Source organism: Leopardus geoffroyi, chromosome C3 (genome assembly GCF_018350155.1).
Source record: "Leopardus geoffroyi isolate Oge1 chromosome C3, O.geoffroyi_Oge1_pat1.0, whole genome shotgun sequence".
NCBI lineage: Eukaryota > Metazoa > Chordata > Mammalia > Carnivora > Felidae > Leopardus > Leopardus geoffroyi.
In genome coordinates this window covers 98479540-98623718 of record NC_059338.1, presented here as the reverse complement: position 1 = coordinate 98623718, position 144179 = coordinate 98479540, and the positions used below count along the sequence as shown (strand labels likewise).

Below are 144179 nucleotides of genomic sequence, written 5' to 3'. Positions count from 1 at the left end.
CCAATTGGTTTTATTTTACACTCTAAGGCCTTTGATACTTCTTTTTTCCAAAACATGTTCTTTTGTATTTATTGATATATTCTGGCTACTATTTAAATGATTCTTTAGTTTATTTATAAAACACGTGTGATTGTGCTGGAAGTAGAATAGTTATTATTGATATTAGATCATATATTAGGATCTCTACAATAGGGGAGAACTTTAGCACTTGTATCCAAGCCATTGCAATTGGTTATCAATTTTAATTTTTCCATTTTAAAAATAATATTCCCTATATTATCTTATTTCCTTTGTTAAAACCAACTCATTGCTGATCTCAATGGCTCAAATGTAAAAATTTCTCTCCCCTAATGTGAAATAGACTACTGTAAGATATTCCTGAAGCCTTCTGAAATCTTATGAATCAAAATATTTTGGAAGGAAAATCCAGTCATGTAAGAACCTTTCTAGTAATTAGTACTTGAATTACTCAGCTTCAATTTTTTTAATATGAATAGTTGGAAATGGAGATCTAAGACATTTAATCTTGAGTTTCTTAGGAATTTTTTAAGATGTAGAATTCTAAGATTTTTATCTAGAGAATTAAAATCCAATCCTTTCTATTGATAACATTATATATTCAGATGTATAGACAACTAAAAGGACTTTAAAGAATGTGCCTAGTTATTGATAAACCCATGATTTATCATATTCAAACATCCTGAGTTCAAGTTATAAGGACATTTATTTCAGCTATCTTTCCTTTTAATGATCACATCCTTCAATCTTAAATTCTACCAGTGAATCAATTATTTGTAATCATCATGATATCTAATGAGAATGTACAGACATTTTTCAAAAAGTGAAATTAAACAGTAAAACATGAACATTTCCTTGTAACATATATCTTATCATAAATAATGGGCCATATCTAACAAGCCAATTTTATTTTTATGGTAAAAGGGCTACTTATCCTGGCTTATTTAAACCTGTATTCCTCAAACACTGTGCTTAAATCAGTCAAACGTTTTTCTATAAGGCTTTATAGTAACTTGCAATTTGAAACTTGGTTAACTTATGGATATTTAAAGAGAACATAATTATAGCACTCAAATTTGTCAAGTGATAGTTTCTCCAGCTCATTATTCAGAAAATTTGTAGATTTTGAGTTATATTATAAAGCTATAGGTAAAAATCAATAAAGATGATATAATTACAACTTAAACATTGTTTACATTTTACATGTTCTTTTCTGTACTTCGCTCACATTCATATACGCATATTATATAGCTTTATCTTGATAGTTTTGTATTTTGCTTTTGCCAGTATTTTTATTTAAATAATAACATAGTCTACGATTGACAAAGGGTGTCATAATTGCTGCTCATGTCTTATAAACCAAGTTTCTCTTTATCATGTCGTATAGATATGTTTGTAAGAAATTTGAGAATTTTATCTTCATTGACTTATTGTGTGTTTTGTACATGTGAAAGCATAATACTTTCATTTCTACCAGTTTAAAAGGGAAAGAATACAGTCACCAATAAAAAGAGTTTAGTCCAGAAAATAATTTCAATACATATAGGTAGAATTAGGCACGAGTTGGATAAAATAAGTTTGTATTTTACTACAAAATTATGTTTCTGACAGGAAGAATGGGAAACAAAGCATTTATTAAAGTGTGTATGTGCATGCATGTGTGCATGTACTAAAAAAGGGGGAAACCAAACTAATATTACTAGACACACTATGGGTAGATGTAAAGTTGAGGTAGTTTTTGTTGTTGTAATGCTGATTTTTTATTTTTTGTGCGTTTTTATTTTAATTTTTTTCAAATTTTCCTAAACATGTCAAGATTGGATCTTTGGTAGATTTTCATTTTTATTGCATTGTAAAATAATTTCCTTTAATCTTGAATGAAGAATTTTGTGATTCACTAGCGATTAGAACTTTAAACATTTGCCAGAATGAGGGGAGGTAGTCCAAGATAGCACTGTAGAAAGACCCTAAATTCATCTCTTCGTATGGACATGCCAAATCTATAGCTATATATGGAGTAATTATTGCTAGAAATGAACTAGAAACTAGATGAACAGTTTCCTCTACAACAAGGGATAAAAGCACTACATTGAGACACGTTGGCAGGCAGAGTCTGCCCCCAAACTAATGTGGATGCACACAATAGGGAGGGATCTTATGGGTCTGGAGCTTCTTCCTAAGGAGTAAAGGGTTTGTCCCCCACACTAGGCCCCCCAGTCCTTGGAACCTCCACCACAGAAAAAAGTCTCCCTCAACATCTGGCTTTGGGGCTTACATCTAAGGGATCTGGGAGGCTGTGGGGACTTAAGAAACTCCTTTTGAGGGGCTTGCATATGAACTCATTCATCTTGGGAATTAGTGAAAAAGCAGCAGTTTGAGAAATGACTAGATTATATGTGAAAGTGACTCATTTTCTAATTTTAAAGCATTTGTGGAAGAGGCAGGGACCCAGTTGGGACTTTCTTGGGGTAGAGTCACAGGAAAGTGCCATTTTTGCCCTCTCCCTGTCCCTTGCTAGTGAAGGCAGATAGATATTCAGGAACATAGACTCACTAAAGGCAAGAGCATGCCCACCACGAGTGCTCTTTCCTTGAATCACTAAAGCCATAGGTATGCCATGTCCTCAACACTCTTCCACAGTGTAACTGCAGCCAATGGGCAAATGCAGTCCACACAGGGGATGCCTCTGGATCTCCTGGGTCTGGTGGCCAGTGGCGCTTGTGTTCCTGGACTCTACAGGACTACAGCAATCAGAAAGATAGGGCAGGCTACCACAACCAGGGGGGCTGTACCCACAGCAGACTGAAACACCTCCAATCTCTTGGTGTGGGTATCAGCATAGTCTGATTGAAATCACATGGGACTTTATGTGTTTACATATGTTAAAAGCCACTGCCTGAGGATCTAGCTTCCAGTTAGCCTGAAACTACTGATAACTAAAATCTCCCCTTCAAAATTATTGAAAGATATAACAGTTTAAAAACTTGCATAATCTGGGGAAGGGAAAAAATACCCAGGTTCAAGAAGCAGAGAGAGATTCAAAGAGAACCCAAAGAGATCCATGCCAAGACACATTATAATTAAAATGTCAAAAGTTAAAAATAAAGAGAGAATCTTAAAAACAGCAAGAGAGAAACGACTTGTTACATAAAAGGGGACCCCCATTAGACTATCAGCTGATTTTCCAGCAGAAATTTTGCAAATCAGAAGTGGGGAAAGAAAGAAACTTCCAAACATGAGTACCCAGCAATGCTGTCATTCAGAATAAGGAGATAAAGAATTTTCCAGAAAAGAAAAAGATAACAGAGTTCACTATCATAAACTGGTCTCACAAGAAATGTTAGAAGAGGGGCGCCTGGGTGGCGCAGTCGGTTAAGCGTCCGACTTCAGCCAGGTCACGATCTCGCGGTCCGTGAGTTCGAGCCCCGCGTCAGGCTCTGGGCTGAAGGCTCGGAGCCTGGAGCCTGTTTCCGATCTGTGTCTCCCTCTCTCTCTGCCCCTCCCCCGTTCATGCTCTATCTCTCTCTGTCCCAAAAATAAAAAATAAAAAACGTTGAAAAAAAAAAAAAAAAGAAATGTTAGAAGAATTTCTTTAAGCAGAAAAGAAAAGGCATTAATAACAAGAAAGCATATGAAAGTAATAATCTCATTGGCAAAGGTGAATATATGATAAAGGTAGTAGAGTAACCAGTTATAAAGCCAGTATGAAGGTCAGAAGACGAAAGTAGTAAAATGAACAATGTAGGCAATAATTAATCGAATAAAAAAAAATCAAAAGATGTAAAATATGACACCAAAACATAAAACATGGAGAGGAGGGAATACTAGCAGGAATATACAATGGGGAAAAGACGGCCTCTTCTATAAAAGGTTCTGGGAAAACTGGACAGCCAGATGCAAAAGAATAAAATTAGACCCTATATCAGGCCATACATAAAAAAATTAGCTCAAAATGGATTAAAGGCTTGAATGTAAAACCTAAAACTATAAAACTCATAGATGAAAAGTATAGGCAATAAGCTCCTGGACATCAATCAGTCTTGGCACTGAATTTTTGGATCTCACTCTAAAAGCAAAGGCAACAAAAGCAAAAATAAACAAGTGGGACTACATCAAACTAAGAGGCTTCTGTACCTCAAAGGTGGCCATCAATTAAAAGGAAAAGGCAGCCTACTGAATGGGAGAAAATATTTGCAAACCACATATCCGATAAGAGGTTCATATCCAATATACATAAACAGCTCAAACAATTCAATAGCAAAAAATCAAACAATTCCATTAAAAAATAAGCAGAGGATCTAAATAGACATTTTCAACTGAAGACATACAGATGACCAACAAGTATGTGAAAAGATGTTCAACATCCCTAATTACCTAGGAAATGAAAATCAAAACCACAATGAGATACTACCTCATACCTGCTAAAATTGCTATTATAAGAAAGTCAAGAAAGAAGAAATGTTATAGAGGAGTGAATAAAAGGGAGGAACTCTCATGCTCTGTTGGTGGGAATATAAATTGGTGCAGCTACTATGGAAAAGAGTATGGAAGTTCCTCAAAAAAATTAAAAATAGATCTACCATATTATCTAGCTATTCTACTTCAAGGTCTTTATCTGAAGAAAACAAAAACATTAATTTGAAAAGATTAGGGATTGAACATCCTGATGTTCACTGGGTTATTATTTACAGTAGTCAGGATATGGATACAATCTTAAGCATCCATCAATGAAAGAATGGGTAATGAAGAAGTGGTATGTATGTATAATGGAATACTATTCAGCCATAGAAAATAAAATCTTGCCAATTGTGACAACATGAATGAACCTAAAGGGTATTATGCTAAGTGAAAAAAATCAGAGAAAGACAAATACCCTATGATTTCACTTATATGTGAAGTATAAAAAACAAAACAAATGAACAAACAAAACAAAACAAAATTCATAGATACAGAGAACATGTTGGTGGTTATCAGAATGGAAAGAGATGGGAGTCTGCTGAAAGGGTGACGAAGGTCAATGGTATAGCGATAGATAGTAACTAGATATATTGTGATGATTCTTTTGTAGTGTATACAAATATTAAATTATTATGTTCTATACCTGAAACTAATATAATGTTAAATACATAAACTTTAAAAAATGAAATTAAATTTTAAAAAATTGCCATAATGTTTTCTATGGATACTCTTGAGATTTAAGTTGTGACAGATTCTGATTCACTAACAATATTTAAGGCTGGAGTCAAGATTCTCATAAATTTTAAAAACATGGCTCCAAATTTGACCCTGTCCAATTACTTTTCTGCATTGGAAGTGATTGCAATTCTGGGTCATGTCTAGGCTGCTCAGTGTAGGTATGATTTAAAAGCCATTTTCTGTAAAAAGCTTGCCCTACCAAGATAAATAACATGCGTGATAATTTCTTTCCAATTGGTTTGCTGGCACTTTTTGATTAGTATTGAAATAAGAGCAATGGCAGGTTTTGTGGTTTATCCTATTTTTTAGGACAAAAAAATGAATGTGGATTCCATTATAGTTGTAAGGGGAACCATTTTAGAATGAATCTATTATATTTATGGACAAATATTAGTTATATAAGAAATAGTCTCAAGTGTGGATATTTTCTAAGTTGTTAAGGTTCTGGTACAAAGAATAAGCTTAAAATGTCTGTATCATTACTTTAATTTTTAGCCAACAGGAAAAGTCATCAACATGGACAGCCATGCAAAATAAGAGTATAAGGTGATAGGTATGTCCACCAGAACAACAACACCAAAACTAAATTGCACCAAGAATTTCTAGAAACATTTTTAAGTCATGTTAGACCATTATATATTATGATTGTCACGACAGCATTTGCTAAAGAACTCTAATAATCTCTTCTGAAACTGGAATTCATCAAATATCATGCTGTAATTATGATTAGAAAACAACATTGTGGTGTTCTATATTCATTAATCTTAGATAATTGTCACACCAAATGTGCAGTTTTAAAAGCAAAGTAAGATCAATTGCTGTCACTGAAAGCGTTCCTTATAGACCAAAATCAATGTTTCTTTTTTTTTTCTACTTAAATTAAGATTGTGCAATTATTGGGAGATGGCAATTATAACAAGCCTTATGATTTATAGCTCTAAAAAAATCAGATTTCTGCTCCAGATACATAGGTTCATAATTCTATCAGTACTAAAATATAGGAAGATACACAAAATTTATATATATGATTGTAGACCTGGTGAGGCCTCCTTGAGAATAGCTTAGTTATTAAAAATCCATTTGAAATTTCAACAAAATTTTTCAGAGTGGAGAATTAGTCACTTTCTCTATATATTGAAAATCATGCGTACTGAGGTCCAATATTTTCTCACAGATGACAAGGTTAGGGCATAAGATTTTAACAAAGAGAAACTAGCAATAGTCATTCTTCATTATTTATATATTGGTTCCATTACTGTGGAATGAGTTCTCATATTTCTGTCAGAACTGTATTTCTACTTTACTTTTTCTGAAACACTAGTTAAAAATGTGGATTCCTGGGATCTACACCAGGAAAAGACTCTTTTACGGAAGAGAAAAGGGTCAGTATTTTAGATATTTTTGTAAACTAAATTTGAAATCAAAGAGGTGCTTGTAAGTTCCTTCCTTGCTATAAAGAGAAATGAGTTGAGATTACTGGCTCTATGGCAGATCCCAAAATTCCTTCAGAACTTCTAAGAAACATCATCTTGTGATAAGTGTGGAGATAAATCAAATGTGCATCCTAAACAAAATTGTATATTTTAATTTCTTCCATGAGTATACACTGTTCTATGAATCCCAGAGGACATTGTTCTTTTTTTTTATTTTTGTTTTTACATTTTATTTATTTTTGAGAGAGAGACAGGCAGAGCACAAGTGGAGGAGGGGCAGAGAGCAGGAGACACAGAACCCAAGGCAGGCTCCAGGCTCCAAGCTGTCAGGACAGAGCCACACATGGGGCTCGAACTCACAAAACGTGAGATCATGACCCGAGCTGAAGTTGGATGCTCAAACGACTGAGCCACCAAGGTGCCCCGGACATTGTTCTTTTTTGATTAGGCTAGGACATTCCAAGGCCTCAGAGAGGGAAGCTGAAGGATATGGTCAAAAAACCAAAATTGTGGCTTTTATACTGACAATTTTTCACCCACAAATATATTTTCATTCCATACATACAAAGGGATATATGTAACCTAGAATCAAACTATGAAAGATCATTATAAAATATTGTGAATTTGCTGCTCAACTAATGATGATATATTATTAATAGTGTTTAATATACTTACTTGCATTGTCTACCTTTCCCACTAAAGCACTATCTTAGCATTTGTGTTTACCATTACCTTGTTCCATGTGTGTGTGCATGTGTGTATGTTTGTGTACCTGTACATCTATCTATCCATCTTTTATGTCTGTCACTTCTACATATTTCAAATATGTTTTTACTATACTATACATATATCTAAGTATGTTTTGAAATGTTTTAATTTTGCTCAGTTTTGTACCTTATGAAAATTGATTCATATTTTGTGTGATTTTCTGCTATTTCTCTTTCTAATTAAACATTGCGGTCTTTTTTGAATTTATTTTATTGTATTTTTCAAATTTTTATTCTAGTTAGTTAACATAAAGTGTAATATTGGTCTTAGGAGCAGAATTTAGTGATTCATCATCTACATATAACACGCAGTGCTCAACACAAGTGCCCTCCTTAGTACCCATCACCGTTTAGCCCATAGCCCCTGCCCACTTTCCTTCCAGCAACCCTCAGTTTGTTTATTTTTTTTATTTATTTTTTTAAAAAAATTTTTAACGTTTATTCTTGAGACAGAGAGAGACAGAGCATGAACGGGGAGGGGCAGAGAGAGAGGGAGACACAGAATCGGAAGCAGGCTCCAGGCTCTGAGCCATCAGCCCAGAGCCTGACGCGACTGGAACTCACGGACCCCGAGATCGTGACCTGAGCTGAAGTCGACGCTTAACCGACTGAGCCACCCAGGCGCCCCTCAGTTTGTTTTTTATAGTTAAGAGTCTTTTATGGCAAAAGTCTTTGCTTCCTTCTCTTCCCCTCCCCCTTACAAAAGACCCCTAATAGCCAAAGCAATCTTGAAAAAGAAAAAAAAAAAAAAACCTGGAGGCATCACAATTCTGGACTTCACGCTATATTGCAAAACTGTAGCCATCAAGAGAATATACTACTGGTTCAAAAAACAGAAAAATAGATCAATAGAACAGAATAGAAAGCCCAGAAATGGCCCCACAACTGTATGGTCAACTAATCTTCAATAAAGATCGTGAGTTGGTCATATATTCTTCAATACCAGTCAATGCTCATTTGCTTTCCAATGTACCTACTGGAAAAAGAAAAGAAACTAACAATATTTTCACTAACTATATATATATTTTTACTAACAATATTTTTCAATTTAATGTAGTCAAATTTATCTATCACTTTGAGATCAGCTCATTTTGAATCATCTTAATCAAATATTTCATAGATCAGGAATCATAAAGATGTTCATTCACATTTTCTGCAGAATGTTTTAAAGTTTGCCTTCCACATTTAATTTTCTAAATGATTTGAATTTGATATTTGAGTTTAGAGTAACTTAAGTATTTAATTTCCTTTTGACTATAGGGATAAGCAGTTGTTGCAATACTATTTATTAAATGTTAATCATTTCCCCACTGCTCCAAAATTTCAGATGTGTGATACAGCATGCTTCTCTATGTGCATATGTTTCAAATTGCATACATTTTTTCTTTTCTGTTCCTCTGATAAGTTCACCTATCCTTGTACCAATATAACTTGTGTAATATAGCTAATAGAGCTTTATTAAATTTATTTAATTTTTTTTAAATTTTTGATAGAGAGAAAGAAAGAGAGTATGTGCTAGTGGGGGGGGCGGGGGGGGGGGGCACAGAGAGAAGGAGACAGAGAATCCAAAGCAGGTTCTGAGCTATCAGTGCAAAGTCTGATATGGGGCTTGAATTCAGGAATGGTTGCATTATGACCTGAGCTGAAGTTGGATGCTCAACTGACTGAGCCACCCAGATGCCCCAGTAATTAATAGAGCTTTAAATAACTATTAATGGTCTGACATCTCACACCTAGTCTTCTTCCAGAATGCTTGGATATTCTCAGTCATCCGGCCTGCTTGTAAGTTATACATTATTACTTGGAAATTTTTTGTGTTTATTTTATATTGTTTTTCAATTATATTCATAAATCAATTTGTGATGAAATGACACTTCAATGTTAGTAAATTTGTATTCAATGACACACATGCTTCTCTATTCATTCAGGTTTTCTTTAGTATATTCTACTGTTTTACAATTACCTTGAAGAAACTCTTAGCACATATTTTTATTAGACTTTTCATGGTTAGTTCGTTTATTACTGCAATTTACATAGTTTATTTCAAAATATATATACAACCTCTGAGAATAATAAATGCTTTCTGCTTCTCTTGTATTTCTGACTAAAACCTCCAATAGCATGTTGAGTAGAAATGTTAATAATGGCCATACTTTTCTTGTTTTGAAGTTATGAGAGAATTTGTTTCTAATTCTCCATAAAGAATTGTATAGATTTTTATTATGTATCCTATACCTATATATCTATCCTATATCCTATACCCCTATTCTATATCTAGCATGTTCCATTAAAAAAATAAAGAATGGTTATTGATTTTATCAAATATGCTTTCATTTCCATTGAGATGACTATATGATTTAGAGATTTTAATCACTAAAGTATGATGTTATTAATTTATTGAATACCGAATACAAAACTAATGATGTATTTCAGAGATGACCAAACTTGGTCATGATATATTATTCACTTATTTAGTATTTAATCATGAATGGTTGCATGCTTAACATGTTTATCAATTTATATTTTATCCCTTCTGGCAAAAAATACAAAAACCTTAAAATACATGAATTCTTATCAACTCCTTCCCAACTACCGTACTATTTGTGTTCAATATTCTCTCTTTTTTTTTAACCTCATACTTGAGACATTATTTTTATCATCTTATCTATGCAACTTTTGTTTAGATTTAACTGCATGTTCACATTACTTTTATTTGGCTCACTTCCTTTCTTATCAACTCACAATTTCATTCTAGGGTCATTTTATTGCTTCCAGAACTACATTTTTTTGTTTGTTTGTTTTAGAAATTGCTTTAGTGAGCCCTTGGTTATAGATTCTGCTCATTTTGCTGTACTTGAAAATGTACTTCTTTCACTCCTATTTTTGAAAAGTACTTTTTCTGGTTTATAGAATCCTAGATTGATAATATTTCCCCTCAATTTTGTAAAAATGTAGTTCCACTTTTCTTTTTCAGTGGCCTCTGTTGACATTTGCTCACAGGGCATCACTAGCTTTGATATCTACTGCAGGTATCTATTGAACATCCCCATGTGCCAGCCAGTGCTGTAGGCTTCACTCACTGCTCATTTTAGTCCAGGGTTCCTTTCCATTACCCATCACTGAGACATTTCTCTAGCTTTCATAGAATTCAGCATCCCTATAAAAGGTATGTTGTAACTTATGTCAGAGGTAGTTGTACCCTAGTGAAAGAACTTTATAAAGAGTTTCTAGTTCTCCATACAACTAAAGGTAAAAATCCTATCAATTTAGGGGCGCCTGGGTGGCGCAGTCGGTTAAGCGTCCGACTTCAGCCAGGTCACGATCTCGCGGTCCCTGAGTTCGAGCCCCGCGTCGGGCTCTGGGCTGATGGCTCAGAGCCTGGAGCCTGTTTCCAATTCTGTGTCTCCCTCTCTCTCTGCCCCTCCCCCATTCATGCTCTGTCTCTCTCTGTCCCAAAAATAAATAAAACGTTGAAAAAAAAAATTTAAAGTTGATAATATCCCAGATATAATACAACCAGAAAATAATCCATTTTAAAACAAACTAAACTTAGTTATCAGAAAAAATGCATGACCTGTATTTAAAATAGTTATATCAGAGTGTTTCAGTGAGACATGATCTCTACACATACAATGACATCCATAGGAAGCCCTAGAATGATCCATTCCTGTCTAAAAAATATAAATTTATTGGCAGTTTCAAACAACATAATGAGTAGTACCTGGATGGCTCAAAATAAAATATAAAAGTAGTAATTGGAAACATCTACAAGCAGCTTGCTTGCCTTGTCTGAAAAGGAATTTTTCTCCTTTATTCAAGTTGATCTAAGAATCAGCATATGGAATATAAGAAGGAATAGAAGTGACAGTAAAATAAACTCCTAATGGACTTAATTAATCCTAGATAACTCAAAATTACTTAGCATCCACTAGTTTTATAACTATATTACATCAAAAGTATTGAGGTTGACATTTGTGTATGTGTGGGAGGAATGAATGGCACAGGTAGTTTTGGGAAGAAAGTCCTGTTCTGGGAGAGAAACACAATTCACCAAGAGAAAAGCAAGGGTTACAAATAATCCCAGTGGTGATGAGTGAAGAAGAAAGGAAGACCTTTTTTAATGTGAACCAAATATGAATGACAGGAGCTTCAGAGTTTCAGTGAGACATTGGATTGATCGGCAGTGGAACTTTTACATTTCTTTTCAGATCTCTGGTACATATCAGAGTCCATCTGAATGAAGGATTTCCACAGTTTGAATAAGTTAAAAAAAAAAAACCTGGTTAAAAAAATAAGCAAACACATTTTATATCTGGCATTTTTTTTCAAGATTTTTTTTTTATCAAGTAGCATTGTAGTTCAAGATTTGTGTTTTGTCTTTTTGAGTTCCTGAAGGTGTACACTATGGTGTTTAAGCCTGTGGTTGGCCTGATGTGTTTTCTTTGTTGTTGTTTTAATAAAAGACTCCTGTTGGAGTCCCACTTCCTTTCTCTCTACTGTTCTTCCAGCCCAACATAGACAGAGCCACAAGAAAGCAAAGAACCTGTTGCCTCATGGAATGTTTGCAGGCAGTATGGGATAAAAATAAAAGTAGAAAGAAGTTAATAAATCTGTTGATGCAAATGTACATATTAAGTACATGCATATCTTTCCTACAAATTTCAAAATATCAATGTTTCAATAAAATAGCCCACATGATATTCAGAGGTTTAATTCTTTTAAAATGTTTATTTAGTGAGAATGTGAGTTGGGGAAGGGCAGAGAGAGAGAGAGGGAGAGAGAGAATCCCAAACAGGTTCTGTGCTGTCAGCGTGGAGCCAGAGGTGGGGCTCGAACTCATGAGAACATTGAGATCATGACCTGAACTGAAATCCAGAGTAGGACACATAACCAACTGAGCAACCGAGGTGCTCCTCAGAGTTTTTATTCTTAAAGTTGGATACACTGAGATATAATTCGCATATAGAAAAACTCACCCTCAGTTCTATGAATTTTGACACACACACACACACACACACACACATAAATCAAATACGATACAAAAATACATGCAGTCATGTAACCACCACCAAAAAAAACCAGTTCCATCTACTCCCAAAATAACTTGTGGTCCTTTGAGGCCAACAACCAAGTCTTTTCCACTGATTTGTTTTCTGTCCTTATAGTTTTGCCTTTGGATGCATGTTTTAGCCATTTTTAATATTATTTGTTTATTAGAAATGTTTATTGAATACCTACATGTTACAGTAATCATTATCTACAAAATTACACCAAGTCTATTAATATTCAGCATCCACTTCTAGTCAGATTTGAATGTTGTTCAGAACAAGATAAACATCAATTTATGAAATAGCCACATGCCATGTGCAAATTTCTTCCATAATTAGTACATTTTTTTTCAGCTTTAAAAGTCTAAAAATGGAGACAGTGATTGGTGGGAGGTGAAGTCAAGCTTGGTCCACATTAAGATTTTTTAATCAGTGAGTGATCATAATCAGTTTCTGGAACTCACTTTGACTTTCAAACAATGTTTTTAGAACTGTTTTGGCCATAGCTTTCATCTGCAGTCTGTTGGACGACTTGAAGATTCTAGCAAATCCCTGCTGGTTGTGCCACCAGGTATCCAGACCTTAGCTGATTGATTTAGGTGAAATTGGCTGGAACCAATTTGTACTATCCACAGAAGAAAAAAAAATAATAACTCTAGAGTGTTGATGCATATGATACTCCAAGTTAAAACTTTTCAAAATCAGAAGTGAAAATAGGACAAATTGTTAAGTGTTTCTCCTGAGGATTCCTTTAGAAAGATTCCAGTTTTGCAAAATGGCTTTTCATTTTTTGGCACAGAGTCTCTCATCTGAATTTGATGAGCCTTTATTTTTGTCAATAAATTACTCACCATAAGCTAGTAATAGTTTTTCCCTTGCACTTAGGAAGTATGAAAATAGGCAATTCCTTCCAGCTTTCCCCTTGAATAACAGTTATTTTTTTGTATTAAACTAGGGTAATTCAGAATAAATCAAATCAGAAGACTTGAAATATGATTAAATTATTCTTATAGTCAAGGAAGTACTCAATCAAATTATTCAAATTCCTATTGTGTCATTTTACTATCAAATATATTTTCTCATCCATGTGAATGTGAATTAATATTCAAGCCACTTTGACTTCAATCTATCTGACTTCAATCTATCCCAAATAAAGAAATACAATGTTTTAAAGCTCTTATCAAGTATCTACATTCTATTGCCAAGCCAAACTGTCTATTGTCAAATAGAAACCAATGCATCTAAATAACTATCGAGCTTTTTAAAGTAGATGTATGCATAGTTTTCTCATCTCTCCACTCCCATAAAATAACAATATTCTTGAAGTTAGAGTTAATGTTTATGTTTATCTGACACTGCCCTCAAAGTTATTCCAAGCACGAGTATCCACTATTGGATAGTATTTAATTAAATTTTGCACAGATATGAGTAAAAATCAGATATTCTAGTTGTAAGCTGGGGGAAAAAACTGCATGGGACTGTTGAACTAAGCAACTCATTGACAAATTTGTTTTACATAGAAAGGTAGCATCCCTTCTAGAAAGGCTTACCTTATTCCCCGGGCTAGGCTAGTCTCTTACACAAGGTAGTGTAATAATCTTTTAACTTGACTATTTTGTTCATTGAATGAAACTGAAAATTCCTGGAGATTATGAATGTATGATTTAATCATTTTTGGAATCCTTCATGTAGAAACATCTACTAAATGTTTGTTAAATAATTAATAAATGTTGAAAATATTTTCTTTATGCTATAGTATGCTGTAAAGAGAGAAGATATTTAAGTATGCAAGATAAATAAAATATATTATTCCAGGTATACAAATTAGAAATACTGACTTAAACTGGGTTCTCATTGCTTCAGGAAGTTACCAAAAACTTAGGGTATCAAAAGTGGAATGTACAACAAAGGCACTTGGTTTGTCTATAGAGATGAGACCCGAGGCATTGAACCATAGCGGACTTCCCCAAATGTTCGGCTTTGTGTCACACTGTGGAGGTGGCAATGGGTGGGTAAGTGTGGTTGCTGTGGCTTTGGTGTCATATCCAAGAAAATATTGCCAAGTTTAACACTATGAAGTTTTTCTCCTATGTTGTCTTCTAAAAAAATTATAGTTTTAGCTCTTACACTTAAGTTTTTGATCAATTTTCAGTTAATTTTGTTGGGTGATGTAAAGTATGGGCTTAACTTAACTTTTTGGCATGTGGATATCAAGTTTTCCCAATACCGTTTGTGACAAAACAAAACAAAACAAAACAAAACAAAACAAAACTCTGTCCTTTCCTTTCCCCATTGAATAGTCTTGGCATCCTTGTCAAAAACCATTTGACCATATATGTGACAGTTTATTTCTGGGCTTTCTATTCTATCCCATTCATCTACATGTCTACCTTTATATCAGTACCACACTGTTTTGATTACCATCACTCTGCAGCAAAATTTGAAATCAGGAAATTTGAAATCTCCAACTTTGTTCTTTTTCAAGATTGTTTTGCCTATTTTAAGTCCCTTGAGATTTCATATGAATTTTAGTTGTCTTTCTAAAAAACCATCACCAAACCCAAGGTCAGCTAGTTTTTCCCCTATGTTATCTTCTAGGACTTTTACAATTTTCGATTTTACATTAGGTCTGTAGTCTTTTTGAGGTAATTTTTGTGAAGAATATAAGATTTGTGTCTAGATTCATTTTTCTAAATATGTTGATGTCCAGTTATTTTAGCACCGTTTGTAGAAAGACTGTCTTTTCTTCATTGTAATGAATTGCCCCTAACTCAAAGATTGATTCACAAGCAATTTTAAGGGGATATTTTTAGATCATAATCCTTGCCCCAACAAATTTTTATCCAGTGATTTTAATTACATTGTTGATTGCCAGTTCCATTAATTTGTTATATTGTGGCTGCAAAATTAACCTGATTTTCATTGCTATTTTCACTTAATGGAGTAAATTAACCCTATAACACCTTTTAGGCTCATTATGTTAAAAATAAATGATATATTTGTGAAAAATAATAAAATGAAACCTCACTAAAATGGAGTCAGCAGGCCAGAAGGGGGAGCTCTCAGGCCGTACCACTCTACATCAATTATGGAGAAAATGTCAATGAAAGACCTCAACAGAATAATCTTCAACAGGAAAATAATAATCAATTTCAGGCCCCAACAGGAAAAGATGTACATTGCATCTTCTATAAGAAATTATCTCAGCAACTCAGCCAGTGAGGAACTGTCATCACCCTGAGCTCTTGATTTTCTCCAGGGAACTTATCCTTCAAAACAACCCCTCCCAAACTTCCTCTTTCTTCTTCATAAAATAACATTCTTTTGTTTTGTTTGGTGGACTAGCCTATGGCTTTCACTGTAACTTGCTTGCCCTGAATTGCAATTCTCTGCTATTCCTGAACTAACCCAGTTTTGCTGGTAATATAACTGACTTTTATTCTTTTTTTTTTTTTTAATTTTTTTTTTTTCAACGTTTATTTATTTTTGGGACAGAGAGAGACAGAGCATGAATGGGGGAGGGGCAGAGAGAGAGGGAGACACAGAATCGGAAACAGGCTCCAGGCTCTGAGCCATCAGCCCAGAGCCTGACGTGGGGCTCGAACTCACGGACCGCGAGATCGTGACCTGGCTGAAGTCGGACGCTTAACCGACTGCGCCACCCAGGCGCCCCTGACTTTTATTCTTAACATCAGCATATTCAAAGTTGGAGTATTAAAAGAATATGCAAGAAATGCTTAAACCAAGAAATAACTTTAGTTAACATATAAAGATGCACCATAAATGCATTTATCTTTCATTTTTAAAGAAGCATGTTAATTACTTCTCACATACTGGGAAAAAGGATCTTATAAATATTTTTCTTTTAATGTCTTACCATGATATGAAATGTCACTCTGTTTGCTTGTTAAAAACATTCATGTATTTAGTCATTAATTAATATAAACAGGCAACATTTATTATCTAGCCACTTATTTGTTCAGAACCAGGTAAAGTGTCAGTGGTAGAGAGATAAAAGACACTACTTGCTCTCAGGAAGGTTGAAATTTGGTGTGAAAACAGATGATTTTAATGTAGCATGAAAGATGTCACCCAGTAATCAATAAATGTTAAAATAAGTTATTCACTGAGCATGGGTTTTCAATAATTTCCTCTAATGTAATCAACCTCAGATAACACAGAAATTATTTAATAACCTTCTTCGAAAAAATTTGGTAGGAAAAGCTTAAAGATAACCAAACTGGTATCCTAAATAGTTTCCTATTATCCTTTTATTTAAATAGGGTAAAAACTCTATAAGAGCATAGGTAGAAACCCAGTTCCCTACCTAGAGTTATTAGTTTCCTGTTTTATATTTATAGAAAACTTTTAACCTTTTTAATTTTTAAAAGTAAAATTGGGGGTCCTTGGGTGGCTCAGTTGGTTAAACATCTGACTCTTGATTTTGGCTCAGGGTGTGGAGCCTGCTTAAGATTCTCTCTCTCCTTCTCCGTTTGTCCCTCCCCCACTTGTGCTCTCTCTCCCTCTCTACTCTCTCTCTCTCTCAAAATAAATAAATAAATAAATAAATAAATAAATAAATAAATGTAAATTTTTTCTCACGATTTTAAGAAGATATTATTGTGTTCAAAACTAGTTATCTAAACTAAAACTAGTAATCGAAGACAGTCCTCCTCAAAGTATAATTGTTGTGATTTTTAACTGTAAAGCATTTCCATCTCCTTTTATGCATTTGGTTAACAACAAGAATTACAATGTCCATGTTATTTTAAAACATTCACTCAACTAAATCTTCTTTTAAAAGATAAAGTGGAGACATGGGGTTTTGTAGCACATTAACTTTGGTTAAAGAATTATAATGTGCATGCTCTAAATTTTTAGTCTGTTCTTTGGCCAACTGCTTTGGAAGTTTTCATTTCTGGGGCGGAGGGAATTGGTATCTTTGGTCACAGAAATTGCAGCTCTTTCATGGAGTAGCAGATTAAGATGGATACTATAAAAGTTTCATACTAGTCTAACGTGACTTGAAGACCCTAACTTTCCAGCCTCTTAAGTTCTTCTACGACACTTTCTGAATCAGAATGATGTGTTACATAAAAAAGATAACCATCAGCATGGTCATTCCCCGAGTTTTGTAACCCCACAACATGCATCTCTATCTCCTGGCTTCCCTTTACAACTTTGATACTGAAAGTCCTTGTTAAAGTATACATGTATGTATGTATGTGTACATATGTATATGGATATGTGTACATGCATATATGAATATAAATACACATTTAAACAGATAAATTTTATAATTATATACCAGTTTTATATATTTATATCTGAATTATAAATTTATATTTATATAAACACACATATGAAATAAATATACATGCACGTATTTACATTTTTTCTTCTTTAAGAGACTTCAGAGCAAGACATTGCCATTCACTAGTAACATAGCAAAATTATTCAGTTAATTAGCCAGCAACAACTCATGTCTTAAAAGCACATAGAATAGGAAGTTTGACAGTGGAGTCTAAAGAGACCTTCAGTCATTCTCTATCTTCTACATTATAAGGGCAGTGATGCTCTGGTAGGAGACACAGAGTTTACAGCCACAAAGAACATTTGGCCTTAGACAAGCTCCTTAGGATCTCTAGCTTTAGGCTTCTGTGGAACAATAACACTACTCGCCAGCTTGTGATGACAATTAAATCAAGTAACGCATGCCCAATATTTACCACAATACTTAGCATTTATAAAGTGATCAGTAAATTCCAGTAATTTTTATAAAATCCCAAGTTTTTAGCAAAATATTCTAACTCCTAACAACTGAAATCTGCCTTCTCCAACCTTCTCAATGTTTCATACTCTTCTTCTCTATACTGAGAGCTCCAAATATAATGAAATTCTTGGAGATAAATACGCTCAGAACCTTGGGACTTTGTACATGTTAGTCTTCTTAGTAGACTGTCTATTCTTCTCAATCACCTGCAAAATTCCTATTCTCCCTTCAAGGCTTAAATCCAGCATCATTCCCTTAGGAAGCATTTCTAGATTGATGCTAGATTAAGTTGACTATTATCACCTGTGTGTCTCCAAAATTCACTATACATCCTTGTCACAACACCTAAGTCACTGTGTATGGAAAGTACTTTTCTGAGTCTGATTCTCATTCTCAACAGCTAGCTCCTTGAGAGAGCAGGAACCATATCTATGACATTCTGCATAGCTGGTATTCAAAGAATGTTTGATGAAGTATTTATAAGAGCTTCAAAATATTATATCATGCACATATATGGTTGGCCTCAACATGTGACATAATGAGGAAGAGTCCTTAGAATACAGTAATTACAGATGAGGAATAAGAAGCTTGGTGCAGAAGTATTATAAAGAGGAATTTCAGATCCTGCATGAACATTACCTATTTCAGAAATGACATTTAGGCTTGCCTTCTCCTGTTTAGGTAAGGGCTAATGCTGATTTGAATGGTGTGCCTCCCCAAAATTCATATATGAAAATCTTAGTGCCAAATATGGTGGTATTAGAACATAGGGCTTTTGAGAGGAGGTACTTAGGTCATGAGGGTGGAGTCCTCATGAATGAGGTTAGTGTTCTTATAAAAGGAGCTCACAGAGATCCCCTGTCCCTTCCTGTCCCTGTGTGAGGACACAGCAAAAAGTCATCAGCTATGAACTAGGAAAAAGGACTTCACCCAGTCATGCTGACGCCCTGACCTTGGGCTTCCCAGTCTCCAGAACTGTGAGAAAATAAATTTCTATCACTTATAAGTTTCCCAATCTGTGGTGTTTTGTTATAGCCATTCAAATTTACTAAGAAACGCCACTCTTAGTACCAAAACCTGTATTGAGGTTATCCAGAGAAACAGAACCAATAGAATATATGAGGAAATTTATTATAGGAATTGGCTTTCATGGTCATGTAGGCTGAGAAGTTCTTATCAGCTGTAAGCTAGTGAACCAGGAAAGCTGGTGGTAAAATTCAGTCTGAATCTGAGGTCTGAGAACCAGAAGCTCCAATATCTGAGGGCAGCAAAAGGTGAACATCCAGCTCAAGAAGAGAGAGAGAATTCACCCTTCTTTAGTCTTTTTGATCTTTTCAGGCCCTCACTGGATTAGATAATGCTGGCCCACATTGATGAGGGTAGATCTCCACTCAGTCTACTGAAATCAGATATTACTCTCTTCCAGAAACTCTTTCAAAAACACATCCAGAAATAATGTTTTACCAGTTATCTGGGTGTTTCTTAGCCCAGTTAAATTAGCACATAAAATTAACCATCATAGCTAGGTTATAAAAATTCACTTTAGACTCAGTCGATTTCTGGTGTCCCAATGGAAACATTAAAATGAGATGTGTCTTGTTATCTATGTGTCTCTTAGATCTCAAGGATTTGAAGAGATTTTTAAAAGTGAATTTATTTTTGGTTGAAAAATGTGCAGTTTTTTGTATGCCAAGAATTCACTCTATTTTATCAAAAATAATGTGCAAACACAGACATTTTTTGACTTCCTTTATTTTATTTTATTTTTTTTAATTTTTTTTCAACCTTTATTTATTTTTGGGACAGAGAGAGACAGAGCATGAACGGGGGAGGGGCAGAGAGAGAGGGAGACACAGAATCGGAAACAGGCTCCAGGCTCTGAGCCGTCAGCCCAGAGCCTGACGCGGGGCTCGAACTCAGGGACCGTGAGATCGTGACCTGGCTGAAGTCGGACGCTTAACCGACTGCGCCACCCAGGCGCCCCTTGACTTCCTTTAAATATAATAAAATAGTAACATATTACTTGTAAGACCTGAGTATAAAATGAATTATTTTGATAACTTAGAGACAGTGCAAATCATTAGTAAACAACCCATTGCTTGAATAATCTAGACTATGTGATGACATAGAAAACAGTTCCTTTGATTCTCAGAAGTGCGATTATAGTGCAGTTTGCGTCCCAAATCGGCTTGCAGCCCATGATACTCTCCTGCTGAGTGAACTGTCTGATTGCCTCCTTGAAGACATTTTATTGTTGATCACAATTTAAGTCAATGTATTATTAATTTTGTTGGCAACTTGATTTTGATATGCCTTTGTGCCATCCTTTAAAAAATTCTCTGCAGCATTTACATAAGGGAGCCAAATGGGGGATGACAAATACACTGTGAGCATTAATGCCACAGGTGGTCTTGTTGAATGACTTTCTTCAGTGTTCTCTGGGGAATTATGTCATTTTTTTTCAGTTATTGAAAGTCAATTTTTAAAATTGAGTTATCATTTCCACAACTATCACTGTTACCTCCCACAAACAAGGGCACATCTGTAAGTGATTTAACTCAGGGTTCCATTCAAGCACTATCAAATGGTACTATTTCTCATAGTCTGTTTGAATACCATCTAAAAAATCCCCACATATTTGGTTTTGGACCCTTGAGGTGGTGAGAATATTGAGTGATTCTTTATTACTACTGATAAAGGTATATTTTCTTATATACAGAAGTCAAGGATAACTGCTAAGTTTAATTTAATAATCAGTAAAGACTCTCATGCTTCATCTTTCATGAAACCCAACAGTGAAAATGTAACTAAAACATTATTACATTTATCAATATTAATTTTAGGAGTAACTACTTATAAATAGTTGAATACTATTAAGAAGCAAGTTGAGGTTGTAGTTAAGGCCATTTTCTATTTCTCAATTCCTATTTATTTGTTCTTTCCCACCATCCTACTTGTATGGTGAATAAAAATAATCTGGAGAATAAAAAATACCTCCTAAAATACACATTTTCTCCCTGTATCAGTTGATTTATTCTTGTAACATTGAGAATTGAGGAATTATAGCATACAGACACATTTTTTTGCCAATAAATAAAAAAATGAACACATGTGTGAAACTTACTTATATATGACATTTACAAGCAAGTAATATAAAAAGAAGAAAAAATCTCACTAAAGAGTCTATAGTAGGGGTGTCTGGGTGGCACAGTAGATTAAGCATCTGACTTCAGCTCAGGTCATGATCTCACAGTTTGTGGGTTGTAGCCCTGTGTCAGGCTCTGTGCTGACAGCTCAGAACCTGGAGCCTGCTTTGAATTCTGTGTCTCCCTCTCTCTGTTTCTCCCCCGCTTGTGCTCTCTGTGTCTCTCAAAAGCAAAAGATTAAAAACAAACAAACAAAAAGTGAGTCTATAGTATTAACAATGAGACCTAGAATGATCCTTAATGAATCCATGATTCTGGAAAATTAGCTAGTCTTTGAGCCACAGTTTTCTTATTTTTTTTTATTTTTTTTATTTAAAAAAAAATTTTTTTTTTCCACGTTTATTTATTTTTGGGACAGAGAGAGACAGAGCATGAACGGGGGAGGGGCAGAGAGAGAGAGAGAGAGGGAGACACAGAATCAGAAACAGGCTCCGGGCTCCGAGCCATCATCCCAGAGCCCGACGCGGGGCTCGAACTCACGGACCGTGAGATCGTGACCTGGCTGAAGTCGGACGCTTAACCGACTGCGCCACCCAGGCGCCCCAACAGTTTTCTTATTTTTAAGTGCGGATTGTAGTCAGTAGTTGTCACTACCTAGGCGCGCCTGGGTGGCTCAGTGGGTTAAGTGTCCGACTTTGGCTCAGGTCATGATCTCACAGTTTGTGAGTTCAAGCCCTGTGTCAGGCTCTGTGCTGACAGCTCAGAGCCTGGAGCCTGCTTCGCATTCTGTGTCTCCCTCTCTCTCTGCCACTCTGCTGCTTGTGCTCTCTCTCTCTCTCTCTCTCTCTCTCTCTGAAATAAGTAAACATTAAGATACCCTGAAATGGCTTTGTAAGATAAAATCACTATATAAACGAGAACTCTTTATTTTTACATTGCCATTTGCCTTTATCAACAAATCTCTTTGTTGAAAGATAGGAGCAAGCCAGGAGTTACACAATTACTCCCCATTTATGTTATATCACCTAAACAACAATAGCTAAGCTACTTTCCAGAAAGCCCAGACATAAATCCATACAAAAACAGTCAACTGATCTTTGACAAGGGTGCTAGGAATACACAATAAGGAAAAGACATTGTCTTCAACAAATAGTATTGGAAAAACTGGATATTTACAAGAAAAAAAAATGAAACTGGACCCCCATCTTATACAATATGCCAAAATAGACTCAAAATGGATTAAAAATTTAATGTAATACTGGTGGGAGTGTAAAATAGTGAAGATGCAATAGAAAACTGTGTAGGAATTCATCAAAAAATTAAAAATAGAACTACCCTTTGATCCAGTAATCCCACTGGTAGGTAAATATATCCAAAATAATTGAAATCAGGATCCTGAAGAGATATCAGTATTCCTTGTTCATTGCAGCCTTCTTTACTCACAGAAGCCAAGATATGGAAACGACCTAAATGTCTGTCCATCAACAGATGAATGACTTAAGAAAATGTGGTATGTACATAAAATGTAATATACTCAGCATTAAAAAGAAGGAAGTCCTGCCATAGATGATGATGTGGATGAACCTGAAAGACATTAAGCTAATTGAAGTAAGCCAGTCACAGAAGTACAAATAGTGCATGATCTCACTTTTATGGAGTATCTAAAAAGCCAAACTTGGGACACCTGGGTGGCTCAGTCAGTTGAGTGACTGACTCTTGACTTCAGCTCAGGTCATGATCCCAGGGTCATGGGATCGAGCCCTCCAATGGGCTCTGTGCTGAGTGTGGAGCCTGCTTAAGATTCTTTCTCTCTCTCTCTCTCTTTCTTTCTCTCTCAAATAGAAAAAATTAAATTGTCAAACTTAAGTGAGAGTAGCATAGTGGTTGTCAGGAGCCTGGGGAACAGCAAAATGGAGAGGTGTTATTCAATGGATGTAAAGTTTCAGTTATGCAATGTGAATAAATTCTAGAGATCTGCTGTGCAGATTTATAGTTGACAATATTGTTGTTAATACTATTGTTAACAATGCTATATTGTAACAATACTATATTGTCTTATTGTTAAAGATACTGTATTAGTTAGCAATACTATATTATACATTGAAAAATATGTTAATAGAGTCGATATCAAGTTAAGTGTTCTTGCTGAAAAAAGGGGAGAGCAGGAGGAAATGTCTAGATGTGACTGATATGCTTATTACCTTGATTGTGCTGATAGTTTCATAGGTAAGTGTGTATGCTAAGATCCATCAAATTGTATACGTTAAATATGTGCCATTTTCCTGTATTTCAATTTTACCTCAATAAAGCTATTTAAAAAACACACAAGGAACTACTATAATTTTCACATACTCTGGAGCCAGGCAAACTGAATGCATAAACATTTGATTAAAAAGAGTACTCAAAGAATGAGGTATTCTGTTTTTAACTTAACATTAATTTGAAAGGGAATAAAAAACTACTTTTGGTTTAAATGATGGCTGCAGAAAACATTTCCCACATACCTAATTTTCTTAGTAATTAGACATCTTTGAATCTAACAAAATATTCCATTGGTGAATAAGGATTATTATGCACCTTATATCTATCCATCAACATGAACTTTTAATTCTCATTGTAAATAAAGCCTGTAAGGAAAAATTGTAGCAGATGGTGATAAGCTATTGATGATATCAGGGTACAATCTAGAATTTATATCTTTAAGGCAAAAACATATGAATCATTTATTTGTTCATTTCAGGTAGCTAATGTTTGTTTGTTTATTTATTTATTTTTGTTTGTTTATTTTTGAGAGATAGAGTACGAGGAGGGGAAGGGCAGAGTGACAGAGGAAGACACAGAATCTGAAGTTGGTTCCAGGCTCTGAGCTGTCAGCACAGAGCCTGATGTGGGACTCCAACTCATGAACCATGGGATCGTGACCTGAGTCAAAGTCAGACACCCAACCGACCGAGACACCCAGGTGCCCCTAATATTTATTGAACATATTATATTGGCTACCAGTTATGTTTTGTTTTGGTTACTGGTGGGGTTGTTTTTTCAGTTGGTATTTTCTATGAAATATTGCTACCCTTTCCACAAGGATAGTATTTTTTTTTTTTTTTCAACGTTTATTTATTTTTGGGACAGAGAGAGACAGAGCATGAACGGGGGAGGGACAGAGAGAGAGGGAGACACAGAATCGGAAACAGGCTCCAGGCTCTGAGCCATCAGCCCAGAGCCCGACGCGGGGCTCGAACTCACGGACCGCGAGATCGTGACCTGGCTGAAGTCGGACGCTTAACCGACTGCGCCACCCAGGCGCCCCAAGGATAGTATATTTTTAATAAAATGTGACATTGATACACACTCCTGCCTTCAGTTGATTGGTCCACAGGAGGATAGCTAAACCAGATGAGTTCAGTTTCTTATTTAGGATTATTAGTCTTGGCCTGGTCCAAGAGTATATGGTAAAGTTTTTTCCAGCAATTAAATTTATGAGATGAGCAATTCAAAAGCCATCAGAGGACTCATTTTGTATTATGAGAAGAAAGCCTGAGTGAGTGAAAACAATGAAGTAGCTTCAAAGAGAAATGTAGAGAGGAAGAAAAGGAGAGAAGCTCAGTCTTGTCCTTGTTCAAGTTCCTGGTTCCAGTTGTTCTGAAGATTAGCTCTCCCTCAAATTTCAGCTACAGTGTCACTCACCACTGTTTATATTTAATACAATATCCTTCAATGCATTGAAGGCTACATACACTGGATTTCTATTAGTTGGAAATAAAAACTCCATTTAACATTGTTCTTAACATTTCTCTCATATTTATAATGAAATTAGAAAACCACTTCTGTTGGAATGAATGTAAGTGCTTCTTATTTATTTAAAAATATGGTTCTAAATTTGGTGGGCCCAATAAATTGACATTGGAAATCTTACCATGGTGATGTACCTAGGATTAACTGTCTTGTAATTGGATTTATATAGAACGAACTGTATGCAATTCATCCTATATCAATAGAACATCTCATTGGGACAAACATTTGGACAGACATGTCATTTGGCAGAACATATATAAAGTCAAACAAAATGAAGGAAGCAAATTAAACCAGTGTGATAGCCAGAATAATGGTCCACCCTAACATGTCCATTTCCTAATCCCTGGAACCTTTGATTATGTTAGATTGCAACACTGAAGGAAAATGAAGGTTGCACACAGATTTAAGGTTGCTAATGATCTGACCTTCAGATGAGATTCTCCTGGATTATCCAAATAGGCCCAAAGTAATCACAAAGGTCCTTAAAAGTAAAAGTAGTCAGGTGAGGATTATGGGGAGATGTGGCTATGGAAGAAAATCACAGACAGCTTCAACCTTGCCGGCATTCAAGTTGGAGGTAAGGAAGCTTCTAAAAGTTGGAAAGACAAGGAAACAGATTCTTCCCCAGAATCTCCTGAAAGGAACACAGCTTCCCAACACATTGACTTTAGACCGATGAGACCTGACCCACAGAGCTGTAATACATTTGCATTGTTTTCAGCCATTAATATAGTGGTAATTTATTAATGGCAGCTATAGAAAACTAATACAAGTAGTTCCAAACTAATATAGAAAAAAAATTAGTAATAACACACAGAGGAAGTAAATCTTTAATGCTCAATAAAAAATCATTTTTCATACCTTTCATTTTTTTTTAAATGTTCTTATTTATTTTTGAGACAGAGAGAGAGCATGAGCAGGGGAGGGGCAGAGAGAGAGGGAGACACAGAATCTGAAGCAGGCTCCAGGCTCCAACTTGTCAGCACAGAGCCCGATGCGGTGCTCAAACTCACAGACTGTGGGATCATGCATGACCTGAGCCGAAGTCGGACGCTCAACCGACAGAGCCACCCAGGCACCCCTTTTCATACCTTTTAAATAATAAAAGTAATAAATATTTTATACAGTGTGGTAAGACTACAATGGTAATGGAGATAACTTTGAACACATCTCAAGAGACAGACAAAGCCACCAAAGGAAGGATATCTAAACCCAGATTGGCAGAGAGAAAATATTTCTGGGATAAGTGGTAGTGATATCCAAGCAGTGACTGGAGGATGATTAAGTCTTTGTCACATGGGTGGAGATAGGGTGTTGGAAGGACAAACTACATGTGAAAAGACTGGAAATTCAAATAAAACATGATAGTTAAGAAATAAGATATGTTCAAACTAACAGGATCCAAAGTGGCAAAATACGATGCCAATTACTGTAAGGGCTCATTTTAAGAAATACCTGTGTTCCTAAATCTTCTGTATCATTATTCCCTGTGGCTTCAAAATTAATTACATATGGGTAAGGTAAACATGAGGAAAAATTGTTAATTTCCCATCAGTACCAAATCATGAGGTTATCCAGTATTCCTGACTCTGAGCAACTCTGGCTCCTACTATCTGTATTTCTAGACAAGTGTGCACTACAGTCCTGTGACATTTTGTCTATTTTAAGAAACTGATGCCACCAAATTCATTTCTTATAAACAGAATCAAAGCGCATAATTACAATTTCAGAGATTTCCATCACATTAGCTATTCTGAACACTCACACTATCATTCTAGAAACACCAGTTGCAACAGAAAAATAGTAACCCATTAAATTTGTAAGTCCCAAAATACCTGAAGCATCTGTCTTTTAAGATGAACTTGGAGGAGAAATTGCCCAGAAGATAGACTTGGTGACAATCTGTCATCAACAGTCACCCAAACACATTAAGTGTTTTTATATATGCTTTTTAAGTGTCAGTAAAGATGACACATCCTGAGCATAGAATAGCAGCTGCCACCAAAGGAAACTGCCTTGTTTTATCTTTCCCTCTTTCATGGTTTACTTTTCACTGACCAGAAGATGTTATAGCCACAGGTGTAAGAAACCATTTAGAGAATGTCCCTGAATACTTTATAAACACTGATTTCATGGAGAATGCTTTGCAATTTCCTGTGTGTCAACCTCATCCGAGGTTGTATTTTTATTTTTTTAAACTGAGTAAACCTCATCCATGTATGTCCACCTACGATAGTCATCTGAGAGCCAAAATGTATTAGCTAATATCGAAACTGATACTTCAAATCGAAACTAAAAGGAAAGAACAAAATAAAGTTTACTTTTACAAATTTGTCCACCATCCTTCTGCAGGGCCCATGCTAATCTTCTCTGTATGGTTCAGATTTTAGTATAGGTGCTGCTGAAGCGAGCAGTAGAGTGTTTACTTTTAAAATCACTAATCTTATGTTTCAGGCAAAAATGTAAGTTTGGAGCAAAAGGCACCCTGTCAGTTGTAAGAAATTGAAAAAATTTGATGTGGCAAATGTTGGACAATCCGACACCTGGACATGGATTTTTCTTTAACAACATCTATTTTAGCTACAATAAATTCTTTCTTTCATGTTTCCAGGACCCTCCCACAGTCAGTGACATGGAAAATTGTGAAAAAGGTTCTGGGTACCCAATGCTTTCTTTTTTTCTTTTCCAAACCTCCCTTCTACCTGTCCCTGTCCCTAGAGAGTAGTAGTTGTGTACTTGTTTGCTTATTTGGTTTTCCTTTAGAAAAATAGAAAAAAGAACAATTCATTCAATGATATATTTCTTCTTTTGTTCTTCAGCAAAATCTAACTAAGTTTAGTTCTGGTGAATAAACTTTCTGTATTGGCCTCTCTCTTTTTTTCAGAGCAGCAGTTTTCCCTGTGAAAACAGTTCTTTGGTGGATCTAAGAATCATTGCTTTTCAATTTGTTCAACTTTTTTCTTCTTGTGAGGAAGAGTGATGATTTCTAAACTATTTACCTGCCAGACTGGAAACCAGAAGTCGATGATGTATTTTTTAAATATTTATTTATTTTTGGGAGAGTGCAAGTGGGAGAGGGGCAGAGAGAGGGGGGGGACAGAGGACCCAAAGAAGGTTCTGCACTGACAGGCTGACAGCAGAAAGCCCCACATGGGGCTCAAACTCATGAACCAGGAGATCATGACTTGAGCCAGTCTGACACTCAACCGACTAAGCCACCCAGGTGCCCCAACTATGATGCATTTTTGATGCTAAAAATCACTTCAGATCTCTGCTTGATGGTAGTTCATGCATTTATTCAAATTGCCTAAGAAATGAGAATCAAGTACTATATATTGAACTATACTGTATAATAAATTATTTATATCATTTTCACAAAGGCCTTTTCAAATTTTAAAGAGTATGTCATGTAAAAAGAACATGCACTCAATGCATATGGGTTTGATCAACACTTTTAATCTCTTGGTTGCCTAATTCCCCTCTGCTTGGTGTCATCCCTTTACTGAGCTGAAGTATGAATATACTAGGTCTCTTCCAGTTATCAGGGATTCAGGGATATTAAACAAATCCACATTTTTCTGATGTACAACATAAAAATTTGGAAATATGGAGTTGACTGATTTTATTAGAACATGAACAGCTATCTGATAATATCATAGAATATAAACTATATGTTGAATATCTTTTAAAATTAAAAACAGACATATCCATTGATGTGCCAATTCTACCTTTAAGAATTGATATTACTAAAAATTAGCACATATATAAAAGATTAAGCATAAGGATATCTACAAGGGTTGGAAACGGCCTCAATATTAATGTAAAAGTATTGGGAACAATCTAATATGTATTCACAAGAGCCCTGCCAATAACAACAAACATTATTGTTACAACGAAGAAATGGAAGTGACAGGAAATAGGTAAGTGATATCTAATTAGTAGTACCCTAGTTGACTATTCTTAATCCAGTATATCAGGTTATGTTCTGTAGAATTAAGTGTTCATTTAGTTCTATTATTTCAGTTTAAGGAAGATTTTCTTTTCTCCTTACTTGAATTTCTAAGTCTTTTATTATTCTTTCTCCTTTAGTGTCCTTAGGTTATGGTTAATGTATCTAAGAATAAAAAATATGGATTTTTCATCTTCATCAAACTTTCTCTGACATTTCGCTAACATTGTAGGAATATATAATTTGACTAATAGTGTGTATTAAACTAGTTTCCTTTGTATCACTTGTGCTTGTAGTGTTTAAATTAACATAACTTCACACTTTGGAAAAGTAGCATTTTTTTTGACATTTTCAAAGAGCAGACATAGTACTTTGCTTACTAACCTTTAAAAAAATGATGATGTCATTTTGACTAGTGTAATCATTTCATCAATGACCCTTTCCACTTTAATATACTCTTACCTTTAATCTGGACAAAGGTGACCTATTCCTTGCATTTTTATAATACCTTTTTTGTATTTTTCTACAATTATTTTTTTCATTGTGTCCTTCACCTGGCACTATCTTCAATATTTTTTTAAGGAGAAACAATTTCTACCATAGAACATAACACATTAACATCTTTGAACAATGTTATGTGGCATAGAATGTTTACTTATGATAACGCCTTATTTACATTACATAAAGTAAACAAATTATTTATGTTAAATTATCATAAGATAAAGTAAAATGGTAATTCTCATGGGGAGTCCCTGGGGATAGTGGAGACAGTCTATTTTTGGCTTTCTTTTCTTTTTTAAAAATGTTCATTTATTTATTCTGGGAGAGACAGAGAGTACTAGTAGGGGAGGGGCAGGAGAGAGAGAGGGGGAGAGAGAGAGAATCCCAAATAGGCTCCATGCTGTTAGTGCAGAGCCTAATGTGGGGCTTGATCTCAGGAACCATGAGATTTCAAATGAATATTACAAACTATCCCAAACCAAAAAGTTTAATGTAGTCCCTTTCAGTAGACTTTTTACAACATCAACTTTTGCTAAGAAAAAGTTAAAGGCCAATGGAATTTGGAAGTTCACAAGTCAATAATGTTAGTAATAACGATAATAGCAATATTAATACTAGCAATATCTCCAAAGAGACACAAGTTCAGTGAAAGATTTTAAATGAATATTTTTTCATTAATACAACATTCAAGTTTTTATTAGACTAAAAACTTAAATAGCACAATGTAGTATTTTCCAAAAATGACTCCAATAATATTTTAATTCATAAATTCTCTTTAGAACCTTGTAACTTCTCATCAAGTGGTAGTGTCTATTTTCCCTATTCCTGACTATGGCTGGACATTTTAACTCTTCCAATGAATAGAATGTGCTGAAAGGGATAATGCTGTGTGACCTCCAAGACTAAGTCCAAAAGGGCCATATAGAAGTTGTTTTCTCTCTCTTTTTCTCTCTCTCACTTCTGGGGCTGAACCCATACCTCATGATCTGAGGAAGCCCAGGTCATACTGAGAAGCCACACATAATTTTTCCAGCCAACAGTTCCAGAGAAGTCTCATTTGACAACCCGCTTCAAACATTAGACATGTTAGCCTTCAGATGATTTCAACTCATAACCTCTGTACCACCTCGGTCCTGAGCAGATGTCAGGTTGAGGCACAAAATAAAAGTTTGCTATTGTTTTAAGCCACTCAATTTTGGCATAATTGTTTATTCAGCCATAGTAGCTAGAACATAGAGCACTTGGCATTCTTACTGTTTTTCTGCTCCTTCAGAATATAAATAAACCCCGTAACAGCAAGAGTGAAATCTGTCACATGTACCCAATGGCTGGCACATAGAATGTATTAAATAAAAATCAAGTGAAAGAATGAACAGAATCTTGACTGAACTGTTTTTAATACTGAAAACTTTCAGGAATGTTGTGATGCATCTCAAAGTCTTTCCTGCCTCAAAATAACTTAAATGTTTATACTAGAAAATAAGTTTCTCTCTTTGTTTACTGTTACATATTGGATTTTTCTTAGAAGCCAGTTAAATTGTTAGGAAACATCGATTAATAGCATTAACAGTAGCCATAAAAGGCTCCAAATCAAGCCTCTCCTATGTCTTTCCCAGCCTTGGAACACATTGTTCTTGCTCAGAAAGCAAATTCTTCTCAGCCATTCACTTTCTATAAACCCTTCCAAAGCACTTCTCTTCTTGAAAGCTGACACCACTTAAATCTTCTCACTTACTGCTTTTTTATCCCTTTGGTAGTTTGTAAGTATATTCATTTTTTACTGTGATTTGCAAAGGAGTGATTAATTTAGGCATTTTTCATGGGTTTTTGGTACTTTTCAAAATTGGAAGACATCAGGAATATGCAAAAGAATGAAGCCATAAGTCTCTGTTTTGCTCTTTCAATCACATATCAAATTCCTCTGGCAAGGAGGCAAATCAGGCAGCATTAGTATTTTCTACAGATTTTATGTAGCATCTCAATATCTGCCCTCTACCCCAATGGTCACATCCTCTATTAAGTGAGGGACAAATGGATTCTACCATATTGATTGCTGAGTCAGCCAATACAATTGTTTGCTTTCCCACTTTAACCTGCTGATGTAAGTGTTGTCTTTTGCTGGATTTCATCACTGTTCTTTCATTTCCTGTAATTTACCTTAACACCAGGCAGTCTCACATAGAAGACCTTTCTAAAGGTTAGGGAGTAGCAGAATGCAATTACTACAGAGAGCTGGAAATAGCTGTAAATCCAATGGCAGACATTACTCTTCCTAAAAATGCATCAGCATTTCCCAGGGAAGGTGACTTCTCACTGTCTATTTTTTCTCTTCAGACTTCGGTCCCTGTCAGGTTGCTAGAGCCTCTCCTTTCCCTTTGCTAAGCCCCTTCCCACAGTCTAGTTATCTTGCAGAGAATTTCCATTTTCTTTCTCCCAATCATGTATCTAAGCACTGTATCCTCATCTGAAAAATCACAAATTATTACTATTGTTCTCTACCTACTGAGACTAATTTCCTGGGTGGCTGGATACCTGCACAGTGTCAAAAAAACAAACAAACATATAAGTCCCTTATAGAGGAAAGAAGGGGAAGAGATCCTTTCCTCCAGATAAATTGCAATGATATCATCCATGAACTACGGAAATATACATTATGCTTCTTTTGTCATCCTTCTCATGCATTTTCAAGTATGTTGAGTGCAGTACATTTCTAAAAAATAATACACGACTTAAAGAGAAGTAAGTATAAATCTAGAAATCCCATAGGAATTTACTCTATGACTCCATTAAGACTGGTAGTTTTGAAGAATTTTCACTGCATAAAAATTGATGAAAATATTCCCGATCCTTAATAATGTTTATCAGCTAAAATTTGAGAAACATGGTATTTCAAGAATTTCCCTCAGAATATATATATAAGTTTGCAGATGATGTAATTCTGTAGTTAAAAAAAATACTTTTTAATGCATTCATGTATATAAAAGTATAAAAACATAGAATCTGTGTCTTGAGTTTTAGAAAAATCTTAATCCTTTCATTAACATTTGCATGTAGGAAATGAGGGAAACACACTCACTAGCCTGCAGCTGGATAACTATCATCCCTTTTCCTTAATACACCAACTTAGAGCTCTTCTTTATACATGGATCTGACTTCTCAAATTGCCTTGTGGTCATCAGAGAGAGAAATCTTGTGACAAAGCGGAACAGGGGAAGGACCTTGGTACCCTGGGGTCATAGAAAAGACTGCTACATTGCACAACCCCAAACACACTCTTCACATCACAGTTGTAAGCAGTGAATATGGATGAATAAACTTAAAACGTTTTTTTATAAGAGGTTTTAACAACATATATCTGAATAGGATAATATTACCTGTAAAATAAAACATTAACAGTCAACTTGATTTATCTATCGCATCCTTTCTCTAGTTAAAAGTTACATGGCACAAACCTCTATAATGGAGATCAACTTCTTCATTAACATCTGTAAGATAAAGCATACTGCTAAATATACATTTATCAGTATCAGTAGATACTGAAGACGAAGAAGAAACAAACGTGGTTTGTTAAACCTGAATTATAAAAATATATTAACATTAAAATCCATAGTCTAAGTATAAAGACAACTTATACCTTGAAAAAGTCTCTTATTTCACTATACAAAGGGTGATTTGATTAACTAAGAGTGAAATGTCTCAACTCCCTATTCTGACCCATACATGTTCATGTTTCTATATCTGCACCCACTCTCCCTTTTTTTGCCCCATATTATTGCTACAACTTCCTCCTGCAGTGTTATTTTCTGACCTAAGTACCATCCCTGTTTTTTATGTATTTTTAACCTCTCCCTCCCTATTGTATGTCTCTTGATCATGAAATCTATTCACAAGTACCTCATCTTAGTACAGTCTTTTGAGAAAAACAAAATAAAACAACATCTTTCCATCTCCATCTTTTAGTTACCACTATTGAGTTTCACATTCTTTTTTTTTTTTTAATTTAAGTTTATTTATTTTGAGAGGCGCCTGTGTGGCTCAGTTGGTTAGGCATCTGACTTTGGCTCAGGTCATGATCTTGTGTTCCGTGAGTTCAAACCACATGTCAGGCTCTGTGCTGACAGCTTGGAGCCTGGAGCCTACTCCGAATTCTGTATCTCCCTCTCTTTCTGCCCCTCCCTTGCCCATGCTGTCTCTCTGTCTCTCTCAAAAATAAATAGACATTATTTATTTTGATAGAGACATAGAGAGACAGCATGAGTGGGGGAGGGGCAGAGAGAGGGAGGGAGAGAAAATCCCAAGTAGGTTTCATGCTGCCAGCACAGAGCCCCATGTGGGGCTTGAAACCGTGAGATCATGACCTGAATCAAAACCAAGAGTCAGATGCTTAGCTGCCTGAGCCACCCAGGTGCCCCTTGCTTCACATTCTTACACAGCTAATCTTTTTCTTTTCTTTTCTTTTCTTCTCTTTTCTTTTCTTTTTTTTTTTAATTTTAGATTTAACGACTCTCTCATACTCATGTTCATTCTTCAACTCAATACTCTTCATTTCTTCTCTCCCACTTTTCCAGTCTGCTCAATCCACCATCATTAAGGTCTAATCTTGGTATGAACGACCCTGCCCTGATCCTAACTGAAAACTTTAGTTATTGGTACTGTGGACCAATTCTTCATTACCAAAACTTTCCCCTTACTGATATTCCAACAAGCCACACTCTTCTTTTTCCTTCTCCGATCAGAATACTCCTTCATGGTTGATTTTCCCTCTTTATGTCTCTCTCCCTTGATGATTTTGCCCACTTCCATAGTCTCAGCAACCATTTATATGGCCATGAATCTCATATTCCTGCTTCTATCTTGGCACAGCTTGAAATAATAGCATCCAGCTCATGACTAATCTCTCCATCTGAAAACCCCTTGCATGGGAACAGGCATAAATTGCTTAAGAAGTACGTTGAAAGAAAAAGTGATTCGTTTGTTAAAAATGGAACATTGGAGATTGGGGGGAAAATATATTAGTAGTGGCATCTCTAACATATGGGAACTAATATATCTCGTTTTTACACAATATTAATTTTAGGGGAAAAGCAGAGAATTTTTCTATGTTTATTTATTATTCTTTTAAATAAACATTTAAAATATTTATTTATTCTTTGAGAGGGAGAGAAAGAGAGAGAGAGAGAGAGAGCATGAGCAGGGGAGGGGCAGAGAAAGAGTGAGATACAGAATCTGAAGCAGGTTCCAGGCTCTGAACTGTCAGCACAGAGTCTGACACGGGGGTCAAACTCACTACCCACAAAATCATGACCTGAGCCAAAGCTGGATGCTTAACCAACTGAGCTACCCAGTCGTCCCTCTATGTTCATACTTTTATTGACCTTTCTGATGAGACTTTCCACAAGCTTTCTATCAAGTTACAAAAGCACAGCAGGGCTTTATAGGATAGCTTCATTAAGGAGCTCCTGATAAACAGAGTGGGTCAAACAGTATGTGAAAGCAATTGGGTGCTTTTTAATGTAATTCTTTATTACCCAAATTTTACCTTTCCAACCGTAGTCTGATTTTGATGGACTTGTAAGCAGGGGCATATATTGAGCAGAATTCAAATCAACAGTAGTCAACTAAAAAAACCCCAAAATAACAAAAACAAAGATGGCCCTAGACATCCAGGTATATGTTTGACAAACCAAAATGTGTTGCATTTATGTATGAGTAAAGTGAAAGAAAGAGCTATGAATTATATCCAGAAATCCAGAATCAAATACTTGAGGCAGAGATTCCTAGAAAAACATAGCCAGAATGGGTCATTTCACACAGAATAAAATTGAGGAATACAACCTTGCCAAGTCCACGCTTACACTGAAGACCACTGGAGTTTATATCCCCTGGGCCCCAGTTTATTTTTTAATCTCACTAATTAATTATTGAAAAGCACTTAATTATCCTTTAGCTTACCAAGATAAATACAATCTTATGGGAGCCAAATTTCTGAAAAATACCATTAGCAAATTTTATCTTATGTGAAGGAACTATATTGATTCAATTAAGAGATTTCAGAAATTTATATAGTTATCAAAACAATGAAAACATTGGGAGAGCTGGCACACTTTGCATTTTTGGTTTTACATAGTATCTTTTATTGTACAAGGTAGAATGAATATTTATTCTATTTAAGATTTTTCTTCAAACTGAGCATTGTTGCAAATAAAAATACTTTTGTAACCTGCTGTATACTAGCAGGTGATATATGTAGACTCTCTTGACAATGAAATATGATTCAAAACAGGAGCCACACAGCTGTCTTGAACATCCCAATTCTAGGATATTATACATATTTACATACCTTCAGTTATGGTTTGAACTGAATTAAAATATCATTGGTATATATAAAAAGAATCTAATGTGATCTCTTTTTCTCTCCTCTTTCTCATAAATACCACTTCAATATTGGAGCCTTTCCTTACTAATCAGAATGAAATCACAGACTTATGACAAAGCAACAAACATTTTTGACACCGCCTAGGATTAGTTCACTATTGATTTTGCCACCTAGTTTGTTATACATTTCCACCTTATTTATCAAAGAGAATCCTAAATAATTGATATATGGATATATCCAAATGTTCTTCTCAATTTTATACAACAGCGTGGAGGCATGTTTGTTAAATTGTGCAAAGTAAGACAGTAGAATTGTCTGTAATAATGTACAATTCAAGGAGTTTATGACTTGTTATAATGTGCATACCTATTTATGGCTCACTTGGTTCCCAGAAAGAAAGAAAAAAAAGTACATGTCAAGTCTGTAGGTAATAAAGCATGTCTGGAAATAGTAAAATAAATCACCATAGGAAGATGAATTGTTGAATGAAAGGTGAGAGAACTTTTCCTTGTACAACAATCAGGAATTCACTGAATAAAACAAATTACCCCCTGCCAGCCATTTGAATAGTGGCCTCAGAGAAATAAGAGTTTTAAATACAAAAGAAGCCTATAAAATGTGTATAGGCAACTACTTTGCACATCAGATGGCATGATAATAAATTTTATATTTTTTCAGCTTCCTCTAAATAACATTTCTTTGCTTTCTAAACGTTATTGAAATAAAAACATGACAGGTTTTTAAGAATGAGAATAAGTCCTTAAATTTTATTTATTCTTGAATACATAGATCAACATGGATTTTGAAGAAAGGTTTCATAATTTTGTAAAGGTAATGGCAAGATAAAATAACTATGGGCTTAGGCCAACAAAACGAAGTATAACTTTTACCTATATAAGTTTCTAAAGTTCAAATAAATTTGGTTAGCTCACCTAATCTCACAGAATGTGAATTTCTTAAAATATGTTATAGAAATATATTGGTTGATTATATTTTTTATAAGTGCAATTTTAATTTCTGTAAAAGATAAAACACAAAGTTGCAAGAACCTTTGCATTAAAACATCAATGATCGCATGTCTGTTTCTATTTTTGAATCATTATTGATGAGTACCTTCATTTTAATTTTCTCAATTAAACCACATCTTGTCACTTTGGGGGATACTGAAATATTATTTTGTGTTCATTAAAGGACAGATATAAGTTGCCTTTGATTCATAAACTAAACTCACTGATCTCACAGACTTTCCCATGGGGATTTGAATGAGCCTGAGCTGTGGCAAGTATTCAGTCACTGCAAAATAGATCTGGGTTTTCTGCCTCAGATTTAGACTGACCTTGAGTTCTGTGAGACTCTTGAATTGACGAATCAATTACAGTGCTCCAAAATCACCTTGGCTCCCTCCCACACTATCTTCCTTTCCCTCTTGTTTATGCCCAAAATACACAGGCAGCCAGACAGTATACCTTGAGGAGCCAGACAGGATGTCAGCCAGCCATGGCTCTTTTAAGCTAACCATTCTAAATGTGAAAGAGAGAAGATATATCTCCTGAATACTGTAAGTGTCCTGCCAACAACCGCTTCCATTTTGCTTCTTCCCTGAAATCCATAATGATGCCTCCCGTTTTAGATTTTCTATAGATTTTCTATAAAATTTGTTGCCAGGTCAATAATTCTCAATATTTGTAATATCACGAAACACAAAATATGTATATGGAACAACAGGAAAAACAGAGGGCCTATGGCTTTCGTGACGCTGAGAGATTAATATCGCCCCCAATTTGAAAGGTTCTGACATAGAAAAATGATGGAACAATATGTTGCACATATTTTAATTATTTCATATATAGTAATTTTGTCTTCCAAAACGTACTTTTTTAATGTTTATTTATTTTTGAGAGAGAAAGAGAGACAGAGTGTGAGTGGGGGAGGGAGAGACAGAGAGAGGAAAACACAGATTCCGAAGTAGGCTCCAGACTCCGAGCTGTCAGCACAGATCCCGAGGCAGGGCTCAAACTCACCAACTGTGAGATCATTACCTGAGCCAAAGTCGGATACCTAACCAACTGGACCACCCAGGCACCCCCAAAAATGTATTTTTTGAGAGAATCCTCCATATTTTTATTTCCCATATTCACCTGTACATACTGGTTCCACAGCGGGGAAAAAAGAGAAAAAGAAAGAATGAAAGAGATGGAGAGAGAAGAATCAACAAACTCCTTTATTAACTGGTTCTACTTGATCAGAAAATTATATAAGGTCATTGATCCCTATAGTCAGTATCTATACTATAACTTTAGGGATTGCATTATTCTGTTTGTTTAATCATAAGTGGAAAATATAATTTTAATGAACTTCATTTTTGGCTTTCATGTGTTTAAAATCATTATAATTGCATTCTCAAAAGAGGAATAAGTGCCTAGCCTTTTTTAAAAAACTTACAAACTAAGATTATAGCTCAGAATTTACCATAAATTATTTTACCGTAAATTGTTACCCTCCTTGCCTCTCCTCTCCCCAGTAAAACTTCTGATAAATGCCTTCACAGAATGGTCATAAATTTACACCTTTGATCCTTCTATCAAAACTGATTATATAGTGTCTAATACCCAGAACAATTTCCATCTAATTATTACAATGACATTTATCAGAATAATGTTCCTTGACATTTACCACAAATTGTACTATTTAGATTCTGTACCCTGGATCTTTTAAAAAAAAAATAACCTCAAAGTATTTGCTGTCATAGTACATTGCACATACCGTACATGTACTTTGATTAGTTTTGCAATTTCTTTCTTTAAATTTGATAACTTTTTTACAGGAATCTATAGTAGTAGATTAGGTAGAATTTTTATTAAAACTGGCATTTCTCTGATAAGCTTCTCCATTATTTAGAATGTGACCAGCTTTCTTGTATACATTAATTATAAAATGCCCAGGAACTTCTCTTGCAAGTATAAAATACAGACAAAATGGAACATTAGAATGCTCCCTCAAAGGTTGTCAAGGGGCGTGATTTCAGAGCTTGTGGCGTTTGGTTGTGCTGCTGATATTTAAAATTGGCAATAAACCCTTGCTTAGTCTTTGGGTACAGCAGTATACACAGTATGGTGGCATTTTGAGAACTTTGTAAACTTATTTGTTGACAATAACAGTATCTCAAAGAGACTATTACACATGAAAAATGTTTTCTAGCTAATAATAAACTATAAGTTGCTGAGATACAGGAGGAATAACAATAATCTGAGGTCACAAGATTTTAATTCTAGATACAGATTTCCTTTACCAAACTCTTGCAATTTTATGTGAAAAATAAGAGTTGGTCACATAGTCTCTGTTTTCCTTAAAACTGCAAATCTAATGATTACTTTTCTCCAGAGGCCAAAAAATGTGACCAAAAATCAAAATGAATCCTATACATATTCTTGCTGTTTAAGGAGACATGCAAAAGTAAACAGCTTGTTCCATGGATCTAAGAAAAGAATTCAATTAAGCAAATGCTTATTTATAACTTCCTATGGGCTTTGTGTGGTCAAAGGAGTTATATTGGTCTAAGCTGCTATTCCAGAGTCCTGGGAAAATTCATAGCTAGACTCTGTGGATGATTTTAAATAAAAGATACTTTTTTTTTTCTGATTCACTTCTGAAGGATAATAGAAAAAATATCAATTTCTAATTGTTCCACACGAATAATGAGAAAATGCAATACAATTGTACTGGAAATAAAATTTGAAATGCATATTAAGGCAATTTGAAATATGAAAAGTAAACTAAAACCTAAACTGTATGACTTTATATAAAATATAAGAATTCTCATTATTTTCCCCATAACATTATAGAAAAGAATAAAATATTTGAATTAAAAACTGAATCAAAATCCAAGCTCTGCACTAACCAGATGTATGATCTTTGACAATCTAATTTCTCTGGGCCTCATTTCTTACATCCATAAGAGCTAAAAACAATGTACTAAGCAAATTGGTAAACATAAAATGTAAGTATATAAAAGTTACTTGTACTCAATGAATAGCTCGTAGAGTCCCATTCCCTTCTCCCTTGACTTAAAAATTATGGGGCGCCTGGGTGGCACAGTCGGTTAAGCGTCCGACTTCAGCCAGGTCACGATCTCGCGGTCCTTGAGTTCGAGCCCCGCGTCAGGCTCTGGGCTGATGGCTCAGAGCCTGGAGCCTGTTTCCGATTCTGTGTCTCCCTCTCTCTCTGCCCCTCCCCCGTTCATGCTCTGTCTCTCTCTGTCCCAAAAATAAATAAACGTTGAAAAAAAATAAAAATAAAATAAAATAAAATAAAAATTATACAGAGGTGGATGGACCTCGAGGGAATTACACCAGGTGAAATAAATCAGTCTGAGAAAGACAAATATCATATGATTTCACTCATATGTAGAATTTAAAAAAGAGAAAAACAAAATTAAAAAAAAGCCAAATCAGATATATAAATACAGAGAACAAATGGATGGTTGCCAGAGGGGAGGAGTTGGGGGCGTGGGCAAAGAAGAGTGGGAAATACAGGCTTCCACTTACGGAACGGATACTCCAAGGGAATAAAAGGCACCGCATAGGCAATATAATCATTGATATTGTAATAAGGTTGTATGGTGACATATGGTAGCTACACTTGTGGCAAGCACAGCATAATAGAGAAGTTGAATCACTATACTGTAAACTTGAAACTAACAAAACATTGTGTGTCAACTATACTCAAAAAAATTAAAATTATATGGGGGTGTCAGAGGCTTTTTACTGTGTCAACTTCAAAACATTTTCAGATAGGCTATCCCATACCCGTTATAGATTTAGAGACTTCCAGGGGAAGTTCACACTCACTCAATCACTCGTTCCAGTTTACTAAACCACATAGATGAGAAGTTCTTTCTCTTGCCTAGAATACATTGAACCTACAATAAGTGAAACATATTTTTCTGCACTGTTCTCAGCTTGTCAGATCCCACTTTACAATGACTAGTGTTTATTCACCAAAAGATACATCCATACATACAATCTTTTCAGTATATAGTTAGTTCTTGAGGTGATAAAAAGAAGGAGTAATGAGATAATTCAAACTTCATCTGTATTTGATTTGGGTTCCATTAGTTTTTGGTTTTCTTAAGATTTACGTTCTTAATTTTGTTTTGCTCAGACTAATATTCAAATTAGGTTGATTCCCGAAGCATAATTATCACAGGTAAGGAAGACAACTTCGAAGAGTGCTGGGTGATTGAAAAATATCTGTACTTTCACTACTAATGAAAATATGAAAAATATAGTTACATGTAATTCACACATTAGCTTGTCTACATATAGTGAATAACAGGTGAATAAGTCATCTATCAAAATACTAAAAAAATATACATTTCAGCACTTAATGACTACTCAGAACTCAAAATTAATCTCACATAATGCTGCAATCATTCCACTCTTATGAAAATTGCAGTCCCAGAGAAAAATCAGTTATTTGTGCCAATAGAAAGTGGTGGTACCACAGATAACATATGTTTTTCTTACTGTTGTGGTTGTTTCATGCTGGACAGTCATATTATGGTTGGAAAATTGTAATCAAGCTTTCAACTCACAAGTTGTTGGGCTTGCTTCAGGAAAAGTATTTCGGTAAGGTACAAGAAAAGAACTTGAGTTCTGAGATATAATGGAAAAATTAAAAAGGGTGAAGGGTTTAAGTACTTGACTGATTTTTGCATGGAAAATTTTGGTGTGAAAAATTGGCAACGTGCTGAATAGGCAATAACTAAAGTTCACATTACCCAGTCCACTAGCATTTATTCTAATCAGCTTATGATCTGGCCAAGAAGAGCAACACATTCTAACAAAGATTCAAAACACATTTTTAATTCCAGAATTCTCACTTAGCTGAAATCCCTCTGTCCAGAGTACAAAATGATAGTGTAGTTCCCGTCAGTTTTCATTGTTTTTTCTAAATTACTTCGACTTTATTTCAATGTCCTTGAGTGCTTATTCTTTGGATTCTTGCTCTTATCTTAATTGTTCTCAAATGTACTACAATAAATAATTCTATTGAGATAGAAGTAGCAAAGAAGTGAGCTCACAGTGAAAAGTTAAAGTTGATAGCACAAACATAAAGGTACTTTGGTCTTTGGAAATCGAAGCTGCTCTTGTCCTTTTTCTTCTGCCTAAGGGTCAAATTGGAATTTTATCCATATCTTGGCCAGTTGCTTTGGCTGCAATGCTAATGGTAGGCAAGGGCTAAACTGGGATTTCATGACTAGTAAAGTTTTAAAAATCCAAATAGGCAAATAAAATATAATTTTATTTTCTCATAAAGTGTCCATACACTAATTCCTAATATTCTATCCAGTAGCACTTGGTCTACTCACAATTAAATTCTGTCCAAAGAGGCAGGACTCACCAATTTCTGTCTCAGGTTATATGTATACCAAGATACGGCTCCTTTAATCACTGCAGTCTCTGGAAGAGGTCTGTGGCAATGAAGCTCTGTAGTTACTTGTCCCACCTGTTGCAGTTTTCTCCATTCACACTGGTAAACTGTCCAAGTATTCCAACTTTCTCCTGTGCTTTGATATAATAATATTTTAGAAAGCTCTAGAATAAGGATTTTTGTTGTTGCTGTTGCTGTTGTAGTTGCTTTTGTTCCAGTGAGGTTTAATGTCAGGGCTTATGCACCAAAAAGTCGGGGTAAGTTTAGTGTAAGCTTTTGAACTTAGCGATTTTCACAGGCTCAAAGCAGTTAAATTCGTGTTTCATCAGTCACTTATGATTCATCTGTTTTAAAGAAAACATTGATCCCAAACCTCATGATTTCATGTTGCAGCATCCAGCTTTATGAATATTGGACAAAATAAAACTATCCAGGCACTCAGTTTCCCTACAGCTTTGGAGGCTGGAAGTCCTAGATCAAGGTGTCAGTGAGACTGGTTTCTGATCAGGTCTCTCTCCTTGACTTGCAGATAAGTGCCTTCTCACTGTGTCCTCATCTGACCGTTTCTCTAGAGAAAATTGATTGACTATGTATGTGTGGATCTATTTTTGCGCTCCCACTTTTGCTTTACTACCCTGTATTTCTACGTTACACCATTATCACACTGTCTTGATTACTGAGAATTTGCATTAAGTTAAAAAATCAGGTAATACCTATTTTCCAGCCTGGTTCTTATTTTGATTATTCCAATTCCTTTGCCTTATAAAATAAATTTTAAAGATAGCAGATCATTTTATTTAAAAAGCCTATTTAGGGGCACCTGGGTGGCTCAGTTGGCTAAGTGTCCAACTTCGGCTTAGGTCATGATCTCACAGTTCATGGGTTCGAGCCCCAAGTTGAGCTCTGTGCTCACAGCTCAGATCCTGGAGCCTGCTTCAAATTCTGTGTGTGTCTCTCTCTCTGCCCCTCCCCATGTTCATGCTCTGTCTCTCTCTCAAAAATAAACATTAAAAAAAAAGATTTATCAATGATATTTATTTTCCTAGTGACTTCTACACATGCAATCATATCATTTACATATAAAGAAAGGTTTAGTATTTTCTTATTAATGTGTGTAACATCTATTAATTTTCTTGCATTATTCGCTGACAAAGATCTCCAGTACAATGTTGCATAAAATGATGAGATTAGTCAACTTCGATCTTTATTTTAAATAGAAAGCCGTGGGGCGCCTGGGTGGCGCAGTCGGTTAAGCGTCCGACTTCAGCCAGGTCACGATCTCGCGGCCCGTGAGTTCGAGCCCCGCGTCGGGCTCTGGGCTGACGGCTCAGAGCCTGGAGCCTGTTTCCGATTCTGTGTCTCCCTCTCTCTCTGCCCCTCCCCCGTTCATGCTCTGTCTCTCTCTGTCCCAAAAATAAATAAACGTTGAAAAAAAAAATTAAAAAAAAAAAAAATAAATAAATAAATAGAAAGCCGTGTTTGTCCATTGATTATGAGTTTGGCTGTATTTTTTTTCATAGAAATGCTTTATCAGGTGACAAAAATCTCATTTATTTCTAGTTTTCTGAGAATTTTTATTAATAGTGAGGCCTGGGAATTTTTTGCATAAACTGAATTCTTACATAGCTTTTGACTTTTGCGTCTATTAAAATGGCAAATTCCAGTGAAGGATATAATGGATATAAAACCAATATTTCTTTCTAGTATAAATGCTACTGGGAATTCTGTATTATTTTTATATTTTTTCTAATTTGATTTGGTAATGTATTTTAAGAATTATTGTATTTATGTGAAGGAATATTAGTTTATAGTTTTCGCCTGAGGATTGGTGTATATGTTTTGAGGATCACGATAACATAAAGTTGTTGATACTACCTTAATATTCTTTTTAATGTTTGTAAGATTTGTAATGATGTTTTTAAGCATATGAACATTTAATTTGTAATGAAAGATGGAAATACATGATTAGGTCAGAACAAAAGATGTTTTCATTCTTTACATTTACAAGGCATCGTGATAAGACATTTATAAATTCTCTGTATATACTTTGCTACACTCAATGCAGTACAAAGTACATGAAATACTGTTTCCTTTCCTCTTTAGCAGTTATTACAAAACATATATTCATTTTTATTATTTTGTGGTAAAAACACTTAACATAAGACCTACCCTCTTCACAAATTCTAGATGTACAGTACAGTATTTTAAACTATAGGCACTATCTTGTATATTGGATCTCTAGAAAGAAATGAGGAGGAGTAGTTTTTACTGTCTTTTGGTTTTAACAAGTGACTGTATGCCTTTGTGTTACTACATACAGTGAATAAAAATTGTTAATAGAGCTATAAGCCCAATGAAGGAAGGGAGGAAGGAAGGAAGAAAGGAAGAAGGGAAGGAAGAAAGGAAAAAAGGAAGGAAAGAAAAAAGGAAGGGAGGGAGGCAGGGAGAGAGAAAAGAAAAAGGGAGAGAGAGAAAAGTTTCAGAAAAAAAAGTACTCCTTTTTATGTCAAGTCTCTGTGTTCCTTCACAGCACAATTTCTGGAAGAGTTATCTATAAATCACGATATCTACGTCTTCAACTCCCATTTGTTTCTCAACTTACTCCAGTAAAGACCCTACTCATCACTCCAATAAATTTGATCTATGGCACTAGTAACTTGCATCTGTTCAAATCTAGAGGTATGGTTTCTGTCCTTGCTGTATTTTCTTGCTCAGCAGCATTTTATACTGTTATCTACACCCTCCTTCTAGCAATAGTCTGTTTAGGGTTTCCTTGTCCTCATACTCTAGTTTTGTTTCCCTTTTCAGTGGCCACTCATTTTCCGCTTTTTTTACAATTTTTTTTCCTGCTGGACTAGTAATTACTGGAATGACTCAAGGTTTATCTCTATTTCTTTTATTCTTATGTATCCATATTTTCTCTAGCTGAGTACTTACAGATAGTGTTTACTTCCAGCCTAAGTCTTTGTCCTGTGCCTCTTGCATAAATGCCATCTCTCACCTAATCGGAATATTTTCTTCAGTCTTTCTGCTCTATCGTTCTACTATTTTATTGTTTGTAATGGCATTTAACATTAACATTTAATAATAAAAACAATAAACCTTGTTTATTTGTTTCTTATATTGTCTGTCTCCCTTCTTCCTGACACCCTGCCCTCAGTCTTCCACTGAAAGTAAGCTCCAGAATAGCTACAACTTTAGCCATCGCACTAAACTAAACTAAAATCACAACAGAATCTGTAGGGTTAATCCTTAGGTAATACAAAGAACATAATAGATATTTAATAAACTGAATATACAAGGCTAGTGTTAATCAACATATACAACTGTTTGTTAAGTAAATATTTAGTACCTGTGAAGACAAGAAATTACAGGGATTGAGACTGCAAAATTTTTTCAACTATGTCTCAGTTTTCCAGAATTGGCAACTTTTCCAATTAATACCATAGCATATTTACTATCATAAGTCTTAGTGCAAGAAATGCTTTCCAGTGTCTGAACTATATCACTCAGATTGTGAATTTTGCCGACTATTCTCAATACGAATGGAGAAGTATCTATCGTAATAAATGGAAGAAGAATTTATCCTTGGAGTCAGATTCATGTAGGTGTACTTTTTGCTTAATGAGTTAGTAATCTTTGGCTTTATAAGGTTAACCTGAACATCAGAGCATCAATTCTTTTCATTTGTAAACCTACACAAATATAATTATTGTGTACAAATACTAAAGTGAAAATATGCATGTGATTTTGTAGGAACCGAGCAGTGAGTGGACAACCGTGGCTGTGAAGGGGGGCTTCATAGAGTAGTTTACTCTTCAGCAGGAACCTGAACTTTAAGTATATGTTTGGGAGGAATTTGAGAGAACTGGAAATTGAGAAAATGAAATGACATATCCAAACATAAAGTGGCATAAAAAATGAAAGCTTGTTCCAGGGACACAGGATTATTCTCTGTAGCTAGGACATAGGTTTATACAGTTAGAGACTAGAGTGGTATAATTTGTCATTCCAAGATTTTGGATTTATTAGTGTAATAAATGAAAGAAAACACATTAACTGCCTGGAATACTCAGTCATCATAATTTGCTCTTAGTTGGGTGTGTCACCACTTATTCAGAAGCTTTCAGCTTATCGAAGGAGCTAATAAAAGTGGGAATATTGTCTGTTCCATAATATTATCTAATTATTTCTTTAGCATTACAATGCATTAAAAGTAGCTGAACACATCACTACCCACCTTAAACGTTTACTGCCTCCAAATTTTTATTTATTTATTTTAAGAGAGAGAGAGAAAGAGAGAGAGAGAGCAAGCAGGAGAGGGGCAGAGAGATGGAGAGGGTGAATCTCAAGCAGACTCCATGTTGTCAGCATGGAGTTCCAAACAGGTTCGATCCCATGAATCACGAGATAGTGACCTGAGCCAAAATCAAGAGTCAGATGCTTAACTGACTGAGCCACCCAGGTGCCCCTCCCCCTGCCACCAAATTCTTAAGGTCAGATGTAATCTTGTGGCTGCGGGTTGGCCAAACCAATGTTGCCAGGTTAAAAAAAAAAGAACGTGTCACTTCTTCACAGGGTCTTAAAAGCATTGGCCATGTCGCACGTTTGCCCATTTTATCCTTCTGCAGGATGAGGGTGTGGACATGAGGGCAGCTGGTGAAGCAAGCATCTTAGAATTCAAGATGGAAGCCATGTGTTTCAAGATTGCAAAATAAGAGGACAGAATTAGCCTTTGGGCCACTTCATGGAACAGAGCTCTCCTGCCAGCCCTGGGCTAAGTAGCTGAGACTGTGATATGACAGAGAAACAAAATTCCATCTTTTAAAACCAATCCTTTTAGGGGAGGGTTGTTTACAGAGCATAGACCACAGCACAACTAATACAGAAGGAACAATAATGAAAAATAAAAAAGTAGCAGGCTGCTAAACTGTACTTTTTCTGTTGCTCAAGAATTGAACACCATGCCCTAAACTTGGAGATAAAATGGCAATAAATACCCGTATATGGAGGAAGCTATCTAACGATTGGAGTGAAACGCTTCCTCTAGAGTTTACCAGAAGAGAACGGAACCGGCACTACTACCACCATCTACCACTGCTCCAATGAACCTTCTGTAGGACTGTAAACTCTTGCTTGCTATTGGTGTCTACGTATAGAACTGCTCATCTACCTTTAACCTGTCTGAGCTGTGACAGGTCAGTGAACCAGTTACTCATATATAATATTCACAGAAAGCAGCATTTTCACCTAAAAATATGTTTGTGACTGCAGACAGCCTTGACGATTTTGATACTTACCGGATGGCAAATTTATAAAGTAAATGTAATGCATGCACTTGAAAGTTGTTTTAAAATCTGAAAATTATTTTGATTTTTATCCTTTTTCCATATTTTGAAGTAAACCACAAATTAAAGTGTCAAATGACTCAACATTATACTGATGAAGTTCAAAGATCTATGCAATGTTTTGCTTGGTAGTTTATATAGAAATGGAGACTAATTTATGCTAAAATTTTTATAAGAATGTTGGTAAGCAAGGTCAATTTGAAGTACTACTATTTTATTTTAAGAAAACACAAGGGCTTGCATCTTTTAAATTTTAGTGTAAATTAGCAAATATGATTATTTTCTTGGATCTTGAATTCTCTTTATGGCAATGTCATTTTGAATAGAGAGATAACAAGGTGCTAAAATTTTACCCACATCAAAATAAATTGCCCTTGATTAATTTATCGGACAATTTATTGGTTGGATTTTGTTTATAGCCTTAACCTCATCATTTTCCCAAAACATTATAACAATTTGCTAAGATTTTAAATACTTTTGCAAAATAGATAGGTCACCAAAATGTGTCTACCAGGAAGAGAAAAATTATTAGTTGTTATATATTTGGGAAAATAATTTAAAATGCTGCAGAGAATAAGTACAAGCAATTGAAAGACACACATTAAAATGTTGTAGTCATTTTTATAACACAAATGAACTATATTTTACTTTTTAATACATTCATTTATTACATTTGATGTTTGTTTTATAGTCATTTTGAGCAAAAAGAAGGACTTGAATTTTCTTATCTTAACAATATCAGTAGATAAGTATTTCTTAAAACAACAAAAATATTATTTAAAATAATGGTTGGCATACACTGGCACATTTCCATAGCTTCCTAGCTCTAGAGTAATGTAAATTACAGGGATAATAGGCTTAAAAAGAAAGTAAAAAGCTTCTGAAATATATCTTTCACTGTGATATAACATATTCTGAGATTTTTTATTTTAAAATCCCAATGATTTAGGAGCAAAAAATAAATCATACTTTATATTTCCACATAAGTTCATCAAAGCCTCTGGTTTACCAAAGCATCAGTAATGGTATTTTTTAAATGGAAACAATGATGGCATGTAAAGATCAGCATTAGAATGAAATCTACCTGTAGATATGTAAATTGAAATACTGAATAAAGAATATGAAGTTTAAAGTCTTAGCAAAATGCCTAGTGTGTGTGTGTGTGTGTGTGTGTGTGTGTGTGTATACACACACATATATATTTGGAGAGTGAATGAGTGCTCATGCAATTGGGGGAGGGGCAAAGGGAGGGGGGAGAGAATCTTACACAGGCTCCATGCTCAGTGCAGAGCCCCATGCAGGGCTTAGTTTCAGGATGGTGCGATCATGACCTGAGCCAAAATCAAGTCATACACTTAACCAACTAAGCCACGAAGATGCCCCTGCCTAATATATCTTTGACTCTCAGTAAATGTCTGTCATAATAACAAAGAATGCAATAATAATGATCAGGTCTATACATAAACTTACTCTGATCCAAAGAATTATTAGCTATATTTGGGATGAACTACTCGACCTAGCATCCATGTTATCTGTTGGTTCAGTCAAGAAACTCATCATCTAGAGTGGAAAAGAGCCAAAGCATAAGAGACTCTTAAAAACTGAGAACAAACTGAGGGTTGATGGGGGGTGGGAGGGAGGGGAGGGTGGGTGATGGGCATTGAGGAGGGCACCTTTTGGGATGAGCATTGGGTGTTGTATGGAAACCAATTTGACAATAAACTTCATATATTGAAAAAAAAGAAACTCATCATCTCACTTGAAAATATTTGTAGCTGTTTCTTTTCATTACTAATTACATGCTTTGGTAACAGTCTTTAGGAGATTCTCTCAAAATTAACTTTGACGAAGACCCAAGAGAAGATGAGAAATTTTTATTTTTATTAGTTCCTATTTTCACTCAGAAATGTATATACTTTTTATGTCCCCACAGGAAGAAAACATACACTAATCTATGTGAATCTCATTCTGATACCTACAAATCAATTCTTATTTTATGACATGAATCTCATATTCCAGGTTCATAATAAACACTAAAATGAGTCAGTAACTTTACTTGAAATCTTCAGAAGGTACAATAGGCTACTGAATAATAGAAACAACTTAAATTACTGAATATTTAAATAATTACTACAGTTAACTAGTACAGGATGGACATTAATTAATTGAAATTCACTACTATATACATTTATATTATTGCTCCTCTAACTATAGGCATAAGTGCTGATGTTCCATAACCTGAAAATTTATTTGCTTAAGAACTAAATTGATAGCTGTGACTTGTTTTCATTCATCAATTCCCATTTTCATTTTATGTTTGAATTTCAGATAAATTTGATTCAAGATCAGTAGCCTATGGCAATTTCACTGTTATGAAGGAAGATGAGAATAGAAAGATGAGAAATTGAACTGACAATGCTGTGTAGAAACTTTTGATGTACAGTCAGTAGACCCTCAATCAGCTAGATTTCATAAACAGCCCACCTAGGAGGTGTACAATAGAAGACAAGCAGCATTGATTTATTAATTGATTATTTAACTGCACTTTATAATGTAATGTTATAACACATGATTGCAGTGGGAGACATAGGGTCAAGGACATTCCCTGACGAAAGTAATTTTTTAACTGATATTTGAATATGAATAAAAGTCCACCAAAGTAAGAGGGTCAGGTGTTTCAGGCAGAGGTAAGAAATTGCAGAGCTAAAGGTATAGGTAACAGAAAGCTTGCCAAGTAGAAAAAACTTGAACTATGCCATTCTTTCTAGAGGGTAGGAGACAATAGGGCAGTAAGAGGCTGGAGAATTGAAATTGAACCAGATCATGCGGACCTAATAAGCTACATTTGTTACTTTTTAACTTTAATTAGAGAGCACATCCATCAAAATGTTAAAAGCTGTGACATGGGAATATTATTAAATTATTTTGACTGAGTTTAGAGAAAAGACAGTAGGTGGTCTACTCTGATGTCAGGGAGATTGGTTGAAAGGCTGTGAAAATTTTTAAAATGATAGTTTCTGACTTTGGAAAGGGAAAGAGAGATGAAGAAAAATGAATAAATTTAATGTTTGTTTATTTTTGAAGGAGAGAGAGACAGAGCACGAGTCAGGGAGGGCAGAGAGAGAGAGGGAGACACAGAACTGAAGCAGACTCCAGGCTCCAACTGTCAGTACAGAGCCCAACACGGGTCTCTAACTCGTGAACTGGGAGATCATGACCTGAGCTGAAGTTGGATGCTTAACCGACTGAGCCACCCAGATGCCCCCCAAAATGAATAAATTTAAAGAAAAAACAGACATAACAGCAGACAAGACATGATGATACGGCAGATGTGTATGGATTAAGAGACTACAAGGGAGAGCGTGGGGAGAGTGTAGCCCAGGTTTCTTAGCTAAAACAACCACAGAGGTTGTCCTACTGATCATGAATTCCAGCCAAAAAGTGAACTGGACTGGGGAGAGACGCTGAATTGATTTTGTTCATATTTTAAGAGGGCCTATTGTGTGTATGCTCTTCCTGGGGCCTAATTTCTGGGTTTATTATCCAGGACTGTCATTTACCGGCTGTGGATTCTGGGTGTGTTACTTAAACTGTCTGTGTCTTGTTCGTTAAGTAGGGATATTTCACGGTACAAGTCACGGGGTTACCTGATTGTTGAGGAGATAATAGAGAAAGGCATTTAAAAATTTTTTTTTTCAACGTTTATTTATTTTTGGGACAGAGAGAGACAGAGCATGAACGGGGGAGGGGCAGAGAGAGAGGGAGACACAGAATCGGAAACAGGCTCCAGGCTCTGAGCCATCAGCCCAGAGCCCGACGCGGGGCTCGAACTCACGGACCGCGAGATCGTGACCTGGCTGAAGTCGGACGCCCAACCGACTGCGCCACCCAGGCGCCCCGAGAAAGGCATTTAGATCAGTGCCAAATAGGGGTGCCTGAGTGGCTCAGTCAGTTAAGTGAACGACTTTGGCTTGGGTCATGATATCGCAGTTCATGGGTTTGAGCCCTGCATCAGGCTCTGTGATGACAACTCAGAGCCTGGAGCCTGCTTCAGATTCTGTGTCTCCCCCCGCCTCTCTCTCAAAAATAGATGAACATTTAAAAAAAATTAATATTAGTGCCAGGTATATAAGTACTCAATAAATATTAGGTATTGTATCATTTTTAGGTTTCCCTAAAATATGCAAGTAAAGAGTCTCAGAAGAAGAGTGGACATACATCTTAGGTGGACAGTGTTTGCCTTGGAGATATAGATTCAGGGACTATCAGAACATAGTTGTTATTTGATATTATGAAAGAGCAGGGAAGAATATACAAAGTATTAATGAAGGAGTGCCTGGAGTAACACTGACAAGAATTAAAAATGATGAGAGAGGAGAAGAGGAATGAAAATTTGCTAGAGGATTGGAAATGAGCAATTAGAGATTTAGGAAAAAATATGGAATAGTAAAATAAAATGAAGAAATCTATTAAGAAAGATATGTTCTAAAGGTAGAAAGCTAGATTTAGTGAATAAATATGGTTTGGAAGAAAAAAGTGTCAAAGTAGTCTTTAAGATATTACATAACCTAGTAAGTAAATGGTGGTGCTAATTTCTAAGGTTTAACAGGAGATGAGGTTTGAGGTGATGCCTCAACAAAAGCTCTTAGTGAGTGGAGATACAGGAGAAAAGAGTTGTGAGGACTGAATCACTTCAACATTTAAAAGTAAAGACAAAAATGCCATTAATATTTTATGTTGATTTTCTATCCTGCAACTTACTGGATTTGTTAGTTCTGGCAGATTTGTTATTGTTATTGTTGAAGTTTTAGGTTTTCCTGCATGTATGATCATATCATCTGCGAACAGATAATTTTCCTTTTTTTTTCCAGTGTGGATTCTTTTTATTTTTATTTCTTGTCTAATTGCTCTGGCTAGAACTTTTAGCACTATATTGTATAGAGGTGGTAAGAGTGAGCATCCTTGCCCTGTAGTAGAAAATTGAGAAAAAAAGTTTTCAGTGTTTCTTCATTGACCATAATATTAGCTATAGGTTTTACATGTATGGAGTTTATTGCATTTAGTTAAGTTCTTTCCATACATATGTTGTTGAGAGTTTGTATAATGAATGGATGTTGAATTTTGTCAAATGCTTTTTCTGCCTCTATTGAAATCATTACATAGGTTTTATCTTTCATTTCTGTTAATGTGGTGTATCACAGTGATTTGCATGCCCAAATCAATGACATTTCTATGCAGTAACAGAACTATTTGAAAAGGTTACTAAGAAAATCCCATTTATAACAGCATAAAAAGAATAAAATACTTATGAAAAACCTGAAACAAAGAGATGATAGATTTGCATATTGAAAATTATAAACTACTGAAGAAGAAAATTAAAGAAGATCCATGGAAAGACATTCTATGTTCATGGATTGGAAGAGTTAGTATCATTAAAATGCCCACACTACCCATACAATATGACCTAGGTGAAACAACCATGGAGATTGTCCTACTGATAATGAATGCTAGTCAAAAAGTGGACTGCAATCTGAATCAAAATTCCAATGGCATGCTCTACACAAATAGAAAAAAAATTCCTAAAATTTGAATACAACCACAAAAGACCCTGAAGAGCCAAAGCAATACTGAGAAAGAAGAACAAAGCTCAAGGCATCATGCTTTCTGATTTCAAACTATGCTGAAAAGCAATAGTAAGGTGAGAGCTGAAGCTGTGGCTGGGCTCAGAGGTGATGTGGGGATGGCTTCAGATTACAGGCAGAGAAGAAAAGAGGAAGAAATCCTCCTTCACAGAGGCTTCTGTGTCCCAGGCCCTGTGTGGGTGCTTTACAGGGATGATACCATGCTTTCCTCATCACAGTCCTGGAAGCAGGTGTGAGTATTCCCATCTTACAGAACAGGAACATGGGCTCAGAGATGTCAGATAACTTGCATGAGGCCACACAGCTAGGAAATGGCAGATCAGGGATTTGAACCAGAGCTGGGGCAGTGACAAAGACATAGGAGAAAAACATATATATGTTATATATACACAAAAGACTATTATTCAGAGTTTTTAAATTGCCATTCTTGACAATATTGATGAATCTAGAGGACATTATGCTATGTGAAATTAAGCAAAGAAAGACAAATACTGAATAATCTCAGGTATACGTGGAATCTAAAGCAGTCAAACTCATAGAAGCAAAGAGTAGAATAGCGGTTGCCAGGGGCTGCAAGTGGGGGGATAATAGAGTGGTGTTGTTAAATAGTACAAAGTTGTAGTTATACAAGATGAATCAGTTCTAGGGATCTAATGTACATGGCACTATAGTTAACAATATTATATATATATATGTGTGTGTGTGTGTGTGTGTATTTTTTTTTTAAGAGAGAGAAAGAGCACACAAACGGGTGACAGGGGCAGAGGGAAAGAGAAAGAATTCCAAGCAGGCTCCATGCTCAGTGCAGAGCCCAAAGCAGGACTCAATCCCACAACCCTGGGATCATGACCTGAGCCGAAATCAAGCCACCCAGGGGCCCCAACAATATTATATTATATTTGCTACCAGGATAGATTTTAAGTGTTCCCACTATAAAAAAATAAAATAAAATACAATGGTAATGATGTGAAGTGATGGATATGTTAATTAGCTTGATTGTGACGATTATTCCACAATGCATATCCATATCAAAACTTGAAGTCATACACTTTAAACATATATATTTTGTCAAATATACCTCAATAAAGTTATTTTAAAAAATAGAGAATGGGAAATACAGTCAATGTTATTGTAATAGTATTTTATGGTGACAAGTAGTAGCTACACTTATAAAAAAAAATAGAGAAAAGAAGTAGGATACAACCAAGGAAAATACAAATGAATGAAAGTGAGGAATCAGGAAAACTCAGAGAACATGACATCACAGAGGCTAACTAAAGGAGGAAGAGTTAAATAGTGTGAAATGTTTGATGAAGATAGAGACATTGGCAGAGGCCACCATCATCAAAAGAAACCAGGCTGGACAAGAGCCACACTAGGGTGGCTTCATCTCATGTTTACAGTTATCAAAGAGCCTTGAGCTTTCTTTGTATCTTTTCCTTCTTCAACCCAGGATAACTTAGTTGGGAGAAGAGTAATGTGGAAGATGGATTCAAAATAAGCCACATCCGTTTCTGAAGCCCCAACTTTAACCACACCCACATATACCCTCCAGCCCAACACATGTGCCCTTCTTTAAGCAGCTTGAGCTTTTTCTGAAGAGAGGGAAAAGATCAAGCTGTAAAAGAAGTTTGAAATTTTGAAAATAAACTAGAATTTGTATTAATACAAAATAAGATTGTTCTAATAGCTTAAAGTTATAGGAATAGCATGGAATCAAACCAAAATGTAATTTAAAAATTTGCTATCCACTGTGAAGGGAAAGTTCAACAGTGAATAGATGAAAGCAGTGTTTGGGATCAAATAAAGCCAATTTCAAAAAAAAAAGTTTTCTTGACTTCATAGAGTTTATTGTTTACCACTTAAAATATATTTTAATTTTTATTTTCCTCCATGTGATAAAAATATTTTGCTGTCTCATTTAATATCTTTCATCTTTAGAGATAACATTTTTTTAATTTGGTAGATTAATCCAAAGGAAATTAAAGAAAGAAAAAAACAGAATTCATACAACTGTAATCTATTTTGTTTTACTTATTAATTGGAGAACACCCTAAAATACATCACTTAGTCTTGACATACTTGAAACTTAAAGCTGATCTTTTTGGTAATTCAGCTTACAAGTTCTAATAAATATGAACTATCTAGTAAGACTAGCTATAAAGAGCTGTGTGCATGTGTGTAAGTGGGCGTGTGTGTGTGTGTGTGTGATCCAAAATGACAAAGTCCTATTGGTTAAAACCAAACCAAACCAAGAAGTAAAAACAAAGGTCAGAAAGCCTAACACGTTTTTCTGAAACAACCATGTTAATTCTTGACAGAAAGCATCAAATATAAATATAATTCATGGCAAATTATCTAGGCCACATACACTTTTGTTTTAAGCAGGTTTATCTCAAATCTCACTTTCCTCATGTATAAGATGATATTACATTATATCATAATTTGGGTGTTTATACATTAAAGGAAACCCAATTACAAAGCATAAAATACATCAGGTGTCCTGGCTATAAATGAGTAATAAGTATTGTATGTTTAAATGCACCTAGAACCGAAACAACAGTGGCAATGATAAAATAGATTTAGGCACTTTTTAAAAGCACTTTCATTGTTTACTCTTCAACACTTAGATGTTTCACTTCTTCTTAGACGAAACAAGATAAGCTAAGAGTCATGACCTGAACTAGTCAGGCCATCAAAATTGATTTAAAAAGTATTTCCCATCCAAGACCTACTAATTTGTAGTTTTCAGATAAAATTTCTCATTTAAAGTAAGAAAATTGGTATCATTCCCAGGCTTTAATTTCTAACTTCTTGTCTACTGCTCCAAGTTTTATCATTTTTTTTGAACTTTTCAGAAGTGAAAAGATGAATGTTTTGTGTTTCTGCTCTTCTGAGAAAAATTATCGATGAAGATGTTTGTCTTATGCATCGTTACTTTTGAGTAGCAGGTCCTCCAATTTTCAGCTAAATTGATTTTTGTCTATCTCCTGGTGTAACACAATATTGTCAATCATGCAGTTTCCTCAATTAGACATGCTGTGCCTCTCTGTCCCACTGTTTATCACTTCACTTGTACACACTTAAAACATAATTATTAATCAAAACACAATTATTTTGCTTTTCATAACAAACAATAAATGAGGCTAGGTGGCTGTGATTTCTCACAACTACAATGGGAGAAAATGTGTATGTACCATAATTGAAATACACTTAGTGACCACAGCTTCTTCCCTTATAAAATAAAAGATATTACTAATTTAGAGACTGCAAATTTGTTAAATGTTTCCCATTTCTGTATGTTTATGATGAAGGGCAGTTACAATGGATGAGAATAAACCCATGAAGATAAATTATTGAACACCTTATTCTGTATACATTATATTCTATATACATTATATTCTATATACTATATAATTAATTAATGCAGTCTATTTCTACTCTATAGCCATTACATTGGGAGATTATGACATTAAAGTAGGATGATTAGATATATATATATATGTGTATATATATATATATATAATTATATAATCTAATATTAGATATATAAATATATTTTTTATTTTTTTTCCACAAATAGCTGAACTGGTCTTCTAAATATTCTATAAAATTCATTGTAGCATATTTTCTTATTCATCATGAATCCACTGTTATTAATCCATTTGTTATAGTAAGAAAAAGGTTAGTGCAATTCACAATCTCAAAATCCACAATCTGTCCGTTTCCAATATACCATTCCCAAACTCCTATTAATTTCCAATAAATAAGAACAATATCCATCCTGTTTAATAAGACAGAATCCCTTTTATTCCCAGCTCTCAAAAAAAGATCTATATCCAAATTTATTTGATCTTACTGCATGAATATTCCTTGAACCTGTTCATTCTTCTCCAGCTCTACAATCAAGTCCTACTTTCTCTGTCTGCATACTCCCAATTGATCTTTTATCTGTTCCTGTCTTTTCCCAAACTCTTTCTTACCCCGCAGTGAAAGCTGTCTTTTGAAATTTATTTAAAAGATTGAGAGAGAGAGTGAGCACGCTCAAGCAGGGAAAGGCAGAGAAGGGCGGTGGGGCGGGGGGGGGCAGTGCAGAATCCCAAGCAAGCTCCACACTGTTGGTGCAGGGCCCCATGTGGGGCTCAAATTCACGAACTGTGAGATCATGACCTGAGCTGAAGTTGGATGCTTAACCCGCTGAGGCACCCAGTTGCTCCGAAAGCTGTCTTTTAAAAATGCAGATTTAATCATGCCATTCTCAATACTCTTAGTCTATAAAGACTTATAACTCTGCTGGCCTCCCTGGCCCTGCATTATTGGGTTTCTTACTCTCTGGGTTCTGCTACCACTGGTTCTCTTCAGTTCCTTCAACTTTCATAGTTTTTCACTATTATAATGCATTTGCCCTCTTCTTAGAAAATTCCTCATGCTTCACTCACTCTTCCTGTCCCTTCCCAAACACACTACAAAATCATCTTCTTCTGTCTCTCTCCTTTTGTTATTTCACCACATGCATGACACAATTGCCTTTAGTAACCACTTACCACACAGGGTAAAGATATATGGAATCTTTGATTAATGTCTTCTGCATCATCTCTACTGAATTGTAAGCTTCAGTAGGACACAGAACATGTCTATACTGCAATCAAATGGGAAGTTTTGTGACATATGAAAATATTGTCAGAAACCTTGGTCATAGGGAAGTGTAATCAAAACCCAATGAAAAGGGAATTTATCTTATTTTTTTCTTCAATTTGTAATCAGATTATTCTATGGTTTTAAATGCATCTGATTATATTGTTTCCAACACTACTTCCTTGAATTAAAAATTTCCTCCGGTCTTCTTGCAAAGAATTCCCATAAATTTATTGAAAGAGAATGTTTATTCCCTTGGGAGTATAAAACATGAATCACTCTATCACTTAAAATTATTTATACAGGGTTATTCAGCTACATTTCCAAACAGTGGCATTATTTTCATTATAAGAATGAACAATTGGGGCGCCTGGGTGGCGCAGTCGGTTAAGCGTCCGACTTCAGCCAGGTCACGATCTCGCGGTCCGTGAGTTCAAGCCCCGCGTCAGGCTCTGGGCTGATGGCTCAGAGCCTGGAGCCTGTTTCCGATTCTGTGTCTCCCTCTCTCTCTGCCCCTCCCCCGTTCATGCTCTGTCTCTCTCTGTCCCCAAAAAAATAAACGTTGAAAAAAAAAAAAGAAAAAAAAAAGAATGAACAACTATTATTACCTCAACAAAATTGTCTTAGAAATGAGAACATTAGATTTACTGAAGTTTCAACTGAAGTTTATCCTGCTTTCCCCTTTGTATTAGAAGAAAATATTCAAACAAAATATATATAGCTGTTGGTTTGGTATGTAGATTTCTTTATTAACATCAGTGTAAAAATTGTGAATTCATTAGCTTGACTTTTCTTTATGAAAAGACTGATAGCATATATTAAAAATTTTTTTAATGTTAATACTTATTGCGATCAATCTACACACTTGGAAAACACACATGTCAAAAGAAGAGAAGTATACAGGTCACCCATGAGCCCATAATCTGGAAATACTTTTTTTTCACTCCACGTAGGGATTGAAAACATGACCCCGGATCAATAGTTGCATGCTCCACTGACTGAGCCAGCCAGACACACCTGGAAATATTTACTCTTAAAATTTAGGTTAACTTCTTCCCAGATTTAAAAAAAAAATCTTTTCGACACTTATTATTTTGTGATATAATCACAATGGTACACATGTAAGACTACTTCTAACACTTAAAATTATAAACTGAATTACAAAATAAATATTTTCTCATGTCATTTTATATATTCTAAATCTGTGTACTATAATATTGCACCGCCCTAATATGTAGTTAGGAAGAGATACTATGAATATGCTGCATTTGTAATATATTTCATCTGCAAATGAATATTTAAAAATTTATAAAGTTTTACTGTTTTATTTTTTATTTTTATTTTTTTAATATACTTTATTGTCAAATTGGTTTCCATACAACACCTGGTGCTCATCCCAACAAGTGCCCTCTTCAATGCCCATCACCCATTTCCCCTCTCCCCCACCCCCTATCAATGCTCAGTTTCTTCTCTGTATTTAAGTCTCTTATGGTTTGCCTCCCTCCCTAAGTTTTACTGTTTTAGATATTGATATGGTGAATATATCTGGATATGCATTTTGAACACATATATGATTATTTTCAGATATTTCAAAATGTGTCCATTAATTTTAGCTATTATAGTTAATTTAATTAATATGTTGAATCTCCTGGAAAATCATGAAATGTTATTATAATCATAATTTGGTCATAGTATTGTCAAGGTAAGCTTTTAAGGTGGAGATTACTGTTTGAAAACAAAAGCTATATTTCTCTTTCATACTTGTTAAATTTTTAATATTAATTCCAATATAGTGCACATACAGTGTTATATTAGTTTCAGATGTACAACATAGTGATTCAATAATTCTAAACATTACCTAGTGCTCATCATGATATGTGTACTCTTTAATCCCCATCACCTATTTCACTCATTCTTCTCACTGACCTCTCCTCTGATAACCATCAGTTTATTATTTATAGTTAAGTGTCTGTTTCTTGGTTTGTCTCTCTCTTTCTTTTCCTTTTTTGTTTTGTTTCTTAAATTCCATATATGAGTGAAATCATATGGCATTTGTCTTTTTCTGACTCATTTCACTTAGCATTATACTCTCCAGTTCTATCCATGTTATTGCAAATGGCAAGATTGAATTCTTTTTATGGCTGATTCCATTGTGTGTGTATTATATAATATTTTTTAAAGTTTATTTATTTGTTTTGAGAGAGATAGAGAACAAGAGAAAGAATAGGGGAAGGGCATAGAGAGCAGGAGAGAGAGAATCCCAAGCAGACTCTATGCTGTCAGCACAGAGCTCAACTTGCGGACCGAACTCAGGAAGTGTGAGATCATGACCTGAGCCAAAATCCAAAGCTGGATGCTTAACCAACTGAGCCACCCAGGTGCCTCAATATATATGACATCTTCTTTCTCTCTTCATTTGTTGATGGACACCTGGGCAGCTTCCATAATTTGGCTATTATAAATAATGCTGTAATAGACATAGAGGTGCATGTATCACTTTGAATTAGTGTTTTGTATTTTGGAGGTAAATACACAGTAGTGTAATTATTGTATCATAGGGTAGTTCCATTTTTAACTTTCTGAGGAACCTCCATACTGCTTTCCACAGTGGCTGCACCAGTTTGCATTCCAACCAACAATGCATCAGGGTTCCTTTTTCTCCACATGTTCATCAACACTTGTTGTTTCTGGTGTTTTTGATTTTAGTCATTCTGACAGGTATGAGGTAATTGTAATTTGGATTTACATTTCCCTGATGATGAGTGATGTTGAGCATCTTTCCATGTATTTGTTGGCCATCTGTATGTCTTCTATAAGCTATATTTTAATTTAGCCTATTTATTTATTGTTTTTAAAATCCAATCTTTTTTCTTTCCTATGATATATTATTTTAAGGTCAATTGATCTTAATAGATGCAAAATAAAGTCCTTAAAGATAAACTGTAACATCAAAAGAAATCATTATATCACTTTTGATAATACATAATTTGGCAAAAATGAATCAATGGCCATAATGAACAAGCAAAATTTAAACTATTCAGTTCTATTTCTAGTTTCTTATATATTAACTATAGTTTGTGATTCAGGAACTTACAAATATGTAATTTTTATTTTATCTGCCTTCTGAGTGCACTTGGATTGTACACTAATCCACCATTACTCCTATATCAATGTGATACACTGAGAAATGTTTCAAGTAGATTTTGGTATACATAATTAATGGTAACCAATTTTATGTGTCAAATTGAAGGGATGCCCAGATATTTGGCCAAACATTATTCTTTTTTTTTTTTTTTTACAATATTTGGAAGATAAAATTGATGTCATTTTATTTTATTTTTTTTTGTAATGTTTATTTATTTTTTGAGAGAGAGAGAGAGAGAAACAGAGTGTGAGCGAGGGATGGACAGAGAAACAGAGGGAGACACAGAATCCGAGGGGGGCTCCAGGCTCCAAGCTGTCAGCACAGAGCCCACCATGGGGCTTGAACCCACAGACTGTGAGATAATGACCTAAGCTGAAGTCTGACACTTAACTGACTGAGCCACTCAGGTGCCCCTGAACATTATTCTTAATGTGTCTCTGAGAGTGTTTTTGGAAGAGATTAACATTTAGATTGGTAGACTGAGTAAAGTAAATTGTTCTCCTTAATGCGGTAGGCCTCACCAAATCGGTTCAAGGCTTGAATAGAACGAAAAGTTGACCTTTCCCTGAGTAAGAAATCATTCTTTCTGCTTGACTGCCTTTGAACTGAAACATTGCCTTTTTCTTCTCCCTGCTTTTGGACTCAAATTGCAACATCAGTTCTTGTATCTGGAACCTGACAGCATTCGGATTAGAACTAAATCATCAGCATTCCTAGGTCTCCAGGTTGCTGACCCATCCTGAAGATCTGGGGATGTGCTCACCCTCATAATCATGTGAACCAATTATTCTTCTCTGGAGAACCTTGACATATAAATATAAGAACTACCCTAAAGAATCAACACAAAGCTTTAAGAAATGTTTGTTTAGATATACAGACAGGTTTTGTTAAACTTAAAAGCAGTATACAAATCACTGAAATTTAATGACTTAAACTATATCCATACGCTAAGAAAAATAAGGTGTAACAAGGAGAGTGTAACAGTGTGGGGCTTACTCAGAGAGAGTAAGCCTTAGAAATGTTCACTTCTCAGAAAAATTAAATGCACACGATCAGAAATTCAGATGTGTGTTCACAGATTGTTCTTATGATTTTTCACAATACATGTCAAAAATTTTTTATTGATTACCATATTAGTTTCTGTTGAGTAGTAAATGATTACACATGCACAAAATCAGATATACACATTTCTTATTCATGGGTTTCTCTGTCTGGGCAGTTCAACCACATGTCTGTTCCATGTGTGGCTACCAGAAGCATGTTCTTTTAGAGGGACATAGAAGAAGTCCCAAAGATAATACATATTGGTGTCTTCTCTTAGCTTACAGGATGAGGCCTAAAACTAAAATATGGAGAGAGCCTCAAATGTAAACATAAGTTTCCCACTCCATCTACAACCACAGATAAGGTCATGTAGCCTAACAAACTTCCTTTACTCAGAGACCAGGTACAGTGTCTGCTTATCTCTTTGTAGTGGGTTTCAGTTCCCTGTCTGTTCACAGAATTATGGAAACAAGCTAATCACATCCTCCTAAGGAGTGAGGGGCACTCCTCTCTCTTGATACTATGCAGCCCACTTCCCACAGCCCTGGCTGTTCACTCCATTCCCATGTGCAACTACCACATGGCCTTGCATGGCGTGGAGTGTCTTCCATCAGACTGTGAATATATGTGACTGATACACTGCTGTCAATCCTATCTGTCCAGGCTCAAGTGTCATGTGTTTCGTCATCTCTATAACCCTAGGGCAGGAATCTGTCTCTTACCAATGGAGTAATATGAGGAGATTAAAATATAACATCATATATAGGCTTATAAAAGCATGGAGTTAAGTGTTCCATATTATATATTTGGGTATTTTTCCAGATAAAGAAACACATCTATGGTTTTACAATATCAGTCATTCATTGCACTTAAAAAATAACGTTATACCTCAACATTGCTTCTTACCATACTTCCTCTCTAAATTCTCCCTCCTGCTCTAGTTCTCTTCTCAAGGTAATGAGTACATACTTTTTCTTACGATACATCCTTAAAAGTTAATGGTATTCTTAATGTATACTGCAAAAATGGCTTCAAGTAAATTTATCTAAAAATTAGGTTTTTTACTAACTTATCCATGGTTTTGGAAAGAGTGAAAGTCAGTTGCCATCTGGAAAACAATCTGTTTTACTATGTTATTTTTGTCATTAATAATGCTCAAAAATTATTTATGTTGTAAACTAGACACTGAGGAACCATTTGAGGCTTTGCTGTATGTATTATGTGTTTTTAGCCAGTAATTTAAATACTGATTATTGTGTTATAATGCATCTAGACCTGTTATAAAGAGTAGCGTACAGGAGCACCTGGGTGGCTCAGTCAGTTAAGCATCTGACTTTGGCTAAGGTCATGATCTCATGGTTTGTGAGTTTGAGCCCTGTGTCAGGCTCTGTGCTGACAGGTCAGAGCCTGGAGCTCACTTTGAGTTCTATGTCCCCCTCTCTTTTTGCCCCTCCCCCACCCCCACTCATACTGTCTCTCTCTCTCTCTCTCTCTCAAAAGTAAACACTAAAAATAGTAGCATACATATGAGTTATCATTTTTTAATAATATTTTAAGAGTTATTTTGTCTATTATTAACATTTATAAACAAGTGAAGAGACAACTGGTCTTTTTGTTATGTTTTTACAGACTTTGCTATTGAAAAGCTGATATTGTATAAACCCGTTCAAAATTTATTCTATACGTAAATCTTGTACATGGCAAAATTTACACATCTATACCTTTACTGACATCCACACTTCTGTATGACCATCATGTAGATGTCTATTAGTGATACCATTTTGGTCCAAAGCACCATTATCTCTTTCTTGCATTCTTTTAGTAACCTCCTAACTGATCTCTCTGTATCTCCTAAATGCTCTCTAGAGACTATTCTCCATCTCCTGTATTCCTTTCCTTTTGAAATGCAAATCACATTATGGCACTCCTCTGCTCAAAATTCTCCACTAGCTTCCTATCTCAGAGGGAAAGCCAAAGTGCTTAAATATATGGTTTTCAATATATATGACTTCATTTGAGTAATCTAGGCTACTTTTTAAATTGTCTGTCCCTGGACCTTAGCCCAGATCAACTGAATAGGAATTTCTGAAGCAAGAGTATTTTTTAAAAAATCCTCCAGTGCTCTTGAGAACCACTGACAATTGTGATCTAGCTCCTACTTTTTTCTGACTATTCTACCACATTCTTTCTTGCTCACTCCACTCCAGCCATCATGGCCTCCTGGCTAGTTCTCAAACTATAATTGTTCTAAGACATGCACACACACACACACATGCACATGCATGCAGACACACATGCACGCGTGCGCACACACACACACACACACACACACACACGCACACACAATTTCCTGCCCTGAGATTCATATTTTAAATGGTTCTAATCTGGCCTTCTTCTGGCTGTACCGTTTCCTCTAAGTGGGAATCTGTGGAGACAAAGAATGTGCCAACACACTTACCATTTTAGATCACTTTTGGATTCCTGGAATCTCACAATTATCTACCAAAAAGGACCTAACCCCAGTGCCTCTTCACAGTCCTCTTCTCTGGACCATCCTCACAAAGGTAGTCCATGCCACAGGTGCAATCACTCAGAACAACTCTCTTGGTGACCATTCTGTCTGGATCCACTGACAATAATGGATTACCTGAGACAATAATGCTGTGCATGTCATTGCTATTCTGTTCGAACAGCAGCACAGATGCAGGAAGAAAAGTGACTGGGCCATATATTGTCACCACCAAGGGCATGTCAGTAGTCAGGAATCTCTGAAATTTATGTTTATCTGCTGCAGCGTGCTGAGAGAATAAAGGTGGGCGGGTATCCCAGGTGTATTAAGACAAATCTCTCAACAGCAGAAGCAGAGTTAGGATGGAAAAAAAAATCCTTGCCCTTCAATGGCAGGCACATACATATGACAAGAAGCAAATTCAGACTGAGCATATAACCCCATCTGCCCTTTAATTGTAAAGGCCAACCAGTGAGGCTCGTTCCCCTTCTTCCAGTTCACCAGTTCTTCCTCCCTTCCATTCCAACAGTATGCAGCCCAGCCTACTGGCAGTATGAGAGAGGATGGATCTGCTTGTCGAACTGTGGCGGCTGCTGTCCCGCCCCAGCATTTTCAGTCTCCAGAAGGAAAAAAAAAAACACATTTGTATTGACCTCAGGGCGGTGAAAATGTAGACCTAACCTCCCTAACCTGGGTGAAGCAGGATGAAAAACCAGCTCCTTGTCAATCTGTTTCTGTTTAGTGTACACAGATCAGAGGGGATTCGGTGTCTGTAAACACCTGGAAATTTTGTTTCCTGGTTACTTCAGCTTTTTATCTTCTCTCCTTAAACAGTTTTCAAAATCCTAATGGAAAGTAGATGTTTTAGTAACATTTAATAGGTTATTTTTTAACTTAAGTGGCAGTAGAAAAACATCCATAGTTCCCTGAGGCACATGTCAAGGCCAAGAAAGGCCTTTTGAAAAAAAAAATGCAGCAAACCTCTAGGATAAAGTAGAAAGCACAATTTTTGCCCAGTCAAAACCTACAGGCTCCCATCCCTAAAGTGCTGACTAGTAGCCATGGTCCATTATTCCATGTCCACTCAGGCACTGCTGACCAAATCCCACTTTTCACCCATGGTACTGGTTCTGGTATATACGGATCAGAAGTCCATTTGGAGAAAATTAATTCATCTTATAGAGGTTCGTCAGTACTGTGTCCTGAGATTTTTAGCTCCCCATCAAAACTGCACTCATGTGGCCATAAGTACCTAAAAGCTCCTTGATATGTCCCCTGTGGCCCCACTTTGTTCTCTGTTCCACTGGTTTGAACCACAACACGTCCTCTCTGTTGAAGTGCATGCAACGCAGTACCGTCAGCTTAGTAAAAATTTTGAAAGGATGACCCCTCAAAACAGCTCTCTTGACGACCATTCTCTCCAGATCCACTGACAATAGATGGCCTGTGGCAATGAGGCTGTGCATCCTGTTGTCATTCTGTTTGAAAAGCAGCACAAATGCAGAAGGAAAAGTGATTGGGCCACATAGTGTCACCACCAAAGCCACATCAGCAGTTAGAAATCTCTGAAATTTATGTTTATCCCTGCAGTGTGCAGAGAATAAAGGTGAGGCTCGGAAGTGCCTGAACCCACCTGAAGATCAGCTCCTCTTTAGCTTTCACGGGCTCAGTGTTGCCAGGGTGTCGGCTCAGCGCCAGATTCACTACTGACATCTCTGGTCATCAGCTAGTAGAGAAAATGCAATCAAGAATGTTCCTTGCTTGGAGTACTGAACCACTGAGACGGACTTCAGACGTGAAGCGTGACATATCAGCCAACCTCAGCTCCTTCAATCTCTTTTTCCCTCAATTTCTTTAAAATGCACTTCCTAGTATTAGTAAAGATCTGAAACTGAAAGTTCCAAGCATAATCTTGAAGAAGGTTTTCCTCAGGATCCCATGAAGATGTCCAAAAGTTCTTGAGGCCTCTGTATTTCTGAAAATGAATTCTTGTAGCTATGTCGTGGGGGGGGGGGGTATCTATTTCATCTGGAGACATCTCTTCCAGTCTTTCTTGTTTATATTTCTCCAACATTTTCTTCCTCAGCCTCTTCCTCCACTTTCTTGTCTACTCCGGTAGACTACTTGTCTACTCCGGTAGTCATAGTTTCATATCCTTCCCTCTGTTCCTCTTTACTATTTTCCTCCTGAGATTCCTCTTCAATAAAATCCTCATGTCCCATGTCATCATATTCATCTTCCCCACCACTTTCCACCATCCTCATCCAAAATCTATTCTACAAGCTAATTTGATATCCCTTTGGGAACCTTCTTTACCACCTTGGGACTTTCCTTCAAGAAATAGTTTGCCTCTTTCAGCTCCTCCTTAGTGGGACAGGTTAGCTTCCATTGGATCTGGGATTACCTCTGTTTACAAAGATTCGTGTCTATCAGGGTTTGCCTTCATTGGGATCTTAAGGTGTTCCTCCATACCAGCTATAGCATCGATAGTGGGTGTAGATAGGTGGGAAGGCCCTGAACAAAGAGGCAGAAAAGGTAGTAATCCCCAGTGCTGTTCCAGCCTTCTAGTAAACCAAGAAGGAAGAGGATGGAATCTGCCACTTGAGCCATGTCTAACACAGTGTGCAGATCCCTGGCCTTACAGCTGTGAAAACCCCTGATGCTTCAATGCAGGGCATAACAGCATAAAACTATTGGTGCTACTTCACTCATTTCAGTGTAGTGTTCTAGTGTCCTTATCCTGAAGCCGTGAAAGCCCTCTGGCAGGGAAATCCTGTTGTGCAGGGACACCACCAGTACCTGATGAGGAAGGTCATCCTTGCCACCCAACTGTCTCTTCTCTGACAGAAAGACCTCTTTCTTCTGCTTTCAGAGCTGACTGGCATGATGCCTCTGGTCTATTCTACTGAGCTCTTTTCTTACCTTCTTGCTGAGGATTTTCGGTGCTAGACAGCCCTTGCTATCCCTGTGCATGGATCCTGGAACTCAATGCTGCTTGCTTTTCTGAGTTTTATTATGCTGCTTGACTGGGCCAGAAGGATGGGCTTCCATGTTGCTACTCACATGTACCCAGTCAGCCTGTGTCAGTGTGTTTTAATCAGAGACACAAAAGCCAGTAAGAAACATTATGCAATTATGGGTACTGATAAAACCTACATAAGTCTGTAGCTCATTCATCTGCTGCTGTTTCTAATGCCTCACAGTGTCCAGTTTGGGAAGAAAGTGGAGGTGACATGAAGTGAAGGGAAGAGTAATGGCAAATTGGAATATGCAAAAGTGATCTGGAACCTATGAGGTAAAACTACCAATGTTGATGAATTAGACATCCAGAAAAAATGCTGATGCACTTGACCATAAAACGTTACAAAAACCCATTTCCAGGATCTGGAGAAGCTGAAAGAAGATATCAGGCAGGAGGTAAAGCATCAGCAATGTAGCTGCTCCCTCAGGCCTACAAGGCGTGTCAACACAATCTTGACAAGGTATGTGGGTGGCAACAGCACCTAACCTTGCTTGCTAAGCATTGACATGCTGTTGTTTGACTTTGCCTTCCAAATCTTCTGCAAATTTCTCTAGGTTAGGCCAACCTTATCCCAGAACTATGAAGGCATGGGAATTCAGAAGGGAGACAGTTCTATCTGAGCTAAATCAACAGAATTTAAAGTCCCAATAATCAATTTTTGTCACCCAGGCCAATATATACAGTATTTTAAACTATATAAAACTTCCAAATAAAGGTAATGGCAAAGTGATGCTTCCTTTATAATGATGCAACGGTTCCTCATAACAATAAAAAAAACTTGCTAATCTTTTCCCAAAGAGGATACAAATCATTTTAACCACCCTGGTGTAAAATATATTCCTCTCCTAGCTGAGCCACATCCCCCCTGATTTCTTATAATTCAAATTTTGAGATGCGTGGTTACGTTCTATTAACACTTCTTGTGTTTGACAGGAGGGGAGTGGAAGAGGGAAAGAAATATTTTATATATAACCAAATATGCTCATATTGATATAAGGAAGAAATGCATATAATATTATAGTGCTTGTTTCTGCATCTATTCCTATGACCATAGCTGGTATTTATAATTATCTTCTTTTCCTATCCATTCATGACTCTGCCCTCAGTTACCACATTGGCTGGTTATGTTTTCCTATCTGATGGGGAGACCCAATCTTCATTTCTGAAGGCTCTGGGCCATTAGCAGTCCTACCAAATTTGGATTATTATAGTTTTATATTAACTTTAAGCATAGGATATAGGAGAACTAAAAGGCATTCCAAATTATCACCTACATTACTGTAGATGATATTACTGTAAAGTAGCAACTGAATTTCCTAAAAGAGTACAGTAAACCTGAATCTAAACATCTCACCTAGTAGAGTAAGATTCTTTAATTTTTTAGATTCACTGTCATTAGGAACCTAAAGTGGCCAGGTAGCAAGCTCTAATGTATTTGAACCATTGTTGAGTCTTCTGGTGAAATGTTCCACCATGGGAACTAATAACTCTATTGCAGAGCCTAAAGTTCTGGGCACTTGAGGACACAAAGTATAAACTTCACTAGTGTATCACAAGGGATGATAGGAATGACCCTCATTTCCAACCATGGGAAAAGAGTTGGATTAGCAAGTCCAAATGATATATTTGTTGCTTACTATATCCAAAACTCTCAATACACATCATGCTTCTCTCTTTGTAGTGGGAGGGGACAGATGCAGCAATTTATCTTTATGAGTCACCCCAGAATACTAACATTAGAAAGCAAGACCAAATAAGCACCATGTCTTTTATAACTTTAACTCAATTTTTTTAAGTTTATTTATTTTTAGAAAGATACAGAGAGCAAGCAGGAGAAGGGCAGAGATAGAGGGAGACAGAGAACCCCAAGCAGGCTCCACACTGTCAGTGCAGAGCCTGATGCGCAGCTCAGACTCACGAACCCTGAGATTATGACCTGAGCCGAAATCAAGAGTAGGCTGCTTAACTGCTTAACTGACTGAGCCACCCAGGCGCTCCTAACTCAACTCTTGACACTGAACGCTTTCTTAAGGCAGTTAAGCAGTAACTCATCTAGATTTGTACATTTTAAGTGCATCTACAATAATAAAGACTAATTCATGGTCTTAAAAATATAAGATTATGAAATTTTCTGAAAAGTAGCCATTAATATTTCTATAATTGTTCAAAATATATTGCTTTAAAGCGTTCTCAGTGAATAATCAGTGCATGACCCACTTAAGAAATTAATATAATCTCCACTTGCTATTTTAGCAGTTCACGGAATATACTTTCTTCATTCTTTCAACACATTTGTAGCTTGACTACTGCATGCTTGGCACACTGTGCAGAGTTTACAATAACGATCCAAATAGGTCATGTCCCAATTGTAAAGTAATTTATTTTCTGGAAGGTAAGGGGGGGGGGATAGGGAAAAATAGGAAATAAACAAGTGAAAATACTACAGCAAATTTCAGATAATGTGCTATGAAAAAAAAGAGTGAGAGAGTGACTCTATGTAAAGGAAGGCACTTTGGATAGACAGAATTATTAGGAGCTTCTTTGAGGATGTGGCTTTTGAACTGGAAACTAATTGAAAAGAAGGAGACCACAGGAAAATTGAGATGAGAGCTCCAGTAAGATACTAAAGGAAGAGCAAGCTCGGTATGTTGGGGACAAAGAAACCAGTGTGAATGAAGCATAATGAGAAAAAGAAAGAGTGATGCTGGATGGACGAGATCAGAAAAATCAGCTGGACCCAGAATATGCAGGACTTTATACAGCATGATAAATGATCAACATTTATTATATAAATTTGATATGTTAATTGTGTTATGCATGAGATCAGCAAAATGTAATTCACATTGTAGAAACCCTCTCTTCTGTGATTAGAAGGGGCCCTATGTGGAGACAGACAAGTTAAAACACAACAGTAGCCAAGATAAGATGTAATAATATGTTTAACAGAATTTTTTTCTTTGAGAAGGAAAGAAGTAGCTATAGGATATGTTGGAAGTAGAACAAAAAGTGAAGTGTTTTGCCATTTACTGAGATGAAAAGCCTGGGTTAAATGTAGTTTTGACAAGGAGTTAAAGAAGTGGGAAGTCATAACTTACGTTTGGAAATGTTAAACATGAGATTACTACATGACATCCAATGAAGATATTGACTAGTTTGAACCATATAAAACTTTCTTTGCTTTTTGTTGCTGTCGTGTTGTGTTTTTTGTTTTGTTTTGTTTTGTTTTGTTTTGTTTTGGTAAGTTAAAACCAGTAATGCCATCAACTTCATGTGATTCTACACCTAAAAGTGTATAGTTGCATACATGAGTCTGCGGTTCAAGGGAAAATTTCAGATTTAGAGAGATTTGGAAAGCATTGGCATACTGATGTTATCTGAAGCCAGGAAGCTAGAAGAGATCATATAGGAACAAAGTGTAAATAAAAAATAGACCTGTAGGTAAGCTAGGAGCACAATAATATTTATAGATCAAGAATAGAGGGGACACCTGGGTGGCTCAGTCGGTTAAGCATCCGACTTCAGCTCAGGTCATGATCTCATGGTTCGTGGGCTTGAGTCTCCCATCAGGCTCTGTGCTGACAGTTCAGAGTCTGCAACCTACTTTGGAATCCCCCTCTCTCTCTGCCCCTCCCCTGCTTGTGCTCTGTCTTTCTCAGTCTCTCAAAAATAAACGTTAAAACAAATTTTTTTTAAAAAAAGTTAGATGTGAAATACGAGGAACCTCAGGAAAAGTAACTGAAATGAGTCAATTGTTTTTTTGTATATTCTTTTTACAAAAAAGAAAAACATTTTTTTTGGTGTGATCTCATCTTCTGGCATTGCTGTTTTCCATTTCCTGTCACATTAGTAAGATAAATACACTCTTCTGGGCCACTATGAATATGAAAAGTTCGCTCTTGATTCCATAAAGAACCATAGTAAGTCTTTTCAAATTTTTCCATCTCTAGTATTTATCTACCTGCTATATTCAATGTTTTATATACTACTGCAACTTCTACCAACTATTACATAAAGTATTGACAGTTTAGGGTAGACTCGAAAAGAAATACACAATCATAGTATCTTCCTATATCATATCTTAAAATGAATTTGACATAGAGTTTCCAAACCCATGTTTACCTCATAAATGGTGAAATATAAACTTAGCATTTCAACTTTCTCTTTTCTTCAGTAGATTGTTGACTTTCAGAATCTTCATCCAGGGCAAATGTATATTTGTTTTCTAAATTTAGGGGACATCTCTCCAATTCTTTACAGTTTGTTGCAAAAACAGTCATGTAACATGGGGATAAAAATCATTTGGGATGATATAAAATCTACTAGGATGCATTTGCATAACCAGACTGAAAAAATGAACAGTAACAAGGTAACTGGTTAGCAGACAACAGGCCACTGAAATAAATTGGATGGATGCCACTCGGCATTTCAGCATTGGAAACTCAATCCTGCCACCTCTTATAAATGTCACATTGGAACCTTAACTCTGTCAACTTGAAAAACCTCTAACTTCCCTTGAAATGTGTGATTCTTTCTTAATAAGGTAGACCTGATTCACAAACCCAGCCTCATATGTCTGTGAACTATCAGAGTGTGGATGTTGGATGGGGCCTTGCCTCCCACTGGATACACCATGAAATTAGGGATTCCTTCTAAATTTAAGAGGTATTTAAATGATAGATAATCAATAAGTGAAAATTACCTACTATAATGAACTTTTTTCTGTACCATCTGCATATATTCTTCTTTTTATACTTGAAAAACAATTGATTCCATGTGACATAATGCAAGTATTTTCTTACACCACTGAAACAATATTCCATTTCCAAAAGAAGACCTAAAATTTGATCAAATTTTACATCCAACCTAATTACAGCCTATCTGGGACATCCTTATTCCTTTCTATGATAGAAAACTCCCTACAATATAGAAATGAAAGCTAATAAGGATTTGAAAATGGATAAAGGTTATAGTCCTTCGTGTTTAAAACTAAGTATGAAGTTACTGACATATTTTCAAATTACCACCTCAATCACCCATTTCAAATTCTTCTGGCTTTGAGGCAGCACCTCACCTTGTCAGGCTTTTCTACTCACTGTTTTGATCTATAGTTTTGTTAATAAGAATCTGTGATTTTGGTGGTCCTGCCTATAGATATTGCAGTAACATTTGGTACTACATGCAGCTGTACTAGTGGGTACTTTAGAGGATCATCTGGGTTCTATTCATATTCTTTATTCCATTATGTAATACTTATTCCTATGATAGTGAGTATTAATCATGCCAGTCAACATAAATATCCCTCTTTGCCTTTTGGCCTAATTGTACGAGAAGCTACACTGACTATGAGGCAATGTCAGCTTCTAAATTAATGCAGTAATAATCAATGCAATTCAACTAGTATTTTTGAAGCATGCTTTGGAAACCAAACTCCTAAATCAGTAGATTCCAGAATCATGGGAGTAAGTGCACATTTTCCCCCTAAGTAAATATTTATGTGTAATTCAACTTCTATTTTTGTTTCCTATTGTGTTCTATTAATGGTACCAAATTTTTTCAAAAAATTTAAATTAAAAGGTTTTACAGGGTACCTGGGTGGCTCAGTCAGTTGAGCATCCAATTTAGGCTCAGGTCATGATCTCATGGTTCGTGAGTTTGAGCCCCACATCAGGCTGTCTGCTGTCATTGCCGAATCCACTTCAGATCCTCTGTCTCCCTGTCTCTCTCTGCCCCTCCCCTCAAAAATAAATAAGCATTAAAAAGAAAAGTCTTTACTAGATGAACAAGGATATGTAATAGTAATACATTTTTTCCTTCTCTTTATAAAGAATTGACATACAATATTATTTTTAGTTTCAGGTATACAATATAGTAATTTGACATTTATATGTTATGAAATGGTTACCACAGTAAGTCCGGTTACCATCTGTTACCATACAAAGTTACAATATTATTTATTATATTTACTATGCTGTATATTATACCACTATGTGTTATTTATTTATAACTGAAATATTGTACCTCTTAATCTCATTCTTCCCTTTCACAGCCATCCCCCCTGCCTTCCTGTGGCAATCATCAATTTGTTCTCTGTATCTATGAATCTGTTTCTGTTTTGTTTTCTTTGTTCATTTCTTTCATTTCACATATACAGATTTCACATATACGTGAAAATATATGGCATCTATCTTTGTCAGATATGTTTCACTTACCACAGTGCCCTCCAGTCCATCCATGTAGTCACAAATGGCAAGATTTCATTATATATATATATATATATATATATATATATATATATATATACACACACACACACACACATATGTATATATATATATAATGTGTATATGTATATATGTATACACACACACATATACATATATATACACACACATACACACACACCATCTTTTCTTTATCCATTCATATATCAATGGACATCTAGGTTGCTTCTGTATCCCGGCTGTTGTAAATTATGCTGCAATGAACACAGGAGCACATGTGTCTTTTAAACTAGTGTTTTCATTTTTTCAGATAAATACATGGATGGTATGGTGTTTCTATTTTTTTTACAACCCCCATACTGTTTTCCATAATGGCTGTACCAATTTATTTTCCTACCAATAGTGCATGAGAGTTCCCTATTCTCCACATCCTTGGCAACACTTGGTATTTCTTATCTTTTTGATCCTAGCTAGTGTGAGGTAGTATCATTTTGGTTTTGATTTGTATTCCCCTGAAGGTTAATTATGGTGAACATCTTTCATGTGCCTATTGACCATCTATATGTCGTCTTTGGAAAAATGTCTACTCAGGTTCTCTGCCATTTTTTAAATTGTTTGGTTATTTGATATTGAATTCTATGAGTGCTTTATGTATTTTAGATGCTAAGCCCTGATCAGATATATCATTTGTGAATATCTTCTCCAATTCAATAGGTTGTTTTTTTTTCATTTTGTTGATGATTTACTTTGCTGTGAAAAAGCTTTTTAGTTTGAAGTAGTCCAGTTTGTTTATTTCTGATATTCTTGTCCTTGTCTGAGGAGGCAGATCTAAAAAAATAATGCTAAGACATATTAAAGAGTTATTGCTTATGATGCTTCTAGGGGTTTTATAGTTTCAGGTCTTACATTCAGGTCTTTAATCCATTTGGAGTTTATGATTGTAGATGGTGTAGGAAAGTAGTCCAGTTTCATTCTTTTGCACGTGGTTGTCAAGTTTCTCCAATATCATTTATTAAAGAAACTATCTTTTTATCATTGTTCATTCTTGATCTTTTGTTATAGATTAATTGACCACATAAGTATGGGTTTATTTCTGGACTCTCTATTCTGTTCCATTGATCTATGGGTCTGTTTTTATGACAGTACCATACTGTTTTGATTACCAATCCCTGTAGTATAGTTTGAAATCCAGCAACATGATACTTCCAGCTTTCTTCTTCTTTCTCAAGATTGTTTTGACTATTCAGGGATGGAAATTTCTCAAATATTGATTGCTAATTTAAAACACATTTTACAGCCTATAGGCCAGCATCATAACCTTGCAAGGTTCTCTCTTACATGTAAATCCATACTGAATCTTCAAAATCCATATGTGTTTATAGAGTTATTCACTTCTAAGATAAATGAGACTAATGAATGTCATGGACACCAGTTGATGTTTGCTATAAAGGTAATTATTTGGTCAGGTACATATTTTAGAGAACTTAAAAAAAGGCATAATACATGCTTCTGTATATACTTAGTGGTGCTGGAAGAATGACAGTGGGTAAAACAAGCAAATACAAATTTTAATATTCAAAGGCTAACATGGGAACACCTGTTTGGGAAAGTTTAATTCTGGGGTTTGGGTCCTAGTTATAGTGGAATGAGATATGGGAAATAAAAATGGGTAACTTTCTATTATATTTAGAATTTTTATCTTGTATGGGAGAGGGAGAGATTTTAAATATCTAGAACTATTCAAATTGAATAGTGATATGTAGTCCCCCTAGTTGCTTTGGACAACAGATGGAACAGAAGCTCTGGAAATAACAGGTGATCAAAAGGAAGAGTAATAGAATAACACATGCTATTCCTGGTTTTAAAAAAAATGGCCACTAAGCTAGTGTATTAGACTATAGCTCTGACAGTTTAATTGGAAAGCACTTTTAGGAAATTTATTTTAGTTCTCCAATATCAAGTAATATGTGCTTATCCTGATCACCTGTGTAGTTGCCTACCTCTGAGATGACCTCCAGTGATCCCCACCTCCTTGTATTCATACCACTGTGTATTCCACTCCCAGTTTGTAGTAGGGTTGACATATGTAATCAGTAGGATATGACAGATTGATGTTATATAACTTTTGAAGTTAGTTTATGAAAAATACTGTGGTTTGCATCTTGGTCGATTTCTCTCTTTTGCAGCACTCACTTACAGAGAGAAGCCAGCTGCCATGTAGCATAGCTCAATGCTGGATCACATGTGATAAACAACTGGGTCCTTCAACCACTGGCCGTATGAGTGAGCTATCATGAAAGCAGATGGTCTAGTTTCAGTCAGACTTTCATATGACGGCAGCCCTGGCTGACAACTTGACAGAAACCTTATAAAAGACCCTCCTGAATCAGGATCAGCTATTTAAACCACTATTGGATTTCCGATCTCTATGTGAGCTAATAAATGTTCATTGTTTCACACTGTTGAATTTGGGGGCAAATTACACAGCAATAGGAAAGTAATTAAATCTATTTGATAGATTATCTAGAAAACTTTATAGAGGTATATTGATAACTACTGCTAGAAGTCTACAGTCCTGTAGTCCTGATGATTTTTGACTATTGACTTCAAATCCTTGAAATATCAGGCTTAACGAAGATGATTAATTTTTAGCAATAAGCCAAAGTGGGATAGATCTTGTGAAAGAAGCTTTAGTATGCAACAGCAAGAAAAAATTAAAGCATAATTAATATCTGTTAGTGGAAAAAGAGGCTTTAGAAAACACCCAGTGAAATCACTTGTTTTATATTAAGGTAATTGGTTAAAAACTGAGCTTCTGGCTCACATCATGATTGGCTTAGATACTTAAGGCCTTATTGGTCCTACATAATTGCTGAATTATATCTAAAAAGAGGGTTTAACTCATGGATTATTTAATTCCAATATGATTTTTTTTAATTCTCTATTAGTTGAATTTTTTCCAGTGTGAATCCTAACATTTGTAGTAATGCAACATACAGAAATATAGTTTTCTTTATATTTTTATCCTTTTAGTAATGAGCACACAGATAGGTACCTCTATTGTAGATGCATAAGGTTGTGAGTAGTTCAGTATATCTGCGGTATTTACCATTTGATGAAGTTTTGCAAATTATACCAATTTATTTTAGCACTTTAATTAGGCCCACTATAAATACTTTTTGAATGGGATTTAATTGTATTGCTAATCTCTGATTGACATAGGATTACTATTATTTTAACAGCTGCCATAAACTTCCTTAAATTCCTTTGGGTGAAATATGTTTTTCCAAAGACTGTGTGAAAGAAAAATCACCTGAAAGGCAGAATGAATTCTAAAATGCCAACTCCTACGGTTTCTATTTTAAAGACATCTTAATAGTTATAAAGAACCACTTAGGAAAGATATAAATACATCTATCTCTGCCTTCAGGTCTACCAAGCAAATTACCTCTAAAAATACTCAAGATCCCTTAGCTGAATTATGACAAGTTGCTAAATAATTTATAGGAATTGTGTGTGTGTGTGTGTGTAGTGTAAAAGCTCATACTAAAAAGTCTTTTATTTGGATTTTTTTCTGGTACATTTTCATACGTGTTTTAAGAATCAGGTAATAGATATGTGAAAGTATCTGTAAGTAGCAGAGAGCCTTGGAACCTGTGACTTTTTGAAAATATGTGGTGAGAAAACTGCTTCAGTGAGAAGGGTGGGTATCTTGTCATTGATTGAGAGATCATATCACAAGTGGCTTGGCTACTTGGAAATAATGCAGAGCAAAAAAAAATGCCATGGGTAATTTACAATAAACAATAAAAGAAAGCATACTAGAATCCAGGTGCTTGCTCTTCCAACCTCATCTTTGGTTAAACACAGAAATTTGATGGTGGTTGGATGATTAAACTAGAATGCATGTCTGGAAATGAGGGCAATGCCAATAAAACTGGTACCTATTGTATTGTCGTGACCCTATTTTCTGTGAAGGATAATACAGGGAAAGCTTAGCATCAAAATGTTTATTATAATGATACAATCACAGTGACTACCACCTGGCGCTCAGAAGCAGTGGCTTTATGCACCTACCATTTACAAAGCTAATTTTGCATTTTTGTTAAAGGTGATCTATAGCTTAAGAGAAAATGGTAGGTATTGTAATTTATTAGTAGTATTCTCCTAAACACCAACAGGACAAGATCATTGCAGTTTCTACTTACTCATCTGTCAGGGTTTTGCAAGTACACTTATAAGGTTTTTTAACCATAACACCTGCACCTAGAATCTTACAAAGTGTATGTTATGCTAAATATACTTAAGCTTTTCAGGTTTCTGCACCTATACTCGATATGCGTTGTATGTTAAATAGCAGTAGAGATGGGCGTCCCAAATTAGCCTGTTAAGTTTGCTGAGCTTAAAACAAAATACTGACATGTGTCTTCTGCATTTTAAAAATCTAAGAAATACTATGCATGGAGGTGATTAAATCTGAAATCTATTTTTAAGTGTTCCTCTTCTCTCCTTTGCGTTTCATTCTGATGGAATACCTTCTGCTTCCATCCATTTCCATTGATAGTATCCCTCTTGCAAGCCCATGGAAAAGAGTGTTTTCTAGCTAAAAACATTTTTTAAAAGGAGCTTTGGCTTATTGCCATAACTCTTGTTTGAATAACTGATATTGATGGTGGTTAAAATGCTAGGATTATATTGAGAATTTAATGTATCAAGTCACATTTCAATTTCTTTATGTGTTTCTTTTACATTTTATATGGACATTTTAATGTCTGCTCCCTCAGCTAGGGAAGCTCTGCCAACAGCAACACAAGGAAAGCATTACATGGATTTTTCTACTCACCTGTATTCTGTGTTCTGTGTGCCTGACAAATCTGAATTATGTGTCTTTGGGGCAAGACTGAATCTAATTTTCTGTATTTCCCTTTTGTAGCACCACATTAATGTAGAGATTGTGTGTGTATGTGTGTGTGGGGGGTGTTTGGTAGGTAACAAATTTATAATATAAATTTAAAACTCTAGCTTGTTACTTTTTCTTCGCTTTTTTCTTTCATTGTTTTTGAAGGCTTTCCATATATTTCATTTTCAAATATCATTTATATGTATATTTGATCTGAATTTTTCTGAAGCTAGTATTAGAATACAACCATATTTAAACATTATGTTTGTATTTGCTATAAGAACAAAAGAATTAAACAAGATTTTTTAATTCTCAGAAATATTAGAAAATAACAAAAATTGTAACTAGAATTTGACTGTTTCTCTTCAGGTGGCCTTTTCCCAACTTTCAATGATGTGCAATGAATTCTATTAAGCTATTGGGTTTGCAAAAGTCTCCTCCTTAAAGAATGACTGTAGAGAATAAGATGAGAACAGAAAATAGAGAAGATGAACATGCACCCTTCTGTATTTGTTTCTTTTCAGTAGCTGTAACTCTAGCCGTGTAAATATATTTAGATAATATTTGTATTCGGTTATTTCTGATATAGGAAATGTTAATTCAAATAGGTATGGCTAGGGCCTAGACAATTTTTTTTTAATTTTGAAGCACTGGTAGAATTGCTACAAAATACAAAGGATATGTAGAGGTAAATTTAATAGTGAACAAATCTGAAAGTTGAGAAAAACAGGAAGGAAAATGATCTTCAAGGATCACAACAGAAATGAGCCTATATATTCTGTTCTCAGGCCCTGGATATCTGAAAAGAAAAGCACGAAGAAAGCAGGTGTTGTATTAGACAAAGAATTGGAAGAAAAAAATCTGGAAGCAGAGACTTTCACTAATTTCAACCATACATGAACGCCTGGATAAACTGGGATTCTAGCCAAATGGAACGGAACAAGGCAACAGAAACCAATCATGCTGTGCTTCACTGAGGATATTAGCAGCTTGATAATTGTGCCTGAAATGCTTTTCTTTGTTTCTGTCTAATTGCCATTAAATTCATCATTTCACACAGAAGTTAAGGCCAAAACTCAAGGAACATTTTGAGTCATGTCACTTCATTTTATGACTTGTTTTCTCTGCCTAAAATCAAGTCGATTTTTTCCCCTTACAAGTTATCCATCTGAAGGAAATGATTACAAATGACCTGAGAAATTACAAAGATGGGTGCTAGGAGATCCGTGCTGCTGCCTATTTTTCCGCGATCTCTTTATTCTCAGCATGAATTTTGAGAAACACATTTTCCCATTTTCAAGATGGAAATGTAGGTGGGGAATTAATGATAATTTTAAGGCATAGCTAGTGAATGAGAATGGCCACTGAACCCCAAATTCCTGATTCTAAGTGATGTGTTCCTTCAATTATTCAATGCTATTAACAAGCAAATTGCCCACACATAGAAGTTTTTAAAAAATAATATGTTGCATGATGATTTCAGAATGTATCTCCGAGGCATGGAGAGGAAAGACAGTGCTCTTCTACCAGTGGTGTTGGCACCAGATGAAGGAGACTTCTAAACCCAGTGATTGTACATGATCACATATGCCCTGGAAGTTATACTCCTGGGGGAAAAAAGTAGCGATGGCAGATAATCACAGAAAAAATAAAACCGATATTTTCAGTCTGAGATTTACTTATGTTTCCCTAGGCTCTCTAGCGGGGGGTAGTTTTAGCATTCGTAACAGAACTGAGTTTTTGGCAGTTGCTTCTCCATGGCATCAATGCAGGATAACACATTTCTTCTATGCTAAACAACAGTGTGGCCAAGTAATTCTCTATATCCTTGCAATTCTCCAGATTTTTCCTGCCAACAGTGGCACCTGGCATAAAGTACAAAACTGGTTTAAGCACCCTAAATCTCTGCCTATGGCAGTCTAAGTCCCACATGTGTTGCAAATCTAAAGCATTTACTAATTATTTATTTACCAAAAGAGAAAATCTTTATGCAAGTGATTTATTACATTAACTCTCTTCGAACATGCATCTTCTAGTTAGACTGTCAGCTAGGAGGTACATTATTTTTCTTTATTTGAGTTGAAAGAAATTATATTCTTATTCTACTTTTGCAATTTCCTCAAGTTGTGATATTTCTCCCAATATTATGATTTGGTATAGAACTAAAATTCATGAAAGTTGGAGAGTTTACTGTCTAAGCTACTTACAAGAAAAGAATATTTTCAGAGAGTCAAGAATACTCTGGGATTCATTGCCCCATTTTAACATTTTTTTATCCCTAAAACCCATTTGTTAACAATGTCATTTATAGGGGCATAACTGATTCAAGTTGGGGCTTCTTTAAGATATAATACTCTTTCATGAACATTAATTTCCAAAATGCTTATAGGCATACTTCATTACATGTATGAATTCCTTCCTATTTAGAAATAGTAATACACATTGAGCCGTGCAAAACCATTCTTTTCCCGTCTTATTTCAGTCCACACAAAAGCCTCACTGCAAGGCGACATGAACAGGTGCTTTCATCCTGGTTGGCCTGCTTTCCTTTTTTTCTCCCTCACAACAATTTGAGTCACAAACTGTAGGTTCAGAGAGGTTTAGCTGCTTGATGAGGAGTATGCATGGGCCTAGCCACCTTGCAGAAATCTGAGATAATTCTGATAGCTCATTCCACCTGTAGAAATCCCTGTGAGGTCTTTTGAGACTGCTTTTTGGTCCAGCTTTCTGCTCTTCCCAATATGGTTTCCTTTCTTTCCTATATACAGGGGATGATCTGAAGATCACACCTAACAAGCCTCCTGCATTCTAGTCTCCATCTCAGAGCCTGTTTCTAGGAACTACAATAGGCTTCTGAAAGAAACATCAGGCTTATGTCTTTTGGTTGTCTTCCATATTTGGAAAACAAATGTTAAAAGCTTTTCCCTTAATTTCAGGGAATATAGGTGGCAGTATAAAAAAAAATCCAGAAATCTACAGTGAAGAATAGTGAAAATAACTATGGGCTTTGAGCCTCATGTTCTAATCTAGTTCTCCTCCTCTCTAGCTGGAGAACATGGAGAATTATTAGGTATAGCATTCCATGTCCTAAACAAGATATAGCACAATATCTGTCACACAGTAGCATTTTAATATATCTCCAGTATGCCAAATATAAAGTCTTTCATCATGAAATAATCATAACTTCTACCTTATATCAGTTAAGTAAATAAAATCAGATTATTTTAGTGTAATTAGGAAGAAAGGGTATGGAACAGAGAAAGAAAACCATTCAGAAGCATTTTAGTTATAAATCTCTATTTTAGCAAGACTTTATTTTCTGTGTATTTTACAACTTTTTGAGGCATAATTCATATGCACAAAAAAGCTGCAATATGCCAAAAGATGAAATTGGATTCCTATCTTACACCATACACAAAAAGCAACTCAAAAGGGATTAAAGACAAACAGAAGACTGGAAACTGTAAAACTCCTAGGGAAAAAGCCTTGTACATTGGTCTTGGCAATAATCTCATGGATCTGATACCAAAAGCACAGGAAACAAAAGCAAAATAGGCAAGTGGGAATGCATCAAACAACAAAGCTTCTGCAGAGCACAAGAAAGCCTCAACAAAATTAAACAGCAACACAGAGTGGTAGAAAATATTTGCTAACCATATATCTCATTAGGGGTTAATTTCCAAAGTCTATAAAGAACTCCTACAACTTAACACATATAAGTAAATTAAATAAAGAAATAGTAATAAATAACCCGATTAACAAATGAAAAAAAGGACTTGAATAGCCATTTTTTTCAAAGAAGACATACAAATGGCCAACGGGTATAAGTAAAGGCATTCAGTATCAGGGATAGGAAAATCAAAAACAAAGAGACATAATTTTACACCTGTTATAATGCCTATCATCCACCCAATTCTCCCCTTAAAAAAAGACAGTTATTAGTGAGGATGTGGAGAAATTCTAACACCTGTACACTGTTGATGGAACATAAAAAAAACATAAAATGTACAGCCACTACAGAAACAGTATGAAGTTTCCTCAAAAAGCTCTGTTTCAAACATATTGAAAGTAGAACTTGCCCTAAAATTCTATTTGTATTGTAAAATTAAGCTTGAGAATACTAAGTTATGTGATGACAATCCTTAGGAGGTCATTTAGGTATTCTTGTTTGGTATATTTATAGACAGAGTGGCCATGTAACTTATCATTCAAACCAGGAGACTTTAAAAGGAAATGGGGCACCATTACTAATTATACAAAAGCAAAAGGAATAATCGAAGACTATACTCTGCAAACCAACATATATTGTCTACATTTTTTAATATTGTTTCCAGGCTAAATGTGTCTTCAATGGAATATTTCTTGTCATGTCACATGCCCTGATAAAGAGAAATCAGCTCTCCTTAATTTCAGAAGGTGATAATATTTAAACTCAATCATGGAGGCATAGAGTAGAATGAAAGTCAATCTTGAACATGAGTCCATGGTTTAGAGTTTTCTGAAAACTCTGAAAGACAGCCTCATGACACTGTGATTCTTCTCATATACCACACAGGGAATAGAATAAGAGAAACTGAGCACATTTTAATTTATTCATTGTTAGATTCGTAAGAAATCAGTTGGGGTGCATAAATACTTTAGCAAATAAATATTTTGACTTTATGGCACAGAGACAGTGTTGCTTTACTTCTATGATTTTATTTCACTGTGTATGACCTCATCAAGACCTTTAGCAAACATTCTGAAAATAATATCACATGGGAATTTTGAAAAAAATGCATGTTCTGATTCAGTAGGTTTGGAATAAGTCTTCAAGAGTCCACATTTATGAGAAACAATGTAGTAGTACTAGTAACAGTATAATGTTGTTGGCCCAGGGTACCTACTTTGAGCAGCAAGAATCTACATTGAACTCTCGATACATGTATTATTTCAAAGCTATTGACAGCCAGTCATTTCAGGCAATTCTAAAACTATGACATACTTATCTTATGGTACTTTGGAAAAGTATAGTGTTCCCTGTCCATAAGTTAGTCCATTTCTGGCCAACACCCTAAATAGAAAGATTGTATCTTTCCTATAATTTGTATATTAACAAATATAACTTCTAAAAATATTAATGGCAACTTACTAATTATAGCATTTAATGGTTTACAAAGTACTTGCAAATTGGTTTATCTCGTAATCAAGGGGAAAGCTGACTTTTTAAAAAACAAGCTTATCCATATTTAGACTGAGTCAATATACATTTAAAATGAATACTTTTAAAATATTAGAATATTAATTATTTTATATTGATTTTATGATAGTTTCACTCAATCTGTTAAATGTCTAATACTAACGAATTAAACATAAAAGCAATGTTATTGGGGGTATTTGTGGGGCTAATACATAAATACCAACTTTCTTCCTTACCTGAACTCAAGACCAATGAAAAGATAGATATAAGTGTCAGACAGATGAAAATCTAACTATTACCTTTGCTAGTAATGAAGGGTGACCCTGGGACACATTTCTTAGGCTATGGCTTACTCATCTTTAACCCTGAATGAGACATCTGTGTTCACCCAGTTACTGGCACAAAGGAAGATTATAAGTCTCTCCAATGGGAATGACCTATCTTTTATACTATTGAAGCAAATAAGGTAGTCCTGAATATAATCTCAGAAGAGGCAGCAGGTAAAAAGTAAGGAAACAAAAATAACTTGCTTCCTCACTTAAACTTCTTCACCAGCAAACTCCCTCTTTCTCTCCTGTGAGTAGTAAGTGATAGAATGTAAAGTGGCCTTGAATGTTACATTACTAGTTGTTATCTCCCTATGGAATGGAGGATAAATGTTGCTTACAAACCTGAAACTCTTCACACTTAAGTACAGGACTTAATAGAATTCTGCAACCTGATGTGAATAAGTTTGGGAAGCAAGATACATCAATAAGAAAGTAAAAAGATGGTTTTTAGGTTATACATAAAATACAGAGTACATTAGAGTTAAAATTCATTTGCTGATACAATTTATCATACATTTCACAATTCTGTGTTAGCACAGTGGGTGGCTCATAACAGAGCTAAAAATAATTTATGTATTTTCATTTAAATTATCATAATAGTCATTTTGTAAGGGAACTAATATTCAAAGTACTAACTGCTTACTAACTAAGTGATGGTATCAAGGCTCAGCCCCATCACTGGTTCTTCTGCCAGAAAAATGCTGCAATATCTACCCAAATACACAGAGTTTACAATGTTTTTTGGTCAACAACAGCTTTTGACACACATAATGAAGTGGTTAGATGTAAATATACATATTCTCCATCTAATAAATAAGTAAGTGCTTTTGTTTGGAGTATTTTTGACAGGGAAATAAGGTGATTAAAATGAGAGATCTTGCAGGTTCTCTTAATTTTTTAAGAGCTTAAATAGAATAGTGACCAACAGCATGGGCAAATGAGTTGGACCGTTCCAGGTCAATATTCTCTGCAAAAATATCTGTAAAAATTAATTTTCTAATCTAATCTGGAAAATAGAAATAATGATAGCCCTCACATAAAAAGATAGGGATGTCTTAATGAAATAATAAATGCACAGTGTCCCCCTCAAACTACTTAAATTTAAATGGATTTCTTCTCTTCTTTCTTAGCTTCCTTCTTTCATAAAGTATTTTGATGGCTTAATTTAATTTGTATCAGGCAATAAAGATCTAGATTCTGTCCTCGGGAGACTTAGTCTAGAGAAGAAAAGAGACCTTAATCAAAGACTAAGCGTTCATATAAAGAAATGTAAACTTATGATAGGCACTAGTAAGGACATTATCTTCATGCTGTAATTTAAGGATTTGCCAAGAAAGATTATCCTGAGAAAATAATAATTGATTTATGGTCTTACTACTTAGAGGGATGCCTGGGAAAGCTCTTGTAGTAAAACAGACACTGGTGAGAAGAACAACAGCCAATTCAAGGCAGCTGGAAACTAGACAAGATTAAGAAGGATCAGGTTCAAAATGTGATATTACATGCTAGTAGTAAATAACCTAGACCAAAAAAATTTAGTAAAAAAACAAGCATACTGACAACAACAACAACAACAAACCCACAAGAAACCAAGTTGTGCCTGGCTCATGGAATAGGTAGACATTATCAGTTACTAATTTGGCAAGAAATTTTATTTTTCATTATTTTAAACTTATGATTATATAACTAATGTTTGATAATAAAAAATTCTTAGCAACCTCTTTCTAAAATGTATATCCTGCCACTCAATTCACTAATTAGCTCTGTAACTAATACTGATAATGGAGCATATAACAAATATAAACAATTTCTAATAGAGATTACAGTGAGCCAGAATATTTGCAAAAATAGACAATCAAAATGCAGTACATATGGCTAACAAGGGTTAGCCAAATTTTATTAGGAACACAGCACATACTGCCAACTTTTTTCTACATATTTTGCATCTCACTGAACATATTGGGCAACTGATGACTTGTGCTACATGCATGCTCATATTCAAGTGTGCAGAAAGGTGAGAATTTCACATAAATCCATTAGTAACACCTGAGACTCCCTGGGTGCCAAGAAAGCACATTAAGTAGGAAAACGGACTGGAATAAGAATGGCTATTGAAAAATAGAGTGGCTTATTACCACCTGTTTCACATCAACTATTATAAAATACTCCAACTGTCAAGTGATGGCTCTCTTACCAGATGGAGGTTCTAGAACAAGTAGTCTCACACTGTAAACGATCATGGATAAACTCTTCATAATTATCATCATCCAAGCAACCATTATCCCTCAGTTGTACACATCCAATTCTCTGTTCTTTCCTATCTGTGTTCTCTATCACTTTATTAACCAGTTAACTTTGTAAACCTAAGGCATAAATTACATAACTTACACCACACCTTTACTAAATGCTTCAGTAATTGGCATTACATATAAAATGAGATCTTCATTACTTACTGTCTCATCCATGTCACCCTCTCTGGCCTCATTTCTAGTCAACATGCCTCCCTGATCAGTATGATCAAGCCATGCTGGTCTTCCTATTCCTCTCTCACACTATCTTTACTATAATCAGTTGTCATTGATGGAATTGTCTTAGCTTCCACCCTTCTCCATTATTCTTAATGTCTGTTCATTCTTATCTCCCAAATCTTAGTTCAAGTCTCATCTCCTCAGAGATAGTTTTTGTAAGAATGCTATGGAAGGTAGGTCCAATTCAACATTTGTTATTTTCCTTCATGGTGGTTACTACATTTGCTTGTTTTATCTGTGTTTTTGTATATTTTGTCCTCTGACTTCTTCCATATGCTTCATAGTTTTTAATTTATCATTTTATCCTTGGGAATTGGGACATAATAGATGTTAAAAATTGTTTCAAACAAAGAAGACTTTTTAAAGAAAATTATTAGAATTAGGAAGAGTGTAAAGTACAATTCCTGGGTAAAACATGAACACACCCTCAGACAGACACCCACACTGACGCACATACACATTACATCAACAACCTAACAAAACAACTCTAGTACACGCTTTTTTTTTTTTTTTTTTTTTAGCTTAGAGTAATGAGAAATTAGTAGCAAAAATGTCATAATCTTGTTTCACATTTCTCCTACAAAAAAGAGAAAATCAGGGGTGGCTGGGTGGCTCAGTCATTTGAGCATCCGATTTCAGCTCGGGTCATGATCTCGCAGTTCGTGAGTTGGAGCCCCGCATCAGGCTCTGTGCTGACAGCTCAGAGACTGGAGCCTGCTTCAGATTCTGTCATTCTCTCTCTCTCTCTCTCTCTCTCTCTGCCCCTCCCCTACTTGTGCTCTGTCTCTGTCTCTCTCTCTCTCAAAAATAAACATTAAAAAATTAAAAAAAAGAAAATCAGTAAAAATTTCTTGAAATTATGTCTACACAAAAAGAGAAAGATAAAGGAAATATTAAGTAATGAAATTAATTTGAGTATATATACAGTCCTTTATTGGCTCTTTCAATTTTATAGGCTATTTGACTAGTAAAATATTTAGTGCTCAATTCTGTAAAGAATATTTCTTAAATGAGCTTACTTGTATGAATATCAGAATATATATTTTAGCAGTGTTTTTAAAACTTTAAAAATTTTTTTTAATGTTTTATTTACATTTGAGAGAGAGATAGAGACAGAGTATGAGAGTGGGGAAAGGGCAGAGAGAGAGAGGGAGACAGAATCCATGAAGCAGGCTCTGAGCTGTCATCACAGAGCCCGAAGTAGGGCTCAAACCTGTGAACCACGAGATCATGACCTGAGCTGAAGTCGGACACTTAACCAACTGAACCACCCAGGCACCCCTCAATATTTTTAAAGTTTATTTATTTATTTTGAGAGAGAGAGAGCAGAGGTAGAGAGAGAGGGGGTGAGAGAGAATCCCAAGCAGGCTCCACACCATCAGTGTAGAGCATGAAACGGGGCTCAATTTCACAAATTGTGAGATTGTGACCTGAGCTGAAACCAAGAATCACTTAACTGACTGACCCACCCTACAGAAGTTACCTAACTTGAAAAATCTTGAAGAAAAGAAAGGTCTGAAATAAGGAATGGATCCCTATTCAGAACCATGATCATGCACAGTTTAATACATGTATGCATATATAAATCATTATAAAAAGATACACAGGTTTCCATCCCTCATTCCTAAGGAGCTAAGATTAACCTTTACATTGTAGCTATGGAAATTATCTTTGTTTTGTTTTGTTTTTCTATGATTTGTATTTCTTTTACTGAATGATATCCATTTACATTTTACCTTGAGATAATTCATTCTATTTCTGGGCTACTATATGAGTCTTTTTAATGTATTTACATCTTAGTCACATGTTGAGACATAAAGCTGTATAATTTGACACTTTTGACTTTCTAACCTAAAGAACTCTCTCCAACAACCGATTTCTCTTACTATTTGAAAGACGGAAATATTTTGAAAGACTAATTAGCAAACTGGCTTTCAAATTTGTCTTTAATGCAACACTTCCAAGGCATCAGATACCTGATCATAAAAAAAATGACGTTTTGTATTTGAAAAATATCCCGAAAATAACATGCTGTTCTCCAATCACCTAATTAATGTTTCATATTCCTTCAATAGCAAGTTCATATGATAATTCTGTAAGAGATTCTTCTTCTATAGTTTTTTTCTTCCACAGTAAATCATTACATCCTCAACGTTATTTTAGTTTTATTAGTTACCTATAGCTGTGTCAAAAAATAGTCTGAAACTTAGAGGCTTGTAAACACAAGCATTTAATATTTCACAGTTTGTGTGGATCAGGAATTTGGAAACGGTTTAGATAGGCAGTTATGGCTCCATTCTTTCAAAGTTTGCAGTGAAGATAAGAACTTGGGCTGTAGTCACATGAAGGCTTGACTGGCCCTGGGGGATCCACCTTTTTGGTGTGTCACTCACATGACCGTTGACAAGAAGCTTCAGCTGTTCCCCATGTGGACCTCTCCTTAAGGTTGCTTCACTGTATTCACAAAACAGCAGATGGCATCCCCCAAATGAATGATACCAGAGAGAGTTGACTTTGGCGTCCATATGTAATGTGGATCACAGTGCCTCCCCCAATGTTAACTCATTCGGTTTTATAGCACTATGAGAACCATATCCCTCTTTCCCTTGCCATAGTTACAGTCACCTGTATATGACAAGTGGAAAAAACAATCTAATGGAGGGCATTTATTTTTCTGAGAGTAAAGTAAGCAGACTTTTACCACTGTTTAGATTCAGAACAATCTTTTGTGGACTAAGTAAATTGTAGTTTGGCTTGTCTCTACACTTCTTGATTACTGTTTGATTTTTATTTTAAACCTCCTATAGACTGGAGTAAGAAAATTGAAGCCTGAGTAAACTTCCATGTCAATACCTTTTATTATATACCAGCACGTAGCAGTTTTAGGTTCCATACCTTTTTGTCAACACAACACCCAGTCTTTCAATTTGCCTTGAAAATGGATGTCAATTGCTTTTAACAATAGCTACACTATGGTTCCTTTCCATTAGGGATGAATCATCACAAATAATTTCCTAAGATATTCCTGGGGGTCAAATGTTTTTTGAATAGCAAACAAAGTAATACCTAGCTTCTTTTTTCACTGCATATCTTCTTATTTGTTCAGCCCCCCACCCACCCATTTTCTTTTCTCTGAAGTCATGTATGTTTACATGAGGTAAAAGGCTTAAGCCCTTGTCTCTGTTAATGCAAACCAGGGTTTCTGTAAGACCACCACACTGCAGTTTTCAATTTTCCATTGTGGTATTCTATTAAATATTGGTAACTGCTTCCTACTGGTATTTTGTTCTGAAATTGTCTCTCAGTGGGATTTTGAATAGCAATGAGCTATGTCATTAACCTTAATCATGAGAAAACGTCTACTGCATCTAAAAGGAAATGCTTTATTTTGTGATGAGATAGATGATTCATCAACTTGGTGAGGAATTTCTCTTCCACTCACCTAGTGTTTTTGTGCTTGAGGATCCTAAAAATTGAAATTGCTCTTATTTAAAAAATAATTATTTTTGAAGCAATAATTAAAAGTCAAGCTGTATTTGACATATACTTCTGACCCATAGTATCTGTTTGCAAATCTAAATTGGTGGGAAAGGGTGAAACAGGATTCATGGCTTTCATAAAGCATGCACTTGTTTTCTTCCAAAATTAGAAATTCTGTTCGTTTTTACAGGATACATCAAGCTGTGTCTAAAAACAAAATGCATTCTCACATTCTTCATAAGAGCCTAGGGATACCAAAGAATAAAATAAAAAATAAATCCTAGATTTCTATTTAAATGTAAATGTCCATTGCTATAACTTCAATGGTTGTATAGGAAAAAAATCCAACTTATAATATGTTTCAACTTCACAGTATGTTTTACAATGATAAGAGAACCAAATAAAATATACTATATTTTCATTAGTCAGTTGCAATTTTTATTCTAAAAAATGACTAAATGTTTAGGTACAATTCTGAATTTTCTAAATTTCTCCATCAATTTTTTTCCTAACTTCTATATCTTATGTCTACACAGTTAAAGGTTAACAAATTTTATTTAATTAGCATATGATATAAGAAAGTAGATTTTAAAATTATGGTTATACAAACTTACTATTCTATTTTCTTTTTTTTTTTTTAATTTTTTTTTTCAACGTTTATTTATTTTTTTGGGGACAGAGAGAGACAGAGCATGAACGGGGGAGGGGCAGAGAGAGAGGGAGACACAGAATCAGAAGCAGGCTCCAGGCTCTGAGCCATCAGCCCAGAGCCCAACGCGGGGCTCGAACTCACGGACGGCGAGATCGTGACCTGGCTGAAGTCGGACGCTTAACCGACTGCGCCACCCAGGCGCCCCTACTATTCTATTTTCTAATGCGTGGAATTTTGTTTCAGTCATTAATAACTTTATTTTTTAAAAAAATAATTAATAGTTTTAAAAACACATATACACCCATTTATCATATCTTTAGATATTATGGGGAATTTCTGTTGTATTTAATTATAGTTGATTTGGACACATTCCTTTCTAGATAATTACTTTCCAAAGGACAATACTTGTAGGAGTAATGGTAAAGATTTGTATAACCTATGAATTCTTTTCCAAGATTATGCCTATACTTATGCAATTTCAAGACCATATCATCACCACCTAAATTGGTCATTTATTAATGTGCATGATCTTTCACGACTTAGTACTTCCTTCCAAAGAATGATCAACTATTTTCTAGCGCCACAGGCATGTATTTTTTTCTTACAAGTGAACTAAAATTATAAAGAAAATGAACTAAAGCTATAACAATGCATCTTGGAAGTAGGCAAGGTATAAATATTAAAGAAATAGTCAAACTTATACATTACCAACTTAAAAAAAGTTATCATTTATCAATGGTGTAAGCTTAGGTATTAGAAGAGTTGGATTCTCCAGAAAAATGTAAAACGTGTAAGAAAATTGAACAAAACAGAAGATAGATTGAAAGTAGTAGACAAGTTATTTGAAAGCAATATGAGTATTTCAAATGGCATTTGTGGCCCATGGGAAGACACTGTTATACTTTGACATGCTATTTTAAGATCTTTTAGACATTCTGGCCCCCTTAGTCCAGAGCTTTTGCTCATTAAAGACCATCTCCCTTCCTTATTTTTATAAACGTTCCTGGTCTTGCACTTTCAGCCACACATGCAACCATCTAAGGAAGCCACAGTCCTTGAGGTTGGGCTTTAGTGAAATATTAAATCATTTTCTAGGCTTCCCTGCTTCCAGGGACTTTGTGAATTCACCATGCCACCATGCAGTAGTTCCTAGGTTACTAGTCAGCATTGACTAACTGCACATCACATATCCTCCCTTGAATTCTTGGCTTTTTGAAGAATATTTATTCAGTCCTAAGTAGAAGTTTGGCAGATGGATGGAAGGTGGAAGAACATTCCTTGCAGAAAGCACAGTGTGATCAGTGTACAGAGGCAGCATAACTGATTATTTAAGAATGACTGGCCCCGGGAGAGGGAGTTAAGAGGATCGAGTAGGAGGAGGACCCTGGGCTTGTCTCGTCCCTGGAACACAGCTAGATCAACATCAAATCAATATCGAACCATTCTGATCAACTAGGAAATTGATCTGAGGATGAAGAGAGCAATCTGCATAATTTGAAGGAGAGAACATGCAGGTATGCAGTGCCGAGGGGTGAGCTGGGATAGAGAAGAGTCAAGGTGCTGAGGCGTTGCAGAGTGGAGGGAGGTCTTTTGGCTGAGAGTAGAGACAGGATGAGAAAGCAGTGTGTCGGGTTCAGGCAAGAAAATCACTCCCCTTGAAAGTAGGTGGAAAGAAAGAAAGAGGGAAAACAAGAAAGACTGAGCCCATCAGAAATGAAGTAATCAGAATGTATAAAAAACTCAAAACAGATTCAACTTTTCTTTATCCCACAGCATGCTTTTTTTCATACAGAATTGAAATACACTCGATCTCTATTTATAATTCCTTTTATAACTATATATTATAATGAAAATTGTCCAGTTAAAACATTGGATATATCATATATTTTACGATTGGGGGAAAATATACCAAATAAATATTGTTTTAATGTTATATATCTAAAACATATATTAAATATTATAAATAGGCCCTTAGCAATATAATGTACAACTCTAAATGCAATACGTTCAATTTGACAGATATACCTGTGAAAATATCCTCATAGGTACGATGGGAAATTACATATTTGAAGTCTTCTTATATTTATGCATATGGGGGAGGGTTTATATCATCACTTTAAGCTACGCAGTTCTATTTTAATCTGTATTTCACCATACTACTTGCTTTATCCAGAAAAAAAATTCATTTTAATGGCCACAGATTAATTGTAGAAATAATGTCTTTTCCATTTATTCTATGTTTTACTATGTATAAGCTTTATGTCTTTGGGCAAATTATTTAGCACTTAAGACTTTAATATTTATGTCATAAAAGTATCAGTGATGTTTTGATAAGAAAAATGACTATTTAGCAATAAAGATCATTATGATCTAAGCTTTATGTATCATTTGAAGACTTATGGTATGCATTTACTTAAAAATACCCCCAAATCACCAAATAATCCCTATTCCTCTAACCAAGAATACCACTCTGATGGTATTTCTTTTCCTCTAGATTATACAGTACCAAGAAAGTAAAGAGACGGTGTGTTTGCTTGTTATTATTGTCTTATTATAGTTTCCACTGTTGTATTTCCCAGTAGTAAGAGTATTAAAGTAGAACAGAATGTGTTTGTGTGTAATTGAAATATAATTTACATACCATGCAATTAGCTCTTTTAAAGTATAAAATTACATGAATTTTTGTACATTAACGGAGTTGCACAACCATTATAATCAATTTTTGAACATTTTCATCACCTCCTCAATAACTCATTAACAGTCCCTACCAGGGTCACTCTTTTTTGCCTTCAAAATTCTCAATTTAGAGTGAACTCCAAGCACACATAATCAGTTTTTCTCTCTGTTATTCTTTGCTTTATTTTCTCAATTTGGTAGATAACACAAGTGATTAGAAGCACATTTAATCCCCTATTCTCTGGCACAATACAGCTAAATAGTTTTTAGCTACAAGTTTATAAGTAATCTAATTCTTTTGATAGCAGTAAAAGTGGCATGAAAAATATAATAACTTCCCTTTAAAATGACCCCCAAGCATCTCTGGAATGGTAGTATGAGTATTTAATTTTAAAGATGAGTTTATTTAGTTAAAATAAAAAGTTAGCACTTACAGTAAATGTTATTTACTACTGAGGGTGATTTATCAACATAATTAGCAAAATGCTTGATAAAATTTTTCCTGTAAGGACACAGAGAGCTGAAATTTACTTAATATCAGAAAAAAAAATAAGTTTATATCATCTCTCAGGTCAATGGGGAAAAACTAGGGAAGACCTGCTTTCCAAGCAAAAATGACATTGTGATCTATTCATATCTCCAAGTCTAAAATTTCCATTTACAATGACATAAATCACCCGCAGGGCAGCATTCCCTGTGACCCATGGGTGTGAGACTGTCTTCCAAGTAAGGTATTTTAGATCCAAGAGGCTAAGTTTTTTCTGTCATCATATCCCTGATATATAGCTGTGTCCAGGACAGAATTCCTAACTTCACACTAAATAGCTCTGTCTCTCAAGAAGAAAGTGGCTCCTTAACAACATGTTTCTTATTGAGGAAATACAGAAAGAGTTGGGTTTCCAGAGGGGAATTGATATGTTGCATCAATATAGATGTTTTCTACTAGATAATACACCTGGCGGTGGGTGTGGATCTTCTGATCAGATTATATTGCACAGTGTTATCTGCCGGACAGGATTCCCAGCACCACAATTAGTGCTCTGCAAAACACACAGCACACAGGTGTGGAGGACTCATTACACATCCTGTTAATGGCTTAATCCAATTATTACCTGGGTTGTTTTAGAGACTGACTTACCAATTTAAAATGCATTTGGGGCTGTAAATCACATGTTAAGGAGACAAATACTTGCACAAATATTGCGTGATATGGACCTTCTTCCACATACTTAGCCACAAGACTTCATGATGGGATTATAAACACTAGCTTAGTGTGCATTACAATGCTGTTTCTCCGTGGTAGGAATCTCAGAATTACTTTGATTCCGTACTTTATCTAGTATTAAAATTTGAGGTTTTGCACCAAGCCCCTGAAACAGATGCTGACTCCAGGGTATAATTCTTGTCAAGGCAGCCAAGTAATGTGGCCTCCAGGACGAGACACTGCTATCACTGTGGATTATAGACTGCCAGGACTGAAAGAACTAACTTGGAAGTGGAGTTTATAGATTTTCTCTAATTGTGAGCCTTCAGCTGGTAATACAACAATCTGGCATTCTGCTTTCAAGGTACACTTATCCACTGACGATAGTCTATGCTTTCAAATTTTAGAGTAAATGAATAAGACTTACATTTTACTATGACTTTAAACTTCTCAAAATACTTTCATGTATTTTATATTTTGCTTGGTTATACAATATTTAAAATATCATCCTTTACAAAAATGTGAAGAATGCTACCTTTTAAGTCTTCCTGGAAACCACTACATTATTCACATAAACTTAAAAATAATTTTGAAAGAAACATTTTATTCAAAGTTATAGCACTTTCAATTTAAAATATTCAGTTTTGAAGGAGCATCAAATCGCTTTCTGAGTGCATACTTATTATTTGATAAAACATTTAATTTCATGATTTTTGTTAATTCTGTATAAGATAAACTAAAAGACAATAGATATAGAGGAACAGACAATAAAGAGTAATAGACAAAAATGAGCACTTCACAGAAGAAATGAAAATGGCAAACGAACCTATGAAAATATACTACACTTCATTAGGCATTAAGAAAATGGAAAGTAAACTACAGTAAGATGACATTTTACAATCACCAGTTAGGTCAAAACCAAAGTGAAGGCTAAGAAGTGAATAAACAGGAATGGCAAGCATGGATGGTGAGGGTATAACTGGGATGCCCATTTTGGGAAAAAATCTGAACTTGTCTGATAAAATTAGACACATGAATAACCTATGACTCAGCAATTTCCATCTTCCTTACATAAGATAGAGACATATTTTTAGATACATCAAGCACAGCCGAGTTGTTCATAGCAATATTTGCAATGTTATTATTTATAATGCAAAAACTCGAAACATTCAAAGCATACATTAACAAAAAAAAACTGAAATAGTATGATATATACATATAATACAATATAACAGGAAAGATGGGACAAGACTATTTTTTTCAAAAAATTGAGACTTAGAACTATAATCTAAGAAGGACAAAAAATATTTTTATAAGACTCAAACCCAAATAAATGTAAATAATATTTTCATAAATGCATTCATATATGGCAATGCCTTAAAAAAGAAAAAAGAAAGGATAAACATTAAATTCAAAACAGAATTACTTCTAGGGTGGTTTGAAGGGTGAGTTGGTGAAAATACACAGCTGTGTTTTTAATGTATGCTTCCAGGATTTATACACAATTTTTATATCCTTGGGTATATTATTGCATACACCATACAAAATTGTTATCTAAAAATATATTTTCTATTAAATATAATCCTCAAAATTCTAAATCCATTACTTTGCAATGTCTAACTCAAATTTTTATGTCTAATTTTATCAATGATATTAAAGTCAAAAACATTGTCTTCTTATTTTATATTTGATAGATACTTCAGAAATGTAATTTTTTAATTATTTAATAAACAAAAGAAAAAAGTAAATTCTTTCTGTCCTTGTCATTGAATTCCCCTTGATTGTCAGTCAAAGGATTTTGGCAAATTCTGTACATCACGGTATATATTGAAAATGTTGAAAACCTTATATTCATAAACTATAGTTTCATAAATTTGAGAATCTGTACAACATTACTAGCCACAATTTACAAAGATGTGGGCAACTTCTCATGACCTAGAACCCTTCCAGGGAATGTACAATAACCTCTAACTGGATTTGGAACTAATCTTTTTTCTTAGTTTTGTTTTTGTACCATTAGTACAGATGTCACTATATTTTTTTGCCAGTTTATTTAATGGTGTGTTAAAAATGAACCCAAAGACTTGAAAATTCCCCTTGTCAAAAGTTTTACAAAGTAATAAATCTTCTTTGTATTTGTCTATCTAAAACGTTACATCAAATAAGCAGAATGGAGAACTTCATAATATTCGTACTTCATTATGAATGAAATTCATTACTTGAAAACAGTTCACATATTCTCAGCATTTGTTAAATTGTCAACTGCATTAGATATAAAATGCTACTGATTCTGTTTTCATAGCAGGCTGTCACCTAAAGACTGTGTTACATTGTTACTGACAAGAAAACAATGAGGTTTCTATATCAGGATGGTTCTTCTCTCTTACATGTTATTAAGTAAAAGTATATATATTTAATATGCTAATGTTTAAATATCAAAGGAATATCGCCTTTTATAAACACATGAAGCATAAATACAGAACATGTGAGACCCACAGAGCAAGTTCTGAAAACTGCTAAACAGCCTACAGTCATGGAAAATGTTGATAATTTGGTAGAAAAAAAATTAAAAAAAGAAACTTCTAAAGCAGTATTACATAATCAGCATAACTGCTCTTTTCATAGTTTAGTTACAACCTTAATATTTTAAAAGAAATGAAAAGACAAAATAACACAACACATGCTTTTGTCCAAAGGAGTTACATTTTCAACTTTTCCCCACAAAATAATGAGTGAGATAAAGCCAATCCCCATCCCAGAACTGTGATCACGACACAGGGATAGTTTCTTCCATTACGGCATGCTGAGAGAGAGAGAAGGAAAGTGCCGTAGCTTTCTATTGTTGCATAATAAATTATATCACAAGTTACTGGCTTCAAGCAACACGTATTATCTCCCAGTTTTAAAGCTCAGGAACCTGTACCTGGCTTACCTGGGGATTCTGCCTCAGTGTTTCTCAGGGACTGCAGTCAAGGTGGCCACTATGCTGCAGTCAGTCACCTGGAGGCTTATCTGGGGAAGAATCACTCCCATACTCGTGGTGGATACTCATTCTGGTTGGTTGGATTATGTTCCTTACAAGTACTTTAACAAAGAGTTTCAATTCCTTGCCAGCTGTTAACTGAAGATAAACCCTCAGTTTCCTGCCATGCATGCCCCTCCATGGGGAAGTTCACAACATGATGGCTTCTTTCAAGTGAGATGGCAGGAGACAGTGTAAGCAAGACGGATGTCACAGTCTTTATAAACTAATTTTGGGACTGATATCCATCACTTTTGCCATATTCTGCTTATTGGAAGCAAAGAACTGGTTTCAGCCCACATATAAGGAGAGGGGATACTAGAGGGAATACCAAGAGGTGGGATTGTTGGGAGCCATTTTAATAGCCTTCAGAACAACAAATTTCTTTCTGAGTTTCAATCTATAGCTCACATTTTAAGACATGAATACTAATTTCAGAATCATCACTATGATAGAATGATAGGTAAATTTCTATAACACTTTGAGGCCGTAAGCGATGTTGAAATATGCATTTGGCTAGTTGACTTTTTATGTGCTAGAGTTGAAAGTTAATAGAAGATTTGGGCCAAACATTAAGACTGAAACTGAAGTGTGATGCATGCCTGGTTGTTTTGGTCCTTACTTGACATTATGTTATAATTTAAAGCAGGTATCCATGTCATATTCCAGAATTTAGATGAAACATTTGAACATCAAATATGATATTTTGTATTTTTGGTAGATAGCATTTACATAATTAAAGAACTTTCCATTTATTTTTAGATTTTTTAGAAGAGTTTTTATATTGCATTTGTGTTTTGAACTATCTGAAATATTTTTTATCTACCTGCAAGCATAATGACATTTTTTTTCTGTAGTTTATGAAGGTGGTAAATTATGTCAGTAGTTCTCTTTGATGTTGCACCATTTTGAATTCCCAAGACACCCCCCCCCCACACACACACACACAAACATGCTTGAAGAAAGCATTTTAGGTGCTTAATTAAAACATATGTATTATATATCTCACATTCCATCATCTCTGTTTATCTTTACACTAATATCACCCTCTCTTCATTACTGCAGATTATAATTACCTTGAAATCAGTAAGTCTTCTCACTCTGTTCTTTTCCTAATTGTTTTGGATAATCTAGGTTCTCCTATGCATTTACATACAAATTTTAGACATGCTTCTAAATTTCTGGGGGAAAAAAAAACACTTCAGAAGTTTTGACTTGGATTGCATTAAATCTTTACACAATAATTTAGAGACAATTACACATTAATAACATTGAGTCTTTTGGTCAATGAATATAGTAAATCTCTCAACTTATTTAGTTTTTCTTTAATCCTGCTCAGAAATGTTTAGAAATGTTCAGAAATGTTCAGTATACAGGTCTGATACATATTTTTTTCTTTTTTTCTAAGTATTTTGTGTATGTATGTTTTATTTTGGATGCTATATTTTTGGATGATTATAAATTATATTGTTTTATAATTTCAAATCCCCATGTTTGTTGGTGATATAAGAAAGAAAATGAATTTTCTATTGATTTTTATTTCCCAAACTTGCTAACTTTGTGCATTAGTATTACTTATTTTAAGTAGAGTCTTTATGATTTTCTCCCTAGATTATTATATCCTCTCCCAATAAAGACAATTTTACTTCTTTTTCAAGTCTGTTAAGGAAGTAAGGAAGTTTTTTTTTTTTTTAATTTTTTTTTCAACGTTTATTTATTTTTGGGACAGAGAGAGACAGAGCATGAACGGGGGAGGGGCAGAGAGAGAGGGAGATACAGAATCGGAAACAGGCTCCAGGCTCTGAGCCATCAGCCCAGAGCCTGACGCAGGGCTCGAACTCACAGACCGCGAGATCGTGACCTGGCTGAAGTCGGACGCTTAACCGAATGCGCCACCCAGGCGCCCCAAGGAAGTTTTATTGTTATAACATGCTACCTGGTAACACAGTATTAGAAGAAAATATGCACAGCTCTCACTTGGCTTTAATTATATCGAGGTACTTGATACCTATTAAAAAGAAACTCTTAATTATGAATAACCAGATTGATTTAGGACAAATTTTGTTATGAATTATCTTTCCCCTTTCCTAGAGGAATCGTATTTTATTGAGAGAATTTTCTTCCAGTTCTCTTTTAGGATTAAAGAGCCCTTCCAGTCTAATCCAATCATCTGTTTTTAACACTAGCTTTTATTAATTAACTGCATAGTGCTCTGTGTGCTTGTGTGATACGTACAATTATGCAACTAAAAAGTAACAGTGTATATGTAATTCCAAAGTTAGAGGATTCTTTCTTAGGGCTGTTTTCACTCTTTGAATAATTTTGGTGCAAGTAGAGTTCCCTGTATTATCCCATAGCTTCCCTAAAATGATTGTTCCACTAAATTGGTTCCTGCCATTGCAGCAGTGCTCAAGCTGTCTCCTCGGTTTTATCAAATTCTCCACAATTGGAAATAAGAAGGACTTGAAACATAACAGAAAACCTGAATCTAAAAGTTGTGGGTTCACACATTTTTTTACCAACAGTGGAAGTGCTAATTAGGAGTCCAGGCTTAAATTTTTAAAATTCAATTTGTTTGTTTGCATAAGCAAAGATGTAGGAAGCATGCTACAATCTATCTCTCCTGCTTATCCTGTCTAAAAACTCTGTAGAAAACAAAGAAAGCAACTGTGTAAGGCATCCAAAAAGCAAAAAGGAAGGAAGGGTTGCAGAGGGAAGTTAAACCTGGATACGCAACAGGGATGGGGGATGAGTTTCCTAATTTTCCTAATTTCCTCCTCTTTTCTCTTGAAGATTGGACCCAAAGTTAGATAGACCTCAGTTAAAAAGTTTCGCCATGGTGGTCTTGGCACAGGCAGCTAAAGCTTAAAGCAAACAAAATAAAGAAACAACCCCCCCCCCCCAGAAACCTGTTTTAGGGCCAAAGGACCAGGAAAACAGTTTTCAGCCAGAAATTATGGAAACTTTAGAGAGAGAAGAGCTAGGGGATATCTCCTTTTTCTGTAAACGGGTGTAGAGACCTGCACAAATCCCTGGGTTACCTCTGTGCTGCAGGTGAAAAGGACACACCAGAAACAACAAAGCAAAGTTGGAGAGAACTGAGTCTGAGTTTACATTTCCACCAAACTGTCAAAATTTTATACATGCATTGGGAAGACACAAAGAAGTATAGCAAAAGCTTTGGGAAATGGATTAAAATTTAAGGAATTACTTCAGATTCAGACTAACTCCTAAATGTTAATATATGAAGGAAAGGCCCAAACATAGAACAAGATTTTTGACAGCTGAACTGATGTTGGGACTACTGACCATGGGAATTTGTGGTCTGAACCTAACTGTGGTGAATACCTGCTGAAACAAACACTTCAGTGTTATCAAGTTCAGACTGTTGACAAACTAAAGCTTGTAGACCAAGTCCAGCTCCTAACTATCCTGGCAAATAGGTTTATTGAACCATGATGACACATTTTCATTAATATATTATCTGTGGCTATTTTTGAAGTACAATGGCAGAGTTGACTTGTCACAATAGATACCACATTGTATGTAAAATTTAAAATATTTACTATCAATTCCATTTACAAAGATGTTTGTTTACCTCTGCTCTAGAGTATTTTAATAAGATCAAAACTCTACACATTAATATTCAAACTCTTCAGTATAAAAGCCAGAATGAGTCAATTTACTAACAACCAGGAAAATGACACTCATTCTCAAGGGAGAAGGCAATCAACAGTTGCCAGTCCAAAATGATCTAGATATGGGATTTATCAAATTAAGACATTAAAGTACCTATTATAACTATGCTCAGTGATGTAAAGGTAACTACACTTGAAGCAAATGAAAAGATTAAAGTTTTCAACAAATTAAGCAAAAAAAAGAATCACATGGAAATTTTAGAAATGAAAAAGATCCGAAATAAAACTTCAGAGCATGGTCTGAAGAGCAAAATAAAGACGATGGAAGAAAAAGTCAGTGAACCTGAAGCGAGTTTATGTCAAATGATCAACTATGGAATAAAAAGAGCACATATATACACACACACACACACACACACACACACACACACACACACACACATGTATATATATGTACATTGGTATGAAGGGGAATGTGACCATAAACAAAGTTTGAAAATCAGAAGGCAGAGCAAGAGAAATGTAACACTCTGAGTAAATATAAAAGAGTCTTTCTCCTTGTAAGTTTAAAAAATAATCTTTCACTTTTGAAAGCAAAAATATTGTCTGAGGTGCTTTTTAGTGTTTGTAGAATTAATACACATGTCAACTATGCAAGGTGGGAATAAAAGGATCTATATGGTTGTAAGACTTCAATATTTCAGTTGAAGTGGGAAAGTAATTTTAAGTAAAATGATGAAAATAAAAGTTACAGCATATCTGATGAGTTTTTAAAAACAGTGGATATAATACACTGTGTAATTATAACACATCACTCAAGGGTGAATGGGAAATTGGAGGAAGGGACTTAATTATTGTAACATTTCTGCATTTATTCAGAAGTGGTAACATATAACACTAGTAGATATTAAAGTCTTGGCAATATATAATCTCTGTGGAGCAACACTAAGAAGATAATGTGAAAAAGATGTAGCCATGAAATAAAAACTATAGAGAAACAAAAAAGAGATACTGAATATATATAAATGATACAAAAGACACAGTGAAAAAATAGGTCAACCCAAAAATAAATTATAAAATGATAGAAGTATACAAAATTATATTAATAATCATATTATATGCAACTGGGGGGAAAAGACCTAACCATATGCTCTCTGTAAGAAACCACTTAAGGATATGAAGACAACAAGTAAAGTAAGAGGTTGGGAAAAGGTATACCACAAAACACAAATCAAATAAATGCTGGAAAAGATGAACGCTTCTGGCCAAGAGCAGTGACCAAATTTAATCTCCTTCTTGAAAAAAATTATAGAAAAAAAATGAAACAACGGTTTTCAAGACACAGGATACCAAACAATAAAGGATAGTATTCTTAGACATGAGGCAACACATGAACTGAGCCCTATGACTACCCCAGCTTAGTGTCTTGTCCTACTCTTCTCTGGCTATTAAATACCACAGATTGGGTGGTTTAAACAACAGAAATTTATTTCTCACCGTTATGGAGACTGGAAAGTTCAAGATCAAGGTGCTGACCAATTTGATTTTTGGTGAGAGCTCTCCCTGGCTTACAGCCGGCTACCTGCTCACTGTGTTCTCACATCGGGGAGAGAGAGCTCTGGTATTTCTTCCTCTTCTTATAAGGGTACTAGCTCTATCAGCACACCCTTATTACAGCACACCTTTATGGCCTCATGTAACCTTTATCACCCCTGATAGGCTCTATCTCCAAACATAATAACACTGGGGATTAGGGATTTAACATATAAATTTTGGAGAGACACAAACATTCTGTCCATTATGTATCTTTATAGAGTTCTGGTGTAGAAGGAGAAAACTATGTGCAGCGTGGCAGTTGAGATGGAGCAGACAGTTGGCAAGATCAATGTGCCTAGTATTTATGAGACACGGTACTGAACTATCCAGTAGAAGACTATCCAGAGAAACTATCCAGAGGACTATCCAGAGAAAAACTAGAAATATGCAGAGGTCCCCTTCAGGTGCTTGACAAAGTAGTAATTGTGGCAAGTGTCCTCAAGTTACCCAAGACTGGAGACAGAATCTCCTGAAGGGAATAGAGGGAAGAGTGCCTGGAATCCACACAAGGCTGAAAATAGTGCCCATTCTCACCAGCCAGACTGAAAAAATCTCATAATTCAAGGGGCACTGAGTACAGTTTTCAGAAAGGTCTTGGTAGTAGGTAATGATCAGCCTAAGAGTAAAAGTTACTCTGATCTAGTCTAACTGATCTTAATAGCAATACACAGTGGGTTCAAACTGGTTCCAAGTAAGTTGAAAATCACTGACCTAGGTAATTCTTGAAAACACCCTAGCCAGGCACCAAAATTTCACTTGGACCTCAGTCTTCAAATAATGCACTTTTCAGGGTACCTGGGTGGCTCAATCAGTTAAGCGTCCAGCTTTGGCCTCAGGTCATGATCTCCTGGTCTGTGGGTTCAGGCCCTGAATCAGGCTCTGTGCTGACAGCCCAGAGCCTGGAACCTGCTTCAGATTCTCTCTCTCTCTCTCTCTCTCTCTCTCTCTCTCTCTGCCCCTCCCCCCACTCATTTTCTGTTTCTCTCTCTGAAAAATAAATAAACATTTTAAAAACTTTTTTAAAAATTTACTTTTCCTAGCATAACTTGATTCCACAAAGTATAAAGCTAGGAAGCTGTTAAAAAAAAAACATATATTTTTTTTCATTTCTATAGAACTTTAGAAATATTAATTAGTCATAAAATAGCATCAATGGCTGATCTCATTATTTAATGACCACACAGATCATTCAAACTTTAGGTTTCTTAACATCTACATCTGATTATCTTAATGGAATAGAAAAGATTTCAGAATATGCTTTTATGTCTGATCGATTATATTTAAAAGTATTGCATCAAATATTTTTTTCAAAGAGAAGCTTTGCTAAAGTGATCTAATCATATATTAGGAAATTAAGCCATTCTATGTAATTTAATAGCTTAATCCAAAATTTTAAAGAGGATCCAAATGGAATAGTATCTCATTCATAAGTTCAGCATACAAACCAACCAGAGATTTCCACAATTAAGATGATGAAAAATTAAAATGTGACTAATTACTTCTATGTACCGTGCCTAATGAGCATAAACAGTTTCAAGATATATTATCCCCAAACTGTTATTTTCCTCAGAAATAATTTAGATAATGGCAGCATTTCAGGACTCAAAGTAATAACTGATTTTTGCATCTAGGCAGAAAAAAATTAAAGTCAATGATTCTTGTTAAACTCTTATCTATGCTTCCTAATGGCAACCCCTTAATTTTACGTTTTAAGAAAATATTAGCACATGTAGCCATGCTATAAAGAATGCTTAAATCGCAGTACAAAAGCAAAGATAAAATTAAATTTCTAAAATCAATGTTTAAGAGGGAAGGCTTCAGTTATTTGAAATCATATAAACATAACAGTTTTTCTTAAAATTGCTGAATTAAATATAATTATAGAGTTAAATTACGATAAATTTTTACTGGTAATTTTCCTTTTACCTTACCAAGGAGATATACTCCTCATTTTATACAGATTATAGTTTCAGCCTGTTAGAACTCATGAAATTAGTGAAAAAACACATATAATGTATGTGTCTAGGTTTATTCTTATTGGAATATCTTTTTCTCACGGTTTCAAGAAATAACTTTCAGCTTTGTTTCTTTTGCAGAGCAAATAGGACTTGCAGAATCTGTTTTGCCATCTGCAAAACATGGTCATTCGGATAAAAAAAAAAAAAAATCATAGAATTCCTCCTAACCACGATCCAGTGTTCTTCTCAGATGTATTAATGAAGAAATGCTGTTAGAAGTAACACAAAGAAATCAAATAAATTTAACTAGTAAAAAAATTAACAATTTTTTAAAAAATATCTAGAACAGGTTCCATGATTGCCTGAATTGAGTGATTCAAATAAAATATGTATTTGTTTTCTCTGACACTCTGTTTCTCTTTGTGAGTGGACTTATTACTCCTAGTTCTTTTATATGAATTGTACATAACTGCCCCCATCCATTATGAGTATGGATTCATCCTCATAACTCTTAATTCAAGAAAAAAGAGTGTATGCCTCTTGTTAATTTGGAAAATTCCGTAGAAGACTGATTTCTCTGGCTTAATTTGGCTTGTGTCAAATCCTAAGTGTTTGCAACATTACTGTATATAGAGGGATAGGCTTCAATTGGCTTATCTTGCACCATGTGCTTTCCTCTGGGGCAAAGAGAACAGTAGCCTGTCCTATGTTAGATTTTTTGTTGTTGTTACTTGAGGCTGTTAGGAGGGGCGCAAAGAGGATAATTTGATGTTATTTTAAAAATTGAGTGTTCAATTAATCAATGATTTAACAAACACAACTCTTGTTTTTACGTTAAGTTTTTACATTCAAAATTCAGATATTTTAAATTTCAGTTAGTTAAGTTAGTTTTAACAATCACTATTAAGGATGGTTTCAAAACTTAGATAAAAGCACTCCTTTAATTATTTAAACTACATTTTTAGATTTATACATTTGAGTGTCATTTTAAGCATTTTGAACCTCTGATACAACAAACTTACCAAAGAGTTAATTAGAGCAATCAAATATCTGTGATAAATGTATTTGTTTCCTGTAGATCCTTTAATAATTACCACAAACAAGGTGACATAAAATCAAGTGTTCTCTTGGAGAATCTGTTCGTGATCTCTTGTAACTTCTGGCTGTTGCAAATATAATTTGGCTTGTGGTAGCATAACTCCAACATTTGCTTTCCTTCACATGCCCTTCACTGTGTGTATAGACCTATCTCAAAATTCTGTTTTTTTTTTTTTTTTGCCTATGAAAGTAAAAAGCATGAAGAAGCCAAAGCAGCTGGGTGGTTTAACTTCTAGTATGATGGGATCGTTGTTGTGTGTCCTTATGGAAGCATTCCTTCCTTTGGAACTAGGACCTCTAGACAAGTAGAGCTTAATGTCATAGAGAAATGAAACAAAAATTTTGCTAGTGGATCACTGGGGCAATAGAGCATGGTTCCACTCCATTTTATACTCCTTAATTCCTAGAAACATAAATCCTGGCTATGGGAGAAATCCCGCCATGTATTGGATACTGACTTATTGGATACAGCCTCCTGGAGAACACTGTCCCTGCCCTGCAAATATTGCCACCTAACCTAGGTAGTACTGTAACTGAGTCTTCAAAAGGCTGTTCTACCAAGCCAGCTCTTCCAGGAAGACAGGGAACATGATATGACCAGTGAATTCCAAGAACATGGGCCCATTGCCACACTTGATTTGTCGTGAAGTGAGTTCCTTGATCAGAACTAATATGTGGAGTACCATAACCATGAATAATTCTCTAAGTTCACAGATGGCAGTTCTGACAAAAGGATTTCATGAAGAAAAAGCAAATCCATACTTGGACTATTCCATTAAGAACAAATGGCTGACCCCTCTATGATGGAAGCAGTCCAATATAATCGACCTACGACCAGATAGCTGATTTATTACCCTGGAGAACAATGCCATGTTAGGAAATCATTGTTAATTTCTGCTGTTGACAGACTGGGCAGTCAGCAGTTGCTCTAGCCAGGTCAGTCCTGGTGAGTGGAAATTAATGTTGCTGAACCCATGGAAAATCTTGATCCTTGTCATTATGGCTACTTTAGTCATGAACTCATTGAGCAATGACAAGAATGGCTTGGGAAGGAGGCTGACTGGTATCCACAGAATGTGTCATCCTATAAACTTGACTACTAAAATATTCCTCTTCTGAGATCACTCTTTGGTGAGCATTTATTCTTTTACAAAATTTTTTAATGTTTTATTTATTTTTAAGACAGAGAGACAGAGCATGAGGGGGGAGGGGCGGAGAGAGAGGGAGACACAGAATCCAAAGCAGGCTCCAGGCTCTGAGCTGTCAGCACAGAGCCCAACACGGGGCTTGAACTCACGAACTGTAAGATCATGACCTGAGCCAAAGTTGGACGCTTAACCAACTGAGCCACCCAGGCACCCCTCTTTGGTGAGCATTTATATACAACACAAATATCTTTATGTTTTTGCCCATTCAGAGAGGTCTATACACAAATTCTTCCCTAATTTCCTTTTAAGCAATTTTCCTATTATATTCCTTATCACCAATTTTCCAATTATATTCCTTCCAAGTTCCTGATCAGCCAGCTAAACTGTTTGTTACAGCTTATATATCAGCTTATAAATCTATATTAGTCAGGGTTCTCCAGAGAAACAAAAACAGGATGGGATGATAGATAGATAGATAGATAGATAGATAGATAGATAGATAGATAGAAATAAATAGATAGATAGATGATTGACAGGTAATTCTATATGTCAACCTAATTGGGCTACAGGTGGCCAAATAGATGGTAAGGCATTTTTTCTTGTGTCTGAGAGTGTTTCTGGAAAAGATAAGCTTTTGAATCATTAGACCAAGTAGAGAAGAACAGCCTCACCAATGCAAGTGGGCATCATCCAATGCTCTTGGACATCAAAACTCCTAATTCTTGGACATTTGCACTTGAACCAGGAATTGAATTATTGCCCCCCCAACACACACACAGTTTTTGGAACTTTGGACTAAAAAAGGGACTTATACCATTGGCTCTTGACTCAGACTGAATTTACACTACCAGTTTTCCTGTTTCTGCAGCTTGCAGATGGCAAATTGTGGAACTTCTCAGCCTTCATAATTGCATGAGCCAATTCCTATAACAAATCTCTTCAGATATATCATATTGGTTCTGTTTCTCTAGCGAACCCTGACTAAAACAGATTTACATATAGAAAGAGCTTTATTATAAGAATTTGGCTCACATGATTTTGGAGGCTGAGAAATCCCCAAATCTGTAACTGGCCAGCTGGAGACCTTGGACAGTCGATGTGAATAGTTCCAGTCCAAGTCCAAAGGTTTGAGAACCATGAGAATTGCAGTCTAAAAGCAAGCAGGCTCATGACCCAAGAAGAGCTGATGTTTCTTTCAGTTCAGGTTCAAAGGCCAAGTAAGACCAATGTCCTAGCTCAAAGTACTCAGGTAGGAAGAGTCTTTTCTTATTCTCAGGAGGGTCAACCTTTTTGTCTATCCAACACTTCAACTGATTGGATGAGGGCCACTCACATGAAGGAGGGCAATCTTCTTTACTCAGTCTGCTGATTCAAATGTTAAGTCTCATCTAAAAACAGCCTCACAGACATATCTAGAATATTAGTCACATTGCTGCTGCATAACTTAACACTCATATCTCAGGGGCTAAAATCATGTATTTTCTTTCTTACATACGTACAGACTGGTTGGGGACGGGGGACATTATTTCAGGCATTGGTTAACAAATCAAACATTCTGGGACTAAAAATTAGCATGCTCTTTTCATAGCTCAAAGAAGCACAAGAAGCCAAGCCAAACTATGCGAAACATTACAGCCTCTGCCTATGTCATATCCTTTAGCACTCTATTTTTGAAAACAATTTAATATCAGTAAGAGAGGAGTTATCTCGCAAATGATATGGTTATGTAAATCTATTAGAGAAAATGAATAAAAAGGAGTAACAATAAGCAATAATATAACAGATAATTAGCATTCTTCTCCATGCTGGTTTTGTGTGGAATGTAGTTGTGCCTCTGATATGCCTAGGATCTCAAGCAGCATGTCTGAACACTTAGCTATGGAGTGAACCTTAAAATTACTTCCAGTTACCCATATGATGATCAAATACCTTAGTAACACTTGATTTAAACAATGGATCTAAGTAATAGATGCATGAAAATGCCACCTCTATAGATCTTTTCATCCAAAATTTGATGACTAATTGATTAACAATGCAGGGACACACTGATTCACAATAGACACTGATCAACTAAAGAATGATACCTTTATCTATCTCCTTTCCTCCTTTGTCAACCTTACCCACTTTAAATAGAAATAAAAAAGTTCAGTGGGCAGTTTAACACATAGGAGATTAAGGGTTAAAGACTAAAGCATGGTTGCACTGCATTTCATATAACTCTAAATCATTTTTTAGAAAAGGTAAAATACTGATAAATTTTGGGAAATTTGAGATCCTCTGGTATGACAGTAAACTGAAGTCACTATGGTTAATCAGATGTTCATTTATTTCCAGCTTCATACTATCCAATGTCTGTACTTGGTACAGCTGTCTGGTTGTCTCTGTGGGGTGTTATTGACTTATAACTTATAGTTAAATTGTTTCTTACATTATTTCATCCTTTAAATTGTCATTCTTACTTAACACAATCAACTTTATGGGAGGATATGGAGAGTTCATTGTTAATTAAATACAGATGAATAGTTACATTTTCATGGTTAATTTAATCAATGTTGTGGAAGCAATTATATTGGCCTCTTTTATATACGAAATAAGAAAAATATCCTTAGATGTTAATGTAAGCTGCCTTTTTATTTAGAATCATTTGTGGAAAACAAGACATTTCTAAAAATAATGCAGAGAATCTCAAATTTCAGTAAAGATTCTACAAATCATTGGCGTTTTAATAATGAATAAAAAGGTGACACATTTCTCAAGTTTATCTCTGAGAATAAAGCTTCTTTGTTCCAAATTCTTTCAACTCTTCCTAGTTTATCTTTTTTCTTTATTTGTTGAACCTATAATCTCATTACCATTTATTTGTTGCTTTCCTTTCTATTTCTGAGCAATTGTTTGCAGCACAGTCTCTTGGGATTTCTTTCACTTTTCTGAACTCTACTTTATCCTCTCAGTTCAACTTTTGCTTTTACTAACCATGCCTTGAACAGTTAAGCCTCACGTAGAAATCTTGGCAATATTGGCTTTTTCTCTCAATTGGACACTATATCCCCAAAGTGTTATTCCCCCCCTGCCATTCTTTCTTTTTCTTTTCAAAATAAATGAATCTTTTAGTGAATTAGGCTTCTGCCTACACTCTATATAATACCCCAGATTGTAGTGGTAGGAATTTCAATTCTTTCTATCTAATTAATGCAATTAAGATTGTCACTATTAGTGTATTGATAAATTAGACTCTACTTAAAAATCCCATTACCGTTCAAAAGTTTCAGAATAATTGAATACATATTTTTTGAAAAAAAATACTAAGCAAATTAATATCTGCATACCTGTTGCCCCAGATATTATTTTACTCCTTCCTGGATCAGGGTACAAAGATTTCTCTACTGCTTTAAAAAAAAATTTAATGATATAATGCCAATAAAATAAATGTGTAATGTAACAATTACTGAAATGCTGAATACATTTCATGCAACCACAATTGTATTTAAAAGCTATCTCTAATTGAACTGGATTACAAGAGTTGATGCATGACTGAATTTTGAAAATATTTCAAAGATACTCATATATTCACACATGCATACACATATCTCTTCTTGCAAGGTAAAACTTTGTATGCTATCGTATTAATTAGTTCCTGGAACAATTTTTAAATATAATCCTTCATGCTTTCACATTTTTTTTGTTTTATTACATCTGTTTCTATTAGGATCCCCTTGCATTTCTAGCAGTTTTTTTCATTGTATATTAAGTTCCTATATTGCTTATACATAGTTTGTTGATTTATGCTATTTGTATTTATTTAAATTTTTTTTTCAACGTTTATTTATTTTTGGGACAGAGAGAGACAGAGCATGAACGGGGGAGGTGCAGAGAGAGAGGGAGACACAGAATCGGAAACAGGCTCCAGGCTCTGAGCCATCAGCCCAGAGCCTGACGTGGGGCTCGAACCCACGGACCGCGAGATCGTGACCTGGCTGAAGTCGGACTCTTAACCGACTGCGCCACCCAGGCGCCCCAATTTATGCTATTTGTAAAGTGTGGCTTGTACAGTCATTGTTATTGTTTTTGTTGGTATTGTTGTTTATAAATTGAATAAAGTTCTTTCTATCTCTTAACCCAATTTGACTAGAAAGTCAGATATTTTTAAAGAAAGATTTAGTTTATTCACCTTTTGAGTAATAATCGACATATCTCTCTTTAATCTTTTAATCTTTATTTTGAATGATTAATTAACTTACTGTTACATTTTCTCTGTATATTTTCTAGATTCATCAAATTTCTAATCATTCTATTGTTTCCACTTGCAAATTTGGATATTATTTCAATATTACCATTTCAATCAGGGCTAACTTCACTCACCCATCATATTAGAGAAATTTCTATATTATAAGAAAATTTTATATTATTTACCCCAACAAATATACCTTTTCTCCCCTCTATGTGCTTTATTTTTCTTCCACTTTTTTTCTCTCAAGTTGCTTTAGATGTCTCATATTTTCAAATAATTTTTTTTTCTCAATTAGAATGTGAACAATGTAATGATATGCTAAGGCCTTTACTTTTCATTAATTCTAATTGTAATCTTTATCCTTCAATGTATTACAATACTTCACTCTTTTATTTCTTTTTACTTTTATATTATCGATATTTATGACAGTATTTTCTTCAAATTTAGGTCTGTTTGCTTTATTTGCATAAGAGGAAAGGCATAGATTATTAACAGGGAAATTTAAATAATGTGGGAACCGTGGATGAAGAGGTAAAATAAAACTCAGAAGTCATCTTCAAATTCGACATTTTTTAGAGCTTAATCTATTTTAAACTGTTATATGAATGAAAACTATCTACAATGGTCATGAACTTCACTATGTCTATTACATTTATTTGCAGATAAAACATGGAAGCCAGTGAACAGTCTTGCATGCCTTATCCCTAGAATAATAAAGTTTAAAATTCAAGTTTAATATTCTAAGGTTCAAATTTAAAATATAATTCATAATATACTGCAGAGTCAAGGAGTATCATATACTTTACATTTTCTTTCTGATATTATCAACAGTCGCTAAAATGATAATGCTACATTTATTTAGTGGTTGCTTTATGCCAGCCATTTTTCAATATGCTATAAACTGATTAACTCATTTCATCTTCCAAAGAAACTGTGAATTAGCACTATTTTTATCAGTACTACTTTTTTTTTTAACGTGTGAGGAAACTGATGCACAGGGAATTTAGGAAGCTTGCCTACTTAATTTCCTGTGGCTACTAGGTACAGAACCAGTACTTGAAGTCAGCAGTCTAGCTCAATATCCCATACTTTTAACCACTGTTCAATATGGCTGCTCTTTTCTCCCTAAAATTTCAAATTGGCTTATATTATATTTTTTACCTGTGTCAAAATTTTTTCTCAAGTTTTTTATTATATGATTTGATCTACTGAGTTTCATTTTCTTCACAGGCCTTTTTTTTTTTTTTTTTTTTTTTTTTTCTTTTTTAAACTCTAAGACCTGTCTATTCCTGCTCTTGTCAGGACTGTAACCACTCTAAGTACATCGTATGTCTGATTCCTGGAACTCCCTTCACTTCTCTACTGGCTTGGAAACAGTTTCCTGGACTGAGCTTCTCTTCTCTGTTTACTCTTTGGTATTGCTGAAATCCAGCACTTCTCAGAAACAATCCATGGTAGATAAATCTTCCCAACCAAGTCACTTAATGACTTCTGGCAGCATACAGGACTAACAGTATAGTTCCATAAATAATTCTAATTTTAAAATTATTTTTCTACCAAACATATTGTCAACAGATCTGGTTTCTTCTAAGGTCTCTTCCTTTTGCTTGCGGATGGCTACATTTTCCATGTCTTCATGTGGTCTTTTGTCTGATGTCTCTTTAATTGTCCAAATTTCCTCTTTTTATAAGGAGGATTGGATTAGGGCCCCCCTAATAGACTAACTTAATTTACTCATTTCTTTAAAGGCACTATCTCCAAATACGGGTGCATTCTGAGGTATTGGGGTTTAGGGCTTCAACATATGAATGTGGGAGAGATACAGCTGAGCCCATAGCAACTGCTAAACAGTATTTCATGGTATGAATGTACCATAGTGGGTTTACTATTCACCTATCAAAGGACATCTAGCTTGTTTCCAGTTTTTGGCTATTACAAATAAAGCTGAGATAAATGTTTGTGTGCGAATCTTTTAAAAAGTTTATGTATTTTTAGAAAAAGAAAGCATGAGCGGGGAGGGGCAGAGAAAGAGGGAGAGAGAGAATCCCAAGCAGGCTCTGCACTGTCAGCCCAGAGCCTGATGTGGAGCTCCATCTCACAAACCATGAAATCAGGACCTGAGCCAAAATCAGAAGTCAGAAACTTAGCCGACTGAGCCACCTAGGTGCCCCTGTGTCCAATTTTTTAAAAAAAATTTTTGACATTTATTTATTTTTGAGAGACAAAGGCAGACAGAGTGCAAGCAGGGAGGGGTGGAGAGAGGGGGAGACACAGAATCCGAAGCAGGCTCCAGGTTCTGAGCTGTCAGCACAGAGCCCCGTGCAGAGCTCCAACCCAGGAACTGTGAGATCATGACCTGAGCTGAAGTCGGACGCTTAACCGACTGAGCCACCCAGGCGCCCCACCCTGTGTGCATATTCTAATGTAAACATAATCTCTCTGGGATAAATGTCCAGGAGTATAATTGTTGAGTCATATGGTAGTTACATGTTATTATAATTATTATTATTATTAATTTATAAATGTATACTCTCAAATTATCTTCCACAGTGGCTGTACAATTTTACATTCCTGCCAGCAATATATGAATGATCCAGTTTCTCCACATCCTTGCCAACATTTGATGTTGTCTCAAGAATTACATTTATCCATTTTGATAAGTGTATAGTGGTACCCAACTGTGGCTTTAATTTGTATTTCCCTGTTTCCTAATGCTGTTAAACATTTTTTTCATGTACTTGTTTAACATCAGTATATTCTTTTTGGTGAAAATTCTCTTCATGGCTATGTTCATCTTCTAATTGGTTTGTTTGTGGGTTTTTTTCCCTTTCCTTAACCTCCTTTTCCCCCCTCTTATTTCTTCACTCAGACCCAAAATATCAATACTCACTAGGTGAACTGTTGTTAACAAAAAATATTGTTATCACTGTAGTTTTTTCCTCTGCTTTCACTATTGATTTTGAGATTTCATTACACATTTTAGATATCAGTCTTTTGTCAAATACTTGACTATCAATATTTTAGTGCAGTGCTTGTTTTTTCATCCTTTTAAAAGGGTCTTACACAGCTAAATTATTAATTTTTATGGTGTCCCACTGCATGCACTTTTTTCTTTTTGTGGATTATATTTTTGTGATAAAGTCAAAGAATTTAGTCCTAAATATAGGTGTTTCAGGACTCCTGGGTGGCTCAGTCAGTTAAGCGTCTGACTTCGGCTCAGGTCATGATCTCATGGTTTGTGAGTTCGAGCCCCGCGTTGGGGCTCTGTGCTGACAGCTTGGAGCCTGGAGACTGCTTCAGATTCTGTGTCCCCTTCTCTCTCTGCCCCTTCCCCATTTTTGCTCTGTCTCTCTCTGTCTATCAAAAATAAATAAATGTAAAAAAAAATTTAAATATAGGTGTTTCACTTTTGTGCTTTCTTCCTAAAAGTTTTATAATTTTTCATATCATATTTTAAATTTATATTAAGCCTATTATCCAATTTTTGTATAACATTTGAGATTAAGGTCTAAGTTCACTCTTTTATCTACAAATGTCTAACTCCTCCAACACCACTGGTTGAAAAATCTACCTGGCTTCCACTGAGGGTTTTTTTTTTACACTTTTGGCAAAAATCTGTTAGGAATATTTGTATGGGAATGTTTCTTGGTTGTGTGTTCTATTCCCTTCTTCTGTATCTCTTCCTAACAGCCTGCAGTACTTTCCTAATAGCTTTCACAATTGCTTAAAAGCTCCTTCATTTTTTGTTTCAACATAAATGAAATCAATTTCTCTCCCTTTCTACATTAGTCTCTCTCCCTATTGCGACAGTCCTGAAACAAAGCCTTGCTTGTCATTTTTAACCAGAATCCAGGGAAATTTCTCTTTGACACTTTGTACAGCTTTTATAGTGATTGCATCATATGCTGTACTATGTACATACATACACAGTCTACTGGTGCCATTTTGCCAGTTCGAGTAAGTGTAGAAACTTTAATTGCTTTATGTCAGTTTACCCTTTCCATTTATAATATAAATATCTTTAATATTCTTCCATATACATTTGCATCCATACCAAGAAATGTTATTACTTTTGCTTCAACAGTCAAAGGAAACTTAACTCCAGAAGAGAAGGAAAAGCTGTTGTATTTAACTCTAAGTTTGTTTGCCATATTTTTTTATCCTTCCTTAGGTTTCAACTTTCCTTATTTCATTGTTTCCTTTGTGTTTAGAGAGTTTTATTTAACCATTTTCTAGGGTAGGTCCATTGGGGAAAAAAAATCTCTTACCTTGTGAGAATGTCTTGATTTCCTCTTAATCCTGAAGGATATTTTTTCTTGCTATAGGATTCTGAGTTGACACTTGAAAAATATTGTGCCACTTCCTCTGGCCTTTTTGGGTTTTAATGAGAAATCCCCTGTCACTTGAACTATATTCCCCTTATAGGTAAGGTGTCATTTCTCTCTCACTGCTTTCCAGACTCTTTTCTTTGTCTTGAGTTTTCAAAAGTTTGACTATGATGTATCTTGGCGTGGATTCCTTTGAATTTATTCTTAACATTTGTTCAGCTTCTTGAATCTATAAGGTTTAAGTATTGTGCCAAATTTAGTAAATTTCTGGCCATTAGTCTTTGAGTAATTTGTGCAGCCATATTCTCTCTCTCTTCTTCTTCTAATACTTTAATTACACAAGTCTTAGAACTTTTATTGTGGTTCCAGTGGTCCTTATGGCACTGTTCACATTATTTTCCGTCTTTCTGTTGTTCTATTTTCAAGTTCACAGATTTTTTGCTGTGCCTCGTCTATTCTAGTGTTGGGTCTATCCATTGAGTTTTATTGTTTTTATCTGCTATTATATTTTGTTGAGATGCTATGTTTTTGCTAAGATAATTATTTTTCAATTATTTTGAGAACTTTTCTGTACCTCCTCATCATGACATTATTATGATTGCTGCTTTAAACTCTTTGTCGGACAATTCTAACATTTTCATGATCCTAGTGTTGGCCTTTATTGATTTCATTGTTTCAATCAGTTTGAGATATTTATGGTTCTTTGTATGACAAGGAATTGTTTATTAAAGTCTGGACATACTTGATGTATTATGAGACTTTGGGCCTTATTTAAGGCTTCTGTTTTAGTTGATTTCCTTTGATGATGCTCCTCCCAGATAAAGGGAATGTGTTGACTCATTACCACCAGAAAGATTAGAAACCAGAGTCTGCCCAGCCTCTGTCAATGCACAAAAAAGATACTCTTTGTTATGGAGGTCTCTGGCTCCTCATTAGGCCTCCAATGATAACCTTTTGACTGGAAAAATTAGTAATCTATCATTCTTTTTTTTTAAGGTTTTATTTATTTTTGAGAGAGAGAGTATGAACAGGAGAGGGGCAGAGAGAGAGGGAGACAGAGAATCTGAAGTGGGCTCTGTGCTGACAGCAGCGAGCCTGACTTAGGGCTTGAACTCATGAACCAGGAGATCATGAACCTAGCCGAAGTTGGGCACTTAACCGACTGAACCACCCAGGCGCCCCAGTAGTCCATCATTCTTATATCTCACGGATACCCTTCAGGGAAAGTGGCCTCATAACTCATGGGTAGAAGTAAAATTTTTGACACTTCCTTGGCCTTTTCTCTCTTTTTGTAAGTTTTTAATTTAAATTCCACTTAGTCAGCACACAGTTTATTATCAGTTTGAAGTGTACAATTCAGTGTTTCAATACTTCCATATAACACCCAGTGCTTGTTGCAAGTGCAGTCCTTAATCTCCATCACCTATTGAACCCATCCCCCCTACCCTCTGCCAGTTCCCCTCTGGTAACCATCAATTTGTTCTTTGTAGTTAAAAATCTGTTTCTTGGTTTGACCTCTCTCTGTCTCTCTTTTTCCTTTGCTCATTTGTTTTATTCCTTCAATCCCACATATGAGTGAAATCGTACGGTATTTGTCTTTCTCTCCTGGCTTTTTGTGACATTAACAGCAGGGAGGAGGAGTGCTTCATTATTGATATTGGTTTAGAAATCCAAGCTTCTCTTATAATCCCCATAAAATCAAGAGTGGCCTTATTATCGCCTGGTAGGAATGAAAGACATGGCTCCCAATTAGGTCTTCCCTCACCCCACCCCACTGGGGGAGTTGGGAAGCTTTGTCAAGGTGTGGTGATGCTGGAAATCTAAGATCTCACTTGAACTTTGCTGACATGTGCTATTTAGCTAGAGTAAAGCTTTATTTTTTCCTAAAAGTTTCTGTTTTATCAATTTATCCCTTTTCTGGATCTTTGGCTAAAGATGCAGACTTTTTGAGGAGTGTTTTGTTTGCCTCTATGTGTTCGTATTCTCAGGTGGCAGCTTCTTCAGTTCCAAGTTTGGAAAATATGAGACAAAAAGAAAAGCCAGGAACCAATAATCATGCCATTACTTGGGTTTTTATGTCTCTCATCACTCTACCTTTTTCTCTTTACCTCTCAGAATCTTCTTAGATTGGTTTCACATAGAATATCCAGGATTTATAGTTGTATTTAGTGGAGGGAAAAGAAAAAAAAAGTACTTTACTCATTTTTCTCAGAAGCAGAAGTTCTCAACTTTTTAAATTAATGAATTCTTTTCTAATTTTTTCTTCATATCGTGGGTGTCCTTCATGGTGTGGTGTTCTTGGTTTTGGGTGGATGGAATGTATATAGGGTTATGTGGTGAACAGTCAAGTTGCTAACTTTTATAATAGATGATACTTAAATGCCAGTCACAGATAGCTTTCTTGTTTTCTTTTTTGTGCTAAGACTCACTTGGAATGGGATTTCCAGAACTAGAAAAACCATCAAGAAAGAGATAGTCTCATTATACATACATTGCCACTAAAGTTGCAATCTTATGTATTTATATTAGTCAGTTTTCTGTTGCATTAAAGATGAATAGCAAACAACACCCAAACTTTGTGGTTTACAACAGGAAACATTTATTTTTCTTGTTCTTTGATCAGCGGGTAAAACAAAATTAGCTAATTAGCTCTAGGCTGTGAGTCCATTAGGGTCCTATTCCACATATCTCTTCCTGGGACTAGTGGCAAGAGTATGCTCTTCTCACAGAGATGGGAGAAAGACAAGATAGCGGAACCATAAGAGTCTAAGCCAAATCACCCAAACACACATAAGGCATCTATTTTCATCACATTCATCACATCACTAACCTTCTACTGGCCAAATCAAATCATATGGCCAAGAGCAATCTGAATGGGACAGGGAATATATTCTGCATACTGTAGTCAAAAGCACTCCTATGTAAAATTGTAAAGAGCCTAGACAGCCAATTCCATAATACTGAGAAAGTACATATTAGGGAAAATTAACCACTTTACTACAATTAGCATCACGCCTAGAAGTAAGGAAGCAATTCTGAGCTGGAAAGTCATCACTGTACCTGTCTGCTCCACCATAATAGGTAAATAATAGTATTAGATAAACTACTGCCATGAGACTACTGTGAAGCTATAAGGCAACTTTCAAATGTAAAATTATATATCTATATCTTCAAATTAAAATAGAATAAATGGATAAAAAGCACTGATTATTACATCTGCGAGTATATTTTCATTTAAATAGTAACCTCTAAGAATAATCATAGGGAAAAAATGTTTGCAAGAAAGCCTAATGTGTGAAACTCAGATTGTTAAAGCCAACTCCTCTGAATTGTATAAAATAAAATGGAAATTTGTCAGTTACCCAGCTTAGCCAATTACATTTATCAAACTTAGTTATATTAACTGCCTAATTCCTAAAGCTTCACTTCACTTATTATTGTGAAAGCCTGAATGTGCCACATTCTATTTTAAAAGGCAGAAGGAAAAGTTACACTGTCAAATAACTCCTTAAAGAAATAGCCCAAGGTTATATTGACATGCAGAAAATGAAGTGGAAAATTGAGATAATTATTTAGATAAATCAAGCAAAAAATAAGACTCACCTTTGCCCCAGCTGCTTAAATATTCTGGACAATTAAAATGAAATCTAAAAACATCAGAACAGTTGTTTCAAATCTTTTAGCCAATATATGAATAAATTTACACCGAAGTATATTATTATTTAGAAAGAAAAACACTGTATTCATAGTTTGTGATGCCATAGTCATTATATGCCAAACATGTTTCTCACATTACTTTTCCACCTATTTCTATTGATTTGAGAATATCTTTCCCAAAAGCTCCATTAATTTTAACTGTAAATCTTTTCCACTTAGAATCTCCATATTTAAAGGAAGGATGAGATAACTTTGCTGTTATTAGATCCAAGAGCTGCCTTACTTGTTATACTTTGACTCTGATAATACCTGACATATTAGACAGAGATTTATTTCTCAGCGTGAATCAATGAAATTGTTTGTTGAAACAACAAAACACCCAGCCCCTGACAGACAGCCCTAGCCAAGTTTCTTTCATGAAACTTATAATCTAACTGAAGAGTGTCATAAATTCAAACCAGAAATGAGTTTGAAATTGTGGTAAATATAATAAAGGCTACAAAAAGGATGCTATGCAACAAAGCAACACAGAGGATCTACTTTATATCATGTTGTCCTTTAAGACCTCACTGATAAAAGTGACTTCTGTGCTGAGTCCTGAAGCATGAGAAGGAGCTGATCACTTTGTGGAATGAAGGAAATTTTCCCAGGAAGATTGAGTATTATAGATAGAAGGCAGAGTTTGGAATGAGCTAAGTGTGTTCAAAAACCTGGAGGAATCTTGGCATGGTTAGAAATTAGTGCCTGAGAGGTAGGGACACATTCTGTGAGGTGTGAGACATTGGTGAAGAGTATGGCATTAATTATAAGTGCTATGGATAACATTTCATGCTTTTTAAGCAGGGAATAGCCTGATGTATTTTTTAAAAAACCAAATAGGGCTAAGGAGGTCTCTAGTTGGCATTACTTAAGAAAAGGAAATGTTATAGAAGTAAATGTTACCCTGAGAATGCAGAAGAAAATGTAGCAAAATAGAATGCATGCTTCAAAATAAAGTATCAAAACTGATACTTGCTATAAAAGCAATATGGGTAGATTGGTAAGGAAGGGGGAGATAATTATTTTTCCCAACAAATAAACTAGCTCTACATTAAAGATTAATGGATAAAAGTGTGTGTGTCTATATATATATATATATATATATATGTGTGTGTGTATATATATATATATATATATATATATTATACATGTGTATATATATATATATATATTATACTCTATTTATCTATTTCTATAGAGAGAGTTTGAAGGAAAATTAATTATGGGTATTATAGTTTGTAATAAGCATTCCAAAATTAAAGGCATTGATGTTAATTGTGAAAGTTTCTTACCAAAAACTAAGAGATAACTCATTGATAACTAAGAGTTATCTAATACAATAAGTTAAATACCTTTAAAAGACCAAGTAAAACATTGCTTTATGAATTTTAAAATGGGTTTTGCTTTCAACCTGTTGGGGATAATAAAAGAAAAGGGAATGCTATTAAACATTATCAGAACATGTTTAATATGACCTTGAGTTATGGTGCAAAAAGATAATTATTGAAAGAAAAAATTTGGTTAGATACCTTGAAATGACATTGATCACCTCTCACTTCTAATATTAAGTGGAGTATAAAAAAATAAAAAAAAACAAATTTTTTAAAAATGGAATTATATAAATTCTATTTAGTTCAACTTGGATAATTAATATTATCCAATATTATATCCAATATCCACTAAATAATATTTTTTCCACATAAATAAACATAATTCTACATGAATTTAGAGCGTTCTTAGGTTTTCATTTTGGTGCAGAGAGAGTGTATACATTCAAAGCATTTATTAGCCTTAATTGCTTAATAATTTAATAATACTATCATATATTTTCCATAATGCTCTCCAAATTTGCTCACATGTGAATAGGAATATATTTATTTCAAGTATGTCACATCTTTAAAAAAAGACATGCCACAAAAACAATACTTTAGAAATGTCTAATATGTGCAAAAACGTTTGACACACTAATTTACATTTTTAAAACATGACATAGATGTATAATTTTTATTTTTGTAAAAAGCATAAAGTGTCAATGTATAGATATAGTCTTATCTTTCAAATGAAGGCATTGGGACTTCCATAGACCTGAGGTTTCAAAACAAATTACTGAGGGAGATTCCCAATCTTGGACTAATTTTCCTAGATTTTTTGGGCAATAAGTTAATGTAATAGATAAATTAGTTCCTCAACCCTACAAGTTTCTTTGTATCAATGCTCTACTCATATTTTTATAAATTCTTCTGTTTGAATGCAGATTTTCAAAATTCTCCATTTCAATAATCATCTAACAAAGAGAAAAAAAAAGAGGAGAAAGAAAAACAGGAAACAAAGTTCGGCTATGATGGAAATACTTTTTTGCAATCTTATGAATGAGTAGTAACAGGGCTAACAGGCCCAGAAAATGCCAACTCCTAAGTAGAATATGGGGAAGATGAAAAATAACCTAACCTCTAAGACGGAACATCAAAAAACTCAGAAAATGCTAGGACCAGAATGGTGCTAGATAAGGACTGACTGAAACCTGTTTAAGAAGCAGTTTGAACCTTAGATTCCCTTCCAGACCTATTTTATTGGTTAATTGCTCTTCCTCACCCTATCAGAAAGTTAGAGGTTCACACTTTGAAGTGAAAAAGCAGATACCACTAGATGACCACAGCCAGAGTTGGGAACATGATTACAGTACCCAAATCAAGAGGGTTCAATAAGTGTAAGATACTGCATGCTGAATCCTGAAAGTACTTAGTTCCCTCCATGTCTCTCTAAGAACCTTAAAGTGAGTCCTTTACTATCCAGGAAGCATACTGAGAGGGTCTTCACTAAGAAACCCAAGTAGATCATAGAAAGAACCAAAAGAAGAACCAAAAATTATTGACATCAGAAGTTTTACAAAAAATAGTTCAACTAAAGTATCCTCAGTGATGCTCAAATTCAACACATATCACCAACTCATTAAGAGGCATAGATGGGGTTCTTTAGAAAAACATTGATGAAATGTTGCACTTAGAATTAATTTTGAGGGTGTTACCTTTGGTAAGTACATAACAATAAAGAAATGAGGCAAAACTGGACATAAGAAGTTGGTCTCTAATGCAGCTATAACTGAAGCCTGAGGAGCTCTGTAGCTGGGATAGCCTTTCCAAATTGGCCCCATCAAAGAAGTAACTAGTCATCTTTTTGTATCCCTCAATTTCAATCATTACTGCTGAGGATAACTCATCTCCAAGTATCTTTGAACATTTGTGATTAGGTTCTTCAATATGATATGACAGCTAATCAGCTACAGTAACTTAATTGGAGAGTAAAACAAACCTAACCTGGGAGGAAAACTTGTCTTAACCCAACCCCTACCAAAAATGAAATGCTTTTTTCTAAGCAGTTGGAAGTCTATGAATACAGGAGGCATTAGTCTGGCTTATGATGATGATGACTTAATGACAATGACACTGATAATGATAGATGTGATGGGAAAGGGGGTGTGGGTAATATAATCTTGGTCATCTTACATAATTTTGCTTTTGTGGAGATAGGAATATATTTAGCAATAGTTACTTACCTACTTGCTTTGTTAGAGTGCATACGGCTGCATGATTGTCAAAAGAGCAGCATCTTATGAAAGCAAGGGTACACAATCACAAGAAATGAAAACACGGAAGTGGGAAACAGGGTAGAACTCTTTACATGACTTGTGAGAAATGCTTTGGGGAAAAATGGGGAAATTTATGGTATTTCTATTAAGGAGTTATATAAGACATGATTAATGTTTGAGGAATAGGAGTGTTTTTCCTATCCCAGTCCCAACTGTTAAAGAAAAATGGCAAATTTACTCTCTATCATTCTCTGTTATGGTCCGGAGGAATTCAAGTATGATGCTGTGATTTGGACAAAGAAAATATTTGAACAGTTGGCTGAAATCACCCCTCAGATAAAGCCATCCCATCTGAAAAATAAAATCTGAATGGCTGCACCTTCAATCCTGGGTATTCTTAGCCTAACTGCAATAATTTGGGTGAATGACTTAGGAGTGGTGTGCAGTCTTAGGATTGTGAGATACAGGTGTCAAAGTACAGGGAACCTTAAGGGGCACAGGGATGGTGACCTGAAACACCTGGCTCTAAAACAGTGAGGGTTGGATGCTCTGTGGATGAGAAAAAATGTAGGGGTGGACAGAAAAACTGGAATCTGTGGCTGGAGATTTTATTTAGTGGTTGTGTCACATAGACCTGAATGCAAAATTAGGATGGATATTGTTTGCAAATGGGGCATGTGGCTTTTGCCCTTTCATGCAGATATTACCTAATACCAACTTTCACAGAGTTTGAATTGGTCATGCTGAGTGGGAGCCACTGGAATTGTCCTGGCCTTCCTCAGTAGTAACTAACAATACAGAACTCTAGGAGGTCATTAAGAGTTCACCGATCTGATCAAAGAAATTGTGAGAATGTTGATTCCAGATGGTGTCCTGTTGAACAGTACAGTCTGGCCAGTGCATAAGGCAGATGGTTCTTGGAGGTTAAAACTAGACTATATAGTATGAAGCTAGGCAGTTCTTCTATTTGTGTCAGCTATTCTTGAAGTGATTAAACAAACAAATAAAAACAAAGAAGGTACAAAAGGCCAAGGGTGCTAGTATAACATTATAAACCTGGCCAATGACATTTTTTCCATTTCAATTTCAGAGTCTAGTTAGGAGCAATTTGCATCTACATGGAAAGGAATCTTCATATGTATTTGCAAACTGCCACAGGAATATTTAAAATTACTAACATATTTTCATGACTCACTGTACTGCTGTCTAATAGAAATTTTTATGATGATGGAATATTCTATATATACACTGTTCATCATGGTGGCCACTAACTACATGTAGCTATTGAGTATTTGAAATCTGGCTAATAGGACTGAGTATCTGGCTTTTTCTTTAATGTTTGTGAATTTAAATTTGAATAGCCACTTGTGGCAGGTAGCTTTCAGATTGGACAAAGCAAATGTGAAGACATTAATAACTATCAAAAGCATATTGGTGCCCTGCTGATATGATATTAAGTCATCAGAGGAAGAAGTTCTGGAGGAATAAAGGACTATAGAAACACATATGAAAGATAGAGCCTGATTCATAAATGTAGCTAACATCCAAATCTCAGAGCAGTATGTGCATTCTGGGGAATTATATAGATGGAGCAAAAAGAGACGGAATGAAATCATGAAAAATAAAATACCTCTAACAGACCCTCATAATATGTAAAAAGTTCAGAGAATAGCAGAACTATTTGAGTTTTGGCAAATCATATTACTTATTTAAGAATTATTGTAGGCCCCATTTACAATGTCATAAAAAATACATCTGAATTTGAGGGGATTCTAAGAAGAAATAATTTGAAAACAACAACAAAAAAGAGAAAGTAAAGTAGCACAATCATCTCATTTGGACCTTATGAATCAACTACGAAGATAAAATTCATCACATATGTAATAAGAATAAAGACTGAAGAATTTGCAAAAAAAAATTAATAAGACATCTTAGGAGAAGCTACTTGATTTTGGACTTGAAGTCTTTCTGAGACTTCTGTTCAGATAGCCCATCTGAAGGCAATTGATAATTTCTCAGCTACTTCCACCATTGAAGGACATAATTCTCAAGATGTCTTGAGAATTCTCATGACATCTTGTCTTAGTTAATTCCAAACATATTTGTGGGGGCTCCTGGGTAGCTCAGTCAGTTGGGCGTCCGACTTCGACTCAGGTCATGAACTCGCGGTTCATGGGTGGTTCGTGGGTTTGAGCCCTGCGTCGGGCTCTGTGCTGACAGCTGAGAGCCTGGAGCCTGCTTTGGATTCGGTGTCTCCCTCTCTCTCTGCCCCTACTCTGCTCATGCTCTGTCTCTCTCTGTCTCAAAAATAAATAAAACATTTAAAAAAATTTTTTTTAATTCCAAAGATATTTGTGAAAGGGCAGCACAGCAAAGCTCATTCATAAAACAGAAATGGCATAATCAAACAAACACTAAAGAGAGAACTTCATAGTCTACTGTACACATAAGCAAGTTGTTTCTCCAGTTATCAGGCCAGTGAGAGATCAGAGAACTCTCTGGCCCTATGACTCTGTAGTCTGAGCCTATGACATCTTCTTAGATAAAGCAAGCTATTCTGAATTGAGGGTTACATTGCTATATGGAAATTAGCAGCAATATTCCTGGCAAATGATAAGATCTCAGTAAAGGCAAGGTGAAAACCTGGCAGAGTTGAGAGATGTTCACTTATATGTAAATGAAGTTAGGCTCCTGCTTTCCAGGGAGTATTTATATACTCACGAAATCTTGGTGTGTAACCAACAGTCTTGCTATGTAATAGGCATGACACTCTGGATGAGGACCAGTTACAAAAAAATGAAACAAAATCTCTTATATTGGCACTAACTTATAGAAATTTCTGTAGGAAATCAGAGGAAGAGTTAAAGTGGGTCGTGTGAATGCTCACCAAAAAATCCCAATGGTGATCCAGAAGGAGACTGAAATGTTAAGGCAGATACATATAGGAAGATAGCTGAATTCCTGATGTTAGCATGCCTGAATATGAGATATTCAGGCCACGTACCAGTGGGATGAAACAGCAGTGACACCTGGTAAACGGAACCCAATGTCAATACAAAAGGAATCGCTTGAAAATGGCTGTGGGTACATTTCCCTTGAAGAAAAGACTGGCATCTTGCCAGTGGCATGTTAACCAGTGTTAACCAGTGGCATGTCAGGCTCTCCTTATCAGTTACCAAAGTATTTTGGAAAATGCAATTAATGTTTTGGACAATAAATTTTTTATCATTTTTTTTCACTTTGATCAATTTTGTACTATAAAGGTGCACATTTTACCGATACTAAGTATCAGTGAAGGAAACGTAATAGTGCCTGGACATACCATATGCTTATCACCCTCAGAATAGTGGTCTCATTGAAAACTAGAATGAGAATGGAAACATTTATTATTTAAACAATGTGGTGAAAGAGTTTATTGTTGAATTAATTAGTAGGTTAAATTAATGTGATCCAAACTTGAATGTGAGAAGAAATAAGGCAAAGACTCTACTGGAAGAGTTTCTAGAATGGGAAACTAGCAATGAGAGACTGGCAATAAATTCAGATATTCAATTACATATGTTTACACTTCACAATATTTTCCTTTTGATTTACTTGATCCAGGAGCCTTAGGCATGGGTTGAAAACTACCCAAGGAAAAGGTTGAAAACTATCCAAAATAAAATACTGGTATCACTGAATTTAATATTCAGATTTCTAAGGCATGATTCATAAGTTCACCCCATGTAGGAAAATTAAGGTTAATTGTGAATTTAATTCTACTACCAAGGGGAAGGGTCAGTTCAGTGAGTTTTTACGTTTCTAACCTTTTGACATCTGCCGGGAGTGATGCCAAAATAAGTATTAGTAAAGCTGCTGTATATAACAGCTTTACTAATAACTGCTTTATATACTGGTTCTGTGGGTAAATAACTGCTTTATATACTGGTTCTGTGGGCCTGTTAATTAGGAAAGGTCAATTGGGGGATGATGGGATCAAAACAGGGAATAAATGGAAAAAGAGGATGGACAAAATTATTATGCACATAGAAGTGTTCAGATAATTGGATTTCAATCCAGTACAGAGTGCAGTCACTTGTTTCTGGAAGGAAGTATCAGAACAAGGGAACACACACACACACTCACATACACACACACACCTCTCTTGGCTATCTTTTTCAGATCTAGTACTGACTAATGGCTGATGTTTGGAGAAATCCCCCCAGACTTTTTTCTTCAGAAAAAGAATATTGAATTCATGTTTGTTTTCAAATACTCCCTAAAGACTTTACCTCAATAATCTGTAGGAAAAAAAGTGATACAGTTTCCCCGATGACTCAAAGTACTTCCTGCAACTATTTCTGATTCATGTTTTGTACACTGTTATTATCATTCTGGTAATTTGTTACTACATTTATTATTGTCCCCAAGTTTGCCTTATTTTGAGAAATATGCATAGTTTTTATTTAAGATGCTATTACTCACTACCCTGACAAAATGTTTTCTTTAATTTCCTCTCTCCTTTTTTTTCTTTCCTTTTTTTTTTTTTTAAGTAGTAAGAACTTATTTTAAGTGATTGACCATGATGGTTCTAAAATATGACTGTTACATCACACCCAGATAAAAAGAAACTTCAAAATGACCATCCTCAAAGTTCCTGCTTTAAAAGTCTTTTTATAACCAGACTTCTTCTACTATTTATTAGCAGAACATAACAGAGGGATTCAATCTTTTTAACAGTATTCTTACTTTCATGTCAGGTGCAGGAAAAACTATTCTGGACTATTCACTTTCCCATTCTTCCATGTAGATTTATAAACAGCTAAATGTCCAATGAAAAGGCTCAGTTCTCTATGCCATTTATATATTTTTTAAATAGTTCTTAGGCTAGGGCTTCAAGGTATGTCTGTGAACCCTATGAATGGACTTTAATTGTTCATACAGTTTTCTGCCAAGTGAGTCCAGAACAAGAAGTTGCCAAACTTTATGGACCTCAGTTTCTCCATCGTCCAGCTTCTGGTGGCCCTTGGTGTTCCTTGGCTTGTGGCAGTACAATTCTGATGTATGCCTACCTCTGTCTTCACATGATCTCCTTTTTATTTTCTTTCTTTTTTATAGGAAGTTGGCCCACACTTATTTTTTTCTTTTGGGGGACTGTGGGATTGGTCACATGGTAGAAATAGAACCAATGATTATAATGATTTGCTGTATAGTGGGAAGTAGATGGATTTTGGATTCAGGTATTCCAGAATACCTAGTTGCCTCCACTGCATGCTACTGACTGCATAATTTTCCACACTAAGTCACTCACACATTCTGAATCTCAGTTCTCTCATATTTAAAATGACACGAGCCCCACATCAGGCTCTGTGTTGACAGCTAAAAGCCTTCAGCCTTCTTCGGATTCTGTGCCTCCCTCTCTCTCTGCCCCAATCCACTCTCATTCTGTCTCTGTCTCTCTCAAAAATAAATAAACATCAATAAAATGACAATAGTAATACTTCCTTCCTATGATATTATACAGTAGGGTACCATGTGAAACAGTTCCAAGCCTCTTTACTGATACAAAGCAGGTAGTCAGATAATGATTGTTTTCCTTTCCCTTTTTCTTTTTTTTTCACATTTATTTATTTTTGATAGAGAAAGACAGAGCACAAGTGGGGGAAGGGCAAAGAGAGGAGACACAGAATCTGAAGCAGGCTCCAGGCTCCGAGCTGTCAGCACAGAGCCAGACACAGGGCTCGAACCCACAAATTGTGAGATCATAACCCGAGCTGAAGTCCTACACTTAACTGATGGAGCCACCCAGGCGCCCCTCCCTTTCTCTCTTTAGTAAGCATATTAGTCTTAATAATATCTGAGCTCAAACAATATTTTAGGTCACTATGCAAAGTAATCAAACTCTTGAAACATGTTTTTCTATCCTTAGACGTCAGTAAGGGGTATTTTATTCAATGATATTTCCATTTGAACTATCATTGCCCTTGCAAGATTTTGGTAGAGATGGAAAATATAACAATTGCACTTTAATCAAATATACCACATGCAATGAGTGTCAAGAGCTAGGAATATTAAACACTTCAATAATTTGTTATATGCTCATTCATACTATCTGGGTCAGAAATTAAAAAAAAAGAATATTGCCTCTTTCAGTATAAACTTTCGTCAGTTTATTGTTTTAGAGAAATCTAGAAAGCCAGCTAAAAATAATTGCTTGATTTGTTGATGAGTAGCTGATTTTCACTGAAAGTAGTATAAGATTCAAATAATGCACCTGATTTAGGAAGGAGACAGCCTTCTACTTTTCATATTTCATATTTTTTACTATGCATGAATCCAAACTTTTCAAATACATCAAAATTAAGCTTTCCTTATTCTTAAAAATAAAAATAAAAAAAGGTAGCTCTGAATTCCGGGCATTATATTATTGATTAAAGCACTGTTGGGAAGGAAAATTAGCAAAAGTACGTGCCAGGTTTATTTCAGCTTTATTAAACTAACATTTTGCTCGTGGGCACAAGAAATTATGAAAGCAGTTTTTCAGCTAATTAGCTCATTTTTAAAGATAAACTTCCTTTTCCCAAGTAAGTTTCAAATCATTATGTTATGCAATTATAATGGTCAAAATCATTTTGGACCAAATGGGTACTGTGAGAGAATTCTAGGATATATATTCGCCCGTCTTTAAAAAATTAAATCTAATTTAGTTGTAAGTCCACTAATCCAGAAGGCAGAATTTAAGAATCCCCATTTTAACACACGTTAAACCAGAAGCAAGTAAAAATTACTTCATAAGGACTTTATATGGTGCTTTGTGTAATTTCAAGCTCTTTTTCATACTTAATCCCATCTGATCCTCACAGACACTATTATACCTGCTTTTATTATTTTATTAAACTGTACTTCATGGGCTTTTTCTTGATGTGCAGAAAATCTGAGAGGATAATACAGACACTTACACATATCCTGGACCCACAGTTTCTGCTGCTATTGACATCTTACATAGTATAATACATTTGTTACAATTAGTGATCAAAATCACTATATTATTATGAACTGAGTCCAGGGTTTCTTTAGATTTTCTTAGTTGGTCTCTAATGTCCTTTTTTTTTTTTTTTCTTCAATTTCAGGATCCCATCCTTGATAACATATTACATTTAGATGCCATGTCTCCTTAGGCTCCTTTGGCTGTGGCAGTTACATGCACTTCCCTTGTTTTTGATGACCTTGGAAGTTTTGAGAAATACTATTCAGGTATTTGTAGAATGTCCTCCTACTGGCATGTTTTTCTCATGCTAAAGCTAGGGTTTTTACTTATTGGGAGAAGAACGCAAAGGTAAAAATGTCATTGTCACCACATCGTATCAAGTGTGTATACTATCAACGTGAATTAGGAATGCTGAAGTTAGCCCTGGTCATCTATACAAGACAGTGTTCAGCAGGTCTCTCCACGTTAAGTTAGCATTTTTTCCCCTCTTTCATTACTGTGCACCTTGGAAGCAAGTCCCTATGCACACCCCACACTGAAAGAATAGAAACTTATGTTCCCCTCCTTGAGGGTTCAGTATATACATATATTATGTGGAATTATTCTGCATGTGAAATGTCTGTTTTCTTCACATATTAATTTATCTAATTGTTCATTTACATCAGATTGAACTTACAGATGTTTATTTTTTACTTTAGGTTATAATCCACTACCATTTAAAAATTTTTTTTTATCTTGTTCCTCAAAATTTCCACCTCTCTACCTTTCCACCTATGGGGGCTCTTTCAGTTAGCACTTATGCCGTTTTGAAATAGCCCAATGAATGTACTTAAAAATTTGGAGGGGGGAACCTGGGTGGTTTAGTCGGTTAAGTGTCCGACTTTAGCTCAGGTCATGATCTCGCAGTTCGTGAGTTCGAGCCCCACAGCAGGTTCTGTCCTGACAGCTCAGAGCCTGAAGCCTGCTTCAGATTCTGTGTCTCCCTCTCTCTCTGCCCCTCTCCCACTCACACTCTGTCTCTCTCTCTTTCTAAAAAAAAAAAAAAAAATTAAAAATTAAAAAAAAAATTTGGAATACTTTACTTTCCATCACTACAAGATGCTCCAAACCCATTTTGTATATTTCCCCTTGTATAAGTGCCCCAGTCCTAAACCAGCTATTTCTTCACTGATGCTGGCTTACTTTGATTAGAGATTAAAAACCAGGGTACCTAGGTGGCTTAGTCGGTTGAGTGACCGACTTTGGCTTAGGTCATGATCTCGTGGTTCGTGAGTTCCATGAATTCAAACCCCACATCAGGCTCTCTGATGTCAGCATGAGTCTGCTTTGGATCCTCTGTCCCCCTCTATCTCTGCACCTCAGCCACTCATACTATCTCTCTCTCAAAAATAAAAAATAAACATTAAATTAAAAAAAAAACAAGATAAGGGCACTAGGCACACTAATGGCTAGTGGGACATCATTTGTTTTAGACCTTCTTAGCAAAAGTATATATGCTAATACTAATGTGTTTATACATACATTTATAAATATGTCTTTATTTTTTATGTTTGTTTACTTATTTTGAGAGACGGAGTGGGAGAGAGATTTAGTGGGGGTGGGGCAGAGACAGAGGGAAAGAGAGAATCCCAAGCAGGCCCGGCACTGACAGCACAAAGCCTCATTAGGGGCTCAATCTCACAAACCATGAGATCATTACCTGAGCAGAGATCAAGAATTGGATGCCTAATGGACTGAGCCACCCAGGTGCCCATCTATAAATATTTCTATATGAAGCCATTTGTGTCTATTTCAACTAAAATATGAATTCACATTGTTCACCACCGATCATTTTACTGTCTTTATATTTTTGTGTTTCTCAGAATGTCATATATTACAACCATATGATATGTAGCTTTTTAATACTGGATTCTTTCACTTACTAATATGCATTTAAGTTTCATCTATGTTTTTTCATACTTTGATAGATACCTTTTATTGCCCAATAACATTCTATTATATGCATGTACCACAGTTTGCTGATTAATTTAGTAACTGAAGGACCTCTTTGTTGTTTCCAGCTTTTGTAAATTACGGATAAAGGTGCTGTAAATATTTGTATTTTGATTTTTGTGTGAACATGTTTTCAAATTAAATGGGTAAATATGAGCATAATTATTGGATCACATGGTAATACTAAGCTTGGCTTTGAAAAAGGCTGCCAAGTGTTTTTTCAAAGTGACTGTGCCATTTTGCATTCCCACAAGCAATGAATCATTTATTGCCACTGTTGCCTCACATCCTCACCAGCATTTGGCAGAGTCAGATTTTTGGATTTCAGCTACTCTAATAGGTGTGTAGTAGTATCTCATTGTTTTAATTTTCTATTTCCTGTTGACAAAATATGCTGATCATATTTTCATTTATTTATTTGTCATTTGTATGTTATCATTGGTGAGATGTTTGTTCAGGTCTTTGCATTTTTTTAAATTTAGGTTGTTTTCTTACTGTTGAGTTTCAAGGATTCTTTGTATATTTTGGGTATAAGTCTTTTATCAGATACATGTTTTGCAAATACTTTTTCCCACTCCATGGCTTGTCTTTTGATTTCCCTATCGGTGTCTTTTATAGAACAGAAGATTTTAATTTTAATAAAGTCTAATTTATTTTTTCTTTCATAAATCGTATATTTGATATATCTAGACACTCAACAACAAATCCAATTTCCAATAGATTTTCTCCTCTGTTTTCTTCTAGAAGTTTTGTATTTTAAATTTAGGCCCATGAGTCATTTGAATTAATATTTTTGTGGAGGGTGTAATGTCTGTGTCTAGATTCATTTGTCTGAATCCAATTGTTCCAGGACCATTTATTAAAAAGTTTGTCACTTCCCCATTGATTCACCTTTGCTCCTTTGTCAAAGATTAATTGATTATATCTGTGAGTCTATTTCTCAGCTCTCTGTTCTGCTACATTGATTTATATGTCTATTCCTTCACGAATCCATACTGTCTTGATTACTGTAGCTTTATAAGTCTTGAAGTTATCCGATTTTGTTCTTCCTCATAATTGTGCTATTTCAGGTCTTTCTATATAAGCCTCTGAATCAACTTACTGATATCCATAAAATAGCTTGCTGGAATTTTTATTTTTGTTGTATTGTGATCAAGTTGGGAAGAAATGACACATTATCAATATTGTCTTCCAGTCCATGAATATAATATCTCTCCATTTGTTCAGTTCCTCTTTGACCCCTCACTAGAGTTTTATATTTTTCTATATATAAATCTTGTATGAATTTTATAATATCCATATGTACATTTATTATATGTTTATACATTTATAAGTGTTCTAGATGTTTGGCAGTATTCTATCTACGTGGTGCTGTATTTTTAATTTCAAATTCCAATTGTTCATGGCTGGTATATAGGAAAAAAAATGAACTTTCATTTATTAATCTTGTATCCTGCAACCTGGTGCTATAATTACATATTTATTACAGGAGTTTTGATTTTGTTTTGGAGGTTTCTTTTGCTTTTGTTTTTGTTTTTTGTTTTTGTTGAGTCCTTCAGATTTTTCCAGGTAGACAATTAAAGACAGACTTTTTTCTTCCTTTGTGAAATGTATACCTTTTATCTTACTGCACTAGTTAGAGCTTCCAATCCAGTGTTGAGTAAGAGTACTGACAGGGAACACCCTGGTGTTTGTTGTTCCTGATCTCAGGGAAAAAGCATCCAATTTCTAACCATTAAGTATGATGCTAGCTATAGGATTCTTATAGATATTCTTCACCAAATTAAAGAAGTTCTCCTTATTCCTAGCTGAGTTTTAACTGTGAATGGGGGTGGATTTTTTTCCCAATGCTTTTTTTCAATCTATTGTTATGATTTTTTTTTTTAATTTTGTCTTCTTTAAGCAATTGGTTTAGTAGATCATTTTGATTTTCAAATGTCAAAACGTTCTTGCATACCTAGAGTAAATACCACCTGGTCATAGTGTATAACTATTTTTCAATTTCTTTAATGTTTTTATTTATTTTTGAGAGAGAGAGAGAGTGTAGAGCTGGGGAGGGGCAGGTAGAGAGAGAGAGAGACACAGAATCCGAAGGTTCCAGGCTCTGAGTTGTCAGCACAGAACCCGATGTGGGGCTCGAACTCAGGAACCTTGAGATCATAACCTGAGCTGGAGTCTGACGCTTAACTAACTAAGCCACCCAAGCACCCCGTGTATAGCTATTTTTATGCCTAGCCTGATTTAATTTGTTAATATATTGTAGAAGATATTTGCATCTAAATTCATAAAAGATATTAGTCTCCAGTTTTCTTGTAATGTCTTACCTGGTTTTAGTATTAGGATACTTTTGGTAGTATAGAGTGAATTAGGAAGATTTATTTCTACTTCTATTTCATGTAACAGAGTGTAAAGTATTATTATTTCTTTAGCAAATGTTATAACATTGAAAGCTCATTTCAGGCTCCATTTATCATCCTAGTTGCTTTGATTTACTTAGGTTTTAGTGTATTACTTTTAACTTTTAATTTAATTTTTATTTAAAATATGATGTCCTGAATCAATTTTTTCAATAGGAAAGATTATCCAAGTAACAAGTCAATTATACTGTTGCCAATGGAATGTCTGAATCATTACACAATGCATATGCTAATAATTTGATTTTACATTTGCACAGCTTACGTGTGTGTGTGTGTGTGTAAATAATATTGATTTAATACAGCCCATTCTTTCCATCACTTGTATTATGATGCAGACTTTCATCCAAATCCTGGTTCTGCCATTAACTGTGTCACTTAAGTAATTTATTTAATCTTCCTATGCTTCAATTTTTCCATCTTCATACAGATGATAGTAATACTTGACTTGTAAGGTTCATTTGAGGATAAAATGCGTTAATATATTATGTAAAAGATGTAGTTCTTATCACATATAAAGTAATATTTACATGTTAGCTATTACTATTTCTTTAGTTAAATTTAAGCTGAGGAAATTCTTTCTATTCCAGAGGGCTGTCTGTACTTATTAAAGTACTCAACTATGTCATGCCATCTGTTCCAGGCTTTACTCTTTCATGTATAGTACTTAATCAGTTCATGCTTCTACACATTTTAATGTACAGAATATTGTCTGAGTTTCAAATAATTATATCTCTAAATAGTTAAATATTTTTTCATTCCATAAGTTTCTGTTGTGCATGTTCTTAGATTGAATTATTTTTAAAAAGGTCTTTCTGGATGTTCGAATTTTGTCTAGGTTATGATAGTTACAGAATATGACATTGGATTCCACTTATTATCTGATTTGGGTTTCAAGTGAGACTTTAAACACAACTAACAAAATGGAATCTAAGACACTGTTAGAATCTTAATGCTGAAAGGAAAGTTGGCTTCAGATTTGTTGGCCTGTGGACTGAGCATGAGGCAAAATGGAAATGAGAGGTCTCAGATTCCTCATCGTCTTTCACCTTACTCTATTTTCTGAAATTCCTAATGTGTTTTAATAAATAATTATTTGAAAAGTCATAGCATGGGGTGCCTGGGTGGCTTGGTCAGGTAAGTGTGGGACTTTAGCTCTGGTCATGATCTCGTGGTTTGTGAGTGCAAACCCCACATGGGGCTCTGTGCTGGTGGTGCAGAGCCTGCTTGAGATTCTCTCTCTCTCTCTCTCTCTCTCTTTCTGACCTTTCCCCATTTGTGGTCTCTCTCTCTAAATAAAGAAAGAAACTTGAAAATTTTTAAATAAATAAATACAATAAGTCATAGCATAAGATGTAATGCCCCAGGTCTGTGCAGTGCTCAGTTTGAGACCTAATGAGTTTACTTGTATCTTGGTTACTTTTTTCTCAGATTTGTGGAAAGAATAGACTCTAACTCATGATTGATACCCCAGATTAATAATTCACTCCAGATATCAATTATACTTCTGATTTAAGTAATTTTTTCCTCCCAGTTCTAGTATTTATCTGTTAACTTTTAAGAAGTATGCTAAGAAGTTAAATAGTTTAGTCATGAGGGCATTCCCTTATCCTTGATGGAATAGTTGAGGACATGTGTGACTTCCAAAATCATTCATAAGATTCTTTATCATGCCATATTTCAATAGCTTGTAAAGACATACTCAATTTCTATCTTTCGAACATGTTTTTCCATTAGTTCTGTACCTTTAATAAATAATATTTACTTCTTGTGTTACTTGCTAGGCTTATTGAATCATGTAGAATCCCCTCAGAAAAATGCTCATAGTTTTTTTGGTAAGAGGGATAAATACTAGATTTTAGATATGCCTATTGTCAAAAAACTAACACTATAAAATTGTGTTACTGCAATAACCACATATGGAAATGAAAAATGACGTGACAGTAGCATATCACATTATGTCCTAAGAGTTTGCTGAGTACTCACTCTTAACAATGTAAAAAATATAAAGTTAAACATAAATCTTAAAAATATCCAAACTGAGTCTTTTTATTTTCTTTGCATATTTTTTGAAGTACTTAATTAGCCTTGAGACAATTCAATAGGCAACTGGGAATTTGAACTCCTTCATATTTCTTTAGTATAAATTCGATGGAGAGATTTGGCATTTAACATGGAAATATAGAAGGAGGAAAATATACTTAAAATAATAAAAGAGCATATATGTAAACATTTATAAAAACTTTATATTTAGAAGGATTCATACTTTCTTTTAAGATTAAAAACCATCTACAATCACAAAATTCTAGAAATGCCTACATACTTTAGGTATAATGGGTAAGTGCTCATAAATTCTTGAGAAATGTCTTGATATGCATAGCATTGCATTTATTCATTAGAATTTGACTATATGTATTTAAATTTCCAAATTACACATTTTCTTCTCACAAAGCCATTTTCTGGGATGAAAATCTCAGTGCTACCCTGGAATACAAAAATGCATTCGTTTAAAAATAAAGATGGATCACTTTTGTTTAAAAATCAATTTAAATGTTCTGGGGGAAACTGTATCACTGCTACAATTCACACCTGTCAAAAATCACTGGTTTCTCTGAAAGGAAAACAAAGCTGACAGATTTGAAGACAATTTCTGTATATGAATATTCAACTGCATCTTTCTGCTCACTGTGGTTAATCATATCTTAATTTGTCATTTAAAATATTTTAATACATCAGCTTGTGATCTTTAGACACAATATGTTAAATATAAATATACAAGAAACATAATATTCTTCACAATTCTTAAAAAGTGCACATAATTGATTCTTGCAAGTAATCTGAAAAATAAGTCTGTCTATGTTACACACTCAGTTCTTACGTTAGCAAAGAAGATTAATGTTCAAAAAATAATATTAATGTTCTACCAATTACTTGGTTTTTGATACAGTGAAAAGTCTGTATATTTTCAAAAATCCATATGCTAGATGTAGTAAGGTAGAATATTAAGAACTTCAAAAATGTATGTGAAACTTTTCAATAACAATTTTTTCTCAATATAATCCAGCTTTGGTCAAAGCACACTGTAAACCCGTGAAAATTTTTTAAATACAAAGATACAAAAAAGAAAAATGAAAAAAAAAAAACCAAAAAACAAGAGACCTAAACCAATTGGTGTTTGGAGAATGGATGTATTTTGAAAGGGTTACTAAGAATACATATCCTTAATTTAGACTTTGCCATTAAGAATCATGAAACAAATTCCATGGAATCTGTGTAAACCAACAGCATTTCATGGAAATGCATTTATTCCCATCAAAATCTCATTTTAAAATTGGAACATTTTTAAAGCAACACTCAGTCTCAAAATGCTTGGAAAACAAAAGTTTATCACTGCACAACTGACAGCGGCTATTTGTTACATTCATAGTGAGAGGCAGATGGAGAATGATCTGTGTCCACACCTTAGAGGCTCTTAGATTTCAAACTAGGCACTGTTTACACCCAAGACTTCAAGAATGGTAACTAAGTTTTCTAGCTAACACTCAGCAGCCTCCCACTCAGATGACTCCTATTATCACAAAAGAAAAGAAAGATTTCTCCTTGCCACTGGGAAGAGTCCAGAGATCATACCACATACAGAGGGAAAACATCGAGGTTTAAGTTTCTTATTATGATATTGATTCATCCTTGACAGGAAGAATCTTTCTGAAAAGCTGGATAGGACAATGTTGCTCCTGTGGTTTCAAAGGATCCCTGTGGGATTCATCCCTGTCAACATGCAGGGCCCTGGAAACCGAGCCAATTATTTTCTTGGAAGTTCAATATAGTGTGCTATCAAATGTTGTTAGGGAGAAACACTACCTGCAGTTTTCAGGGTTTTGTGATGGAGAAAGAACAGCAAAAGTTAAGAGGATGCAAGCCAAAGTGAGTAGGGCTGTAGCCATCCCTGTCAAGCACACAGCAGCAGGCCTGGCCACCTTCTGAAAAGCAGATTTAGCCAGTAAAACACGGCAGGCCACTTTTAGACTCAGTTTATTTACATACTCAACAAAAGGAAGAGTAGCAAAAGGAGACAACTCACAGTGCTCTCTGTTCCACACCCCCCACATCCTAAAGGGTGAAACTGATACTACAAAGGCCTCAGTGGTAATGCAGTGCAAGGTTAGAAACCCTGCTTCTAAGGAGCCAATTCTAGCAAGTATTTGTAGTCTGCAGATACACCCTAAGGGTCTGAGCAGAAAGTCTTAGAGCTCATTAGAACCTGGGAGATGGTCAGAAAGGGAGTCATGACAGCCTCCCAGGGAATATAAGGAAGTGAGTAGAAATTGGCCTCCGAGCTTCTCACAAGCATTCTATCCCGAATGATGTTTCAGGAGGATGACAAGGTGTTCCACTAAGGGCCTGAGAGGCTGCAGGTCAAACCACTGCTTATGTGGCCTATGGAAACATATGTGAGGCCACTAGGATGCCTCAGTGCAAGCTTCCCCCTACAATACCAATTAAATATAAGTTTTTAAGTATATACTTAGTGCCAAGGGTGTGATACTCCTTTTCTCCCCTACATTTCATTTTCCCCTCTACCCCTGCCAACACACACACACACACGCACACACACGCACACACACACACACAGAAATATGAGCACAAAAGTATTAAAATTGCTTACAAAATACTGAAACTGCCATGGTACCAGTAACAATTTCTCCCATCTAGATTAACATATGTGACTTAAAATCAGGCTTAAGAATATAGGTAATTACAATTATATTAACACAAGACAATTTTAAGGCCAAATCTCACTATAATAATTTCCCATTTTATGTGCCATCATTGAATACACTGGGAAAGAAAAAAATGGTTACAGTACAAAGTTATAACCAGTTTTTTTCTTTTTTCTGTATCTATGCTTGATTAAAAATAGAATCACCATATGATCCAGCAACAGCACATCTAGGTATATACCTAAAAGAATTGAGATCAGAGTTTCAAAGAGATCTCATGCTTATTGCAACATGATTTATAATAGCCGAGGTATAGAAACAACTTAAATGTCTGTCAAAGGCAAATGGATAAAGAAAATGTGGTATATACATAAAATGGAATATTATTCAGCCTTAAAAAGAACTTCCACCATTTGCAATAACTTGGATGGATCTGGAAGATCCTATGCTAAGTTAAATGTTAATCACAGAAGGACAAATACCTCATAATTCCACTTATAGGAGGTTTCTACAGTAGTAAACGTGATAGAAGCAGAAAATAGAATGGTGGTTGCCAGAAAGTGGGGAGGGAGGAAGTGGTGAGTTAATATTCAGTGGATAGAAAATTAGTTATACAAGATCAATAAATTCGAGATTACTGCTGTACAATATATACATGTTACATACCTATGGTTAAGAAGGTGTTGTGCAAGTTAAAAATTGGTTAAGTGCAGATGTCATGTTAAGTGTTCTTATAACAATAACAAGCAAAGGCAGACAAAACTTTGGAGGTGATGAATATGTTTATAGTCTTGATTGTGATGATGATAAATTGGATGCATGCATATGTCCAAATTCATTAGACTGTATACATTAAATCTGCTCAGCATTTTGTATATCATTTATACCTCAATAAAGGTAAGGGGGCACTTTTCATCTCTTTCCATAAAGAGTTTAAATCTATATCTTCAACCTTTTAAATAGCATTAGTGTCTTGACTTACTACTTTTGCTAGAACACACCAGAAGAGATGGGTGCCAGTTCTGAGGTGAAGAGTCTTTATGTGCTTTCCTCTCTTCTTTACAACCCTAAGTAATTCGTGGTCAGATGCCACTGTCACCAAAGATACCTATATGACACCATCCAACAGACAACCAATGTACAGTTGTATGAGAGGCTGCTGAGGTCAGAACTGCCTGGCTGACCTCCAGCCCCAAATAATGAGCTAAATGCATTGGTTGTTTTATGCCAATAAGTTTTGGTCTCGTTTGTGATGTGGTAAGAAGTAACTGACACAAACATATATTCACCCTAATAGCAGGAACGTTATTCTATCAGTGGTACTTTGAGGCATGGAAAAGAGTTACCTAATAACTGTGAGGCTTCCCAAATTTTCATGTATGTTCAATTAAAGTCAGATTTTTTAATTTAGAAAAAAAATTAAGTTTATTTAATTTGAGAGAGAGAGAGAGAGACAGTGTGAGCGGGGGAGGGGCAGGGAGAGAGAGAGAGAGAGAGAGAGAGAGAGAGAGAGAGAATCCCAAGCAGTCTCTGCACTGTCAGCACAGAGCCCAATATAGGGCTTGAACTCACAAAACCACCAGATCATGACCTGAACTGAAACCAAGAGTGGGAGGGTCAACTGATTGAGCCACTCAGGTGCCCTTAAAGACAGCTTTGTAATCTCCAAAAGTAGTCACTCCAAAAAAAAAAAAAAAAAGCTTAACAACTTTCTTCTTTTTTTTTTTTTTTTTTTTTCAACGTTTATTTATTTTTGGGACAGAGAGAGACAGAGCATGAACGGGGGAGGGGCAGAGAGAGAGGGAGACACAGAATCGGAAACAGGCTCCAGGCTCCGAGCCATCAGCCCAGAGCCCGACGCGGGGCTCGAACTCACGGACCGCGAGATCGTGACCTGGCTGAAGTCGGACGCTTAACTGACTGCGCCACCCAGGCGCCCCATCAACTTTCTTATTTTGAACGTAAATATTTAGTGTATTCATTTCATTTTATTATTTGCATGAATGACACTCCAATATGCAACAATGATCAAAAGAAGTACAAGTAGTATAGTGGCAATTTTATTAAAATTCATACAATGTACTTGACTATTCTTAATGACTTTAAGCATCTCAAGCTGTGACTTAAGTAACAAATGATGAAAAAAGCCTACCCATTTTTTTTATTGTATAATGAAAGTCAGTGACCTGCAGGAAGTAGTTTAATGAACTGAGATATGGATTTATAGGTGATGGTATAATCGCTTTTAAATTTACCCCCTCATTTTAATAATAGGATTATACTGGATCTTGAGTGACAGTACTTTTTGTGTTTTGAATTTTATTACTTAATAATTACAGATTAAATGTTAAGTGGAACATATATAGTTTTCAGGGATTTAATACACTCTTTCTTGGGATTTAATTACTTTGAAATTTATTCATTATATGTAATTAAGAATAATATGAGAATCCTTGAGCAAAAGCACTTTCACTTTCAGTATATGGAACTCTGGTAACAGTGACGAAAGGTATACGCTTGAATATTAAAAAAAACATACCATATCTTTTGTATCATACCTGATGTCTACCTATAACATAAAGATAAATTGGAAAGTGACTAAATGGTTTAGTATTTCTGATGTATTGTGTACATTTGATTGTGTAAAATTGGAATACTTTGCAGATCTGTTTAAACATATTTAAGAAAATGCTTTTGTTTTTATAGGCTTCATGCCCTGTGTGGAGCCCAATGTGGGGCTTGAACTCACAACCATGAGATCAAGACCTCAGCTGAGACCGAGTCGAATACTCAACCGAATGAACCACCCAAGAACCCCGAAAATGTCTTTATCTTTAAGTTTATTTGTTTTGAGAGACAGCATGAGCATGAGCAGGGGAGATGCAGAGAGAGAGAGGAAGAGAGAGAATCCCCAGCAGGCTCCATGCTGTCAGTGCAGAGCCTGACTTGGGGCTCTATCTCATGAACTGTGAGATCATGACCTGGCTGAAACCAAGAGTCAGATGCTTAACTGACTGAGCCATCCAGGTACTCCAAAATTTTATTTTAAGCATGAAATCAGGTCTTGCTTTAGGCAAAATGAAACATTAGAACAATAAAATATACTTGAAATTAAACATAGTAAATTTTTTCCTCTTGATATATTATAATTTATTTTTGTTAAGGCATTTCCTACTCAATATAAATAATTGAAGTAATATAGACAGGTACAAAGAAGACATGAAAACCAATAAAATCCCACTACTGGGGAATAGCAAGTGATTATCATTCCAGGTACTCCTTTCTACACACAGAGAGATACATTCTATCTATCTCTCTATCTCTCTACTATCTATTATCTGTCTATCTATCTACCTATCTATCCATCTATCTATTATCTCTTACCTCTCCCTTTAATAAATACATATGTTTATAAATTATATATGTTCTGAAAGATAATAGTTCTTCCATCTTTTCACATATTTCCCAGAGCTATATCCACTACCCTTTAATTTCTTCTATCTTTAGATCATAAGGAAAATGTACATACTCTGATTCTCTCCATATTGTGGCAAAAAAACTTTAGTGAGAATTTTCAAAAATTTAATTTCTTAATGTTCTGCAACTCGTCGGTGTGGTTCATAGCAGGTTATTTAGAAGCATCATCCCTTTTTCTCTGGTTCTTTCACTGGCAACAATTTTTCAACATATATAGCATTAGGTCAAGCAAACTTTTTTCATTATTTCATTGTTTACTAGTGACATTTTTCTTATGGGATGTGGGGATCATTTCATCAAGTATTGTAATCAAGAATATTTTTAATAAACTTTCAAAAGAGTTTAAGTGATAATTGGATTACTGCTTAAGATTCAATCAACATTGAACAGTTACCATTTATTAGGCACAATGGCAATAAAACTGAATAATATAAAGTGATACTCTAGACAGAAGCATAGTCTAAGCTTGTATTTTTTCCAGAAAAAACAAATTCATATAATTGAGCATTAGTGGTATGTATTCTTTTCAAAATGCAATTTTAGAAAGGTATTATAGCCTTTTGATTTTGTTCTGAAATTACCACAAATTTTTCCAGTTATTGTGTTACACTTTTTATTCTTTACATTTTTTATGATTGTAAATCTTATGGAGAAAACAATGTTTATCTTATTTTGAAGTGGGTTAGTATTGCATTTAGGGGAAATAGAGTTGAGACATTGCTAGCAGCCATAGCTAGTTTGACAACAAAAATTCTCTAATAACTCAAAGGATAATTAATTCACTTCTTAAGCAGAAAGAAATATGAGGAATAAAATATGGTAACTAAAATTGAACACCCCACATCCCTATATTGTATTCAGCTCATCTTGACTGTTGAAATTAAGTCAATTCATCAGACAAGGCAAATAGATAAGCGTAATCCTTAATCTTTGAGACACTTAACTGGATTTTTTAAAAAACTACTTTTCTCTATTTGAAGCACAATTAGATTTTATGCCTTAAACTGTTATTAAGGGGAGAACAGATGCTAATTATGAGCTATGAGAGTTATCTCAGAAATGAATGATTTTCTTTCAATTAGTATTCTAACTTAGTAAGAAAATTATTTAGTTGAGGACTCGATTATGGATTAAATCATAGAACTTTCAAGAGTTGTGAGAATGCATCATAAAACTTTCAAGAACTGTGAAATGTCTAAGATTTTACCCTACATACAAGCTAACAGGTAATCCTGTCACAGTTGCACAGATGTTGAGAGAAGATGTGGGACTTTTGGGTCAAACAAAGGACTTTATTAACTCACGTCATAGCAAGTAACATGACCTTCACGTTTGTGCTGCTTCCTCTTACCCTTCAAGTCAGGT

General features: G+C 35.1%; 2 non-coding genes and 1 pseudogene across 2 annotated transcripts; all 3 read right to left on the bottom strand.

The window, feature by feature from the left end:
- Positions 1–27480: 27480 nt before the first annotated feature.
- Positions 27481–27587, bottom strand: LOC123587052. Its single transcript, XR_006707122.1, has one exon. It is a non-coding gene; the product is annotated as a U6 spliceosomal RNA (small nuclear RNA).
- Positions 27588–65953: 38366 nt separating this feature from the next.
- On the bottom strand, positions 65954–113263 carry LOC123586618 (annotated as a pseudogene).
- A 1231-nt stretch (positions 113264–114494) lies between these two features.
- On the bottom strand, positions 114495–114565 carry LOC123587103. Its single transcript, XR_006707158.1, has one exon. It is a non-coding gene; the product is annotated as a small nucleolar RNA SNORD56 (small nucleolar RNA).
- Positions 114566–144179: the final 29614 nt, after the last annotated feature.